Below are 144,179 nucleotides of genomic sequence, written 5' to 3'. Positions count from 1 at the left end.
CGGCTGCCGCACAAATGGGTCCAGGGCCCGTCCTCTCTACGGCAAGGAAATCTCGCCGTTCGCGAGCAAAACCGCAGTCGCACGGGGGCCCGCGAACGGCAAACGGCGTGCCGTGAATCTCCGTGCCGGTAACGTGGACGGGCCCTCACATTGAGAAAGGCCAAGCGAACGAGAGACCACTCCGAGCTGCCGAACTATGCGACTATGTGAGGAGAGAAGCGGACAACACGAACGCCGCATATCCTGGTCCTTTTCGGAGTTGGCCGGCTAGTGTTACACGCAGTTTGCCGTTCGCGCGCCGCCGTGCGGCATTCGTGTTGTCCACTTCTCTCCTTTTGTGTCTGTGTCTGCACGCCTTACGCCTTCTTTGCATTAAGAAAGGATTTCTATATGCCTGTAGCTCGGTCATAGTGGAGGCTATGCTTGGTCGCTCTGCTCAGCAGGCTCCGTTATCGGCACTTGATCGCTACTCATCATACGTCACGTTTTTGTGCTAGTGTGCTATGACGTCAATATTTTCGTTCCTCCTCTGTGACGTCATAACTGCCGCGCTAGCGATGGGTCTCGACCACGAGAAGGAGTTTTTAATGACTTTTTGGAGCTGAATTAAAATTAGGTTGAAATGTTTGCAGCGTCCAATACCTCGTTCTGGGTGTCCTTGCATACGGAAGCAGCCTACAACATGATTTTTATAGCCTCAAAATTTGGTGTCCCGGCCCCTTTAACGGCGAACTGCACCTCCGCCCCGGGTGGGCCTGGCATTGCACTGCCTTCAGGATCGGCCCACGTATGACGAGTTCTTGACGCCTGCGTCACCTCTACCGCGGGTCGGTCCGGCATTGCGCTATGTTCGGGATTTTGTTCTACACGTGGACACGATAGTGGGGAAAGTAGCCCTTAAGAGGAAGGTTTAGCTCTGGAGTTCCTATCTATTCATTTTTCTTGGCAACCATTGCACCAAATTTGGCGAGGTTTGCTTCATTTAAAGAAAACTTAGATTCTAGTGACTGTTGGCTTCGAATTTTTCATTTAGGTCATCATTTGTTTACTGAAATTTGGCAGAAATTGCAAATTTTCAGAAAAGGGTCATGCAGGAAAATTCTGAGAACGCAAATTTTATTGCTTTTTTACTGAACCAAATAAACACGGAAAATTCTAAAATACATTCAATTATGACGTCATATGGAAGTAGGATGCCAGTGCAATGCTCTGAAATAAAATTTGTAATTGCACCTAGTTTCACCGCTGAATAAAAAAAGATTTACCCCCAACGAACTTTTGCTTCTTTGCAGAAATTTCAAAGAGCGCTCACGTGATCAAAACATTTTGTGCAACGAAAATACTTCGGTGAAACCTTATGCACACAATATCCGTCTAGCACAATTTTTTTTAAAGAAAGTCAATGATGATCACTTTTGGGTCTGTCACGTTTCGCATGAAATGAGCGAAAACGAAAGCATCAAATTTACAACTATGTCTTTCGGCAACGAGAAATGATATCACAATGCTGTGCATTGCATATAACAGTACATCTTAAGCGGACAAATTTGATATATTACACATGAATCTAAAAAAAATTGTAATATGGAAATGCAGATTTTGAAGAATGGAAGCTATTTATAGAACCGCGATATCTGTTCTTGATGAAGAGCTAATAATTTGTAAACTTCCTGCTTCTATTTTTTTCGCACTTTCAAATTTTTGTAAATCTTTTACCAAAATTCAGGCCCTAAATAGAAGTTTCGCTTCCAACAGTCGCTTCCAACAGTTACCGTTATGTCACGAATCAAATAAATCTTATTAAAATTGCTCCAGGGGTTATCTCAAAAAAGCGTTTCTGTGTTTTACATCTATTTGAATAAGCGGCGTCGGAGTTGGGCCCGAGGTAAAGCTTCCTCTTCACAGCTTGGCTGTTAAAAAAAAGAAGAAAAAACGCCTCAATCTTCAATATTGCCACCCCAGATTTCGTCACGATAGCACCGTCACCGTCGGCACGACTCCGTGAGCAGCAACCAAGCTGTTCACTTTCGTTATCGTCCTTCCCTCGGCGGCAGCGCATCGTCTTGATTTCATCGTATTTTTCATTTTCATCTTTATTTTTTTAGCAAAACCATTACAAGGTTTGCGCAAGGTAAGGCAAAATGAGGGCGTAATCCTCCTAAGGCCTTTACCTCGCTGGAGCAGCAGAAGTAGCAGTTTACTAATAAAACAAGGTACAACTAATAAGACAGAAAACTTGAAAACTATTTACAGCAAAATTTTAGACACATTGAAAAGTATCAACCGTTTGCCAAATAGCCAGTAACTAATACAGCACTGTAAAAAATAAGAACATTCTGCTATTAACAAATGTTATACATTCAGAATATAACATTACTATTGACATTAAACAAAGAAACTCCATTAACATGCGTTAAACACACTATGATCCGAAAATATTATGTATTGTATTGCATCTTTCAATTTGTGAATTGTTCTACAATTTATAGCTTCGTCAACAATGTTAGGGTGTGTATTACATAAACATATGCCAATAACGCACTAAATCTTCACCATCATTGCGACTTCCATCGCTTCTGCGACCAAGCAAGCTTTCGGCGGCACACGTTCACTGTTATATTGACACTAAAATTTTAAACTGCTTCCCTACGGTAAAACAGCGTGCATAAAATCGAAAGCGGACTGGCCGCAAGGAACATGCTCACGGGGCCATACTATTGATAACAGCATCACAAAAGGCTAGGTGCGGTAAGGTTGACTTTACAGGTTTGCAAGCATTGACTGACGGGCTAGTTGCTTCACTATCACAGAAATCACAACGCTTAAAGTTGTTAGCGCAGCGTGTGAGTGGTTCCTCCTTTCTGTCCCGTCTGTCTGTCCCGTCTGTTCTGTCTGCGACTTTACAGATGTTCTTTCTCTGCGTCAGTCACGCCTCCCAAGAGCGTTCGGACGGCTTTGACGAAGTGTTTGTTCGAGTGGCTCTGAGAAGCATGTTTATTCGAAATTATTTTGCTAGGCTGTATAATGTCGAGGACGGGCTCCGAACTGCTCATTTTCTTTAGCCACGTAAGATCGATTACTGAAAATTTAATTACTGTAGCTTTGTTAATTACGCACACAACTTGTCAATTTACTCCGCATCCAGAGGTTACCAATCTGAACTCTCGAATGATAAAAGGATGTCGCCACTACTTGTATTGGTGTAATAGTTTTGTTTGGTGCTCCCTATAAAGCAAGTATGAAAGCTTGGACAGGTAATCTTGGCTCAAATAAACTCCATGAGCTCAAGCACATGTGCCCAACCGTGCACTTCTGCCTTTATAACCGATTCTCCTATATTATACAAGCAGCACTTCAGCGCTAAGGTACATCACACAAGGTGTGCGGGAAAATTTTGCACCTTCCCAATTAAATACCTGAGCGCTGGTGGCATCAGGCTCGGTTTCCTGGCATCGTTAATAATAAAAGCAGCGGCCTGGGGAAAAGGATTGAATACATTTTCAGTACTTTATAGCATCTGGATGAGCGCGGACATGTTCGTCAGAACGAAAAGTGCTCAAGTATTAGGATGAGGGTTTCGCTGCATGTATTTTGGCTGTCTAATGTTAAAATCTAAAGAAAAGGTACTGTGATCTTGTGACAAATAATTATGGCATGAAATACCAGCTCCGACACAGTACCCGTGGTGGAACTGGCCTCTGGACTACTGGGCTACATTGAACCACGTAATGCTGGTTTGATAAATGCCAGTAATTGGAAAGTGTTTAGCTTTTGAATTTTAGGTATGCCTGTGCCGTTGTGCAGTTTTGTGGGCCCTTTTTACCACGAGGACTATGTTTCAGCTAATATTCAAAGCAACTCTATGCTATTTTTACTTATTTTACTATACCGACAGCATGTCAATTAGCGTGCAATTGATACTTCAGTAAGGGCGTTGCGTATTTGTGTTGTTTCTAGCAGGAGCGAGTAGTGTAAGAGATGACACTGGAGAGAAAGCGGTGAGCGAAGCCCGCCAAGAGTACTCAATGCCGTTTTGAAGAAAGCCTGCTACTTCAGTTGCTCAGGTCGCCAGAAAGGCTTGACTGGTAGCATACCGTTGGACGTATTTGGTAGCCGCATCGATAGACAGAAATTTTGCGGAAATAAACAGCGTAAAGGGGCCCAATGAGTTGAATGGCCTGTTCGAGCTCTGGCATAGTTTGAAAAATGAATGTCGCAAAGTATGACGCACTTCTTTTTGTCAGATGTAGAACTTTCGTAATTGGCCTTGTTTATAGGCGTCCCAGTGGGTCTTTCGTTGAACTTTTCCGTCGATTTGAAACATTGCTTGATTCTCTATCGTCACCGAAAATACCTGTGGTAATTTTGGGTGACTTTAACATTCATTTGTTGCAACCTATTAACACATCAGTTAATGAATGTGTCGACCTGTTATCAACGTATGGCTTTTCAAAAAACAATATTGCTTTGCCTAATCGCGCCTCTGCCTCTAGTGAAACCTTAATTGATTTTTGTCTGACTAACCGTGATTAAAGGGACGTGAAAGCGCGAGTGCTTATAAGTTCTGTCAATGATAATTTACCTTTGTTCTGCTTCGTTCCTAAACGCACCTTTCCACAGGTTACCACAGAACACTCGACAAAAACTACGCGATGATAACTAAGCGCGAAATAGATAATTTCCTTCAAAATATCGCATCTGTGAACTGGGATGAAATTTTAGATGAAAAAGAAATCTGATTCAAACCTTTTATGCAAAAGTTTTCTCGAGAAAATTATTGAAATTTACAAATACAGTGGAACACCGTTCATACGTTGTTCATCGGACCGAGAAAAAGAACCTGACAGCCGGGAAAACGCAACAGTGAGGAAAGCTTCGAAAATGAATGAAAAAGTGCAGCTTCAGCTATTGACAATTGATTTCCACAGAGTGCGCTTAGAACTTAAGAAAGTCTAGAATAGTGGCTTGCCGTTTCTTTCACTTGCTAGAAATCACCACACGTTTCTCAATAGCCTGGAAGGCCGCATTGCTGTCGGCGTCGCTGTGAGGTGCGACGTACCTGCGGAGGAGGTCCAGAGCAGCGACAGCTTTTCCAAAGCTAGGATTTGGCAACTCCCCGGCATCATGCGGCTCGTGCTCCTCGTCGTCACCGCGCCACGGCAATGGCAACGGACGAATGAATATCCGCGGGAAATTTTGCCCTCTTTGGCGTAATCATGCTAACGTGCTAACGATTGTTAGTATTGCTGCGAAGCGCGCGCGTCCGAGCAGCCAGGTTGCGCGCAGCGCGGCGTGGTTTCGCGAGAAATATAAACAAGAGAGGAGAGCTGGCCCGATAGGCGGAGCAACGCCATGAGCAACGCCAACTTCCGGCTTCCCTTTAGCTATAGCTTCACGACGAGTGACGTCAGGGCCTCTCCTGAGTTCTCTTCCTCCGTGAGTCGACCCGTTCAACAAACCATGTGGTGATCGTAATCACAGCGATGATAGTGAGAGCATTTTTCACGAATGGCCACCTAGTGGCGGCCTGTTGAACTGGCGCGCTTCTTCTTGCAGCCAGTTCCATAGCCAAGCCCGGTCAAAACTTGTCAAAAGCCAAAATGGCGGTTGGAGCGCGTTGTCTACTTTAGCCGAGGTGGGTTCGGGTTGAGACGCATCATGCGGGAACGTTTTCACAGCTACTACGCAACAGCGGGGTTCCTTATACATTGGATCCTATGGAAGCTATGCCGTGACCGGATGAAAAGAACGCAGCAGTGAGGAACGTAACAGCGGGGTTCTACTGTATTCGTTTCCTTTGGTAACTGTTAGAAAGTTTAAGCAAGCGAGAAAACCCTGGGTTACCTACGACTTTGTCAGGAGAATCAAAGCACGAGTAGGCTCTTTCCCAACTTCCTGAAATTTAAGGACACATAAATTTTCAAGCAATATAAGAAATCAGGAACAGGTTAAATGCCGACATAAAGAAGTCACGTGTTGATTACTAGGCTAACAAATTGACGGACATTCTTTATGATCCTAAAAGAACTTGACGAACTCTAAGAGACTTATTGCGGTACACAAAAACAGCATTCCCCAGGAACTTACGTATGGCGCTAAAGCCCTAAGTGGTAAGTCCCTCGCTGAAGTATGTAATCGGCAGTTCTTGTGCTTTGGCTCCTTTGACTCGGAAGTTAGCGACAACATTAGGACTATATTAACACCAGTTTGCAGGATACTATGTATCTTCGTCATGTTACACCTACAGAAATCGCACACATTATTAGCAATATAAAGAACAGCTCCTCTTGTGGTTATGACGGTATTAAAGTAGCACCAATTAAAGCAGTCGTGGATTTATTATGCAGTGTTCATTGTGACATAACAAACATTGTGTTTTCTACAAGCACATTTCCGGATAACACGAAAATCGCTAGGATCGTCGTATTGCATAAAGGTGGCGTCACTGATTGCATCACTAATTACCGGCCGATATCCATACTTCCAGCTTTTTCTAAAATTATAGAAAAAGCCTTAAATTCTACAATAACTGGACACATGCATAAGCATAACCTTATATCCCCGAATTAGTATTGCTTTCAAAGGAGTAAATCCACTGAATCTGCGTTACTTGAAATACGTGATAAAACTGTTGCCTATAGAGAAAACCAATAGCACACAATAGGTCTATTTTGAGACTTTAATAAAGCATTTCATTCAATTAAACATGACATGATTTTTTCTAAATTACCCTTTTATAGAATCAGACGCATTTAACTAGACTTACTGCGTAGCTATCACACCACTCTCAATTTGTGGAAATCAACAGCATAAAATCAGATTTAGCAGACATTAGGTACGGCGTCCCGCAGGGTTCTATTTTAGGTCCTACAATTTTCCTGCTTGATATCAAATTCATATTGTTACGGTGAAAAGAAGGAAGAAATCGAATTGGACTAGAGGAAGACGAAGTCTGGCAGTTGCCTGAACGCCACATACCTCAGTTGTAAATATACATTATTTTACACTCGTGGGCCTGCTTTCTTCCTGCAACAATATTGTGGCAATGCGAGAAACACCCGATATTGTATTATATGCCGACGATGCAAACGTCTTTTTCTCCTCGGATAACATCTCTATTGTAATTCCTCTTATTCCCAATTGGCTAAATTCCCTTTCAGTGTGGTTATCGGCTAATCAGCTGAGCCTAAATGTTAAAAAAGAACAAAGTATATTGTTGTTACTCCAATTACCAAGCTAGTTAAGTTCGCATGTACTTTAATATTTCAATCACAACAACTTGAAAGGGTTTCCAGTACAAGTTCTCGGGCGTGCTCTTCCATGGAAATCTACGGTGGAAGCATCACGTAAGTTATATTAAACGTAACACAGCACAATTAATCGGTATGCTGAGTAAGCATCGCACACTGTTACCGTTAAAACTTAAGCGTCAGTTGTACTTTTCTGCTATTCTTTCTAGATTTCACTATTGTCTACTTATCTGGGGCGTCACTTCGAAATCTAACGTGGGATATCCGTTCCGAATGCAGAAAAACTGTGTTCGTATTATTCATAACCTATCGATGCACGAACATACATCTGAGTACTTTCACCAGGACAGTATCTTGAGTGTCAGCAGTCTATATAAACAAAAGTTGCCGGAAAAGGCATTTTAGGAATTCATAACTAAACGCAAGAACTTTTATTCTATATACACTAATACCACAACTAAGTGCACCTGAAGCTAGGAACCTTATTAAGGTAAAAACCAGAACAAGCTACGGCAACCAACTTTTACAGTGGCAGATTCCTAATTTACTTAATAATGAGCATGCTTTATTTGATATCATGCAAGATTCCTCCACCATTTAAACATTCAGAAAAAAATTGAAGCTGTATTTTCTAGACAATGGACACCTGCTTTTCTAATTGACTATCCTGCTTTTCAACTGCTATGCAATTTCATGCGTTGCAAGACTTTTTGCTTCCATTTGCCTTTGGCCTTTCTGTATCTTTCTCTAGCTACTTTATTTCTTCATTTGCAAATATTTATACTTATTTTACTGCATTTATTTATTGTACGTATAATTGTGTCATTTGTATATATACATGCATGTATAAGTATGTATATATGTGTGTTATTGTGTATATGCATACATATTTTTTGCCCTGTTGTCTGCCGTGCTCGTCGCGCCAGAAGCCTAGTCAGGCGTGCATAGCCTCGCCTTTTGCTCCAGCGCCATGACAACCTTGTATTCTCTAAACCGTACTAAACTTCAAACTTCAAACAATCAAGCATATGCCAACCTAAATGAATCAGCGTGGTCATACTTGTGCGACACGCCATGGTGGCCTGCCACCAGGACATCATGAAGTCACTGCGATGACCATTTACATTGGGTGCTTTAGAATAAAAACGAGGAGCGATCTCTCCTCTAAGCATGTGGTGCGAGACACCCCCACATGCGTTTTTTCCAGTTTGACACGCATAACGCTAACAAATTAATAGCAGAAAAGACAGATAAGTACAACTAATATAAGAAAAATAATGAAGAGGTAGCGGGAGTGAATTCACTCGCAGAGGAATAACTGCTAACAATCACAAGTGTTCGTACACAAAGAACAGTCGTTTTCAGTATCCACAGTTCGTCTTTTGGGGACTTGTGCATACAATAGTGCTTAGACCAAGTTTCCAGGATGTTTTCTCCCGAGAGTGGTCTACCGTAGAAGTGGCTAACAGTAACTCACGGAGCACACCACTGAGTCTAGAAGTGGCACAGAAAGTTCACTACTGTATCGTCGGCCAATTGCACACCGTGCTGTCGGCCATTCCTAAGAAATTCTAAATGCCCCACCCAGCCATATGTCACGCAGTAACATCGTTTTACAACGGGGAGTCTAGGTGAAAGAAAGGGAGATTACGGAGGTGAACAGGCGCTATTTTCCGCAGCTTTAAAGGAATGAACGTGTGAAGGAAATAATTTATAAAGAAAATGGTGTACCGAACATCCGGAGAAGCACGCCTTAGCACATTGCGAAAGGGGCAGGGGACATCGAGAGAAAGAAAGAGAAGAGCCGGAATAGCAGGGGAAGTCCCAATTAAGGACCTAGAGTATACAAAGGAGCATTGGTAAAACCAGCTGAATTCCAGTGTAGATTCGTTATGTGGCGAGCAAACGATTGCAATCACCACCCCACATCCTTCCTTTGCAGTGCTATAGGGGCCCGCACTTCATGGTAATAAATGTTTACAGAGTACCGTTCTTGGCAATTACTTTGTCGTCGGCGATACCTCGTTGCGTATTTAGTAGCGGCAGGCGCTGTGAATTACATATCCGTTGTCGAAAGAGCAACTTACAATTTATAAAACAAGTCATACTTTTGACTCTTGAATTGTGGGAATACTAACAATATGGGTTCACCAAAACGCTATTCTAAACATGCAGTTTGGAATAGCGTTTTTCGGCTTACATATGTAGGAGAGATACGTTACATATGTTAAACGCAAGCAACTGTAGCAATGTTAAAGTGGGCGTCCCTTCAGAACTGAGTTTACTGTATGGGAACGCCGGCATAGTAAGATGTTAGAAGACAGAGTGCTATCTTTGGTCTCGTGACAAACATATCCAAGCCATCAAAATGGATAAGCAACCATCCTGTCGTTTCAAGGCCAACGCGTCTCGTTATATCTATGGAGGCTCGAGACTCTACGCCTGACGCTCCGCGCTCCGCTCCAGGTCTCAATATTAGCCGCTTGGATGGCAGACTGGGATCGGAGGAAAATGTGTACGGGACGTTTCTTAAGTACAAATAGATGCTCAAGGGCAGAAAGACCAACTGCGCCTCTCGAAAACCACTGCACACTGTGTACGAACGCTTGCAACTGTTAGCAGTCATTGCTCTTGGATCTGTTTTTACTTATCTTTACCTCTTTTTCCTCTAGTCGGTATCAGCATGCAAAGAAGAAACTAAAATGAATCGTTTTGAAGTGGATAGACTTTTAAATATGCAAGGTATTCTTGCTGAATTTCCCTTTTCTGCCGTCAAGTGAAACCTCAGTAATAGGCAATAAAACGCTCTTTTCTTTTAAGACCTCCTGCTAATATCCAAATTCCTCTATTTTGGAATCTGTTAGAGGAAATAGTCGGTTGTCACTTATGAAATATTGTGTTTGGAGAGTAAACGCAAGCGGAGCAAAATTGTATGGTCCATTTACACGTATTCACTCAATGAAAACGTAGCATGTCTTTACTGTCACGTATAAGTTGTAGTGAAGAAGAAAGACAATTCAAAAATTGTAAGTCGTGGACAGAGCTTCATATTTCGAGCAATTGTGCCCTGAAAAAGAAGTAACGGTGAAAGCACGACGATAGCGGCGCGCACTTTCACGCGTCGCCGGAATCTCTCTGCAGGTTAAGGCGTTGCTTAATCAGACATGAATAATCGTAAATTATAGAGCAATCGCTGAGGATCACGTTTGATCAGGCATCTACGCAGGCATGTGCTTCGCGAGTGCATTCTGAGTAGATATAACTTTTTCGCTATGAAATATGCGACATCATTCTGGAAATTTCATGTCCATGCAGGCGCGTCTTGCGCCGAAAGACAATATTGTAACAGAAGTTAGACGCTCAAGAAAGGTAACCGGAAAAGATTAATAGAAATGTAGTACAAGCGCCTTAATATATTACCTCAAACGTGGTCGAAGGGGCCCCAAGACTGCAATGGGGCACCGACGTACCAAAAATTCAAGAGCAGAACACTGTTTACATTACTGTTCAAAAATATCGGCAACATAATACGCTCCTGTAATATGTCAAGGCGGAAGCCTGCTGCGCGCGTGGTGATGTATTAAGTGATTCGATCGGAAAGGTCCGAATACTTGCAAGACATAGCGAGCCGCAGTGTGAAGTGAACGTGTTGCGCTGTACGCCGACCTCCTCAATGGCACGTGCGAGCACTTAATGCACGAGCTAAAGATTCTTCTTCGTTCCTTCTTTCGTCTTTACAGCGAAGCTGTGTATGGCTAGGGTTCCGCACATTTTTGTTCTCCGTTAAGAAAAATAATCCTTTATCAATGGCTCATATCCCCGTAAACATTCATGCTCAGGTAAGCAAGCAGAAAACGCAAATGGCCCATGGCCTCGTAAGGCACAGGCTACAAGCACTCACCAAAGTGACGCGAACAGTGCTTAAAATCTTTTTAATCACGCATACAACATACAAAACAGCTTGTCGAAAAATGTCATCAATGGCTCATATCCCCGTGAGCAATGGCCCATACCCTGTAAGCAAGCACAAATAGAATGACTCATATCCCGTAAGGTACTCACTTTGCGTGGATGATCTCCAGTGACACTACCCCTGTTGTCGTTGTCGGTGATTTCAATGTGGATGTGTGGGTACCGAAAAGGAAGTGGTTTACGTGTTCCGTGTTGCAGACAAATCCCTTCCGATACCACACCGACCGGGCCCAACCGACCACAAGCGGCGTACGTTCATCGATTTGACATTATCAAAGAGTGTGAGTGCAGTTGCGAGTAAAATAATGTCCTCCAATCAAGGAATAAATGAGTGTGCGCAGTTTTCGTCACGATTACCACTCATGAAGACAATAAATGAGTTCGTACCTTTGTTCAAAATTCTGTGTCACTTCCGTGTCGTCTGCTACACAGCTTGGCTGGTCAACTACCTTCATAGAGTGGAATGGCTCATGATTTCTTTTCTACCTTCGGTCTTTTTTTTTCTTTCTTTCTTTCATGTATACTTTCTTCAGTTTTTCTTTGTTCCCTCTTTTATTCTTTTTATCCGTTTTTATTTCCTTCGTTCTTTCTTTGTTTTGTTTCTTCATTCATATTCAGCCATTCGTTCTTTGCTTCCTTACGGAGGTATAAGTGATTCCTGATTATGTCTTTTTTTTTCGGGAATGAGCCATTGCTGCCTGTATTTCTTGTACCATTCGTCTACTTCTTTTGTATCACCTTTCTACTTTGTATCACTGGACAAGACGCCCCCTTTATTTCGGGTATGAGCCATTGCAAAGAGCCACTTAAGGCTTTCGCCTTAATGAACGAATATTTCGTGTGCCAATCGAGTCGTGTGGTTTGGGGCGGCTTCCACCACGGGCACTAGGTCGGAGCTCACATTTCACTTCATTGTATACGTATATCAGAATTAATTGTACAATAAAATCACGGTATTTTCTTCTTTATGTGTTAGCGATGCACAGCCGAAATATATTTGGCAAAGCACTCAACCCAATGCTTCAGTACCTTTTGTTCAAACGCACACGTGCGCGCTACTCTATTTGATACAATGTACTAAAAAAAGATATCCGTTTCTTTCCGTTAGGCAGCTGTTTTTATTTTTAATGACACCGGAAAATCACGCCTGATGCCACTAATCTAATCGGGAGCGCGCACAATTTTGTCGCACACCTTGTGTGTGGTACCGTTGCGCTGGGGTTCTTCTTGTATAACGTAGGAGAGTCCGCCGTAAAGGCACAAGTGTGCTGTCGGGCGCATGTGATCAAGTTGATGAACTTGAATTGCGCCAAAGAACCCGCCCAAGTATTCGTACCTGCTTTTTCAGAATCGTACTGCACCATGAATATACCGGCAGTCATTCTTTAACAGCGCCAAACTTTAACAGCGCTATGTAAATCTTGCTGACATTATTGTTGTGATTCGAGTGCTCAAATTGGTGGTAACCTCTAGATAAGGAGTAAGCTGAGCCCTTCTTTACGCAATAAACAAAGCCACGATAGAGGAAGAGGGTATGAGCCATTGCTGACAAAGAAGTGCTCATATCGGCTCCGTCATTAATGCCCGATTTCGCAGTGCTAATTAGTTTCGATCCCGAAGATTTTAGTACCACTGTGATCGTGAAGGTATCCGCTATCCTCCGACACCCGACTTTCCATCAAAGGTGTGTTTTTCATCGATTTATCGGACTTTACCTGGTTCACCGCCAATAGACATTGCTAGGCCTAAGCGAAGCCAAGGCTTGCTAGGCCTAGACAGCCGTGCTACTGCCACGGCAACATGGAGGTTTTCCCCACCGCTTTGACTCACGATTCCCAGGTTTCCCAAATGTGCGTTTAAGTAGAGAGAGAAGAAATTATGCCCGAGGAATTTCATCGCACGCCCGGATGGCTGCACAACGGTTGGCACACGAGCCGAACACGCCTGCATGCAACGCAGGGTGAGTCGAATTCTTGTACCGATACTCTGAGCTCTCAGTAGAAGACTAAATTCAACAAGAACGTCAGGAGCGCAGTTATTCGGGCGGCTCGCATGCCCGCAACGCCTGGGGAAGAAATTAAGATCGTCGTGCGGCCCCGCGGAGGGCTCGAGATTTCCAAGGCGGGAGCTGCATGCGTGGCTACTGCCATCATGGCGGCAGCGGGAATTGAGAAGGCAGATCGAGCTGAGGATATGGCGTGTCCCAATATCCATCAGAACATTATGGTGCTCAGCACTCCGTGTGAGGAGCGAGCGAACAAGTATGCTCGAATACAAGCTATCGACGTCCAAGGCAAAATATATGAAGTGAGCGCTTACGGAACGACCGCCCACGACACAGTCAAGGGCGTGATCAGGGGCATAGCGCTCGAGGACAGCGAAGCCAAATAATGCAGCAGATCGTTACAAAGTACAACCCCCTCGCCGTGGGAGCGAAGCGTATCGGGAACACGACGACAATAATCGTTGTGTTCAACGGTATCAACGTTCCCAAGTATGTGCGTTATGGATCCACGCTCTATCCGTGCAGTCTCTACAGGAAGCAAATAGAAGTGTGCAAAGTATGCGGCAAGGTCGGCCACAGGCGCGACGTGTGCCCCACACCAAACGTACGTGTTTGTCTTTCATGCGGTGTTCCTAATGCGGTGTTCATGCGGTTTCATGCGGTGTTCCTTACAGAACGATATCAAAGCCTTCACAACACTTAGGGAGTCCGTAAAAATAACTGATTTTTTTAGTTTTGTTTTCCTTATATGCTTCACGGTTGACAATATTGCGTAGGCCTCAGCCGTAAAGATACTAGTTTCCGGATGCAGTACGTCGGATTCCGAGAAGGATGTGGACCGCCCTTCTCTAAAGCCACACTGACAGGGATCTAGCGCTTTCTTCAGTTCAAGGAAGTGAATTAGTCGTCGATTAATCATCTTTTCAAATACCTTACAAAGGCAGCTTGTGAGGGCTATCGGGCGGTAACTTGCCACTAAGGAAGGATCTTTGCCTTGTTTCAAAGCAGGGACAACAATGGCTTGTTTCCATGCGGTTGGAAGGTACCCCACAGCCCAAATAGTGTTAAATAGTGCAAGTATTGTAACTTGCATGTCACTGTGTACGTTTTTAATCATTTCATACATTATTCTGTCCGGTCCTGGTGCAGAGCTCTTGCATGAGTTCAAGGCAGCTCTCAACTCTGCAATACTAAAAGGACGGTTGTATGGTTCGTTCTGACGACATTTTCTGATTAGAGGCTTACATTCTTCTATTTGTTTGTGTTTGAGAAAGGTTTGTGAATAATTTGTTGAGCTTGACACGTTCTCAAAATGCTCCCCAAGTGAGTCTGCCTGGTCTTGTAGTGTATCGCCCTGTGTGTTTACCAGGGGGAGTGAATGTGTTTGCCGCCCTCTAATCCTATTAACTCTGTTCCAGGCTTTGGCCTCATCCCTAAACGAGTTAATGCTCGATAAAAACTTGTGCCAGCTTTCTCTTCTGGCCTGTCGGCGGGTTCGCCTGCCTTGGGACTTTATTTTTTTAAAGTTCATAAGATTCTCTGCAGTGGGAGAAGCACGTAGCAACCCCCACGCCTTGTTCTGATTCTTACGGGCGATCCTACATTCGCTGTTCGACCACGGTACACGTCGTTTGCATGCCAGACCACTCGCTTCGGACATGCATTTTGATGCGGCATCTATTATGAATGATGTAAGATACTCTACAGCAGCATCAATTTCTAGAGAAGACATGTCGGCCCATGAGATGTTAGTGAGAGTTCGAAATTTCTCCCAGTCGGCTGTGTCTATCTTCCACCTAGGAGCTTGCGGAGGATATTCGTTTTCTTTAGATGCTCTTATCAGTATGGGAAAGTGATCGCTCCCGTAAGGATTCTTCGTAACTTCCCATTCAAGTTCGAGCAGTATAGACGGGGAAACTATACTAAGATCTATTGAAGAAAATGTTCTGTTTGCTAGAGAGTAATATGTGGGTTCCTTTTTATTCAGCAAGCACGCACCGGAAGAAAAGAGGAGCTGTTCAACAAGACGACCTCGCGCGTCTGTACGAGAGTCGCCCCACAGGGAGCTGTGCGCATTGAAATCGCCAAGAACAACATAAGGTTCTGGCAATTCGTCTATAAATGACTGAAATTCATGCTTGTTTAATTTGAAGTGTGGGGGTACATAAAGCGAGCAAATGGTGACGAGTTTATTTAAAAGAACAGCTCGAAGCGCCACTGCTTCAAGGGGCGTTTGTAGCTGTAAACGCTGACAGGAAATATTTTTATGAACCGAAATGGCAACACCGCCTGGTGATACGACAGCATCATCGCGATCTTTGCGAAACGTGACATACGGTCGGAGAAAGTTTGTGTGTTGTGGTTTTAAGTGTGTTTCCTGTAGACACAGCACTTTTGGATTGTGTTTTTGGATAAGCTCTTGCACGTCATCAAGGTTCCTGAGAAGTCCTCTGACGTTCCATTGAATAATTGGTGTATCCATATTGGTAGTAAATAAGTGCTGTGTATACGGAAACAGAAGTATTAATTACAGAGATTTCAGAGCTTAGGTTCCAGAGCTCTTTCGAGGCCCTGTAACCGGGGTTTTACTCTTTTTGAAGCGTTCGAGGGAACCTCGACGCTCCTTGGCGCTTGGTGCGCCTTGAGGATGGGTGTAGTGTCCATTGCCTCTTGTGAGGCGCCGGACACGTGCTCTTGCGAGCGAGATGTTTCCCGAGAGAGTCCCGCCTTGGAGGGCAAGACCCCTGCGCCCACCAGCCCGGAGGTCGATGGGGCTCCCTGAGGGATCTGGCTGCGCCGGCTGTTGCCAGCGCTGGAAGGGGCCGGGGAGGTTGGGACAGCCTCGGCGGCGGCCACCTTCGGGGTCGGTGGTCCCTCATTCTGCGTCGACGGAGCAGCGCTAGCTGCAACCGCCGCGGGGGCAGAGGGCGTAACTGCCGACTCACTGCCTGTGGGTCGGACAGCCGCCGGAGGCCGTTGTGACGCTGCCCCCTGACGCGCCACATCGGCAAAGGTTTTCTTGGGCAGGTACGATACCCGCCTGCGTGCCTCCTTGAAACTTATATTTTCCTTTACTTTAACTGTTACAATTTCCTTTTCTTTTTTCCAGGATGGGCACGCCCGCGAGTACGCGGCGTGCTCCCCATCACAGTTTACACAGTGGAGAGTATTCTCACAAGCTTCAGATGTGTGTTCGTGGGCACTGCATTTTGCACATGTTTGGCGGCCTCGGCAGCTCTGCGAGCTGTGGCCAAAGCGCTGGCATTTGAAACATCGGAGTGGGTTTGGCACGTACGGCCTGACACGGAGCTTGATGTACCCGGCCTCGATTGATTCGGGCAAGATACTTGATCCAAAAGTAATTATTAGGTGCTTCGTCTGAATCTCTTTTCCACCCCGCCTCATCTTAATTCTTCTGACATTGATCACATTTTGTTCGCTGAAGCCCTCCAGTAGTTCCGCTTCAGTCAGCTCAAGCAAATCATCATCTGACACAACACCACGGGTGGTGTTCATTGTACGGTGCGGGGTTACTGTTATGGGGGTCTCTCCAAATGACACTAGTTGCGGTAGTTTCTCATACTGTTTTGCATCGCGGAGCTCCAAGAGGAGGTCGCCGCTTGACATCCTCGACACCTTGTAACCTGGACCAAAAACATCAGTCACGGCTTTTGAGACAAGGAATGGTGAAATGTTTCGGACTACTTTGTTTGGCTTTTCAGAATGAATAACGTGAAAGCGGGGAAAATTCTGGGTTTGGCGGCCAAAAAACTTGAAGACATCTTCGGTGCGCCCTCGTTTCTGAGGGCGATCAGTAAGGGAGGGGAAAGAAGTTTCCATGAAAGATGTATGCATTCGGCAACAGCGCCGACCGCCCACCACGGAGCCCAACGAGGGGACGCGGCAGAGCTTGCGTACAAGTCTGCACGACGCCAGTCGTACGCCGTCACTATAACCGAATATGGTGTACCCAAGGTTGGATAGCCACACAGGGTTAACATTTGCCGCCAGGAGAAAGCAAGTAAAAAGAAGAGAGAAGGAGACAGGAAAGGTCAAAAAGTGAGAGATAAAGACGAAGATTTGAGGAGGGAGAGACAGGAAAAGGCGACTGCCGATGTCCTCCAGGTGGGTCAGTCTGGAGGTGCCGTCTATGTGAAGCCGAGGCCGAAGAGGTGTGTTGCCTCCGCCGGGGGGCCTTAAAGGTCCAACACCCAGCATCGGCTCAACCCCCAGGATCCCCTTTTCCCCAGACACGGCTAAGCCGCGCACGGCTACACGCGGGAGGGTCCAACCCTCGTGTGCTCGGGTCCGTGGTGTCGCAACACACCAAACGTCTGCTGACGCAGACGCCCCTGCGGGGTACCGGCACCAAGACAACGGCAGCGAGCGTGCGGTGCACGAACGCCACAGTCGCTGAGGAGGTTGCCATCGCTCTGGCGATCACCGAGACCGAGTGTCGCACCGTGCTCAGCGACTCGAGGAATGCCGTGCGCAACTTTGCCAAGGGGCGAATATGCGCGCCGGCGGCCGCCATCATCGGCAAGCTCCAACTTAGAGACCGCGGCAGAACCGTCCGTATCAAGTGGTTCCCGGCGTACGCCGGCGAGTGTGCATCCTCACCGAACCACAACGAGACGGCCCATTCGGCGGCGCGAGCGCTTACCTTCCGCGCCCCTGAGAGTGACCGTTCCGTGTGGTGGTTCGAAACCAAGGACAGATTGACTAGTTATGCCGAAGTAACCAAGTGTTACCACTTAGCTCGACGGACAATGCCGCCTCCCCACCCGGCACTCAGTTGGGAGGAGGGCGTAATCCTAAGAAAAATACAGACCGCGTCACTCCTCGCCCCCGCAATGCTGCACGTGCTTCACCCAGAGCTCTATCCGAGTGGGCTGTGCGGGGTTTGTGCAGCGGGTCCGGCGGAGCAATGGCACATCATGTGGGACTGTGCCAGGTTCCCGACGGCAGCTACCTCCAGGACTTACCCTCCAAAACTTCAAAGTGCACTGCAGTCTGCAGACAAGGACTCACAACTATGGGCCGTCCAGCAGGCCCGAGGTGCGGTCGAAAAGCACAAGCCTCATGACCCACTACAAACGGGCCCAACTTGGCTATTGCAGAGTACGGTATTACCCCGGGTCGACGCTTGGCCAGCGTCACGACTCGTTAAATCGTCGTTTCCCGGCACTTTATTGAAGTTATTCCTATCCTATCCTAAGCCACGATAAGTAAACTTTCAATAACTGATCTTAGGCGGCTAACGGAAATGAGTACTTTGGAGCCATTCTTCGAGATTATCTATAGCTGAGCCAATAAACATTAAACATGCTTCCGTTTTGCACAAATGTCTTGCAGATGAAATCTTTGAAAGCATAACTGATGGTGAAAAAGAACGTCTTTAAGGCTGACCTTACCGAGTCCAGCCGCTTGTGATATTGTCATGAATGACATCGCTGCGTGAGCAAGTTTCTTGCGGCTAGAGCGCTTTCAATATATCTTCACGTTGTTTTTTTTCCAAGGCTTCAATTTTTAGTTTGAATAGAAAGTTTTAGTTTATCGTTTGCAACTGAACTAAAAGCATTACCTTCGTAAAGAAATAGCGCCGACCTCTCTGCGCATGCTCGGAACGTATTTGGGTTTCTGCTGTTTAAGTGCGCTACGATAATGTACTATCAGCGTAAAATGAAACGTGAACAGCGGAGCGCGCTGCCCATGCATCATCATCATCATCATCATCATCAGCCTGGTTATGCCCACTGCAGGGCAGAGGCCCCTCCCATTCTTCTCCAACTACCCCGGTCATGTACTGATTGTGGCCACGTTGTCCCTGAAAACTTCTTAATCTCATCCGCCCACCTAACTTTCTGCCACCCTCTGCTGCGCATTCCTTCCCTTGGAATCCATTCCGTAAATCTTAATGACCATCGGTTATCGTCCCTCCTCATTACGTGTCCTGCCCATGCCCATTTTTTTTCTTGATTTCAGCTTGGATATCATTAACTCGCGTTTGTTCCCTCACCCAATCTGCTCTTTCCTTATCCCTTAACGTTACACCTATCATTCTTCTTTCCATAGCTCGTTGCGTCGTTCTCAATTTAAGTAGAGCCCTTTTCGTAAGCCTCCAGGTTTCTGCCCCGTACGTGAGTACTGGTAAGACACAGCTGTTATAAACTTTTCTCTTGAGGGATAATGGCAACCTGCTGTTCATGATCTGAGAATGCTTGCCAAACGCACCCCAGCCCACTCTTATTCTTCTGATTATTTCAGTCTCATGATCCGGATCCGCAGTCACTACCTGTCCTAAGTAGATGTATTCCCTTACCACTTCCAGTGCTTCACTACCTATTGTAAACTGTTGTTCCCTTCCGAGACTGTTAAACATTACTTTAGTTTTCTGCAGATAAATTTTTAGACCCACCCTTCGCCTTTGCCTCTCCAGGTCAGTGAGCATGCATTGCAGTTGGTCCCCTGAGTTACTAAGCATGGCAATATCATCAGCGAATCGCAAGTTACTAAGGTATTCTCCATTAACTCTTATCCCCAATTCTTCCCAATCCAGGTCTCTGAATACCTCCTGTAAACACGCTGTGAATAGCATCGGAGAGATCGTATCTCCCTGCCTGACACCTTTCTTTATTGGGATTTTGTTGCTTTCTTTATGGAGGACTACGGTGGCTGTGGAGCCGCTATAGATATCTTTCAGTATTTTTACGTACGGCTCGTCTACACCCTGATTCCGCAATGCCTCCACGACTGCTGAGGTTTCGACAGAATCAAACGGTTTCTCGTAATCAATGAAAGCTATATATAAAGGTTGGTTATATTCCGCACATTTTTCTATCACCTGATTGATAGTGTGAATATGGTCTATTGTTGAGTAGCCTTTACGGAATCCTGCCAGGTCCTTTGGTTGACGGAAGTCGAAGGTGTTCCTGATTCTATTTGCAATTACCTTAGTAAATACTTTGTAGGCAACGGACAGTAAACTGATCGGTCTATAATTTTTGAAGTCTTTGGCGTCCCCTTTCTTGTGGATTAGGATTACGTTAGCGTTCTTCCAAGAATCCGGTACGCTCTAAGTCATGAGGCATTACTTATACAGGGTAGCCAGCTTCTCTAGAACAATCTGCCCACCATCCTTCAACAAATCTGCGGTTACCTGATCCTCCCCAGCTGCCTTCCCCCTTTGCATAGCTTCCAATGCTTTCTTTACTTCTACCGGTGTTACCTGTGGGATTTCTAATTCCTCTAGACTATTCTCTCTTCCATTATCGTCGTGGGTGCCACTGGTACTGTATAAATCGATATAGAACTCCTCAGCTACTTGAACTATAAGTGAAGGTATAGTGCGTGCCCTCCAGTCATCACCATTGACAGGAACACATTTGCCGATTTGGCCGCCCCGCGCGATCCCCCAATAGTGAAGTATTTTCGTCTGTGATCTGGTTCTTACGTTCCAAAGGTGGAAAACAAAAATAAAAGACAACGGAAGCTAAAGTTTGCAGCGAGTATTGTCGCACCGTTCGCGAACAGCGGTGCGCGTGCAGCAGTTTGCACCGTCATTATTATAGATTCGCTCATGTGGTGTGCCGCGTGTGCGCCACATCATTCTTTCAATTGGCAAACTTGCGCAGCGCGGTATCGCTAGCAGCCGCGATGGTCGCCGGCGTGCTGAACGCGTTTGGCCGTCCGACTCCCGAACGAGCACCCAAATCGGTTGTCTGTCATTGGCGATTAACGGACGGCGCACACTACACCTTCACTTTATCCTTGGGCCACGCGCTCTGCTGGTCGCGTTTCATTTGACGCTGATAGCACCTTATTTGGCGAGTTTAACGTCCGTAATGTTTACGGACGCTAAGAAATAGCGTTGTCGAACATGGCGGCAGCCACGGCTCCCGCTTCAGCGTCAATTCTCGTGATGGCTACGCTCTCACTCGCGTTTATCGTCAGTAACTATTGTAATGAGCTTTCGCTTTATCTAGACTCACCTGAGAGGTTAGTTATGAGCGGATGGCGCGCCCATTTTCTAAGATCGCCCGGCGATTCTGGCGCCCGTACGCCTAACGAGACGTGTCCACATAGCAACAGTAGGATGGTTGCTCATGGATCGTCTTGGCTTGGGTACGTTTGGCACGAGGCGCCAGACGGCGCCCTGTTTTCTAACGTTTTCTTTACGTTTGTGTTTCCGTAAGGTGAACTCAAAGACTTGATGGGACACGCACCGTAACGTCCGGCAAAGGTGCTCACCTTTAACGTGCGTAAGGCAACAAACGCGATTCTAAAACTGTCTAATGTTAATACAGCAGCGAACGTGTGCCGTCGAAATCTTGCTTGAAGGGATGCACGACGCAATGATGGTGCAGTTTAGAGCGTGATCGCGGTCAACGGAATAGGCTGCCGCCGAGGCAAGGAAGATAAAGGCGATCCGCTAGCAGCTCCTCGCGGCCGGGACCGTGCGGATGGTGATGGTGTCATCGAGATAAAATACAAGACGGCAATGTTTACTGTACAGGCGCTTTCACAGCGAAGTTGTCTGCCTCTACGCCGAAATGGATTGGTCGCGTAAGTGGGCAAAAATGAGGGCCGATCACGGAGATTGTGGAATATCGGACCGTCACGCGCGGAGGTGAAGCACGCTTCAAGTGCTCCGCCCCAAATAATAATATTAATAATAATAATAATAATAATATTAATAATAATAATAATAAAGATGCAATGTTTCAAGTCGATGGGTATGCTGCAATCGTTTATGAACAGCACAGACTCAAGAGCAGAAGGCATTCTCATACCGAATTTTCGCGATTCTAAGCACCTCCCTCAATTTTCCCGAAAAAATTGGGAAAAAAGCACCCCCCTATTTGTTAGGAAGCGCGCGTAGCCAAGGCGGCCAAGCGCGCTTGCTCACTCTGTTATCGAGCCGGAGCCACGGAGTCCCGAGGTGGCACGGCGTCCGCGGCGCGAGTACGCTGTACAGCCGGACTGTACGGATGTATGACGAAAGCTACAAAAAGCGTCCCCATCAACCATCGCAAAGTATATTTCGGACGCTTGGAAGCGGGTCCAAGTAGACGTTGTGGTCCAATCATTTAAGAACTGCTCGATCACAAACCACTTCAATGCAACGGAAGACGACCTGCTGTGGGATACCAAGAGCGGCGGTTCAAGCGGTGCGACGAACTCGAGTGGCAGTGGTAGTAACTGAGGAGCCGACACAAGCGGTGGTTTCACTGTGTGCACCAATTTTTCTTTTGAATGTTTGCGAAATAAAATGTTCTTTCTCACACCTGTCTCGTCGTGATGTCGCAGCGAAAAGACGGAGGGGGAGTCAATTCTAGATTTTTCGAATCTAACCCCCCCTCAGTTTGGGCATCGCGATCGTGAGAAAAAGCGATCGCTTAGAATCGAGTAAATACGGTATATGCAGAGGAGGAAATGTGTGTAAAATCGTAGAACTTAGACTTGCAAGAGAACAGGAACACTGACTGTGGGGATGCCTTTGCCGTACAAACGTAAAACGGAATTATGATATCCACTGTCTATATATGTTCTGGCACACCCAAGTGTGATAGCGAGAAGTTCATGATTACGACTTTGCATAGGTTAGCCGCGATGACACTACCCCTGTGATCACCATTGGAGACTTCAATGTTGGCACTTCCAAACCAGACAAGAAATGTTTCACTGAATTTGTGCAAGAATTTTCTTTGAACTGCTACACCAATCCAACTTCCTCAGTTAAGCAACAACGTGTCGTGTATAGGTTCAACGTTGGCCAAGATTCTCTCTAAGGTTACAAATCGGACCAATCCATATATATCACAGTAATCAAGAAGCTATCGTCACTACCATTACCAAATCATGAAAATAAATACATGTCCCCTTGTCTAATCCTGTGTGATGTACAACAGCTTAACTGGTCATCCATCTTCAAAGAGTGGAATGGCTCCCAAATACTTTCTTTTCTTTTTGCTTCGGTTTCGCTTTAAGAAACCGATAATGCTATACAGGTAGGGTCATTCGTTCTTGTCTTTGTGGATATAAATAACGGTTCAAGTAGGCTCTATATCCGCGCCGTGGTTGCTTAGTGGCTGTGGTTTTGGGTTGCTAAGCATGTGGTTGCGGGATCAAATCCCGGCCACGGCGGCCGCATTTCGATGGGGGCGGAATGCGAAAACACCCGTGTACTTAGATTTAAGGGCAAGTTAAAGAGCCCCAAGTGGTCCAAATTGATTCGGAGTCCCCCACCACAGCGTGCCTCATAATGAGATTGTAATTTTCCATCTACTCCGAGAGTAGGCGCAAGCGAAGAAATGCTCGCTCGCTCTCAAACACATATAAACATAAAACCTCTTTCTCTCTCTCACGCATACAGACGCACAAATAACACGCACGTCCACCTCCATGCACATTTACACGCGTGCACGCATGTACACACGCAGAAAAATATACGTACGCACGCACATGGAAATTGATCATCATCATCATCACCACCATCATCAGCCTGTTTTATGTCCACTGCATGGAAAAGGCCTCTCCCCGCGATCTCTAATTACCTCTGTCCTGCGCCTACTGATTCCAACTAGCGCCCGCAAATTTCCTAATTTCATCGCTCCACCTAGTCTTCTGCTGTCCTCGACTTTGTTTCCTATCTCTTAGTACCCATTCTCTAAACCTAGTTGTCCAACGATTATCTAACCAGCGCATTACACAACCTGATGTGAATTAGAATATGATTTATACCCGTTTCCCCTCTGATGCAAACCGCTCTCTTTCTGTCTCTTAACGTTATGCCTAGCAACCTTCTTTTCATCGTTCTTTGCGCGGTCCTTAACCAGTTCTCAAGCTTCTTTGTCAGTCTCCATGTCTCTGCCCCATATATCAGCACTGGTAAAATGCACTGATTCTACACCTTACTTTTCAATGATAATGGTAAGCTTCCTCCAGTCAGGAGCAGAAAATGTCTGCAGTGCTTATCCCGTGCGAAGAGTGCCTTACCTGATGATTGGAAATCTGCAAATGTTGTCCCTGTGCACAAGTCTAGACCCCGTAACAGTGTATTCAATTATCGACCCATTTCTTTGACATGTATTGTTTGCAAAGTGTTTGAACATATCCTTTTTACTAGCATTATAAACCACTTAAACAGATACTCACTGCTAAGTCGTCGGCAACACGGATTTCGTACGGGTTTTTCCTGCGTTACTCAGCTAACAGTACTAACACATGATATAGCAAATGCATTAGATAACGGCTGCTCTATCGATTCGGTTTTTCTCGATTTTGAGAAAGCTTTTGATGTTGTTCCTCACTATTTATTGGTAGAGAAGTTATTATGGTATCATTTAAATACATCAGTTATTGCTTGGACTAAGGAATATTTAAGCTCAAGGCACCAGAAAGTAGTTTTAAACAGCCAACACTCGGATGACATTGAGGTAACATCAGGAGTACCACAAGGATCCGTCCTGGGCCCTCTCCTATTTTAAATCTACATGAATGACATATGTGTTGATATTTCATCTCCAGTACGTTTATTCGCAGACGATTGTGTGTTATATAGAGTTATTCATAATGAAAATGATTGTCTTGCCTTGCAAGGGGATCTGAACAAGGTTACGGATTGGAGCAAAAGCTGGGGCATGCGTATAAATTTGCAGAAAACTGTTCACCTGCTTTTTACAAGAAAACATACTCCTGATCAATTTAAATACAAAATAGGCACTCAACGGCTGTCTCCTGTATCCGAGTTCAAATATCTTGGTGTTTTTTTTACCTCCAATCTGTCATGGCACCGTCATATTGAATACGTTTCAGCCAAGGCGTGTAAGGTACTAGGTTTCTTGCGATGAAATGCAAAACATTTTCCTTCGGAAACTAAGCAACTCCTGTATATTATGAATGTTAGATCTGTCCTCGATTATCCTTGTACTGTATGGGACCCTTGGCTAAAGGTTGATATACAAAAGTTAGAAAGAGTGCAAAATTTAGTGGCTCCTTTTGTGTTCCGTAATTACTCTAGGCATTTCAGCTTATCACGTGCCAAAGAGAATCTTGGCTGGGAACTATTAGAGGAACGAAGAAAATCACTCAGGTTAAAGTTCTTTCATAACATATTTCATTCTAGAAGTGGTATTGAACACGATAAGTACATATTTAAGCCCGATTATGTATCGTTGCGTCTAGATCATGTGAATAAGGTAAGAGAAATAAAATGCAAAACCGAAATTCTAAGAATGTCCTCTTTCCCCAGGACGATTTCGAACTGGAACAGGTTACCGCAGGACTCTGTAACAATTCTGTCTAATGATGCATTTTTTTCTTCCTTATTATAACATGTTCTTTTGATGAATGAAGTTGTGCTGTCAGGATCAATGCTGCCTAACAATGTATCTTTCGTTTTCTTCATTAATATAACTTATTCTGCTAATGACTGAAGTTGCGTTTCTCAGGATGTATATGTTGTGCCGTAAATTATGTTGCATTTGTTATGAAATGACTTGTACTGTTTGTTGTATATACTATTTGAACCGTCCCGCTATTGCCGTCCCGCTCTTAACGGCAGAAGACATTCAAGCGATACACAGATTGCCTGCTCGACAGGGTAGGACGCCGGGAATAATCGCACGTTTCGCCAGACAAACAACAAGAGACTCATGGTTGAAAGCTAAGAACAAAGCCAAAAATGGTGAACCGCGCATCATCATCCAGGAAAACATGACTCGATATAACAGAGACTTGCTTCGAACTGCGAAAGAAAGGGCAAAAGATAGCGGTTATCGTTTTGTCTGGCATACGAATGGGAAGATCCTCGTCCGCAAAGATGAAGGAATGAATGTAATTCTTATCAAAGGAGCAAACGACCTGGACGATCTTAAATAAGTACTACGTAAGAACAGTACGTAAAGAAAGAAAAAATGATACAGTGTCCGTATCACCTTCCAAATGACCTGAACCGCATTGCTTCGTCTTTTTCATCTGCATCCATTAAAGCGGCACATACCAATGCACGATCAGTAAAAAATAAAGCAGAATTGCTAGAAGAATTCTTCAGTGAATTTCAATTTAAGTTCTCTGTGATAATGTTGAGTGAGACATGGAGCACTAGCGCAGATAATGTCTATAGAATGGCAAATTATAGAACATACTACCTTAACAGACCTGTTGGTCGTGGCGGGGGAGTAGCACTACTGCTGCATGTGAATGAAAATTGTGAAATTTTGAGCCCATTCAGTACAATTACACCGGATTATGAGATAATGTCATTGTGTTTGGGTAAATTTCTTTACTCTTTCTGTTACCGCCCACCAAGCGGAAATGTAGCTTCTTTTTTTAAATTCTACGACAATTTTTTGTGTTATGTAGCAGACGGTGGTTACACGCTTATTGTTGGAGGTGATTTCAACATCGATTTGAGCAGTGATAATCATTGTACTAGAGAATTTCAGATGTTATTGGCTTCGAATGGTTTTATGAATGTGCTCGAAACACCTACTAGAATAACAGTTGAAAGTCAGTCTACTTTAGATTTGTTCATTACTAATTTCTCCCATCCTAAATTCGAGACTGGTGCTTTATCATGCCCTATCAGTGACCATCTACCAGTGTTCTTGTGCATGGAGACGGTAACCCAAACACTAAAACAGCCAAAAGGTATTACATACCAACGTATAACCAATGTTGCTCTTGATAATTTTCGGGATGCTGTTAAGCAAGTTGATTTTACGCATATTGCTCGCCTTAATAATGCCAATGAAGCCTATGATAAGTTTATTTATCTCTTTAAAGAGCTATACCACACCTACTTTCCCTCTAAAACATGTAAACAATCTCGAAAAATTCGCAAACCGTGGATTACCCCTGAGTTGCGGAATGAAATTAAGTATAAAAATAAGCTATACAGAAGGTTTATAATGACACGTGCGGCAGAAGATCTGCATTTATTTAAACAGTTTCGAAATAGGTTAACAAAGACACTGCGATCAGCTCGAACGGAATATTACTCCACATATCTAGACGTGAAGGGCCGCCATGATGTGACTGGGACCCGTCTAAACTCACTGCTACATCGTAATCAGTCACAAAACCATGTGCATAATTTAAATATTGGTGGTAAAGAGCTAACGGGAACTGAACTCGCAAACGCCTTCAATAATTATTTTACAAATACAAAAACTAATGGGTCGTTGTCGGAAATATATGAGTACATAAACTTTATTAATGATAATACAATGTTTTTAGATCCTGTGACAACTGATGAAATACTAAGTGTTATACTCAGCCCAAAAAATAGTAGATGTCGAGATATCGACGACACTCAGATAAAGCCTGTAAAATATGTTGCAGATATCATAGCGCCAACCATCACACATATTTTTAACCTTTGTTTAGCTACATCGATATTTCCAGAACAAATGCAAATTGCAAAAGTAACTGATTTATTTAAAAAGGGAGATAGAAATGATTTCGGCAATTATAGACCTGTGTCCGTACTACCTGTCTTCTCCAAAGCACTAGAAAAAATTTTGCACTCTAGATTTACTAAATTTATAGATAAATGCAATTATAGATATGCAATGAAATTGATGTGGCCATCTGGTCTGCTAGAACGTTACCCTCGATGCCCCTATGTCCAGGCACCCAGCATATAATGACATGCTGGTTAGACATATACGCTCTACAGAGAATAGAATAGAGCTCAGTAATTACGGGGTTTCTGTGTTTACAGTGTGACTTCAAGGCTTTCACGACGCTTAGGGAGTCTGTAAATAAAATTGTTTTTTGAATATTTGATCTTCTGATATGTTTCACAGCCGATAATAGTGCATGGGCCTCAGCCGTAAATATACTTGTTTCAGGGTGTAGTACACCGGATTCCGAGAAGGATGGACCAATGGCTGCGTAGGAGACCCCGGCATGCGACTTAGAAGCGTCTGTGTAAAACTCTGTGCACGAGTACTTGTGATGATGATGATGTGTTGTGTTTAGTGGTGCAAGGGCCAGGTTTGGCCAAAGAGCGCCATGACAAGTGTTAATGTTGATGTACTATGGAAGATGTGACTTGGCTGTAAAGTGGCCTAAAAATAGTCGCTGTAAAGTGCGTAAAATCTATGTGCTATAAAATTATGGCGATGATTAATGACGAGTACTATGAACATTAAAATCCATCGTAGAAGGATGATGCAAATTATAAAATATATAAGATGGTAAAATTACTTGGAGCACTGCTGCCTCGCCAGAGCCCTTGAACCACAAGGGCCTAGAGGCATGTGCTATTCAAAGTAAATATCATAGCGCCGTCCTCTGAAGAGAGGAGACGCTACGAACATGTGGGACTAAAAACATGAAACACAACATCTTTCAGATAACTTAGAACTGCGACGGTGTCAAATAGCGGTTCTGGGCCGAGTAACATTACTGGATGAAGGGGGATCTGCTGCTGGTATGCTATGGGAAAATCTTTCTTTCTTTCATATTCGGCTTTCCGACACTCCAGAAGGACGTGGAGGACGGTGAGCCTCTCCCCGCATCTACCGCAGGTTGGAGGCTCGTTTCCGGTGAGTAAATAGTTATGTGTGCCAAATGTGTGTCCTATTCTTAGACGACAGAATAGGACATCTGTCCGGTGTGATTTTGTTACGGAAGGCCAGAATCGTAACTGTGGCTTTATCACGTGGAGCTTATTATTTGTTTCCGCGTCCCATAGGCGTTGCCACTGGTTCCGTAGTTTCCTCCGTAAGAAGGGCTTCAGGTCTGTGACAGGAACTGCAGCGGTGTGATTAGCAGAATGTGATGCAACTGACGTGGCCCTCTGGTCCGCCAGAACGTTACCTTCGATGCCCCTATGACCTGGCACCCAGCATATGATGACATGCTGATTACCTATATACGCTTTACACAGAGCAGAATAGAGTTCGTTAATTACCGGATTTTTGTGGTTAGAGAATGGCATCAGGGCCTTCACAACACTAAGGGAATCCGTATATATGACTGCTTTCTGGAGTTTTGATTTTCTGATATGCTTCACAGCCGACAATAGTGCGTAGGCCTCAGCCGTAAAGATACTAGTTTCCGCATGTAGTACATCGGTTTCCGAGAAGGATGGCCCGACGGCTGCGTAGGACACCCCGTCGTGTGACTTCGATGCGTCTGTGTAGAACTCCGTGCAGGAGTGTTTGTGCTGGAGTTCCCGGAAATGCATTTGGATTTCAATGTCTGAAGCGTGTTTCGTAACTTGCATGAAAGATATATCGCATTGTATGAGCTGCCACTCCCAAGGAGGTAGCAGCTTGGCTGGATGCATTAGGCGAAGTTCGAGGAGTGGAACACGCATTTCATGACTAAGCTCCCTCACACGCAGTGAGAAAGGCTATCTTACGGAGGGACGATTACGAAACAGTGTAGCATATGTCATATCATTAATGGTGTTAAAACAGGGATGTTCAGGATTAGAGTGGACTTTCAAAAAATATGTTTGGCTGATGTATGTTCTCTGGATATGAAGTGACCAATCATTCGATTCTGCATATAAACTTTGTATGGGACTCGTTCTGAAAGCACCAGTGGCCAGCCGGATTCCTAGATGGTGGACTGGGTCCAGCATCTTTAGTGCGCTCGGGGCGGCAGAGTGATAAATCACGGCACCATCGTCTAATCGTGATCGAATGAGGCTTTTATAGAGTTTCAATAAACACTTCCTGTCACTGCCCCACGTAGTGTGGGATAGAAGTTTCATTATGTTCATTGTTTTTAGACATTTTTCTTTAAGATGTTTAATGTGGGAGACGAAAGTGAGTCTGTAGTCAAGTATGATACCTAGGAATTTGTGCTCTTTGCTGATAGGTATTCGTTGTCCACACAGTTCTAAGGAAGGATCCGGAACCAGGCCTCTCTTTCTTGTAAAAACAACACAAGAGCTTTTGTTAGGGTTGATCTTAAATCCATTCTTGTCTGCCCACATTGAGACTTTGTTCAGGCCATGCTGTACCTGTCTCTCGCACACTGCGAGGTTACAGGATTTGAAAGCTATCTGAATGTCGTCCACGTAGACAGAATAAAAGATTGCCGGTGGTAACGAAGCGCGAAGCGTGTTCATCTTCACGATGAAGAGTGTGCAGCTGAGCACGCCTCCTTGGGGTACACCCGTTTCTTGCGTAAAAGGACGCGAAAGTACATTACCGACTTTTACCCGGAATGTACGACTGGACAAATAGCTTTCTATCAGGTTTAGCATATTACCATGGATGCCCATTTCCGACAAGTCTCTTAAGATTCCGTAACGCCCCGTCGTATCATACGCCTTCTCCATATCTAGGAATATGGATGATGATGATGATATTTGATGTTTTATGGCGCAAGGGCCAGGTATGGCCAAAGAGCGCCATGTCTGTGGTAGTGGGTGTGCAGTGTAACTATGATTGCTATGAAATTGGTGTGACGTGGCTGTAAAGGGGCCTTAAAATATACGCTCTAAAGTGCGTAAAATATGTGTAATAAAATTATGGCGATGACGTATGACTTGTACTATGAACATATAGATGCATATAAAAAGAATGATGCGATAGGTAAAATATATCAGATTATAAGAAATGCCAGAGCACTACTACCTCCTTAGAGCCCTTGAAGCACAAGGGCCTGGAGGCATGTGCTATTCAAAACAGTTATCGCAGTGGCATCCTCTCGAGAGAGGAGGCGCTACGAATTCATGGGACTAATAACATGTAAGACCACATCTCTAATATAATGTAGCACTGTGTCTGTATTAAAAAGCGGTTCTGGACCAAGGAGCATTGCAGGATGAAGAGGAATGTGCTGTCGGTATGCTAATGAAAAATGTCTCTTTCTCTCAGATTCGGCTTCCCGACACTCCAGGAGGACGTGGAGTACGGTCAGCCTCTGCCCGCATCTACCACAGGTTGGAGGCTCACTTCCGGTGAGTAGAAAATTATGGGTGCCAAACGTGTGTCCTATTCTGAGACGACAGAATAGGACATCTGTTCGGCGCGATTTTGTAGTAGGGGGCCAGAATCCTAACTGCGGTTTTATCAGGTGGAGCTTATTATCCGTTTCCGCGTCCCACATGCGTTGCCAGTGGTCTCGCAATCTCCTTCGCAAGAAAGGTCTCAGATCTGTGACAGGCACCGCAGCGGTAGGGTTAACAGCTTGCGATGCGATTGACGTGGCCATCTCGTCCGCCAGAACGTTACCCTCGATGCTCCTATGGCCAGGCACCCAGCATATAATGATATGCTGGTTAGATCTGTACGCTTTACACAAGACGGAATATAGTTCATTAAGTACTGGATTTTTGTGTGTATAAAGTGACATCAGGCCCTTCACGACACTTAGGGAGTCTGTGTATATCGCTGACTTTTGGAGTTTTGATTTTCTTATATGTTTCACGGCAGACAGTAATGCGTAAGCCTCGGCAGTAAATACACTTGTTTCCGGGTGTAGTACATCGGATTCTGAGAAGGATGGGCCGACAGCAGCATACGACACCCCGGCATTAGACTTCGAAGCGTCTGTGTAGAACTCTGCGCAGGAGTGCTTGTGCTGGAGTTCTAGGAAATGAGTTCGTATTTCGATCTCTCGTGCGTGTTTTGTTATTTCTAAAAAGGATGTCACATTCTACGACCTGCCACTCCCAAGGCGGTAACACCTTGGTTGGATGCATTAGGCGAAGCTCGAGGAGTGGGACATGTATCTGATCACTAAGCTCCTTCACTCGAAGTGAGAAAGGCTTTCTTACAGAAGGACGATTATGGAATAGTGTAGAGCAGGTCATATCGTTAACAGTGTTAAAACATGGATGTTGACGATTGGAGTGTATCTTTAGGAAATATGTAAGGCTGATGTAAGTTCTCTGTAGATGGAGCGACCATTCATTTGATTCTGCGTATAAGCTTTCAATCGGGCTTGTTCTGAAAGCACCAGTGGCTAAGCGGATACCTAGATGGTGGATAGGATCTAGGATCTTTAGTGCGCTCGGAGCGGCAGAGTTGTATACGACGGCACCATAGTCCAATCGTGATCGAATTAGGCTCTTATAAGCATTCATCAGACACTTCCTGTCGCTACCCCATGTTGAGTGGGATAGAATTTTAAGTAAGTTCATTGTCCTTAGACATTTTTCTTTAAGATATTTAATGTGCTGTATAAAAGTAAGCTTGCAGTCTAGTATAATACCTAAAAATTTGTGTTCTTTGTTTATGGGTATTTGATGTCCACACAGTTGAACACAAGGATCGGGAACCAGGCCTCTCTTTCTAGTAAAAAGAACACAAGAGCTTTTGTGGGGGTTGATCTTAAATCCGTTTTCGTCAGCCCACTTGGAAACCTTGTTCAGGCCCTGCTGTACCTGTCTCTCGCATACTGCGAGGTTGCAGGATTTAAAGCCTATTTGTAAATCGTCGACGTATACGGAATAAAAAATGGCCGGTGGCAGTGAAGCACGTAGTGTGTTCATCTTAACAATAAAAAGAGTGCAGCTGAGCACACCTCCCTGGGGTACACCGGTTTCCTGCGTAAAAGGACGTGACAGTGCATTACCGACTTTTACTCGGAAGGTGCGGTTGGACAAATAACTTTCTATTAGGGCGAGCATATTGCCACGGATGCCCATGCCCGACAAGTCTCTCAAGATTCCGTAGCGCCACGTTGTGTCGTACGCCTTCTCCATATCGAGGAACACGGATAGGAAATATTGCTTATGTAGAAAGGCGTCGCGAATGTTTCCCTCAATGCGCACGAGGTGATCAATTGTGGACCGCCCTTCCCTGAAGCCACACTGAAAGGGATCAAGCATTTGGTTTAATTCCAGGAAATGTACGAGTCGCCGATTGATCATTTTCTCAAACAGCTTACAAATGCAACTTGTGAGGGCTATCGGGCGGTAACTTGACGCTAACGAAGGATCTTTACCTTGCTTCAGAATGGGAATCACAATCGCTTCTCTCCATGCAAGTGGAAGATATCCAGCAGCCCAAATAGTGTTAAAAAGTGCAAGTAAAGTCAGTTGTGTATCAGTGTGTACGTTCTTAATTATGTCGTACATAATTCTGTCAGGTCCTGGTGCAGAGCTCTTGCATGTGATCAAGGCAGCTCTTAGCTCGGCAATGCTAAAGGGACGGTTGTAAGGCTCATTCTCTCGACCTTTTCTTGTTAATGGCTTACGTTCTTCTGTTTCTTTGTATTTGAGAAAGGATTGTGTATAATTTGTTGGGCTTGACACGTTCTCAAAATGCTCCCCAAGTGAGTCTGCCTGGTCTTGTAGTGTATCACCCTGTGTGTTTACTAGAGGGAGTGAGTATGTTTGCCGCCCTCTAATCCTATTTACTCTGTTCCAGGCTTTGGCCTCATCCCTAAACGAGTTAATACTTGATAAAAACTTGTGCCAGCTTTCTCTTCTGGCCTGTCGGCGGGTTCGCCTGCCTTGTAACTTTATTTTTTTAAAGTTCATAAGATTATCTGCAGTGGGAGAAGCACGTAGCAACCCCCACGCCTTGTTCTGATTCTTACGGGCGATCCTACATTCGCTGTTCCACCACGGTACACGTCGTTTGCATGCCAGACCACTCGCTTCGGATATGCATTTTGATGCGGCATCTATTATAAATGTTGTAAGATACTCCACCGCAGCATCAATTTCTAAACAAGAGATGTCAGCCCATGAGATGCTGGTGAGAGTTCGAAATTTCTCCCAGTCGGCTGTGTCTATGTTCCACCTAGGAGCTTGTGGAGGATATTCGTTTTCTTTAGATGTTTTTATTAGTACCGGGAAGTGGTCGCTCCCGTAAGGATTGTTTGTAACTGTCCATTCGAGTTCGGGCAGTATACACGGGGAAACTAGGCTGAGGTCAATTGATGAAAATGTTCTGTTGGCGAGAGAATAATATGTGGGTGCCTTCTTATTCAGCAGGCATGCACCAGAAGAGAAGAGGAATTGTTCAACAAGACGACCTCGCGCATCTATACGAGAGTCGCCCCACAGGCTGTTGTGCGCATTGAAATCTCCAAGTACAACGTAAGGTTCTGGCAATTCATCTATGAAGGACTGAAATTCATGTTTGCTTAGTTTGTACTGTGGGGGTATATAAATCGAACAAATAGTGATAAGTTTGTTTAGCAAAACAATTCGAACCGCCACTGCTTCAAGGGCCGTTCGTAGCTGTAAATGTTGACATGCTATGCTCTTTTGGATTACTATTGCAACACCTCCCGATGATTTGATGGCATCATCGCGATCTTTGCGAAAAGTAACATGCTGTCGGAGAAAGTTTGTGTGTTTGGATTTTAAATGTGTTTCTTGTAAACACAGCACTTTTGGATTGTGTTGGTGGATCAGTTCTTGTACATCATCGAGGTTTCTAAGTAGACCTCTGACGTTCCATTGTATGATTTGTGTGTCCATATTTAATGTAAATTAGTGCTGTGTTTACGGAAACGGAAGGGATGCCTTAGATTACAGAGCCCTTTCGAGGCCCTGTAATAGGGGTTTTGTTCTTTCTGGAGCGTTCGAGCGAGCCTCGCCGCTCCTTAGGCGCTTGGTGCGCCTTGAGGATGGGTGTAGTGTCCATTGCCTCTTGTGAGGCGCCGGACACGTGCTCTTGCGAGCGAGCGGTTTTCAGGGGGAGTCCCGCCTTGGAGGGCAAGACCCCTGCGCCCACCAGCCCGGAGGTCGATGGGGCTCCCTGAGGGATTTGGCTGCGCTGGCCGTTGCCAGCGCTGGAGGGGGCCTCGGAGGTTGGGGCAGCCTCGGCTGCGCCCACCTTCGGGGTCGATGGCTCCACCTGCTCGGTTGGCGGAGCAGCGCTAGCTGCAACCACCGTGGGGGCAGATGGCGTGACTGCCGACTCACTGACTGTGGGTCGGACAGCCGCCGGAGGCCGTTGTGACGCTGCCCCCTGACGCGCCACATCGGCAAAGGTTTTCTTTGGCAGGTATACTACCCGCCTTCGTGCCTCTTTGAACGATATATTCTCTTTTACTTTTATAGTCACAATTTCTTTTTCCTTCTTCCATGAGGGGCACGACCGCGAGTACGCGGCGTGGTCCCCGTCACAGTTTACACAGTGTACAGAGTTCTTACATGCTTCAGTGGCGTGTTCAAGGGCACTGCATTTGGCGCATGTTTGGCGGCCTCGGCAGCTCTGCGAGCTGTGGCCAAAACGTTGGCATTTGAAACATCTCAAGGGATTCGGCACATACGGCCTTATACGAAGCTTGATGTACCCGGCCTCGATTGACTCGGGCAGGACACTGGAGTTGAAGGTGAGTATTAGGTGTTTAGTCGCAATTTCTTTTCCGTCTCGCCTCATCTTGATTCTTCTGACATTTATGACATTCTGTTCGCTGAAGCCCTCCAAGAGCTCAGCCTCAGTCAGCTCCAATAAATCATCATCGGAGACTACGCCACGCGTGGTATTCATGGTACGATGAGGAGTTACTGTTACTTTGGCGTCACCAAATGAAACTAGATTGGGTAGATTTTCATATTGTTTCTGGTTGCGGAGCTCCAAGAGGAGATCGCCGCTTGCCATCCTGGATGCTTTATAACCTGTACCAAAAACTTGGGTAAGAGACTTGGACACGAGGAATGGAGAGATTGTTCGCACGGGTTTGCCTGGTGTTTCAGAGTGCACTACATGGAAACGAGGAAAGGTTTCTTTTTGGCGGGCAAAAAATTCAAAGACATCATCGGTGCGCCCCCTCTTGAGGGAGCGATCAGGTAATGTGGGGAAAGAAGAAGCCATAAGAGATTGTAATTTCGGCAGTAACGCCAGCCACCCACCGTGGAGTCCTACAAGGGGACGCTGCAGGATCCGTAAAACACGGCCTGCAAACGCCAGCAGTACGTTACCACTATAACCAAATACGAAATAACCTAGGTTGGCTATTCACACAAGGTTAACCCTTGCTGCCTGGAAAAATTGGAAGTAAGTGGAAGCTAGGAGAAGACAGGAAAGATAAAAAGTGAGAGAAAGACGAAGATTAGAGGAAGAGAGAGACAGGAAAAGGCAACTACCGATTTCCCCCGGGTGGGTCAGTCCGGGGGTACCGTCTACGTGAAGCAGAGGCCAAAGAGGTGTGTTGCCTCCGCCGGGGGGCCTTAAAGGTCCGAACACCCGGCATCGGCTCAACCTCCAGGATCCCCCTTTCCCCGGACACGGCTAAGCCGCGCACGGCTACACGCGGGAGGGTCAAACCCTCGTGTGCTCGGGTCCGCGGTGTCGCAACACACCAAACGCCTGCTTGCGCAGACGCCCCTGCGGGGTGGGGTACGTGGTGTCGCAACACACCAAACTCCTGCTGACACAGACGCGCCTTTGGGAAACAGATGTTTCTAACTTACATCATGTTTCGCTTTAGGTCAAGGGTGTCGGCTCCGATCTAATACTGCAACTAAAAGAAAAACTCAAGGGACACGAGAGTGATCCTCGGATTGGATGTTGCCAAAGCTTTTGACAACGTAAGGCACGTGTCTGTATATGTGAACCTTAGTTTCTTTCATGTGGGCAAGAAAGTGAACGACTATGTCAGATTTCCTCGGAGATAGCAAAGCGACTCTAACGAACGGGGACTAGACTCGTATCCGGCACAGTCGAGGAGCGTGTTGAGACGGCACTCACGGCCCATCATCACTGACTACACGGTACACAGATGCAAAGGTCAAGGTTGTCGGCCTGCGATCTAATACTGCAACTATAAGAAAAAAAAACTCAAGGGAGACAAAAGTGATCCTGGGATCGCATGTTGCCATAGCTTTTGACAATGTAAGACACGTGTCTTACTGGAGAGACTGGGATTTCAGCCCAAGAACAACGATGCCCGCGGGATACAGATCAGCACGTCTGGGACAAATTTAATGATTTTCCACTACCCAAAACACAAATACAGCCTTGCACAAAAGTATAAGAAAGGATAAAGTAGAGGCCTTAATGGACAAATACCAAGGCAGGGACGACGACGCGTGCGCGCACTCCGGGGAATAAATACAGGACTGCCCACGTGGCCGTAGCACTCAACGAAGACTGTTCTCTAATGTGCTGTACGCTCAGCGGGGTCACAGCCATAGAGGCCGAAGATATGTCCATAGCCTTTGAAGCTAGACAACCTAGGGTAGAGGTGGTCAGCAATTCCAAAACTGCGATTAAAAAGTGGGAATCGGCAAGAGTTACGGCATCCGCCGCAATAATAGAAAAAGCGAGGGGACCCAAGGAACGACTGCTGCTCGTGTGGGCGTCCGCTCACCAGGGTCGCCTGAGGTCTCGCACTCCAGTCAGCCACTGGGGCCCTTCAGCCATCTGAGCGCGTAGACGAAATGAGGGACTGAGAATCTATCAGGAAATAATTATATTGACACGACAGCTTGGCAACATTCGTATTCGACACTGGTGTTGTTCAGCAACAGGCAGCGACCTTCGTGGCACGGGCAGCTGGTTGGACCCGGCCACGTGCACGAGGTATCATACGAGAGGACAGAACGGGACTGTTCGAGGCAAGTTTTAGAGCGCGACTGCCGGAGATTCCTAAAGGGCAGCAGAGCCTTTTAGTTGCGGGCACGGCTTCGCACTTGATAAATATCGTTTTCTTAACCTGTGTTCTTCGACATCGTTACAATATTAAAGCATTGCAGACTAAGCAGAGTGCTATTCCTGCGACAGACTGCACGCTGAATAAAGGCACGTAGTTCTGCTGGCCGTGTAGTTGTCTTGAAAATGCGGATGCCATCGCTGACCCCATGGCTAACTCACCGAGGCGGTTGTTTAGGCTGCCTTTCAGAATGCACCATCACTTGCTTCCCGATGGACATAGAGGTAAAGAAAAGCATTTCCGGAATTAAAGAAATGTCTTAGTATGACAGTACGTAGAGATCCACCCATCTAAGTAGTTAATGCGTCTGGCCAGCCTTCTGGAATGGTGTCATAGAGATCTTGGTACAGCACTGTATCGCCGTCTCCTGCTTCTTGCCTGCCGTGAAAAATCACAAAGGGCACACCTGAACTATAACAGCAGTTACCTTCGTCGTAACTGTTTACGTTTTTAGTATAGTTTAGTTCTGTCGGTAGCAGGTGCACGAACTAGACGACTCTTCTAGGCCTAACCTTCGCTAAACATGACCGAAACCTGCTTAAACTTCATTTGCGCTCCTGGTATGGTGTCATCCATGTATGATGAAATGTTCTGAGCGACACACTGTGCTGCATAGGCGAACAGTCCCTGGCCTCGACCTCTTCTACCGACCCAGTGTTACCGCGTATTTTAAACAATATGTATTAGTGCCCCGCCAGTGCATCTGATAGAAATAAAATTACGTTCATCGCCCTCGGCTGACATTTCTACGCACCCCTCTTCTGTAACCCCCGCCGAAGATTTTTTTGAATTATTTCTGCCAGGCAATCTGCAGATGCCGTTCTTGCGATCACCCACACAAGCTGTTATTGATGTAGTGATGTATGGTCCTTTGTCAGGAGACTTATTTGAAAAAAATAAAATTCTTTCTACTAATTTCTGGATAGCAGCGCATGCGCAATGAAGTTCCTGGCGGTTCGCCTCTGAAAATATACTTAGTTGCAAGCGATCGACTTTCCCGCCCACGTATCATTTTTCCCCCAACGCTTTAGCGCTTCCCTCTGCAAAAATTATTTGAAGTCAGGCACACGCTGCCACCACCAGCAAGGGACAGCCGACATTGCCACAAGTCAGCAATGTGATGTTTTTGAGGGTCGCCGTATTGCAATGCAGATATTTTTTTCAATAAATTTGCTAGCCATCAATGAAAGTCAGCTGTATGTGGTTGACGGTAAAGTCGGGAGAAAGCACGGGTCTGTTTCCGTTTTAAACATGAAGTTGCATTCGTATGTTATGTACATTTTCTCAGCATTCCACTGGCATCGAACTACTGGTGGAATTGCAGCATGATGCATGGCACAAGTAATCGCTGCAATGTGCATCCGTGCGCTTCCTCTTCTTTTAGGGGAAGAGGGAAACTGCGCTTGTCGCAGAGACCCCAACACAAAATTGGACAACTGAACTGGTGCGGCAAGGATCATGCGCCGCCATGCTTTGAAAAAGCCACATTCATAGAACCTGTAAGGCCACTCTAATGCATGTTACACTGTTGTAGAGCTTGATATTGTCCTCCAGAAAGCTGATGAAAAGCACCGACAGCAACTGAAGAATGCATCCAAGGGCCACCATACAAAAGGCCAAAGAAGATGCCCGATGGTTAAGAGACCACACAGTGCAGCCTTGGTGCATATTAATGAAATATCACCTGATTGTAAATTTTTGCAGGCCATTTCTTACACACAGAATAAGCACTAACTCGTGCAGTCGTTCACTGGATAGGAACCGGAGAGGAATGGGGCAAATGTAACTGTTAAGACATTGTGGCGGTGAACCAAGCTTTCAGTAATGGCTGGATGACATGCCAGCAAGGAATCGTGGAGCAGCGCGAAAAAGGGACACCAAACACTGCCAGCAAGTGCCGATGCCGCAGTAGCAGCAGACGCTGTAGGCCAAGCCACAGCACTTGCGAGCAGTATTAGGTACAACGGTGGTTTGCCAGAGAGGGAACATTCTGTCCACCCATTATCGCCAACGCGTAGTCTCCCAGGACTGAACGCGAATGGTGCGGTGCCCTCAGGAAATGTTCTATACTCTACCGCTGTGCAGTAGCACATTCTGAAATTAATAGGCAGTTTGGGAGAGCAAAAATTTTTAATTATGCGTGGAAATGGTATTGTCACGAAAGGCCTCCGCGAATGTTCCTACCCTGTATTCTTGGTCCATTATGGGAGTGGTGTAATATAGCGTGCTTCACCTACGTTCTTACACAGGAAATAAATACAGGCAGTTATGCGACTGCAAAACAGAGGTACCTACCTAAGCCATGCCATCTCCCACCGTTCCCGCTTGCCCCAGTAAGCTATTGCTTCCACCTTCCGAAACTCGATGCAGTCGTCCCCTCTCCAACAAAAAAAACGGGAATAAAATGAAGGAAGAGGCCATGCACTAGGAGTAGAGCAAACTGGGTAAGAGCCGACTTGTGTCTTTGCGAAGACCCTGAGTGTTCATTCTCGTGTACGGACAAGAACTGCTTCTTGGCGTATACTTGTCCTCTCACTCAAGACCGCTCATGCCACTGCCGGTCTTATTTACTCGCTGGCCTCGTCGACGCGGAAGTTTCAAAGTGGCCCCTGAACTGTGTCACTGCGCTCCCCTCTTAGTTTGCCCTTTTGGGACTATCATTTTTTTAACTTCGCGAGTACATCAAAACTGGAGCGACTTCATTGCAAGGCCAGTTAAACCGACCGAGACAGCGCTGCGCCTGCCAGTTTAGCGACGAATTGCACGGCTCAAGGCGACTACGTTATTAACTTCAATTGCCACTCTTGTCGGGCTGGAGTGACAAATGAAGCTGCCTACAGCGATGCTTCAGATTGCATGCGCAGTTATCAAGTGTCTGCGTCCTGCTCCCGCTGCTCACAAGTGGCGTTCAGCATCGAAACGCAGCCATAAATGTCTTGCTGGCTAAGGAGTCCCCGGGGTCGCAGGCTGCCGACAAGTTACCTCTTTTCGGCTAAATACAGCCATCAAGTTACGCTCTACCCCTGAGTTATTTTTCGTCGGACACGACATAGCTCGTTCTGGCCTTTGCTGGCGGACGGTACTTTCGGGAAATCGACCTCAACGGGATACAACAACAAAACAATTACACCGTGAGCTGCAGCAGTGCCTTACGCTAAACGTTCACAAGTGCCTTTACGATGTGAGTCGTCTACCCGACGGCATTCCTTCAGTGTGCACAATACTTTAAAAAAAATATAGGACAATGTTCTGAAGGACCTGAAAGTTCGGCTTTGGTATATCGATGACATCGTGATTGACAGATTCAAGGCCAGAGCATTTGCGCAACCTTGACGCGGTTTTGAGAAGGCTCCCAACATGGGATTCGCACGGAGCAGTCCGAATGCGAATGTTTTAACAACAAGCTTCAGCATTTGGCCATGTGATTAATCAGCACGCCACTCACCCAACGGTAGAAAAACTGGCCGCGATAGCCAATCCACAGGCACCTGCTTCAGTCATGTCTTGACTACGACGGAAAGCTTGCTTTAAACTTGTCCACTGTTCATTCTCATTTTAATACGCTCCTACGGAAACATCTTGCGCGAGTGTGTTGCAGCTTGCGACAATGCCTCTCAGCACATTAAGCAACTGCTTTCTTCAGCCCCAATCCTGGCGACCAAAGCCTGTCGCTGCAACTGCCTTGCAACGCCTCTGCCTGTGGAGTTATTTCACCCACATTGTCATGCATTGGTTCTCCCACATTGTCATGTTGAGAAACGGTACGGCCAGTAGAAAAAGAAACCTTAGCTCTCGCTTTCACAACTGTATAAGTTGCATTGTCTTAACGCAAGAGATTTTGTTTTGCTGAAGGATCACAAGCCTTTGCCTACAATCTTATATCCGAAAACTGGGATCGTGGCGATTTCGGCCGCAACATTCCACTGTTAGGCAATTGGATCGTCATCCTTTTCGTTTTCATTAAACTTCTTATAACCAGCGCCTAATGCTAACGCGAACTGCTAGTTCCAGCTTCTGTTAAGTAAGCCGGCTGTCGACGAGGAGGAGGAATAGTTTTTTTGATGGTCTATGTCTCGTTACGATGCCAATAAAAACTATGATATTTCTCAAGGGACCTTACGTGATGCAGTTTGGTGTTCAGTGACTTAGGGTATTCTGCCATGCTGGCGACACAGCGTCCCTGATGAGGTAAATCTTTTATTCGCAGGGGACTACAACTGCCCATACACCGAGAATACACTTTCCTAAAATTTACTAAATACGAGAATTTCCTAAAAAATGAAATTTCCTAATTACAATTTCCTAAAAAATTTCAGGACAAGGTTTTTCAAGCGCATCCAGGGGCAGTTTGCACCAAGAAACTAGCAAGGAGCTACATGTGGTGGCCTAACATCGACACTAACATTCAGCACTTCACCTCTAGTACAACTAGTGCATCTAACCGCTAATTAGCACTGAAGTGCCTTTGCATACTTGGGTACGGCCTATGCATCCTTGTTAACAGTTACATGTCAATTTGGATTGCCCTGTAAACGGTGTGACGTACTTTGCAGTGGTCCATGTACCTTCGAAGTGACCAGAAGTATTTCCATTAGGAACAACCGCAACCGAAACAACCATTTCATGCCTGCACAAGCTGTCTTGCACATTGAAATTTCCACATATCTTAGTGTCTGGCAACAGCACGCAATTCAGCTCTACAGATTTCAAGCGGTAACTGCAGCGACTCGGAACCAAGAACGTCCGAACGGATCCGTACCATCCAAGAGGCAATAGTCTGGCAGAATGGTTCGTCCAGATGATCAAGGCCGCGCTCTGAAGTCCAGCCGATCCACATCACCCACACACCTTTAAGGCTTCCTCGTGTTGTACGGCAACACTTCGCAAGCAACTACTGCAGAGGCACCCTCTGTTTTCGCTCTGGTGGAGATGCCTCAGAACTACGCTGGACCTGGTCACGCCCTCTGCTGTGGAGCAGATCGCGCAAAAGGAGTTCCAGGAAGCCATTCGACATTGGAGTTGAGTGGCTATGTTCAGTGAAGGAGACTTCGTGTAAATGCGCAGGGCAGGTTTTGCCGTGGATCAAGGTTGTTCAGCGTCATTGTCCTTTCCCACGTAGGTCCATGCAATGACCCCTCCGTGTGTGCAAATAGGTTCGGCAGGGTAACGACAACGTCCATAAACCAGACTGACGGCCGACTTGCACAATGAAGGCAACGCCACGATTGATAAAAGAGGTAACGCAGCTAATCCTCAGCGACTCCACGAGGACAGGGTCCGCTAACTGCCGTCAAGCGTGGAATAGGCTAGCCTTGAAGGATAATCCCTCATCCTCATTAATTATTTTCGAACGTTCAGTTCTCCTGTTCATGAGCAGTTGATTTATATGACGATCGCTGTCTTTACTTCCTTCTATCCAGTCCACTTCGTGTATTCTCGTTTATATTCGTTCAGTTACGTCATGTCAGGCGATTTTTTTGTGTTCAATTTTATTGATTGCATATGTGACACTTCGTTATCCCTTCGCCTATTTACTCTCCTGTTTGCATATATTATTCAATTTTGAATTATTCCATTCGTCACTTGCCATCGCCAACTCCCTGTATGCGTCTGCACTGTTTGCTTGTATTTCATAATTGATTGTATTTCCTTGTATTGCATACCTGCACTTTGCTAATTGCTTCTGTTATTTTGCATTACATTTATGTATATTTTAACAAGAGGTCCTAATGCAATGTTCAGACTGAGGCATCTTTTGTCGTATACCTTTCTCCATATGTAATCCCCTCCTCACGCGACGTTCAATAAACTCAACTCAAACCGGGATTCGACGGCGCATACGCAAGGTTCTAGAGATACTTCCTGGATCAGCAGTTGAGATCAAGCTGTCGGCTATGTGATCGATTGTGGTTCGACAACGACCGCTCGGAAATCAACGGCATACGGTCTGAAAAGTGACGGCACAAGGTGGTGATCGTGCAAGTGCGCTGCTTTGCCTGGCAAGAACATTGGCGAGTTTCGAGTCAGCGGCAAGTGCAAGTAGATGCTGATAAAGATAAAGACGCGACTGAGTTCGGTACAAGCGATTACGTGTACTGCTGGTGACTCCACATTTGCCACAGTTTAATTCCTTACAGCAGATCTTAGTCGCGCCACGCCTTGAGTTCATGTGTATATGACGGTTGAAGCATGACAGTGGAATATTTCGCATCAAAGGGCTAGTGGTCCAAGTCACCATTGACGTCAAAACGACTTCGTTTACTGAGTAAATCCGTGACCCCCGCTTCAATTTCACATAAAATTGAAGCACGGAAGCCGCAATTAACATCATCCTATTAGCAATTAGCACTCGCAGTGTTAAGGACCTCTCGACTTGCTTCACATGGTAGTTGTACGAGACCTGCTGTAGTATAGTGTCGCCCCCTGTCAGATCTCTGTGTCATCGTACATGTATGTTTTGTAGTTGTTTAGCTAGATGGCGCACCCCCCTTCTGTCATGTGACAAGCTTGGACCAATCGGGAGGTGTCATCTAGCGTGTAAAGCCTTTATAAGTAATAAACGGCCGCGGGTCGGTCGGGTCTTCGTTCCGGTTTTCATCGGGAGCAGTTAGCTCCGAGTCTCCTTCACTGCGCCGGCGCTAGCCGCGCGTTCGCCCGTCGGGGCCCCCCCGTTTGCCTGCCGCTGCCGACACAACACCTGCCTGAGGCATGTTGTAGTAGGGCACTCAATTATGACCAAATGGGTTTTTTTGGCATGCGCCAAAATGCCAGTACACAAGCATTTTCGCATTTCACTTCAAGTGAAATGCGGCCATTATGGCCTAAGCTACCCGAAAATGTACTCCACCCAGCACAACCCGAGGATACATAATCAATGAGTCTACGAAATTATATAACGTTTTCTATTAAACTTCGATCATACAAAGCTGATACAGGGCAAATGGGAACTTTATATTCTTCTCATTGTGTTCCTATTTTCGCTCACGAAATTCTTTTCAAAAAATATGTCCAATGATTCTCGTGAATGATCGCCATATAGTGGTAAAGCATAGCTCACGACACTATGCAGGTTCTCGCGCTTTATGCGTATAGTGTTCTATAGTGTGCTATAGTAGTCTCAGCCCACGGACAGGAAACCTATTGTACTTCTGTTCCAAATTTAAGTTTCATGTGGCACACATGAGGATTCGAACAAATAATCTCATTTCGATATAGTGACTATTCAGGGGGAAATACGAATCGAATAAGGCATTATTCACTTTGTTATTTGAAATCTCACAATACTTGGACACCCCTTGCAAACTGGTGCAATACTACGAAAGTAAAAGAAGCATGACCGCACAGTGCATACCTGGCCAAATACTTGAGGTTGTCTGGAGACAGCTAGCTGTTCTGCTTCCTGAGGAGCTTTTCAGGGATAATGAGCCGCGGGTTCGGCCAAGTAGGGCGAAATAAAAACGCTTCGTAGAACGCCTGCAAAGATTTGTGTATAAAATGATCTCGCTTAGCTACTTGCAGCTCACAACACAGATTCCCCTCTGAGAGGGAGCACGCAGTTTGTATTCCACCTTGAATTGAAACAGAGGTATTGCATCGCTAAACCAGAACAGTTGACTTCCAATACCTCAACACCGGTATATTCGATGCTTCGGTAATTTGATGTCGGCCAAAGGTCCTAGGCAGTGCCCATGAAATATTATGGGCCCCAAACTTTTGCTCTTTATATCCTGAAACTTGCCTTGGCCGGACTAGTCAGCGTATACTGCCCTAGCAAACTTTTGGAACGGTAACCATAGGTCACAATGATTGTTTGCCGTACTTACCAGTTATATTATGTGCCTCTTTTTATATATTGGGTTGCAAATTGCCAGCGCAGTGCTAATGACCATCAAACCAAACCTACTATTTTGTATGTTTCACCTCGAAACATGGAAGTATTGCAAGATGTGACCAGTTTTCTAAGATCAGCTCCGTTGCAACACACAGTAAAGCCTTGTCCATTTTTCTTGTGAAAGAAATCGGGTGTGTGTTAGATTTGTACATTGTATAGAATCTTCATGGTTATTTCTATGTTACATGCCATTTTACGACACACAGAAACGGCGTGCACGTCTGATTCGAGGGCATGTTAGAATTGGGAAAATATTGCCAAATGAAACGGCACTATTTCTGCACCTTGTTCAATTTGACCTCATGGGTAATTTGACCAATTTTCTTGGTGTCATGAGGGTCGCATTAATAGAAGCCCATTGTATCGCTTTTCATGCACAGATGCATAGAATGTACCGCGCCAGCAGCATTTCAGAAACACAAGCTCAATATTGCTACATATCATATTTAAGAGCAGCTGAAATATCAAGTTGGACCATGCTTTACACCAGCACCGTGTAAGTAACTCTGAAGAGAAACAAAAGGTTACGTGGTTTTTTGCAGCTACCCATGCCAACCTTATCCATAATAATGTATGTGATATAGCAAAGATGTTAATCTAGTTCAACGGCAGTTCACTGGCTGTGTTGCTTGAAAAAAGAAAGCACAGGCTTGCTTCCGGTAAAATGCTTTTTGGTATTGCATTGTGTTGCTTGGTGGCGCTTGTTTTCGATCCTATTTACTGCTGCGAGACAATCTGAAGTATAGAAGAAAAACAACTTGACAACAATCGCGGTGTTAGATTCAATAGTAAGCGTACAGAAGAATTTTTCACTACCACTGTTATCACCTAACAAGGTAACCAAAGCAAAAAGGGAGGTTCTTAAGCTCTCCAAGTCAGTCTTGTTATGTGGACTATGACTAGAAATGTGAATATGGCCCGGTGTTTGCTGGAAATCGCCACTCCTATGGTCTTGGCCAGCAGGAATCATCGTTTTGAATCCACCGGGTTTCAAGTACTGAACATAACTGGAGACCATCATTGCTCAAACAGCCTGGGCTGACGTCGCTGATAAGACAATGTACTCACCTTAGTGCAGCAGCGTCCAACTCTTGAGGCCTGTTTGTGACAGCCATCACGAGAATCCACTCTTCACTCCTTGTGTGGAGCTGCACCAGAGAGCATTACACTCAGCCAAACTCAAGTGGATTACGTGTCTTCATGAGCAAGCTACAATGACTGCGTAGATACAATCGGTGTGCTCCAATTCTTGCCAGTACTGTAGGCAGTTTACGTTGACAACTAAGACCACTGTGAGCCGCAGCAATGTAACACGCCTTGAACTGTCTGGAGGGCGTCTCTGTAACACGACATCCCCTCGTGATAAAAAGGAGAAGCTGAGAAATGCACTTATTGTAATGGCTTTAACGCTGAGCGTGCAAACCTACTAAACAATGTTACTTACATAAACCGCGTCAAAAGTGTCAATCTGTTTCCCTGTGAGCTGACAATCTTCTCATTATGTTTCTGAACCTTCTAGTGGGACACCATTTTGGTTACACAGGAATATAGCCTGTGTCGTTTGTGACTTTGAGGCTGTTTTGGCGAAGCTCTTCGCTTAGCTGTCTACTTAGCCATTTACTGTCAGTATTGGAACACAGTTCATAAGACATGTTACAGTGTACAAGAAACGAGTAAAGAGGGGCAGAGGCAAAACACTGACAAGAAACGGCACAGTACTGGAAGACCTTGCTTTCTAAATCGCCACATAAATGCCGATAGGAGTGTTTGCATGTATAACCATTGACGATGACTGGCCAAAACCAGCAGCCCTAACAGCTTATTGGCCAAGGCGACGAGAAGCGCTGAGAAATAGTTCACTGCGTGTTAACCAATGTGGCTGCTTCTTCTGTTACCTGACTGTAGTAAGCTGGTGTTTGCAGCCCCATACTTGTGGGGCTTTAATTCCAGTGCCACCACTATGTTGAAGTAGCACAGTTTCCAATCTACTCGACGCAACACATGTGCTAACTCATTAAAATTACGGCCTTATTACTGCCCGAGCACAGCACAAGGCGCAAACTTTCAAGAGCTACACTGAAGACGTCGTGGACCTTTGTAAACGAGTCAACGCCGCCATACCCGAAGCTAAGCGAATTCACCATATACTGAAAGGCATCGATGACAGCGTATTTCAGATGCTCCTAGCCAAGAATCCACGCAACATCTCCAAATTGGCGAGCTTATGCCAAAGCTATGAGGACTTAAGGAAAGTAACGCGCTTCGACTCGGCCCGCTCCGGGAAGCGACGGCTCGTTGGCGAGCCTTCACAGCATGTACGACCCATCCTTATTCTTTCAGCGGGCCATGGACTTTGTGCGTGACGAAGCTGTCCGCCAACTTTCTTTAGTCACCTTCAATCAGGAGCCCACCTCCCGTCTTCCAAACACGCTCCGCAACCTCATTCCCGAAGAGGTCGCTCAAGTTGTCCCTTCCGCTCACCATCAGCCACCTGCGCCCGCGAATCTCAACTCTGCGCTGGCAGTACAGCCTGTCGCCACGCCTCTCACCTATGCGCAGCTAGTCCTACGTGTGGCCGCACCTCTTACGAACGGGCAGGCAGTGCACAGGCCTACGCCGGCGTCTTTCTCAACCCAGTCGCAACCGGTGCCACCGGAAGCCCATGCTGCATCTTGGACCGCACCGAGAGCCAATCCTTGGTGGAGTTCTTGGCGACGCCTCTCGGCCCTTCCAGTTCGACAGCCAGCCTTTCGCCAATACGCCGCTCCTTCCCCCCAATCATTTGCTCGTTCTGACCTCCCAGAATTTCCTTCGCGTCGCTCGCCATCCCCTCGAAGACGCTCGCTATGCCCAATGCGTCAGCAACTTGCACCACCTGACCAGGAAAACTAAACGTCGCCGTTGAAGAGGCCCATTCGAACTGTGTAAGTCCTCGCCCCGGTCCTGCTAACGTGGTCGAAATTTGTGTAGGTGTTCCTGCAATCGCTCTTATGGATACCGGCGCAGCCGTTTCTGTGATAGCCGCCAAACTGCGCCGGTCACTGCGCAAGGAGACCATGTCGCTTTCTGGACAGTCGCTTCGTACGTGAAGTGCGCAGCGCGTCGCTCCGTACGCAGCCTGCACATGCGCTTGTTCACGGCATTGTTTATATCGTTAATTGTATTGTTCTTCCCGCCTGCTTGCATGACGCCATGCTCGGATGGGACTTCTTATTTCGTCATAAAGTCGTGATCGACTGTGCACGCGCCGAAGTTTCTTTACATCGGCCTGCATCTGCAGCAACGTATACTTCTACAAACCCGTCTGTGCGACTTTTACGTTCCTAGTTGGTGAATGCCTTGGCGTCTCGGAATTCCTCGACTCTTCGTGTTTGACGTCCCTGGAGACTTGATGTCGACTCCAGCCAACCATCTTCGATTTCAGTGCTTGAGGAGACGCCCAGGGAAACGCTCTCGAATGCCATCGCCGATACTCTCCCACCTGCCGAACGCGCCGACCTTCTTGATCTCGCATACTAAAAAGATCTTGCGCCAAATCAACACACATAAGAAAGACGACGACACCACGCGCGCGCACTAGGCATCATAGAGTAAAAGTATTATCAGAGTAGTATGCAAGATCACCAACTAGCCCCGCAGTTAACTCTATTAAAGTATGCTTCTTAATCTCCTGCGCCACTTTAGAATTTCATTCGGCCTTTCGCAAGCTCAACTTGGCCGCACGTCGCAAGTGCAGCACTACATTGTCACCGGTTCACATCAGCCATTACGTCAAGGACCGTACCGCGTCTCTGCCGCAGAACGTCGTGTCATTACCACTCAAGTCGAAGGTATGCTGCGATGTGACGTTACTCAACCTTCGCACACTCCGTGGGCATCTCCTGTCGGTCCAGTTCGAAAGAAGGATGCGTCTATTCGCCATTGCGTCGACTGCCGTCGGTTAAATAAGGTAACGCGCAAAGACGTCTATCCTTTACATCGCATCGACGACGCTCTCGACAGTCTTCAGGGAGCACAATTGTTCTTGTCCATTGACTTGCGTTCATGGTACTGGCAGGTCCCGATGGCTGCGGCTGATTGCCAAAAAACCGCATTCATTACGCTTGACGGCTTATATTAATTTATCGTGATTCCTTTCGGGCGTTTTAACGCCCCTGCCACGTCTGAACGACTCAAGGACAACACGCTGCATGGCCTCAAGAGATCTATATGTCTGTTACCTCGACGATGTCGTTTTTTCGCCTGATTTTCCGACTCATCTGCTCCGCCTCAGACATGTTTTGATCTGTATAATGAACGATGACCTCCAACTCAACCTGAAAAAGTGCCGCTTCTCCGCGCGAGAATCTCACCATATTAGGCTGCGTTATGTCCAAGCACGGGGTTCTACCCAATCCTGCAAAACTTCAAGCAGCCGCCGAGTTTCCAAAGCCTAAGACCATCAAAGAACTTTGAAGCTTTGTCGCCCTATGCTTATATTTCCAGCGCTTTGTTCGGAATTTCACATAGATCATTACGCCATTGATCCAACTTCTACGCGGTGACGCCGCCCTCTCCTCCTGGTCCCCAGCATGACTCCGCTTTCGCTACGCTGCGTCGTCTTCTCACCTCCCCACCAACCTCCCCACCCCAATAATGCCATGTCGACCCGCCAGCTGCAACTGAGGTACATACAGACGCCAGCGGGGTCGGTATGGGCGCCGTCCTCGCCCAACAAAAGCGCGGCTATCCTGAATACGTAGTCGCCTATGCGAGTCGCACGCTGACGAAGCCTGAGGCCAATTATAGCGTTACCGAAGAAGTGTGTGGCTTTAGTATGGGCACATGGCAAGTTATGACTTAACCTGTACGCGCGCCCATTCGACTGTCACAAGTCACCATGCGCTTTGTTTGCTGGCCGACTTGAAAGATCCCACTGGCTGCCAAGCCTGTTGAGAACTACACATCCAGGAGTACAATATTCGCGTCTGATACTGCAGCGGGCGCACACACTCAGGAGCAGGCGCCCTGTCTCGTTCACCTTTACCTCCAGACTCGGCCTGCTGAAAAACTTCCGCACACTCCGTGTTATCTCTCGAGATGACTCCTTCGCGACCGCACAACGTCGTGACCCATGCATCGCTTCTCTTTTCCAATTTCTATCTGGATCACCGATCATCCCTCTATTTCGAAGCCTCCAAAGCCAAGCAGTTCATTTCGCCATTCGTGACCAGCTGCTCCACTGCCGCAATTACGCTCGTGAAGGCAGTCGGTGGCTTCTGGTGATTCCCCGCAGCTTAAGCTTAGAAATCGGTGCCTCTTTCCACAACGATGCGCAGTGTGGCCATGCTGGAGTTTTCAAGAGAGCTAATGGTGATGAGTTTGTTTAGGAGTACAGCTCGAACCAACACTGCTTCAAGGGGCGTTTGTAGCTGTAAAAGTTGACATGCAATGCTCTTATGGATAGCAATGGCAACACCGCCCGATGATGCGACGGCACCATCACGATCTTTGCGAAACGTGACATACAGTCGGAGAAAGTTTGTGTGTTGTGGTTTTAAGTGTGTTTCCTGTAGACACAGCACTTTTGGATTGTGGTTTTGGATAAGCTCTTGCACGTCATCAAGGTTCCTGAGAAGTCCTCTGACGTTCCATTGAACTATTGGTGTATCCATATTGGTAGTAAATAGGTGCTGTGTATACGGAAACATAAGTATAAATTACAGAGATTTCAGAGCTTAGGTTCCAGTGCTCTTTCGAGGCCCTGTAACCGGGGTTTTGTTCTTTTTGAAGCGTTCGAGGGAACCTCGCCGCTCCTTAGGCGCTTGGTGCGCCTTGAAAATAGGTGTAGTGTCCATTGCCTCTGGTGAGGCGCCGGACACGTGCTCTTGCGAGCGAGAAGGTTCCCGGGAAAGTCTCGCCTTGGAGGGCAAGACCCCTGCGCCCACCAGCCCGGAGGTTGATGGGGCTCCCCGAGGGATTTGGCTGCGCCGGCTGTTGCCAGCGCTGGAAGGGGCCGGGGAGGTTGGGGCAGTCTCGGCTGCGCCCACCTTCGGGGTTGGTAGTCCCTTCTGCTCGGTTGGTGGAGCAGCGCCAGCTGCGGCCACCGTGGGGGCAGATGACGTGACTGCCGACTCACTATTTATGGGTAGGACAGACCTCTAAAGAGAAGAGACGCTACGAACGAATGGGACTAATAACATGTAACACAACACCTTTCAGGAAACCTAGGACTGCGTTGGAGTCAAACAGCGGTTCTGCACCAAGTAGCATTCCAGGATGAAGGGGATGTGCTGCCGGTATGCTAAAGGAAAGTGTTTCAGATTCGGTTTCTCGACGCTCCAGGAGGACGTGGAGGACGGTCAGCCTCTCCCGGATGGTGGGAGGCTCATTTCCAGTGAGGAAAAAGTTATTGGTACCGAATGTGTGTCCAATTCTTAGACGACAGAATATCACATCTGTTCGGCGTAATTTTGTTGCAGACGGCCAGAAATCTAATTGTGCCTTTATTACGTGCAGCTTATTTGTTTCCACGTACCACAAGCGTTGCCAGTAGTTTCGCACTTTCCTTGGTAACAAGGACTTCAGATCTGTAACAGCGACTGCAGCTTTAGAAATAACAGCGTGCGATGCAATTGATGTGGCCGTCTGGTCCACTAGAACCGATGCATTACATCGCCAGAGCCAATCCGTCTATGACGGAAGAGGAGCGGTTGCGGCACCTCATGCGGGGCTTGCGTCCGGACGTGCTGAAGGAAATACTTATTGCCAACCCCCCGGACAGCTGCTCGACCTTCCTGCAAATTTTACAGCGCATTGATCAGGCAGCTTTTTTGATGGTCCATGCGTCCAGGCCAAAACCGATCGGCACCCTTTTCTCTGCCGACCCGCAGTCGTGTTACCCATATGCCTCGGCACCTCCCGCCGGAGTGACACCCGCTGAAGCAACAATGCAGTCGCCTCCAACATGTATCGCTACCTGCGCTGCGGCAGAGTCATTGCCCGTGGGAGGCCACTCACTGCGATAGGGAATTGGGGGCGATCGAATACCCTATAGCCTAATTATCTGACTGCCTCAAGGCTACTCAAGATGTTCGTCGTCGTCCAGTGGCTAGGCCAGCGAGGAGTACCCGAGACGACGACGGGCGACCACGCTGCCAGCTGTGTGACCACATAGGCCACATGGCGCCCCAGTGCCGGCAACCGTTCCCAAAAGATGGACGACAATGGAGGGAGCAGCACGACGCTCGGGATGAGCGGCTTGGACCCCCGGGCGTAGGAGAACCGTCTGGCCTACCATTTGACAGTTTGCCGAAAACTCAGCCCCTCGCATCGCCTGTCGAAGTGAAGGGGGACTGACAGAGCTACGGCAGCGCTCCAACTTTGAGCAGGGAAACTCCGGCAGGTTTTCCTAATGTCCGCATGATTCCGCACTAGCAAGCGAAGAAAATCCCTTACCGTTGCTCGCCCTGAATCACGTGCACATTGGGTAAAAGCAGAGGGAGGATCCGTGGATGAAAGAAGTGATCCAGCACCTACAGCAGCCGAGTGCGTTCGTTGTCAGGAAAACGAAAAGAGCGGCACGGGGCGTTCGGTTCATCGACGGTGTGCTGTACGTAAGAGCAAAAAGCTTTCATGAAGGTCGCACGACACTCGTTCTCCCAGGGTGTTTGAGGTTGGAGGTATTATGGCCCTGTTACGTCGATATTTCGGCTGGCCCCCTCGACGTCTGGCGCACCTGGGGGAACGTTCGCCGCCGTCATTCTGTCCGAAGATGTTCTGTCGTGTCAGCAAATACGTCCACTTCAGCTCTGACGGCCAGAAACAACCGCTCGCCTTTAGCAAGCCAGCCAGTGTCACCCCCTTTATGGCCTCCGAAAATGAGCCGCTACTTCATCTAGTCAAAGGCCAAGGCACGCAAGGCGGCACCCAGAACGCCAAGAAAGTGGCCCACCGAACGGAGCCTCCACAGAATGTAGTCGACCAAACCGGCAAGAAACGCGACGTTTCTAAAGTTGCGCGGTTAAAACCATGCCACGTCAGACAGTGCTCTGATGATGACGGTGCAAACGACGAGTCTGCTGATAAACGTCCAAAGAAAAACAAAATGTGTTATGTTCTTCGCGTTGTGCACAAATGTAGTTCGCGTGGTGACCGGAGGCATGTGCCGTGTCATCGTGTGTGTGAGACGTCGACTCGAGTGCCACAAGCCAAGAACTCGGACGGGACTGAACTTTACTCTAACTGGAGGACAATTCATAGCGAGGCCGAACCTGGAACCATCGCTCCGAACGACACGGGCACCGATACAGTACAAGTGAATAAGCTTTAGTGTTGATTATGTGGTGTAGCGTGCACGAATGAACTTTAATGTTACTTTTCTTGTGCATTTTGTTTTCCATTTTGTTAAAACGGGCTTGTTTTGTTTTTATATGACGTTCCATTTCCCTTACGGGTACTTAAGTTTTCTGATATCAATCCCTAATGCACGGGTTTAATTTCTCGAGCCCCCTTTAATTTGTAAGTAATGCTTTGTCATGAGTGGGTCTGTTCTGCATAGGGGGGAGGTGTCGCGAAGAGTGTTAACCGCGGGCCCCTTTTCTTTCATTCCGGGAATGGCCTGGGCGCCTCGAAGGGAGGGAAGCCTTTGTGCAGAAATAACATGAAACTTTTTTTTAACGCCAAGCAGTACTAAGTTTGACAGTCTCCCACCACAGGGCCGAAACGCACAAGGCAAGATTTCGTTTTGGCTTTTTCAGGAGTGCTCTTTAAATATTATATTTTGTTTTGTTACTTCCTAAAACGTAGCAATGGGTTGCTTATTGGACAACATTGGACTTGGACAACATAACGAGCATGCGCATGTCTTTGCGTTATGTTAAGATATAGATATTGTGCCTTGTAGCATGGGCATACTAAGGAATTCTAGACATTGCACCTTCACCATCCTGTGGAACATCACGGCAATGCAGATACGCAGCTGAATCAGCAATGTTTTAAACAAATCCTTGTAACATGTGCATTTATGGCAATTAGGCGAAACAATACGGGTGCCTTAAAGCAGTGTATTGTTTGGGGATCGGCGGTTATATCACACAAGAGCAAACGGTTTTGCACCCTCTCAGCAGAGGGCACAATGACTTGAGGGAGCGCCAAATTTAAACCGCAAAGCGGTTACAGCTGGAGTTTTTAACGGTAATTGCAGAGCGAGTGCCATTCAGTTTCAGTGAGTGTCATTCAAAACGCGCATGTCCTTGTGAGGCAGCAGCGAAGGAGAGTGTATACGGGTCTGCAGGCCTTCAACGTGCGTGCGTGTGTACTTGCATTTGCGTGTGCGTGCGTGTTCGTGTCCACCTACTTGATATGGGTGTATCCGTGTGCGAGCATCCATGTGTGCTTGTGTGTGTGCGTGCAGTTCTGTGTGAATGCGTGCATTTTTTGTGTGCGTGCATATGTGAATGCGGGCGAACATGTGTCCTATCTTTAGGTGTATTTGTGTGCGAGCATGAGCGTGCGTGTTTGTATGAGCGAGCGAGCATTTCCATGCTTATAACTATTCTCGGGAACGAATTGGATCTAGAGTTTAATTGAACCCGTATTTCAATCTACGAGACAAACACCAATGAGACTGCATTTATAGCATTATCTCTACGTGAAAGCGAAAGCAGTGCGAAAAGAACACAATTCCCTTCCTCTGTGAAGAAATATGGCCGGCGAAGCTGTGTATGAGGGACCCTAATGGAGAACGGCCCCTCGGCCTTGGGTCGGCCTGTCATTGCACTATCGTCGCAATTTTGTTTTACACGTGGACACGATAGTGGCGAAAGCAGCCCTTAAGAGCTTCGATGTTAAAAAAAAAAAAAAAAAAACGCATCATCTGTCAATATTGCCGGCCCAGATTTCGTCACGATGGCACCGTCACCATCGGCATGGCCCTGTGAGCAGCGACCAAGCTGTTCACTTTCGTTACCTTCTTTCCCACCGCTGCAGCGAATTGTCTTGATGCCAGCGAGGCACTAAATCTACGCCATCATTGCGTCACGCATCTCTTCAGCGACCAAGCGAGCTTCCAGCGGCACACGTTCACTACTATGAAAGAGCGTGAATGAAAAAAAAAAACATCCTGAATAAAAATGGAAAGCGGACTGGTCACAAGGAACATGCTTGCGGGGCCATACTATTGATGATATCGCAAAAGGCTAGGTGCGGTCAGGTTGACTCTACCGGTTCGCAAGGATTGACCGACTGGCTTAAAAATTTCGTCGCTCGGCTAAATAATCTCGAGGACGGGTTCCAAATTACTCATTTCCCTTAGCTACCTAAAGTAATTTATTGAAAATCTATCCAACGTAGCTTCTTTAATTACGCAAACAACTTTTCAACTCGAGTGATAAAATGACCAATATTTGTATTGATTTAATAGTTTGGTGCAGTTGAAAGGAGCCGCAATATGGATAGTGCTGTAAGCTTCTTATGAAGCATATCTAAAAAAAATTATATTATGGGGTTTTACGCGCCAAAACCACTTTCTGATTATGAGGCACACCGGAAATGTTGACCGCCTGGGGTTCTTTAATGTGCACATAAATCTAAGTACACGGGTGTTTTCGCATTTCGCCCCCATCGAACTGGGGCCGCCGGAGCCGGGATTCATGAAGCAAATCTGAAAGCTTGGCCAGGTTATCGTGGTGCGAATAAAGTTCATGAGCTCAAATGCGTGTGTCCTACCGTGAATTTCTGCCTTCACAAACCATTCCGCCCGCCTAGTGCTTCTCAACGCCACGTTTTTCTTCGTAAACGTGCTGCGATACATTATGCTCCCGGTACTAGCGAGTCCCTAGCCCTGATACTTCATTCTTTTGATGCGCACGTTGCACACGTGCCAGCGAAGAAGCTGAAAAACGTGCCTGTGAATGTCAAAGACAAGCTTCCGAAATAAATGTACCTAGGTATTGTGTAGAACTTTCTTTGTGTAGCCTGTAGTTACGTCTACATCGGCGAGACGGGCAATTTTCAAAGACGCATCAAGGAACACTCATGATGTGGAAACACAAAAAGTTTCTTGTAACACTCTTTCCGAGCATTCTGTATCAGAAGGACGCGATATTGACTGGGGAAACGCGCATGTGATATCCAGTGAAAGTAATCTAACCTCGCGTTTGCATCTGCAGTCCTTAAATGATACCACGCTGAATCGCAATGACGGCAGGCTTCCTCCGGTTTATGCCCGCTGTTTGCGCCATCTATTGATACATACAGCCTTGGTAAAAAAACTTGAACCCGCAGGGAACGGCCGGGGAGCAGCTGCGCTCCGCTATCGCGGCGCTGCCACTGTCGTTCTTAAGGAAGGGAACTGCGCTAAAAAAGACGCGAACTAGTAATGACATGGACGGGCGCAAACAGCGCCGCTGCTCGCTTGCGTCGAGGATAAAGAGGGCGAGAAAAGCACTTCTCTTACTCTCAAGAGTCGGTGGCGAAGCGGAAGCCACCCGGTCGGCTAGCATGCCGTTTCCAGCGTATGTCGGATAAGCGGGTTGGGGTCTCTGGCGACCGCTGTCAAATGCGATACACTGAAATTTCACAATTCCGAGTATCGTAATCATGTTTTCCGGGACCAAATTAAAGGAACAACGCTATGGGTAGTCCTGCGCGTGCTCGAACACGGGCACTTTGCGAGGACCTGACAGCAGCAGCTTAGCTATATAATAAATACCATGCCACAATGGCATCTCGTATTTGTAATCATGAATGTCACAAGTAGCAAATTAATAAAGCAAGCATAAGCTTCAGGGTGGCACTTGCATCTCTCGACGAATTCACAGGGGGGAGCATGCCTTCAAGGTATTGAGTGTGGCTTGGTCTGTGGTTGCCCCGAACCATTACACCTTGCCCATGGGCTGGACTGTAAACTAGCCAAGCTCTCTGGTTAAAAGACGCTGCGTATAACCTATTTTTTTTTTTTACTGCCTGTGGAGCCATTCCTCGTAGAGACGAAGGATACCTCAGAAATTTATATCTAAAATACTTCTTCCAGTGAACCCGTGACAGCGACAGCACTGCCGGTGTGATGCCTTCACTATGCGAGAATCCTATGATCTCGTGGCCGTGGTTTACCTTACGCGATTCAAATGCGTGGTACCCAATGCAAACGGGATGAACTTATCCTGGCCTCATGTGTACATGAATGTGGGCCCCAACGACAAAGGCAGTGTGCACGAACATATCAAAAAAGGCGAGGTAGTGGGCGCATTCCAAAATGCCTAGTGAATGGGTCTAACTAAATCGGATACTGAGGCACAGCAAACGTCTTCTAGTCCCGAAAAGTTTTTATATCTCACCATGAGTTTAAAGAACTTCAACGCCAAACGCACTCGTTTGGTCGTTCCTTAATTAAGTGCGGTCAACCTGTTTGAAATATCGTACCGGTGGTTACAGGCCCTTTCCGAAGTGAGCCTTTCTAGTCATAATTTCTGCTTCTAATCTTTTCTGAACGAACAAGGATTGAATTGACAGTCTATTTCAATAAAACCTGGAACAACGCTAGACAGCCCTGGCAAATTAGCCTATTTCTCACCTTTTGTTTTCATTGCTCTCAGAAACACATTTCAAACGTTTATCAAAGAGCATATTGCGAAGGCTTATCTATAAAAGCATATCTTGCCTTTGAATGTATAGGGTGGAACTAATAGGTAATTTCGATGAGTAGGACAATTTCTATACTATATAGCGGTGCATGCAAGGCGGGCGGTTTCGCACAGGCCACCGCATTTGCTCGCACGAAGCGCCGTACCAAGGCGGCCGCAAGAGCACCTCGCAGCTGGCAGAACGAACGTCCCACTAGTTTTTCATTAACCCTATTGTCAAAGCGTGCTTAGCAGTGAGAGACATGCTTCCCTCGCCCTCTTTATCCTCGGTGTAAGCGAGCAGCGGCAGCGCCACGACAGCGGAGCGCAGCCGCTCCCCGGCCGTTCACAGCGGGTTGGTTTTTTTTTTTTTTTTTTACCAAGACTGTACATAATCTCGCCCATTTCGTTTACTTTCATTATGAACGAGGTCCCCGTACGGGAGCCGAAACGTCTTGGTCTCATTTGGGTTTTGGCCGACGTCCTATGAGTGCACTAGACATATTAGCAACATTGGAGGCAAGCGCCCACATGCTTGCAACGACCTATTTCTAACCGTAAGGTTGTCGATTTGCGTGCATCGAGTGTATACACAACACCTCGACATTCGCGTGAACAGCTCAAATGCTTCAGTAAACTGTGCGACAACTTGGGACGACTAATGAGAACCGTAGACGAGTGCGGTCACTGCGATTGTCGCTGCGTTTGCGCAAATGCAATCACTCTGCGTTGGTTTACACCATCCATGGAATAACAAAAGCAGTGGTGACAACCAAATCGGTCGTGCCCGTATCCGTATCATTCAAGCATCTCACATGCCACGACGTTTTGCTGAACGCGAATAGTCGCGAACGTGTCGCAGCATCCATGAACCAAGCCGTAAAGCTGCAAAATTAGCGCTGCATTAGGATAGTCAGCAAAGTACTAAAAGAGAAACGCACCGGAGCTTACACTCCGGGGCGGTACTGTTTCGTTCACTGACAAACAATCCCGAATGATGCCTCTAGATCTAATGCGCTAGAATGTGCTTTAGTGCCTACTCACGAGATATACAGTGGGCAGCATTGACTTCGCTGATTGGTGACGCTTGGGCAGGTTGCGGTTCGGGGACACAATGGAGCTCCGCCACGGGTCTCGGCGACTGCCGTGTAGGTTCTGGGAGCGGAGCGTGCCACAAGTACACCCACAATACGGAGCGTCCGGCGCTCACAGCCTGCAGTCACCAAGACCACGAGGCCGGCTGCCAAGCGCCGCAGTACTAACACAACACGTCCGCTCGTTCCCGGCATCCAGCGGCTGCTGTGGCATCCAGCGGCTGTGGAACTATGGTGGAACGTCGGGCGAGCGCTTTGATTCACCTGAGGCAGAGAGAGTGGCTCACAAGGGGAGAGAGAAGCCACTGCCCGCACCGCTTCTTTGTGCAATGCTGATAACGGCCGCATCTGGCCAAGCTCGAAACCGTCAATCACTCTTTCATGCCCCAACCAACTTCTGCGCACACTGCGCAGGCGTACTTCCCTCTCTCAGAATTTCTTAGAGCAGGAGATAACGCTGAGCAAAGAGGGAAAGAATCTTTCTCGCCTTACATCTTGTCGCCGCGCGCGCAGTTCATGCTGTTTGGAGACCCCATTGTACCAATTGAACAAGGGCAGCATGCTGTAAGACACTGGCTCACAAGCAAACACAGACAGTGAGATAGAGAGAAAAAAAAAAGGAACTTTCGTTGGCCCGTTTACGGCATATGCAATCTTTGTGCTTGTCCCGGTATTCTGCGCTATTTGGTTATGCCAGAAAGCTGCGCCGTGCTCATGATGCAACATCATGTTAAACGGCTGCTAAGACGCGATAGAAAACAAAAATAAATATGCTGATCAAAAGTGCATGTTGGAATCAATGTGAACAGTAGCTTTAGTGAAGCGCCTAATTAAATGCCTAAACTAAATACGATCAGTACAATTCTATTTACTTTTACCCTATGCCACGCTAGGGTATTGCGATGTTTATTCACCGCAGAACGGACCATTGCATACTTGGCAAGTTGTGCAGGAATGCAAACACTAAATCAGGCGGACGCAGTGTGCGAGGCAACTACGCAGTGATGTCACGAGGGCGCACGCAACATATCATGCTTGACGAGGGAAGAGTGCTGATGACAGGTGAAGGAACACAGATGCATGGCACACATCTAGCTAGATTTAGTATTGTTCCCAATGAAATCCAAAACGAGTGCGAAAAATCTCGATCCAGTTTGTCACGGATCCTAAGCTAAACCGTCATCGCTAAACAAACAGGATGTAGCGGAAATGAGAAGTTGTGCACTGCGGGTTCTTGTGCACTAGTCTATATCGAAATGAAGGATTGCCAACGTGCCCAAATCGCATTACTATTGTAACGTACGTTTTGTTCGTCCTTACGGCCTTTTGTTCGTCCTGCGCCGCATTTAGGTACAAGGAATACTATGATAACAGTTTTGTCTTGGTTTAATTTTTTATTGGATTGCTATATACCCTGTAACTAGGCTATCGAGCCTCAGTTACTCGATGCACCTATATATTACCGTTTACTGCAAGCACACCGAAGCGCGTGCCAAATGCAGTGCACTTTGAAACGGCGAAAAAGAGCTATTGCGGAAGCCTACAAATAATTCATGCAGAAAGGTCGCGAAGCTGGGAACGAAACGCGTGCCAAGATGTATTGCCAGATGTGTCAGAGGTGCACGACTGAAGCGCCACTAAAGGTGAGTGGGCGACAAACAGTGAAGCTACAAGACCTATGCAAAAATCATCATCATCATCATCAGCTTGTTTTATGTCCGCTGCAGCACAAAGGCCTCTGCCTGCGATCTCCAATTACCCCTGTCGCCCAACCGATTGCAACTAGCGCCCAAATATTTCCTAATTTCATCGCCCCACCTAGTCTTTTGCCGTCCTCGACGGCGCTTCTCTTCTCTTCGCACCCATCCTGTAACCCTAATGGTCCCCTGGCTATTTTACCTGCGCATTTCACGATCTGCCCAGCTCCATTTTTTTTCTCTTAATGACAATTAGAATACCGGCTATACCCGTTTGCTCTATTATCCAAACTGCTATGTTTCTGTCTCCTAACGGTATGCCATGCATGCTTCGTTCGATCGCTCTTTGCGCGGTCCTCAACTTGTCGAGCTTCTTTGTTAGTCTCGAATTTTCTGCGCCATATGTTAACACCGGTAGGATGGATTGATTGGACACCATGTAAAAAGTAATGTTCGAAATTTTTTTTGTAATACTGTCATACGAGAAAATATATATTCGGTTCCAAACATTTTAGTTGTGCTAACAACTGTAAAAAAAAAATGGAAAAAGAACGTGGCTGCCTTTTCGGAAGCCTCTGAAAAGCACCGTATCAATCATCACTGGGTTTGCCTCGTCGCGATTTAATGCTCTTGGAATGATAAGTCATTTTCACCCGGCGAGCGGCTACGCTTTAGCAAAAACAGTCATAACGCCGGCAGGTCAAGCTTTGTGGTGAAGTTCAGCGCGCATGAATAGCTTTTTAGTTATTTCATTTCTGTTTCGCTGCCGTCATAATTACGTCTCCGTGGAAAATTTAAAAAGTTTCTGGTCAACGAGCCACGGGCTGGCACTCCCGCGAACTATGTTTGCAAATTTACAGAAACTTCCGAACGGCATGAACACGCGTATGCGATACGACCCGCGTGCCTTCCAGAGCCCAATCTATCGTAGCTCATAGGCGCTCCTTTCATCGCCGTTCCCTTTGTTGGGTATAAGAATTGTTTCGATTGGAGTTGACCTGGACGATTCTTGTGTGAAGACAGGTGTGCCTCACAACCAGATTGTGGTTTCGCCACCTAAAAACTCCACAATAACATTTTCTTTCGTACCTAAACCAACTGACTGCCCTGGTAAGGCTGCGTGCAATGCGTCGACCTCGGCCGAGTATTTCACCACATATGGAAAAAATAGGCTAGTAAATAATCGAGTCGCGAACTGCATTTTTTGAATGTTCACAAATCGATTTCTATAGTTGAGTACAGTCAACGTCCCACTTGTGGACTCCCTAGGGGCCACGAAAACGTCCATATCCATGCCTTTTACTGCCTCCAGGGGCTCAAATCGCCAAAGGCACTTTCGATACAACCCTGAAAGCCTGTCAGTACACTTATTAGGCATATCGGCGCTCGTAGTGAGACAGGAGACGCCGTGTGCACGATTGTATAATTAAGAACTACATAATGTGTACCGTACCAACCGCCTCTTCCCGCCCTCGATACCCTGTTTCATGACCTACATGGCACGTATATCACGACATTCAGGTCACGACCTATCACTTATCCACCTATCCTATCACATGCACTATTGCAATATACTATGCCGATTTTGGTACATTCCAATTTAACGAAACGACCATGAGAGCACCAAGACTTAAGCGGCTAAAGAGCTAGATACTGTCAAAGGGACAAACTATTCCCATTCCTTTTTCTATTAATACCCGGCATGGCGGCGTAGTGGCTTTCTCATTGCGCTGCTGATCTCCAGAGCGCAGCATCGAATCTCGGCCGCAGGGTCCGCATTTCGATGGGGGCCAAGTGCAACCCACGAGTCGTGCATCCGTAGCGCATCACAGAACCACAGGTGGCCGAGATCAATCCCTAGTGCCGCACCAACGCGTGTCACGAATTTTCGTATGATGAGTTTGGCATTTAAAACCCCCAAATTTATTTAACACGCACGGAAAATACGAGACGCAGAAAACGCAACACCAAAACGAAACTTCCGGTATATCCAAAAACAATAGGGAGCAACCAAGAGAAACTAAAGAATTAAAGTTTTTGAGCATTTCATACATGATTCTATCAGATCCTGGTGCGGAGCTGTTGCATACGCTCATGGAAGCCCTCAATTCAGCAATACAAAAAGGACGGTTGTAAGGCTCATTCTCTCGACGTTTTCTTGTTAATGGCTTACGATGATGGGTAGTGTTTTGTGGCGCAAGGGCCAGGTTTGGCCAAAGAGCGCCATGACAAGTGGTAAAGTTGACGATGTATTATGGAAGATGTGATTTAGCTCTAAAGTGGCCAAAAATAGTCGCTGTAAAGTGCGTAAAATCTACTTGCTATAAAATTATGGCGATGACTAATGACGTATACTATGAACAATAAAATCCATCGTAAAAGAATCACACAGAATAGAAAATATATGAGATAATAAAAAATACCTGGAGCACGGTTGCCTCACCTGAGCCCTTGAAACACAAGTGCCTAGCGCCATCCTCCGAAGTGAGGAGACGCTACGAACATGTGGGGCTAACAACATGCAACACAACATCTTTCAGAAAACTTAGGACTGCATTGGTGTCAAATAGCGGTTCTGGGCCGAGGAACATTGCAGGATGAAGGGGGATCTGCTGCCGGTATGCTAGTGGAAAATGTTTCTCTCAGATTCGGCTGCCCGACACTCCAGGAGGACGTGGAGGACGGTCAGCCTCTCCCCGCATCTACCGCAGGTTGGAGGATCATTTTCAGTGAGTAAAAAATTACGTGTGCCAAATGTGTGTCCTATTCTCAGGCGACAGAATAGGACATCTGTTCGCCGTGATTTTGTTACGGAGGGCCAAGAACCTAACTGTGGCTTTATCACGTGCAGTTTGTTATTTACTTCTGCGTCCCACTTACGTTGCCAGTGATTTCGCAGTTTCCTTCTTAAAAAAGGCTTCAGGTCTGTGACAGGGACCGAAGCAGCAGGATTACCTGTATGCAATGAAATTGATGTGGCCATCTGGTCTGCTAGAACGTTACCCTCGATGCCCCTATGTCCAGGCACCCAGCATATAATGACATGCTGGTTAGACATATACGCTCTACAGAGAATAGAATAGAGCTCAGTAATTACGGGGTTTCTGTGTTTACAGTGTGACTTCAAGGCTTTCACGACGCTTAGAGAGTCTGTAAATAAAATTGTTTTTTGAATATTTGATCTTCTGATATGTTTCACAGCCGATAATAGTGCATGGGCCTCAGCCGTAAATATACTTGTTTCAGGGTGTAGTACACCGGATTCCGAGAAGGATGGACCAATGGCTGCGTAGGAGACCCCGGCATGCGACTTAGAAGCGTCTGTGTAAAACTCTGTGCACGAGTACTTGTACTGGAGCTCCAAGAAATGCATTTGGATATGTGTCTCTGGGGCATGTTTAGTGACCTCTACAAAGGATGTGTCACACTCTATCAGCTGCCACTCCCAGGGCGGTACTAGCTTTGCTGGAGGCATTAGGCGTTGTTCGAGTACTGGGACATCCATTTCCGTGCTAAGTTCTCTTGCACGCAGTGAGAATGGAAGTCTCATAGAGGGTCTGTTATGAAAAAGTGTTTCACACGTCAAGTCGTTAGCGGTTGTGAAACACGGATGTTCCTTATTAGAGCGAACCTTGCGAAAATATGTTAAGCTGATGTTTGTTCTCTGAAGATGGAGTGGCCACTCATCTGACTCTACATATAGGCTTTCAACAGGGCTTGTCCTAAATGCGCCAGTGGCCAGACGGATACCCAGATGGTGAACGGGGTCTAACATCTTAAGCGCACTCGGTGCGGTAGAGTGATATACTACGGCACCATAATCTAACCGTGATCGAACTAGGCTCTTGTAAAGATTCAACAGGCAACTCCTGTCGCTACCCCATGTAGTGTGGGATAGAACTTTAAGTAAGTTCATGGTTTTTAGACATTTTTCTTTAAGATGTTTTATGTGAGGAATGAAAGTGAGCCTGGAGTCAAGAATAACACCAAGGAATTTGTGTTCTTTGTTGACAGGAATTTGTTGTCCGCCCAGTTCTACACAAGGATCTGGGACCAGGCCTCTCTTTCTTGTGAAGAGAACACAAGAACTGTTGTGGGGGTTGACCTTAAATCCGTTTCGGTCTACCCATTTGGACACTTTGTTTAAGCCCTGCTGCACCTGTCTTTCGCATACTGTGAGGTTGCAGGATTTGAAGCCTATTTGTATATCGTCTGCGTATACGGAATAAAAAAATGGCAGGTGTTAGTGAAGCACGTAGTGTGTTCATCTTAACGATAAAGAGAGTGCAGCTGAGCACGCCTCCCTGGGGTACACCAGTTTCCTGGGTAAAGGGACGTGACAGTGGATTGCCGACTTTTACACGGAAGGTACGATTGGACAAGTAGCTTTCAATTATTTTCAACATATTTCCACAGATGCCCATTCCCGACAAATCTCGCAAGATCCCGTAGCGCCATGTTGTATCATATGCCCTCTCCATATCGAGGAATATGGAGAGGAAATACTGTGTGTACAAAGGCATTGCGAATATATCCTTCAATGCGCACAAGATGATCTGTTGTTGACCGCCCTTGTCTGAAGCCACACTGATAGGGATCGAGTATATTATTGAATTTAGGGAAATGTATGAGTCTGTGATTAATCATTTTTTTCAAAGAGCTTACACAGACAATTCGTAAGAGCTATCGGACGATAACTTGCTTTTCCCGGCTTCAGGACAGGAACGACAATCGCCTCTTTCCATGTAGAAGGGAGGTATCCCGCAGCTAAAATAGTGTTGTAAAGTGTGAGTAGTGTAACTTGTGTGTCAGCATGTAAGTTTCTGATCATATCATACATGACTCTGTCAGGTCCCGGTGCAGTGCTTTTGCATGTGTTCAAGGCAGCTCTCAACTCGGCAATACTGAAAGGCAGGTTATAGGGTTCATTCTGCCTTGAGTTTCTAATTATTGGCTTACATTCTTCTGTTTGTTTATATTTGAGAAAGGACTGAGAATAATGATTTGAACTTGATACGCTCTCAAAGTGCTCCCCAAGTGAGTCTGCCTGATCTTGCAGTGTATCGCCCTGTGTATTTACCAGAGGAAGCGAATATGTTTGTCGCCCTATAATTCTGTTTACCTTGTTCCATACTTTGGCCTCATCTGTATAAGAGTTTATACTCGATAAAAACTTCTCCCAACTTTCTCTTCTAGCCTGTCGGCGGGTTCTCCTGCCTTGGGACTTTACTTTCTTAAAGTTGACAAGATTTTCTGCAGTGGGCGAAGCGCGTAGCAACCCCCACGCTTTGTTGTGATTTCTACGTGCGATTCTGCATTCATCATTCCACCACGGGACATGCCGTTTGCATGCCGAGCCATTTACTTCACGTATGCATTTACATGCGGCACCTATTATGAAGGCTGTGAAGTACTCCACAGCAGCGTCGATTTCTATAGAAGACATGTCATCCCATAATATACTAGTTAGGTTCGGAATTCCTCCCAGTCTGCTGTGTCAATCTTCCACCTAGAATCCTGTGGTGGATATTCATTTTCTTTAAGTGTTCTTAATAGTATGGGGAAGTGGTCGCTTCCGTAGGGATTATTCGTAACTTCCCATTCGAGTTCGGGCAGTATAGACGGGGAAATTATGCTCAGATCTATTGAAGAAAGGTTCTGTTTGCAAACTGCAACGTTCCAGCGCGTGATCGACACGGTTTTAGCAGGATTGAAGTGGCAGACGTGTCTCGTTTACTTGGATGACGTCGTTGTATTCGCCGGAAATTTCGACGATCACCTTAGGCGGCTTGCCACAGTACTAGAGGCCATCAAGTCATCAGGGCTCACTCGAAAACCAGAAAAGTGCCGCTTCGCTTACGATGAGCTTCTTTTCCTAGGCCACGTCATCAGCTAGTCTGGAGTCCACCCTGACCCGCATCAGACAGCTGCCATCGCAAAGTTCCCGCAGCCCACCGACAAGACGGCAGTGCGTAGATTTCTTGGCATGTGTGCCTACTACAGGCGATTTGTCAAGGACTTCTCACGCATCGCTGAGCCGCTGACGCAGCTAACTAAATGTGACGTCGAATTCAAATGGGAAACGCCACAGGCAGACGCATTTCAAGAACTAAAACGAGGCATGCAGTCACCGCCCGTACTTGCACACTTCGACGAGCACGCCGATACCGAAATCCACACTGACGCCAGTAGCCTAGGCCTCGGTGCCGTCCTAGTCCAGAGAAAAGATGGACATGGACACGTTATAGCTTACGCTAGCCGGTCGTTGTCAAAAGCCGAAGGCAATTATTCTACAACCGAAAAAGAATGCCTCGCCATCGTTTGGGCTACAGCGAAATTTCGCCCTTACCTATATGGCAGGCCATTCAAAGTGGTCAGCGACCATCACGCGTTGTGTTGGCCAGCTAACTTAGAGGACCCTTCAGGACGGCTGGCACGGTGGAGCCTCAGACTACAAAAATACGACATCACTGTAACATACAAGTCTGGACGAAAACACTTAGATGCTGATTGCCTATCACGCGCCCCCATTGACCCGCCGCCGCAAGATGACGAGGATGACGACGCCTTCTCCTGTTCTTTTAGTCAAGAAAAAGGACGGAACCCTTGGTTTCTGCGTCGATTATCGTCGACGGAACAATATCACCAAGAAGGATGTATGCCCCCTCCCACGGATAGACGCCGCGTTGAATCGGCGCTGCAGCGCTAAATACTTCTCTTTAATGGACCTCAAGTCTGGCTACTGGCGAATAGAGGTCGACGAAAGAGATCGCGAAAAGACCACCTTCATCACGCCAGACAGCCTCTATGAGTTCAAGGTTATGGCATTTGGACTGTGCTCTGCGCCTGCAACGTTCGAGCGCGTGATGGACACGGTTTTAGCAGGATCGAAGTGGCAGACCTGTCTTGTTTACTTGGATGTCGTCGTCGTCTGCACCAGAAATTTCGACCATCACGTTAAGCGGCGTGCGACAGTACTAGAGTCCATCAAGTCATCAGGGCTTATTCTGAAGCCAGAAAAGTGTCGCTTCGCTTACGATGAGCTTCTGTTTCTAGGCCACGCCATCATCAAATCTGGAGTCCGGCCCGACCCGCAGAAGACAGCTGCCATCGCACAGTTCTGCCATCGCCAGAGGTCATGCACTTGCCGAAATGTGGCCTCCCTAGATAGAAGAGAACTTCAAGAATCCGATTCCGAGTAGAAAAGGCACAAAACTGGGCAAAAGGCACATTTAAATTGGCGAGAAAACGGGAGCCGGTGCGGACGCGTCCGCAGCAAGCACATGCTTCTTCTTCCTCCTGTGGCCAGGTGGGACAGGAGGAACTAAAGTTTGTGAAATGAACGCGCATGCAACGCTGTTCGCAATGTACCGCGCCACGGCAATGACAACGGACGAAGGAATATCCGCGGGAAATTTTGCCCTCTGGCGGAATCATGCTAACGTGCTAACGATTGTTTAGTATCGCTGCGGAGCGCGCGGTTCCGAGCAGGACGGTTGCGCGCAGCGCGGCGTGGTTTCGCGTAAAATGTAAACAAGAAAGGAGAGCTGGCCCGATAGGCGGAGCAACGCCATGAGCAACGCCAACTTCCGGCTTCACTTTCACTTCACAATGAGTGACGTCAAGGCCTCTCCCGAGTTTTCTTCCTCCGTGTCAGTTTGGCTTTTTTCTTCACCGTCAATACCACGTAACAGTATCCTCTTCCCCTCATGGTAGTTGCCGGTGCACTCCGGCGCGCAACACTTATGTTGAATTCCAATGGCGGAGTCGGAGCAGCCGACGGACTTCGCGAGCGAGCACTCGACTCTGGCGTAGAGCAACGCCTTCAAATCCGCGAGTGGAACACAACCTGCGCCGCCGGAGCAAGGCGGAAACGGAACTTGTATCGCCGAGTTACCCAGTATACCTTGAGTGTTGTCACTTCCGGCCGCTGTTTGCTTCCAGCACCGCCGCACCGGTCACTTGTCTCTTCTGCGCCGCTCACCTGTCGTTTTTTTTAAAGTGCGGAATGGATATCTCGCCATAGATCTCGCCAAGCGTGCAGCAGCTTTTGCTTCCTCGCGAGTCGTGACCGGTGACGCCTCCCAGCAGACAAACGTGGTAAAGGAAATACGTCACGCAGAGTTCCGGTCCACTCCGCCGATTTTGGCGGAGCATCTTCTTCTGCTGCACGGAGTGACTCCCGCTCTCCATCCATTCCGACTCTCATTGGAACACCTTACTCCCGCTCTCACTCCGTCATTGGAACAAACTTGCTCCGAAACGAGCAGAAAAACTTGCTCCGACTCCGCCATTGGAATTCAACATTATTTGGCATTTTAGCAACCACTGCACATCGCGCACGGAATAAAATTGCTGCAAAACAACGAAGGGAAACGATAAACTCGGCCACACTGGTTTAACCAATTGGTTCGCGTGCTGCTAGGAGCGTGAAAAAAACGAGGCTAAATTCATGTCGCAGACGCTGCGGCTTCTGGAAGTGTCAGCCTGCCGGGTATGACGTCCCGATTTTGGTCGCAGGCCTGAAAACTTTTCAGAGGGTAATGCCAGAGGGGGCACAGATAGAACTGTAGAGAGAAGTGGAGAAGGAGTAGGAGGAGAAGAGGCAGTTGTCACATACACCGTTTTTTCATCGGCGCCACAATACTGCTACGCAGTGGCGCCATCTATGGGCAGTCGGCATGCTGACTTGGGCTAGCGCTCCGTCTTGCATTGTACGTATACGCTCGGCGGCAGTTGCTGGCGTTTGTTTTCACGCTCGTGCGGTCTATTTAGTATGACGTGCGTCTTGTACGTGGTAAACGGTTCTGTGAGACGTACTGAAGTTGTTTAAGTCGGTATGTCCGGACTTTCTGCTGGCGTTGAGGTGGACGCAGCAGGCAGCGTAATGTGTGCGCGCATGTTTGAGCCTACAATCAGCCTTGGAGACCAAATGTGTGTGAATGTTCAGTTCACTAATGTGACCTTATTGCAGTATTATCCTGTAGTTCTAAGCTGCGGTTTAGGAGCAATGAAACATACGCGACGATCGTAACAGCGTGGGTACCCTCCTGCTACGATAGGAGCTCTGCTGTTATACTTTGACAAGCGTTCGAACTGTTAGCTGCAGATTACAATGCGTGACTACTTGGTTCGGTGGATTAGGTTTCCACCTATGAATAAGATACTTTTGGTTAGTAATAACAGCATACCTTACTGTGTGAATTAACCTTGTCCAGCAACGCGACCGTTTACGAACCGCGCGAGCGTCCTAAGCTGTGGTAGGGTGCTGGACTACAGATGTCGTATATATCTTGCACAGATATCTTCTATATAGCGCATGGTCGAAGCATACGGCATCAACGTTTATAGATATGTAAACGTTGTGCGTCGTGACTATGCGAAGTCCTATTGCGGCCTTAGCCCGTTTTCTCCTTCTGCTTCGAGAAAAAGGATGATAACCCAACTTACTTTTAGATTGTGTTCGTTGCGTTCTCTACGACGCACTCACACGTATTACGGAAAGTTGTCCTCAAGAATAGCCATCGCGTTCTTTTTCTGCGATCCCTCTCATATATTGATTTTCCAGGCAGAAAATCAATATATGGCGTCCGGCACATCATATACGCCGATGACATCACGCTGTGGGTTCCGGGAGGCAGCGATGGTCACATTGAGAGCACTCTGCAAGAAGCCGTCGACGCGATCGAAGACGAGCTGAACGGTTCCGGTTTGATCTGCTCACCGAGCAAGTCAGAACTGCTGGTGTTACCACCGAAGTACGTCAGACGTAACAAGAGCGAAGCGACGGATTACGAGGCCATCAAGATCGTGACGAGGAACGGCCAAGTGATCCCGGAGGTCGACAAAATCCGGGTGCTCGGCATGATTATAGACAAGCGACGGGGCAACGGCGAGACCATTTCCCGCCTTACAGCCAAGATTACCAACGCAATACGTCTCATCAGACGGGTCGCCAACCGCAAGGCCGGGATGAAGGAGGAAAGCTTGATTCGGCTTGTGCAGTCCTTCGTGATCAGCCACGCCACCTACGTTGCAGCCTTCCGCAACTGGATGCAGTGTGAAAAGAATAAGATCAACGCCCTGATACGCCGAGCTTGCAAGGCGGCGCTCGGACTATTCGAGTGTACGAACACCAACAAGCTCCTGAGCCTGGGGGTACACAATACCCTCGAGGAAATTGCGGAAGCGCAACGGACCGCCCAGCTGGAGCGGCTCTCTATGACGGAAGCCGGCAGGGGCATACTTCAATATTTGGACTGTTTCGCCCGGGGCGAAAAAGGCGAGTAGCGACGTTTCTGTCCCCATAAAAGAAAAATAAAGAAAAATAAAGTGGGGAAGCCCGCACCACCAGCTAGGTATGGCAGGCGTAAACCAATCAAAATAAATGAATAGGAGAAGCCTATGCCATACCAAATAAAATTTATAGAAAAGCCAATTATTAAAAGAAAAAAAACGGAGGCAAGCCTGTAGAAATTTAGAAGAAAATATTGAGTATGAAGAAGAAGAGAAGTAGTTAAGCGCAGGCTGGAAATTGTGCTCCTAATGAGAAATCCGAATGGACACATCACTTACGGAGTCACTTTACACATCACTGCCCTCCAGAATGAGCGCTGTCATCGCTGCCGCTGGGGACATGACGAAGTACTAAGTAATGTTCGGAGCGTGACGCGTGCATTTCCTCGTCGGCTGACAGAACCTGTCTTGTGTAATGATCTTTTCTCGAGAAGAGACACTTTGAGCTCAATACCTTAACCTAAAGCATTCTTTGATTCTTATCCGTTTGTTTCATCATGTTGGACTTGCATAGTCATTATATTGAGTGTTGTTTTCCTTTCGCGTCAAATAAAGCCCGAGCACGTTGGGCGCACAGTTCGGTGTCTCTTTCTTGTCGCTGCGTGTTACGGTAACACACACAGCGAAGAAATATACGTGCACGCACTAAGTACTCCGGCCCTTCGAAAGAACAAAAGAAGCATGCCGTCAAAAGAAGTTTGCAAAACACGAATGTGGCCAATGAAAGCTCAGAGTTTGGCGTCGCATAACGCTTAATATGGAATATCGGCTCAGTTCCCGCAGTAACAATGGAATACGCGCACTGCCTCTGACCGTAGCACTCTTCCCGACAATGCGGCCAACGCGCGCCGCCGTAGCAGACGACGCAGATCATGACTCCGCCCATAGGGCATCTGCGCCTGCGCGAGCTGCTTCCGCCGCGCGACTCCAGCGCTCGTCGCATCCCAGCTTAGTCGAAACCCAGCAGTTACCGTGACTCACCTCGCCTATATGGGTGTAATTTATGGTTAGATAGGAAACATGAATATTAATTGACGTATCACGAAACCGGAAAGAGCTGACCGCGACCAGCCCAGGTAGGATTATTTTGCTTCGTACTTCGCCCTAGAAGAGATGAGCCAGGTCACCGACAAAACACAACATGATAAAGAAAAGGACAGAGAACGGAAGAGGAAAGGCAGGGATATAACGACGGACGGGCCGGTTGGCTACCTTAAACATGGGGACGGGAAATATTCAATTCAAATTTTAAAATCAGTTCATTCAAATGACTAATAAGAAGTACATGTGAATCATCTGGGCCCTTAGCCTACTCGGCTAGACTTCGGCCCATGCAGGAAGTGCGAAAAAAATAATTGTAGCGAGACAACTCAGTATTTTACACAGGATTCATGTAACAGCAGTTATGCGACAGTTACACAACAAGGAAGGCGAAATGGTCAAGAAATTATACAATAGTTCGGAGGACAAATAAAAGGAAGAGTACATTCAGGAAAAACACAGACTTATAGTGGAGTCGAATATTGCTGGCTTCGGAAAAATTTTTTTATATCGGCGATTGAGAATTGACCTACTTTTAAGTTAGCAGGCAGTTGGTTATAAATTTTAGCAGTGGCATAGGCGATAGTTCTATTACCGTACACATTATTAACAGCTGGAAGGTTGAAACGACAACTGAAAAAATTTCTAGTTGGACGAGATCGATATAGAAAAACACATGATGACAGTGGGATGGTATGGTTTAGTATATGTATAATCACACAAGCTACTTGATGAAAATAGCGCTACGAAGACGAGGACTAAAGGAACAACATGTACGACGGACAAGCCGCTATTTTCTTGTGAAGACAGGAAAGAGCCCAATGTAGAAGAAATCTGAAGCAGCAGAAGCTTGATGTGGGCGAGTTGGTTTTGCATACTTTTAGTACTCGTCTTCGTAGTGCTCTTTTCATCAAGTATGCAAAACCAACTCGCCCACATCAAGCTTCTGCTGCACACAAGCTAGTTTGAAATACCGCATAGCAAAGAAAGGTGTAACGTCTAAGCGACGAAAGAGCGGAGTGCATCTATGTGTGTGTTTACTATGTGTTATTATTCGAAGTGCTCTTTTTTGTAAAGTTACTATTTGATTTAGGTACGTGTTATACGTAAGTCCCCAGGACTCCACACAGTAAGTCATATTGCTTGAAAAAGGCCATAATACAAAATTTTTAATGTGCGAAGCGAGAACTTTCTAGCTTTTATTAGGACAAAGCAAGCCCGTCTCAATTCGCTGCTTACTCGAATTGTGTGAGGACTAAAATTGAAAGCTGAATCTAGAGTTATACCAAGATATACCTGTTAATCGACTCGTTCGAGGGGGTTTGCGCCTATTCGTAACTCATTTAAGCTATATGAATTTTTATATGGACTAGAGAACACAATGTGTTTAGCCTTTGAGGTGTGTAATGTAAATTTATTTTGTAAAAACCACTGGCACATCTGAGAAAGATCACTATTAGCGTGCCTTTGGAGCATAATATGGTTATTACTAGAGAACAGAATGGCTGTGTCATCAGCATACATAATAGTTGGGGCAAAATTCATAGCATCTGGCAGATCATTTATGTACAAGGAAAAGAGTAATGGTCCCAATACCGAGCCCTGAGGCACGCCACAAAGGATGGAATGAACGCTTGATAGGGATTGGTCGATTTTAACACATTGCTTGCTACCAGAAAGATAGCTTTCGAAAAACTGCTTCGCTTGACCTCTGAATCCATACCGATGTAGTTTTGATAGTAGTATATCATGGTTCACAGTGTCAAACGCTTTTTTAATATCAACAAAAATGCCTAATTACATACTCTTTCTTATTTAATGCTTTGTTAATAAATTCACTTAAACACTGTACAGCCGTGGAAGTAGATCTGTTTTTTCTAAAACCATGCTGGTTGTCTAGTAGTACGTTATATTTATCTAGAAAATGGGTAAAACGTTTCATCAATAACTTCTCAAATACTGTGTTAAGGGCATTAGCTATTGATATTGATCGGTAGTTCTGGATGTCATCCTTACTACCGGACTTGTATATTGGTGTGACTTGCGCTATTTTAAATGCGTCTGGATATGTGGTCATGTAGAAGGATGCATTAAATAATTTTTCTAGATGCCCAATCAGTTCCTCGATCTGCTGTTTAATGACGAGTAAGGGGATCTTATCTTTACCTGGTGTTCTACCTCCAGTCATTGTTTTAACGGTAGAAAGGATTTCATCATGAGTAATGTCATATTTCTGGGAATTTAGTAGTAAATGCGAGAGAAATTCCGTAGGCACTGTGTCGCACCTCGTTGAGGTCCTGGACATATCCAGCTTTTCTGGACACGTATCAACTAGCGCCACAAACGTACCCGGCAGGTAGCTTCGGTATCGGAGACCGACGGGGGCTGCGCCACCCGCCGCCTCACAAGGTGATAGAAGGAACCAAGCTGGCACCGACGAGCACCCCGCCACGACCTCCCAAGGGCTGACATCGGGTCAGAAACGCCAGCTGGTTTCTACAAGCCAGCCTGACTGCAAGCGACAAGACACTGGCGAATCTGAAGACGAGTCAACTATCATCGAGGACGACAACGTGGCGAACCCTTCAGACCTAGACATGAACGAGGGTGGTTTCCGAATTGTGCGCAATCCTAAAGACAGGGCGGAGGGCATTCCAGTGTTAATCACTGCAGCATCCGAAAGAGATGATTTAAGGCAAGTAAACCCTATTGTCCTGTATTCTGAGCTTGAAACGATTCTCGGTGGAGCACCAGTGAAGAGCCACTTCACAGCACAGGGAGCATTGCTCTTAGATGTAGAGACAGAAGGACAGGCCAACGTCCTTCTAGAGACCAAGAATATCGGCGGCATAGTCATATCTGCCCGTGTCCCACACAGTTATATGAAAAACATGTGCATTGTTAGAGGAGTCCCTAAATGGTACTCGGATGAAGAGCTGCTCACCTACCTGAGACCTCAGGGAGTATTCCATGCAAGAAGAATCATCCGTCGGGTCCAAACCTCGTCATTTGAATGGAAGTCAAGGCGCACTAACTCGGTGGTTCTCGCATTTGCCCCAAATTCTGAACGCCCGGAGAAGATCAACCTTGGTTTCACCAGACACGAGCTTGTCGACAACGTGGAGACACCACCACGCTGTTTTAAGTGTCAGCGCGTCGGACATATCGCTAAGTACTGTCGTGGGGAACAGAGGTGCAAGCGCTGTGGGGGACCTCATTACTTTAAGACGTGTGCAAGTAAAGACAACTTTGTGTGTGCAAATTGCGGCGGTGACCATCCTGCTAGCTACGGTCGATGTCCTGCGCGGACAGCTGCTCAGCGAAGAAATAAGTTGTTTGTTCTGGGTCCAAAGAGTGCAAGCGCACCATTGAACACGAAGAAGACGTCCAGAGCGCCACAACTAACTGGTTTGGAAACAGAGTACGCATCTCATTTCCCGCGTCTCACACCGATAAACGAAGTTGTTGAGCCAACGCAAACGGTCACAGCCGCTGAGAAACCTGTTCGAAAAAAGTCCGAAAAACGCACCTATGCGGCCGCAGTAAACCGACCTCAAGTACCACTTGGAAACAGTCAGCAGGAAAACTGCAAGCATGTGATACGCGCTTTGTTCACGGCACTACGTTCCCACGTAGCGAAGATGCCTGCTAGTTCAACGAAGGATATGCTGGAAGCAGTGCTGGCTCTTGAGTCAGAAATACTCTGCTCTACTTTCACATACCCTCAGTAGCGTAATGGCAATTTCTCGCCGATTCGTTCCTTTCCGTCGTCCAAAAGTGCCCTTAATAATGCAATGGAACTGCACCGGTATTCTACAGCATCTTTCTGAACTCAGCCTTTTCCTTCGAGACATACCTATACCAATTCTAGCCCTCTCGGAGGCCGGTCTCCCAAATGGAAGGACGATCCCAGGGTACATCAGACATGAAAATCAGAGTATACCGTCATTTGCAAATGGAAGTGCGATGATATACATCAGGCGAAAGATACCTCACGTCACTTTACCAGTGAAAGACCTGTGTTCTACCTTCTTGGAAGTCGCCGCTGTGCAAGTGTGCCTAGGAAAACGACAACTCAGTGTGGTGTCGGTGTATATACGTCCGCGCAGGAAGGTCTCCATGGAGGCGTTTATAAAGGACCTTTGCGTTCGTTGCCCCTCTCCTAGAGTAATATGTGGTGACTTTAACGCACATCATTCGCTTTGGGGAAATAAGACTGCAGATTCCCGAGGCAAGGAACCTGTCGCAGCTGCGGATGCTGCTGACCTATGTATTGCGAACCATGGCAAACCGACTTTCTTCAGACCACCAGATTCATGGGGTGCCATAGACTTCGTGATCCATTCTACAGACCTTGTCGTATCGTCAACAACGGCCCCAGACAGGATGGGCAGTGACCACTTTCCGATCGTCACCAACATCACCGGATTTCACACTGCTGGGCGACAATTCTGCGCTGGGACACGCTGGGACACATACAGAGAAGCGTTGGATGAATCCCCTGGTGAGCTGTTCGCAGATATGCTGCGGAGCAAAAGAGTGGCTACCTCAATGTTGAAACTGCCAGATCATTTCCCTACTCCTGATTTGAAACTAAAGAACCTCTGCGCAGCGCGTAGGAGAGCGGAGCAAAAACTAATAAGAAAAACGGGAAATCCTTCTGCGAAAACTGAATACAACATGAGAAACGCTGTCATCCGTCGTCAAACAAAAAGGTTAAGACTAGTTCAATGGGCTGCTTTCTGTGAGAGTTTATCGGCGTTTACTCCCATGACAAGGATATGGGGAGTAATGAATAGCCTATCCGGAAAAATTCGCCTACACAGGCCATTCAAAGCACTTGCTTTAAAGCAAGGAAAAGATTTGCAAACCCTTGCAGAAGATTTTGCGGACGTATACACACCTGCCAGATCAGCAGGAGTATCGAACCCTCTGTTGTCTGAAGCATTTCATACCATGGATACGCCGTTCACCTTTCGTGAGTTGGATTTGGCGCTTAGCAAATTAAGAAGACGCTGTGCTGTGGGTCCCGATTCTATAAGCAATCAGATGCTGACAAATCTGCCATATGAACGAAAACGAGCCCTTCTGGACATATTTAATCATGTCTGGAGCACAGGAGAGATCCCAGAAGCGTGGAAGACAGCATGGGTGGTGCCAGTGCTCAAGTCCGCAAAGCATCCTGCAAACCTCACCTCATATCGGCCAGTATCGCTAACATCATGCGTATCAAAGTTGATGGAAAGGCTAATATGTACGAGGTTAACATGGTATCTTGAGCAAGGGAATAGACTGACATCATGTATGACCGGATTTCGTCCACGGTTGAGTGCCCAGGACAGTGTCTTGGATCTACTAAGCCATATCGAGCACCATCGCGTTGGCGGCCCTTCCACACTGGCCATCTTTATGGACGTTGCCAAGGCATACGACTGCGTGGTTAATACAGGCATCATCAACCGGCTCCGAGTCTTGGGCGTCTCGGGAAATGCTCTTCGATTCGTCCATGAATTTCTCAGTGATTGATGAGTGCAAGTTAAGCTCGGATGTATAATGAGTGACAAGTGACGAATTTCCCTCGGCGTCCCACAAGGAAGTGTCCTATCTCTCTTGCCTTTTGATGACTGAAATCATCTACGTCTGATGTTCGTTTACTGGCGTACAATTCCTACATTCGTCCGTTGTTGGAATATGCCGTAATTATTTGGGACCCATTCACTTTAACCAATATTAAAAAACTGGAACTGGTATAGCACAAAGTATTTAGGTTTGTTTTTAGTTCATACGGCCGCGCGTCTGTTGGTGAGCTCGTAAGGCGTAGTGGATTACCCCCGGTGACTGTGCGCAACCGTATCTGTCGATTAAAGTTCCTCTTTCAACTTGTAAACGACCATTATAAGGTTAACACTTCCAAGTTCTTTACTTACTCATCAGGTTATAACACGAGACGAAGGCATGCTTTATCGGTAACCCCCATCAACGCACAGAATAACTGTTTCAAATATTCTTTTTTTCCTAGGACATTAAAAGACTGGAATAATCTTAATTCTAATATTGTTACCCAGAATTCCTTATCAATGTTTGAAATATGCTTGCAAATGTTATGAATTCGTCTGCGTTATCTGCTTGTATGTTTTTTTTTCTTGTATGTTATGTATTCTTCACCAATGTCTGAAAATGCCTGCATATGTGATGGATTTGTATGTGTTTACATGCTTGTATATTTCTATGTATACCCACCCTGCTATGATCTGATTTCAGATCGCAGTATCTATAAATAAAAATAAAAAATCTATAGGTAAATAAACGTTGCCATGGCCAGCCTTCCAGATGCCCTGAAAGTAGGTCGGACGGCAGTTAAAATGTCCATCTACGGAGATGACATCTGCATTTGGATCTCGGGGTACCAACACAAACGTTTGGCCCGGATAGCCCAGGCCGCAAGCTCCACTATCGATCGCCACTTATCGACGCTTGGCCTATCTTTACCAGCAGAAAAATCTGCCTTCATGCTTTTCCCTGGAGTGAGACGCAAGTCAACACGTCTGACGCTGAATATCAGAGGGCATTCAATTCTTCGTGCAACTCATGTTCGATTCCTGGGCGTCACCATCGACAACGAGCTACTATGGCGTGGTGCGGTCGAAAGTGTTGTGGCTGCATCAGTGCAAAGAGTCAACGCACTTCATCGATCGGCAGGTGTACGTTGGGGAAATATTCCTATATCCATGCTTAAACTGAACGCTGCACTCATAAGAAGCCGCATTCTCTATCAGCTCCCTCTGATATCACCGTCATCGAGTCAATTCGATCGCTTCGAGGCAGTGCACAGAAAGGCACTTCGCTTGGCGATGGGAGTTCCAACGGCGACTTCAAACAAGAAAGTCACTAATGAGGCAGAGTCTCTTCCACTCCGCCTCTTAGCATCTCAGGCCTTGCTGACGCAGCTATTAAGGCTGGGCGAGTCACGCGCCGGCACGGCGCTTCTCCGGCGGCTAAGAGCAAGAACTCGCTCACATTTCCACGCTGCGCTGAACACCTTAAGATTTTTAGGATTGGAATGGCCTAAACGAAGACGCCTTTACCTGCCATGGTCTTTTCCGGACGTTACCTGCAGCCTCAATGTACCCCACCTGCAGACGAAACGCACCATTTCAACTGCCGAAGCAAAGTTTATTGTGCTGGACCACTTGAGCACTGTGTTTCAAAGCCATCTACAAGTGTACACAGACGGTTAGGTGTGCGCACAAACAGACACCTGTGCAGCGGCATTCTGCATGCTATCCCTTGATGTGTCATGGTCTGGCGGACTGGATCGCGTAGTTTCCTCTACAACAGTAGAAAGCGCCGCAATCACCGCGGCTTTACGGAAACTACGGGCCTTTTCTGCACGAGATGTCGTGGTGCTAACGGATTCCAAGTCAGCATTACAGAGATTACATTGGGGCCTACCTCTAGAGAAATTCACAAGGCAGTCTCTGGCACTGATTGACGACGTAACGAACAAAGGATTTTACATAAGGTTTCAGTGGATTCCATCACACGTAGGAATTGATGGAAACGAGGAAGCAGACGCCCTTGCACGCGTAGCGCTGACATGTGTCCCAAAAGTGAAAGCTCCAAAAGCTTTTCAAAACCCTAAGGGTGCAATCCGCCTTCACTTTAGACAGATGCACAAGAATCCACACGACTCCTGTGTGACTCATGGATTTACACGCGAACAAGCGACGTTTTTATGCCGCATCAGGACCGACTCCGCGTACAACCCAGCTTGGTTATTCAAGACTGGGCTTCGCGCTTCCCCACTCTGTGTTTTCTGTGGTGACATTGGCGACATCGAACATTTCATTTGGCTATGCCCGCAGTTTGACACAGAAAGAAAAGCGATGGTTGACAACCTACAAAAGAGCGGTCTTACGCATAGGACCTTTGAAGACGTTTTCCCCGGAGGGCCCGTGGCATTCAGGAAGAGAGCGCAACGACTGCTCATAGCCTTCCTGCGAGGCACGGGGCTCATCGACACCTGGTGACACACGCCTGATCTCAACTCGAAGGTGGATCAGGCGGAACAATTGCTGGCTATGTATGCCAAGCTAACCCCGCCTGCTTCAACATCACCACCACCACCACTACCACCACCACCGGCAGGAAGCTATCTCGTTTTCAATAGAGCGAGCGGATTTTTTGCGAATAACAAAAGCTGCAGGACGATTATTGAAAAAGGCAGGCCACAGACCTGTTCTGGAAGAGAATCCACACGAGCCAAATGCAATGATCACGCTGTGGCCAGCAAGAATTTCGTATCCAGAGCGCTTAAAGATTCAGCAATGGAAGCCTATGGAAACGACAAAAATTTGTACTCGATTTTCGACACAAAAAACGGTAGTGGTGATAAAGCTACAACGTCTTTCGTAATATCCGCTGCAGCGTATTTAGTCTGGAGACTAAGATTTAGATTGGTGCCCATCTTGACTCTCAACAGATGGCGTAACACTCTTCGCAAAAGCAATTTTTCAAACACAATAGTTCAAGTTCATGTGGTATAAAAACCCGAGTGTATCGCATGCGAGACGTTGGAAGCCGTGGCGGAGTCGTTTAATCGCTCACACCTATCGTTCCGCGTCGTGCTGGCAGCGGTTCAATGCCGTTCTGGGTGACTCCCCCTTTTTTTAACGCCACGTAGACTGAGTTGGACAGTCTCCCTCCACATTGGCAAAACACAGAACTCAAGATCTGCTTGTTTTTTTTCTGGATGGCTCTTCGAATATTATACTTTCAATTTTTACTTGCTGAATAGTAGCAATGGGTTGCTTATTTGTTAAGTCGCCGCTTTTATTATCAAATTTATTTCGTGGACAACAAGCATGCGTATGTCGTTGAGTTGCGTAAAAAAGTACTATCGTGCCTTGTAGCATGGACATACTCAGGAACTCTGGGCATTGCAGCTTCACCATCCCGTGGAACTTCACGGCAGGGCACATGCGTAAGTGAATGAGCAAAATTTTCAACAATTTTATTTCTATATAATAGCCGAGTATAAAAACAGTTCCAACTGCCTGCGCCAAGAGGGTAGTCCTTTATAACAACATATGCATTTATGGCCCTTAGTGGGAATGTTGGTAGTGCGCTAATTAAAGCAGCATTTTGCTCCGGGATGGGCGGTTATATCACACGACAGGAGCAAATGGTCTTGCGCCCTCTCAGCAGGGGGCACATTGATTGAAGAAGTGCGAAATATAAACCGTAAAGTGGTTTACTGTAGCTGGGGCTCTGAACGGTTATTGCAGTGCGAGTGTCATTCAGAGTGTCATTCAGTTTGCACGTACGCAGGAAAGGAGAGGGAGTGTATATGGGTGTGCACACCTTGAGCGTGAGCGCGCGTGTTTGCGTCTCAGTATTTGAAAATGCGTGCGCACATGTGCGTGCATGCGTGTGCAAACATACGCATGTTTGTGTGTGCGTGCAGTCCCGTGTGGGTGCGTGCGTGCATTCTTGCGCGTGTATGCATGCGTGGGTGCGTGTAAATGTGAATGCAGGCGAGCATTTGTCGTATTCCTGTGCGTTTGTGTGAGTGTGGGCGAGCGAGCGTTTCCCCTCTTGTGAATGAATGGACATGCAGTTTATTTAAACCCATATCTATATCGAGACAAGAACGAATGACAGTGCATTTAGAGAGAAAAGACGGGGAATGCGGGAGATGGAAATTCAAGAGGATGAGCAAAGCGTGAACAAGGTGAATGCCAACATATCGACAAGTGGACTTGTCTTCTTCAAGGCGACGTACGCTTTCCTCGCCACAGTATATATAGGTGGGGTTCTTCTAAAGGGGAGAGGGTGTGAGGCGGGAGGGTGCAGAAACGAGGGAAAATGTGTTAGCGTGTCGAATTGAGAGTAAAGGAACCCTGTGCACACGGTCAAAGCCAGGGCAGACCACCGACTTTATAACAAAATATTCTAATGCACTCCCAAACATAAACAACATCCTAAGAAAATACCGCCCAATATTATCAAGTAACGAGCGTCTGCGAAAAGCGTTCCCGGATGCACCTAGGGTTACCTATCGCCGAAGCAGGAACTTTAAAGACATACCAGTGCACGCAAAAGTCAGCCAACAGCATTCCCCCGTAATAAAAGAAGTTGTCGCCTTAGGTGCAAAACCTGCAGGCACCTTCAAAGTGACATTAAAATTAAAAGCACCGCAAATAGTTACACACATGAAGTCAAATCTAGCTTCACTTGTACAAGTTCAGATGTGATTTGTATGCTTGAATGTTCCTTCTGTAAGAAACAATATATCGGTGAAACAGGACAATGAATGAACGTCAGATTAAACGGACATCGCGTGTCCACAGCTAAAAAGCTTCCTAAGGCCGTTGCCGAGCATTTCAACCAACCAGGTCATAACATTGATAAACTTAAACTCTACATCTTACAGTCAAATTTCCGTTCTGAACGAGAAAGAAAATACAGAGAATAATACCTTACCCATAAGTTCAAGACATTGCAACCAATAGGCATAAAGGTTCCAAAGGGAGCTTTAGAATCTATTCGCTATGCTAAACTTCAAGCTATAGGCAACAACACTTAGTCTGATTTCTTGGCGTATCCCCCCCCTTCTTTTTTTCTCCCCTTTCCTTTCCTTTTTTTTTCAGCCGGCGTGTTAGGCGCCCTTGACACGCCGGCTAACGCGCGTGCGTTGACAGACCTGGGTGGGGGGGGGGGGGGGGGAGGTGCCCTGGCTTTGACCTTGTGCACAGGGTTCCTTTACTCTCAATTCCACACGCTAACACATTTTCCCTCGTTTCCGCATCCTCCCGCCTCACACCCTCTCCCCTTTAGAAGAACCCCACCTATATATACTGTGGCGAGGAAAGCGTACGTCGCCTTGAAGAAGACAAGTCCACTTGTCGAAACGTTGGCTCCTGCATTGAGTTTGTTCACGTTTTGCTCATCCTCTTTAATTTCCATCTCCCGCATTCCCCTTCTTTTCCCTGGATTTCTACCGACGGATTATGAAAGAACAAGGTGAGCGCCCTCTGCTTTCCTTGTCACACGTAGCACTAATTGGAGACAGTCACTACAAGTACATGCACGAACAGTTCCCACCAGGCCAACACTCACCACACATTAGCTTTAAGAGCGGCGCCACAACACACCATCCGAGACCTCATTGCGGCAGCTCCACAGCACATCACACATTTCTTCATTCACTGCGGGACTAATGACCTTAACCACGACACTGGGGACAACACAGTTGAGGCCATGAAAACGCTCAGAAACGACTTGCACACCAACAGACCAAACGCAGAAATCACCTTGACAACAGTACTTCCCAGGATCGCAAACAAACACAGGCCACTTATTCAACAATCAGCGACACTCCTATCTCACGCACTAGGGACACATAAGCTCAATGATTTTCTTCTTGACATAGCAAACCAACCCGAAAACGTCGATGTCATCCACCACGCTGAAATACACCAGGATTCCGACATTCTGCTCACCCGGGACGGATTTCACGCCAATTTTTTGGCGTCAAGGTAATGGCTAACAACATCAAGTACAGGCTCAGGAACTCTTTTAAATCGACGCAACCTACAACACCAATAAATCCTGCGTCCCAGTTAGCTTCAACACAGGAACACACGCCTGATATTTTCAACACCAGCTCGCACGCACGTTCCACCGAAGCTAGACCCCAGGAAGCATCTACACAAACTGTGGACGCGGAACCAACACCACCTTTACAACATCCGCGCATACGGACCCACAACCACCCGCGAAGCCTTCACGCAAACAGCTACATACACTAACAAACAAACCGATACGCAGACAGACATTGGTGCAGGCCTCGACAAGAAAATTAAGCGTAAAAAGACACCACATGAAGATTTTTTGCCCCGGAGGTCAGCCCGAACCAAACAGAAATGACTACCACGCCCTAGGGATAGCACACGCAACAACAAATCCAGCCCTTTCCTCCAATCCCGCAAACTCGTCGCCAAACAAACAAATTACAGATTTCACCTAAAAGCTTACACTAGCTGCATTAAACAGAGGAAAATCCCCAAAAGGTCTCAGAATTAAGGTTATATGCGCCCTCGATTCTCTACCCTCCAGGCTATCATTAAAGTGGAATGCTGTTCTAGAAAATGCATCGCTCTCCCTTATTGACATTCTCGAAGAACACTGCAAGGAACAACTTATGATAATCTCTGATCAACTCGATTGCATAAAGTTAACTGAACCGGAAAGAAGAGAACTTAAACAATTCGTCCAAACTAAGGAGAAAAAATTACTAGATAAATACCAGCGCAATGATATTAAAGCTGCAGATCCACCGAAAGAAACTAATGTAACCCCTGCAGCACGTAGCTCCACGGACAGTCCTACAGGCGAGCATCCCGAGCACTGCAGCAATGTAGTAGACATATCCCAGAGTCTAAGCTCCGAAGTAGTTTATCTCCTGAAACGTGGTCTAACGTTTTGTCCGACGAACAATGCAGTAAACGAATACGAACTCCACAAAGATATAAGAGAGTTTTGACGACGCATGCGCATCAAGGAGTTCTTTTTCGGTAGACCAAATGTAGGACAAGAAGATAGAGACTCTCTTAGACCACCTAGCACGTGGTCACCGGAAACCGAACAGTGCCCAGACCTCGATTTATACTTAAAACTGATATATTAAGAAATTCTAGGGTCAACGTGGCATTGCCGGAAACGCAAAAATATGACCCCCGCTCAACACCAAATCCTTAAAGAACTTGCGAAAAGGAATGATATTGTAATAAAACCAGCAGACAAAGGCGGCAGTATCGTAATCTGGCCTATAGAAAAGTACAAGAATGAGGCCTCTAAACAACTGAGCAACCACACCCATTACAGAAAACTCGACTCTAACCCAACTTCAGATTACAGCAATTCTGTGATAAGCACAATAGCGGAGCTGCTGTCCAGGGAACTAATCATGCAATCTGAATATCGCTTCATGATGCCCCAAAACAAAACAACAGGCCGCTTTTACCTTCTTCCTAAACTACGTAAAGTTCCGGTCGAAGAAATATTTACAGCGGAAATCCCAGGTCGGCCTATTGTGTCTAATAACAACACACCTACTGTGTATTAATTAAGTAATTGAGTAGTAATTGAGTACTGAGTTTAACTGAGTAATTTTTTAAATAACCACCTGTCAAACATACCCACCACCCTCCCATCTTTCTTTCAAGACACGCCGCCCTTCCTTCGAATTATCGACGGCATCAACGCCAACCAAATCCTTTCCGACCGCGCTATTCTAGTCACTTTGGATGTTTCTGCCCTTTACAACAACATTCCGATGAGTGAAGGAATTGAAGCCGTTTCTAGATCCCTCGCAATCAATCCCCAAGCGCACGCTCCTGAAGTTTACTTATCCCTCCTTAGGTTAGTTCTCACCCTCAACTATTTCGAATTCTATTCTATAAACTACCTGCAAATTTTCGGCACTAGCATGGGTACGCCATTCACTCCCACGTATGCGAACATTTTCATGGGACAGCTTGAAGCAGACCTGCTGAAATCCAACCCTTTAAAGCCCCACGCCTATCTTCGTTACATTGACGACATATTTATAATATGGGAACACGGCACAAGCGCCTTAACCGAATTAATTAGCCATTTCAATCGCTTTCACCCGAGTATTAAATTTACTGCTCACCACTCTCCTAGTCAGATCAACTTCCTGGACACGACAGTCTACATAGAAAACGGAAAACTGAGAACGACCATTTACCGGAAGCCTACAGATAGCCAGCAATATTTAGACTACAACAGTCATCACCCGCGACATTGCAAGCAAGGAATTTTTGTCGGACAAGTGAAAGGTATAAGAAGAATCTCCAGCGAAGACCACGATTATATCCACCACCTAAATGACCTTAAATCAACGCTAGCAGAAAGGAACTATCCCCAAGTTACTCTCGATAGAGCTTATGATGCCGCGTCAAGATTGGAGAGACAGTCGGAATTGGCGAAGAGACAGCGCACATTAGAATGTGACAGACCGCCGGCCTTTATAACAAAATATTCTAATGCACTCCCAAACATAAACAACATCCTAAGAAAACACCACTGAATATTGTCAAGTAACGAGCGTCTGCGGAAAGCGTTCCCGGATGTTACCTATCGCCGAAACAGGAACTTTAAAGACATACTATAGTGCACGCAAAAGACAGCCGACAGCATTCCCCCGTAATAAAGGCATGTTGTCGCCCTAGGTGCAAAACCTGCAGGCACCTTCAAAGTGACATTAAAATTAAATGCACCGCAAATAGTTACACACATGAAGTCAAATCTAGCTTCACTTGTACAAGTTCGGATGTGAGTTATATGCTTGAATGTTCCTTCTGTAAAAAGCAATATATCGGTGAAACAGGACAATCAATGAACGTCAGATTAAACGGACATCGCGCGGACACAGCGAAAAAGCTTCCCAAAGCCGTCGCCGAGCATTTCATCAACCAGGTCATAACTTTGATGAACTTAAACTCTACATCTTACAGTCAAATTACCGTTCTGAACGAGAAAGAAAATACGGAGAATCATACCTTATCCATAAGTACAAGACATTGCAACCAATAGGCATGAACGTTTCGAAGGGTGCTTTAGAATCTATTCGCTTTGCTAAACTTCAAGCTATAAGCAACAACACTTAGTTTGATTTCTTGGCGTATCCCCCCCGCTTCTTTTTTTCTCCCCTTTCCTTTCTTTTTTTTCTTTTTTTCAGCGGGCGTGTCAGACGCCCTTGACACGCCGGCTAACGCGTGAGCGTTGACAGACCTTGGTGGGGGAGGTGCCCTGGCTTTGACCTTGTGCACAGGGTTCCTTTATTCTAAATTCGACACGCTAACACATTTTCCCTCGTTTCTGCATCCTCCCGCCTCACACCCTTTCCCCTTTAGAAGAACCCCACCTATATATACTGTGGCGAGGAAAGCGTACGTCGCCTTGAAGAAGACAAGTCCACTTGTCGAAACGTTGGCTCCTGCATTGAGTTTGTTCACGTTTTGCTCATCCTATTGCATTTATAGCATTATATCTTTCTAAAAGCGAAATGAATGCAAAAAAAATTTAAACGCAGTTGCTTTCCACTCTGTGAAGTATGACCAGCGAAGTTTTGTATGTGGACCCCTTAAAGGTGTGGAGACATCAAAATTTTCGTTCATGCGTTTGTTGATTCAAACGTTGCGTCATGCTTCAGGGAGCAAGTTACACACAGCGGGACTCATACAAATCCGATAAATAATTTAATAATAGCATTTCTATAGCGAGCGATTTCGGTTTCGGTTTCTGGGCTCCGGGGGATGCTATGACGTCACAGAGGAGGAAACGCAACTTGACTTGGTAACGTGGGCCACATAAAATAGTGACCTTAAACGATGCTGCGTCGCCTGCTCGCGCGTACGTGTGCTCTGCCAGCAGAGATAAACAACTGGCGATACGAAGTGCATGTCGCGATTATTATTATTGCGAAGACCGACAGCAACGGTAAGAATATATTGCGGCTTGTGAGAGTCGGTGATTCATTCCGAAGTGCCGTAAGCTTTAGCTTTGAAGTGAATCAGAAAAGGCCTAGCGACGATATCGGCGGCGCCGAACGATCACAGGCGGTGAGGCTGCCGTCGGTGCCACAGTGACGACTCCTCGGTCGCTGATTGGCCGCTTCGCCATACGGCTGCCGCACAAATGGGTCCAGGGCCCGTCCTCTCTACGGCAAGGAAATCTCTCCGTTCGCGAGCAAAACCGCAGTCGCACGGGGGCCCGCGAACGGCAAACGGCGTGCCGTGAATCTCCGTGCCGGTAACGTGGACGGGCCCTCACATTGAGAAAGGCCAAGCGAACGAGAGACCACTCCGAGCTGCCGAACTATGCGACTATGTGAGGAGAGAAGCGGACAACACGAACGCCGCATATCCTGGTCCTTTTCGGAGTTGGCCGGCTAGTGTTACACGCAGTTTGCCGTTCGCGCGCCGCCGTGCGGCATTCGTGTTGTCCACTTCTCTCCTTTTGTGTCTGTGTCTGCACGCCTTACGCCTTCTTTGCATTAAGAAAGGATTTCTATATGCCTGTAGCTCGGTCATAGTGGAGGCTATGCTTGGTCGCTCTGCTCAGCAGGCTCCGTTATCGGCACTTGATCGCTACTCATCATACGTCACGTTTTTGTGCTAGTGTGCTATGACGTCAATATTTTCGTTCCTCCTCTGTGACGTCATAACTGCCGCGCTAGCGATGGGTCTCGACCACGAGAAGGAGTTTTTAATGACTTTTTGGAGCTGAATTAAAATTAGGTTGAAATGTTTGCAGCGTCCAATACCTCGTTCTGGGTGTCCTTGCATACGGAAGCAGCCTACAACATGATTTTTATAGCCTCAAAATTTGGTGTCCCGGCCCCTTTAACGGCGAACTGCACCTCCGCCCCGGGTGGGCCTGGCATTGCACTGCCTTCAGGATCGGCCCACGTATGACGAGTTCTTGACGCCTGCGTCACCTCTACCGCGGGTCGGTCCGGCATTGCGCTATGTTCGGGATTTTGTTCTACACGTGGACACGATAGTGGGGAAAGTAGCCCTTAAGAGGAAGGTTTAGCTCTGGAGTTCCTATCTATTCATTTTTCTTGGCAACCATTGCACCAAATTTGGCGAGGTTTGCTTCATTTAAAGAAAACTTAGATTCTAGTGACTGTTGGCTTCGAATTTTTCATTTAGGTCATCATTTGTTTACTGAAATTTGGCAGAAATTGCAAATTTTCAGAAAAGGGTCATGCAGGAAAATTCTGAGAACGCAAATTTTATTGCTTTTTTACTGAACCAAATAAACACGGAAAATTCTAAAATACATTCAATTATGACGTCATATGGAAGTAGGATGCCAGTGCAATGCTCTGAAATAAAATTTGTAATTTCACCTTGTTTCACCGCTGAATAAAAAAAGATTTACCCCCAACGAACTTTTGCTTCTTTGCAGAAATTTCAAAGAGCGCTCACGTGATCAAAACATTTTGTGCAACGAAAATACTTCGGTGAAACCTTATGCACACAATATCCGTCTAGCACAATTTTTTTTAAAGAAAATCAATGATGATCACTTTTGGGTCTGTCACGTTTCGCATGAAATGAGCGAAAACGAAAGCATCAAATTTACAACTACGTCTTTCGGCAACGAGAAATGATATCACAATGCTGTGCATTGCATATAACAGTACATCTTAAGCGGACAAATTTGATATATTACACATGAATCTAAAAAAAATTGTAATATGGAAATGCAGATTTTGAAGAATGGAAGCTATTTATAGAACCGCGATATCTGTTCTTGATGAAGAGCTAATAATTTGTAAACTTCCTGCTTCTATTTTTTTCGCACTTTCAAATTTTTGTAAATCTTTTACCAAAATTCAGGCCCTAAATAGAAGTTTCGCTTCCAACAGTCGCTAGAAGTTACCGTTATGTCACGAATCAAATAAATCTTATTAAAATTGCTCCAGGGGTTATCTCAAAAAAGCGTTTCTGTGTTTTACATCTATTTGAATAAGCGGCGTCGGAGTTGGGCCCGAGGTAAAGCTTCCTCTTCACAGCTTCGCTGTTAAAAAAAAGAAGAAAAAACGCCTCAATCTTCAATATTGCCACCCCAGATTTCGTCACGATAGCACCGTCACCGTCGGCACGACTCCGTGAGCAGCAACCAAGCTGTTCACTTTCGTTATCGTCCTTCCCTCGGCGGCAGCGCATCGTCTTGATTTCATCGTATTTTTCATTTTCATCTTTATTTTTTTAGCAAAACCATTACAAGGTTTGCGCAAGGTAAGGCAAAATGAGGGCGTAATCCTCCTAAGGCCTTTACCTCGCTGGAGCAGCAGAAGTAGCAGTTTACTAATAAAACAAGGTACAACTAATAAGACAGAAAACTTGAAAACTATTTACAGCAAAATTTTATACACATTGAAAAGTATCAACCGTTTGCCAAATAGCCAGTAATTAATACAGCACTGTAAAAAATAAGAACATTCTGCTATTAACAAATGTTATACATTCAGAATATAACATTACTATTGACATTAAACAAAGAAACTCCATTAACATGCGTTAAACACACTATGATCCGAAAATATTATGTATTGTATTGCATCTTTCAATTTGTGAATTGTTCTACAATTTATAGCTTCGTCAACAATGTTAGGGTGTGTATTACATAAACATATGCCAATAACGCACTAAATCTTCACCATCATTGCGACTTCCATCGCTTCTGCGACCAAGCAAGCTTTCGGCGGCACACGTTCACTGTTATATTGACACTAAAATTTTAAACTGCTTCCCTACGGTAAAACAGCGTGCATAAAATCGAAAGCGGACTGGCCGCAAGGAACATGCTCACGGGGCCATACTATTGATAACAGCATCACAAAAGGCTAGGTGCGGTAAGGTTGACTTTACAGGTTTGCAAGCATTGACGGACGGGCTAGTTGCTTCACTATCACAGAAATCACAACGCTTAAAGTTGTTAGCGCAGCGTGTGAGTGGTTCCTCCTTTCTGTCCCGTCTGTCTGTCCCGTCTGTTCTGTCTGCGACTTTACAGATGTTCTTTCTCTGCGTCAGTCACGCCTCCCAAGAGCGTTCGGACGGCTTTGACGAAGTGTTTGTTCGAGTGGCTCTGAGAAGCATGTTTATTCGAAATTATTTTGCTAGGCTGTATAATGTCGAGGACGGGCTCCGAACTGCTCATTTTCTTTAGCCACGTAAGATCGATTACTGAAAATTTAATTACTGTAGCTTTGTTAATTACGCACACAACTTGTCAATTTACTCCGCATCCAGAGGTTACCAATCTGAACTCTCGAATGATAAAAGGATGTCGCCACTACTTGTATTGGTGTAATAGTTTTGTTTGGTGCTCCCTATAAAGCAAGTATGAAAGCTTGGACAGGTAATCTTGGCTCAAATCAACTCCATGAGCTCAAGCACATGTGCCCAACCGTGCACTTCTGCCTTTATAACCGATTCTCCTATATTATACAAGCAGCACTTCAGCGCTAAGGTACATCACACAAGGTGTGCGGGAAAATTTTGCACCTTCCCAATTAAATACCTGAGCGCTGGTGGCATCAGGCTCGGTTTCCTGGCATCGTTAATAATAAAAGCAGCGGCCTGGGGAAAAGGATTGAATACATTTTCAGTACTTTATAGCATCTGGATGAGCGCGGACATGTTCGTCAGAACGAAAAGTGCTCAAGTATTAGGATGAGGGTTTCGCTGCATGTATTTTGGCTGTCTAATGTTAAAATCTAAAGAAAAGGTACTGTGATCTTGTGACAAATAATTATGGCATGAAATACCAGCTCCGACACAGTACCCGTGGTGGAACTGGCCTCTGGACTACTGGGCTACATTGAACCACGTAATGCTGGTTTGATAAATGCCAGTAATTGGAAAGTGTTTAGCTTTTGAATTTTAGGTATGCCTGTGCCGTTGTGCAGTTTTGTGGGCCCTTTTTACCACGAGGACTATGTTTCAGCTAATATTCAAAGCAACTCTATGCTATTTTTACTTATTTTACTATACCGACAGCATGTCAATTAGCGTGCAATTGATACTTCAGTAAGGGCGTTGCGTATTTGTGTTGTTTCTAGCAGGAGCGAGTAGTGTAAGAGATGACACTGGAGAGAAAGCGGTGAGCGAAGCCCGCCAAGAGTACTCAATGCCGTTTTGAAGAAAGCCTGCTACTTCAGTTGCTCAGGTCGCCAGAAAGGCTTGACTGGTAGCATACCGTTGGACGTATTTGGTAGCCGCATCGATAGACAGAAATTTTGCGGAAATAAACAGCGTAAAGGGGCCCAATGAGTTGAATGGCCTGTTCGAGCTCTGGCATAGTTTGAAAAATGAATGTCGCAAAGTATGACGCACTTCTTTTTGTCAGATGTAGAACTTTCGTAATTGGCGTTGTTTATAGGCGTCCCAGTGGGTCTTTGGTTGAACTTTTCCGTCGATTTGAAACATTGCTTGATTCTCTATCGTCACCGAAAATACCTGTGGTAATTTTGGGTGACTTTAACATTCATTTGTTGCAACCTATTAACACATCAGTTAATGAATGTGTCGACCTGTTATCAACGTATGGCTTTTCAAAAAACAATATTGCTTTGCCTAATCGCGCCTCTGCCTCTAGTGAAACCTTAATTGATTTGTGTCTGACTAACCGTGATTAAAGGGACGTGAAAGCGCGAGTGCTTATAAGTTCTGTCAATGATAATTTACCTTTGTTCTGCTTCGTTCCTAAACGCACCTTTCCACAGGTTACCACAGAACACTCGACAAAAACTACGCGATGATAACTAAGCGCGAAATAGATAATTTCCTTCAAAATATCGCATCTGTGAACTGGGATGAAATTTTAGATGAAAAAGAAATCTGATTCAAACCTTTTATGCAAAAGTTTTCTCGAGAAAATTATTGAAATTTACAAATACAGTGGAACACCGTTCATACGTTGTTCATCGGACCGAGAAAAAGAACCTGACAGCCGGGAAAACGCAACAGTGAGGAAAGCTTCGAAAATGAATGAAAAAGTGCAGCTTCAGCTATTGACAATTGATTTCCACAGAGTGCGCTTAGAACTTAAGAAAGTCTAGAATAGTGGCTTGCCGTTTCTTTCACTTGCTAGAAATCACCACACGTTTCTCAATAGCCTGGAAGGCCGCATTGCTGTCGGCGTCGCTGTGAGGTGCGACGTACCTGCGGAGGAGGTCCAGAGCAGCGACAGCTTTTCCAAAGCTAGGATTTGGCAACTCCCCGGCATCATGCGGCTCGTGCTCCTCGTCGTCACCGCGCCACGGCAATGGCAACGGACGAATGAATATCCGCGGGAAATTTTGCCCTCTTTGGCGTAATCATGCTAACGTGCTAACGATTGTTAGTATTGCTGCGAAGCGCGCGCGTCCGAGCAGCCAGGTTGCGCGCAGCGCGGCGTGGTTTCGCGAGAAATATAAACAAGAGAGGAGAGCTGGCCCGATAGGCGGAGCAACGCCATGAGCAACGCCAACTTCCGGCTTCCCTTTAGCTATAGCTTCACGACGAGTGACGTCAGGGCCTCTCCTGAGTTCTCTTCCTCCGTGAGTCGACCCGTTCAACAAACCATGTGGTGATCGTAATCACAGTGATGATAGTGAGAGCATTTTTCACGAATGGCCACCTAGTGGCGGCCTGTTGAACTGGCGCGCTTCTTCTTGCAGCCAGTTCCATAGCCAAGCCCGGTCAAAACTTGTCAAAAGCCAAAATGGCGGTTGGAGCGCGTTGTCAACTTTAGCCCAGGTGGGTTCGGGTTGAGACGCATCATGCGGGAACGTTTTCACAGCTACTACGCAACAGCGGGGTTCCTTATACATTGGATCCTATGGAAGCTATGCCGTGACCGGATGAAAAGAACGCAGCAGTGAGGAACGTAACAGCGGGGTTCTACTGTATTCGTTTCCTTTGGTAACTGTTAGAAAGTTTAAGCAAGCGAGAAAACCCTGGGTTACCTACGACTTTGTCAGGAGAATCAAAGCACGAGTAGGCTCTTTCCCAACTTCCTGAAATTTAAGGACACATAAATTTTCAAGCAATATAAGAAATCAGGAACAGGTTAAATGCCGACATAAAGAAGTCACGTGTTGATTACTAGGCTAACAAATTGACGGACATTCTTTATGATCCTAAAAGAACTTGACGAACTCTAAGGGACTTATTGCGGTACACAAAAACAGCATTCCCCAGGAACTTACGTATGGCGCTAAAGCCCTAAGTGGTAAGTCCCTCGCTGAAGTATGTAATCGGCAGTTCTTGTGCTTTGGCTCCTTTGACTCGGAAGTTAGCGACAACATTAGGACTATATTAACACCAGTTTGCAGGATACTATGTATCTTCGTCATGTTACACCTACAGAAATCGCACACATTATTAGCAATATAAAGAACAGCTCCTCTTGTGGTTATGACGGTATTAAAGTAGCACCAATTAAAGCAGTCGTGGATTTATTATGCAGTGTTCATTGTGACATAACAAACATTGTGTTTTCTACAAGCACATTTCCGGATAACACGAAAATCGCTAGGATCGTTGTATTGCATAAAGGTGGCGTCACTGATTGCATCACTAATTACCGGCCGATATCCATACTTCCAGCTTTTTCTAAAATTATAGAAAAAGCCTTAAATTCTACAATAACTGGACACATGCATAAGCATAACCTTATATCCCCGAATTAGTATTGCTTTCAAAGGGGTAAATCCACTGAATCTGCGTTACTTGAAATACGTGATAAAACTGTTGCCTATAGAGAAAACCAATAGCACACAATAGGCCTATTTTGAGACTTTAATAAAGCATTTCATTCAATTAAACATGACATGATTTTTTCTAAATTACCCTTTTATAGAATCAGACGCATTTAACTAGACTTACTGCGTAGCTATCACACCACTCTCAATTTGTGGAAATCAACAGCATAAAATCAGATTTAGCAGACATTAGGTACGGCGTCCCGCAGGGTTCTATTTTAGGTCCTACAATTTTCCTGCTTGATATCAAATTCATATTGTTACGGTGAAAAGAAGGAAGAAATCGAATTGGACTAGAGGAAGACGAAGTCTGGCAGTTGCCTGAACGCCACATACCTCAGTTGTAAATATACATTATTTTACACTCGTGGGCCTGCTTTCTTCCTGCAACAATATTGTGGCAATGCGAGAAACACCCGATATTTATTATATGCCGACGATGCAAACGTCTTTTTCTCCTCGGATAACATCTCTATTGTAATTCCTCTTATTCCCAATTGGCTAAATTCCCTTTCAGTGTGGTTATCGGCTAATCAGCTGAGCCTAAATGTTAAAAAAGAACAAAGTATATTGTTGTTACTCCAATTACCAAGCTAGTTAAGTTCGCATGTACTTTAATATTTCAATCACAACAACTTGAAAGGGTTTCCAGTACAAGTTCTCGGGCGTGCTCTTCCATGGAAATCTACGGTGGAAGCATCACGTAAGTTATATTAAACGTAACACAGCACAATTAATCGGTATGCTGAGTAAGCATCGCACACTGTTACCGTTAAAACTTAAGCGTCAGTTGTACTTTTCTGCTATTCTTTCTAGATTTCACTATTGTCTACTTATCTGGGGCGTCACTTCGAAATCTAACGTGGGATATCCGTTCCGAATGCAGAAAAACTGTGTTCGTATTATTCATAACCTATCGATGCACGAACATACATCTGAGTACTTTCACCAGGACAGTATCTTGAGTGTCAGCAGTCTATATAAACAAAAGTTGCCGGAAAAGGCATTTTAGGAATTCATAACTAAACGCAAGAACTTTTATTCTATATACACTAATACCACAACTAAGTGCACCTGAAGCTAGGAACCTTATTAAGGTAAAAACCAGAACAAGCTACGGCAACCAACTTTTACAGTGGCAGATTCCTAATTTACTTAATAATGAGCATGCTTTATTTGATATCATGCAAGATTCCTCCACCATTTAAACATTCAGAAAAAAATTGAAGCTGTATTTTCTAGACAATGGACACCTGCTTTTCTAATTGACTATCCTGCTTTTCAACTGCTATGCAATTTCATGCGTTGCAAGACTTTTTGCTTCCATTTGCCTTTGGCCTTTCTGTATCTTTCTCTAGCTACTTTATTTCTTCATTTGCAAATATTTATACTTATTTTACTGCATTTATTTATTGTACGTATAATTGTGTCATTTGTATATATACATGCATGTATAAGTATGTATATATGTGTGTTATTGTGTATATGCATACATATTTTTTGCCCTGTTGTCTGCCGTGCTCGTCGCGCCAGAAGCCTAGTCAGGCGTGCATAGCCTCGCCTTTTGCTCCAGCGCCATGACAACCTTGTATTCTCTAAACCGTACTAAACTTCAAACTTCAAACAATCAAGCATATGCCAACCTAAATGAATCAGCGTGGTCATACTTGTGCGACACGCCATGGTGGCCTGCCACCAGGACATCATGAAGTCACTGCGATGACCATTTACATTGGGTGCTTTAGAATAAAAACGAGGAGCGATCTCTCCTCTAAGCATGTGGTGCGAGACACCCCCACATGCGTTTTTTCCAGTTTGACACGCATAACGCTAACAAATTAATAGCAGAAAAGACAGATAAGTACAACTAATATAAGAAAAATAATGAAGAGGTAGCGGGAGTGAATTCACTCGCAGAGGAATAACTGCTAACAATCACAAGTGTTCGTACACAAAGAACAGTCGTTTTCAGTATCCACAGTTCGTCTTTTGGGGACTTGTGCATACAATAGTGCTTAGACCAAGTTTCCAGGATGTTTTCTCCCGAGAGTGGTCTACCGTAGAAGTGGCTAACAGTAACTCACGGAGCACACCACTGAGTCTAGAAGTGGCACAGAAAGTTCACTACTGTATCGTCGGCCAATTGCACACCGTGCTGTCGGCCATTCCTAAGAAATTCTAAATGCCCCACCCAGCCATATGTCACGCAGTAACATCGTTTTACAACGGGGAGTCTAGGTGAAAGAAAGGGAGATTACGGAGGTGAACAGGCGCTATTTTCCGCAGCTTTAAAGGAATGAACGTGTGAAGGAAATAATTTATAAAGAAAATGGTGTACCGAACATCCGGAGAAGCACGCCTTAGCACATTGCGAAAGGGGCAGGGGACATCGAGAGAAAGAAAGAGAAGAGCCGGAATAGCAGGGGAAGTCCCAATTAAGGACCTAGAGTATACAAAGGAGCATTGGTAAAACCAGCTGAATTCCAGTGTAGATTCGTTATGTGGCGAGCAAACGATTGCAATCACCACCCCACATCCTTCCTTTGCAGTGCTATAGGGGCCCGCACTTCATGGTAATAAATGTTTACAGAGTACCGTTCTTGGCAATTACTTTGTCGTCGGCGATACCTCGTTGCGTATTTAGTAGCGGCAGGCGCTGTGAATTACATATCCGTTGTCGAAAGAGCAACTTACAATTTATAAAACAAGTCATACTTTTGACTCTTGAATTGTGGGAATACTAACAATATGGGTTCACCAAAACGCTATTCTAAACATGCAGTTTGGAATAGCGTTTTTCGGCTTACATATGTAGGAGAGATACGTTACATATGTTAAACGCAAGCAACTGTAGCAATGTTAAAGTGGGCGTCCCTTCAGAACTGAGTTTACTGTATGGGAACGCCGGCATAGTAAGATGTTAGAAGACAGAGTGCTATCTTTGGTCTCGTGACAAACATATCCAAGCCATCAAAATGGATAAGCAACCATCCTGTCGTTTCAAGGCCAACGCGTCTCGTTATATCTATGGAGGCTCGAGACTCTACGCCTGACGCTCCGCGCTCCGCTCCAGGTCTCAATATTAGCCGCTTGGATGGCAGACTGGGATCGGAGGAAAATGTGTACGGGACGTTTCTTAAGTACAAATAGATGCTCAAGGGCAGAAAGACCAACTGCGCCTCTCGAAAACCACTGCACACTGTGTACGAACGCTTGCAACTGTTAGCAGTCATTGCTCTTGGATCTGTTTTTACTTATCTTTACCTCTTTTTCCTCTAGTCGGTATCAGCATGCAAAGAAGAAACTAAAATGAATCGCTTTGAAGTGGATAGACTTTTAAATATGCAAGGTATTCTTGCTGAATTTCCCTTTTCTGCCGTCAAGTGAAACCTCAGTAATAGGCAATAAAACGCTCTTTTCTTTTAAGACCTCCTGCTAATATCCAAATTCCTCTATTTTGGAATCTGTTAGAGGAAATAGTCGGTTGTCACTTATGAAATATTGTGTTTGGAGAGTAAACGCAAGCGGAGCAAAATTGTATGGTCCATTTACACGTATTCACTCAATGAAAACGTAGCATGTCTTTACTGTCACGTATAAGTTGTAGTGAAGAAGAAAGACAATTCAAAAATTGTAAGTCGTGGACAGAGCTTCATATTTCGAGCAATTGTGCCCTGAAAAAGAAGTAACGGTGAAAGCACGACGATAGCGGCGCGCACTTTCACGCGTCGCCGGAATCTCTCTGCAGGTTAAGGCGTTGCTTAATCAGACATGAATAATCGTAAATTATAGAGCAATCGCTGAGGATCACGTTTGATCAGGCATCTACGCAGGCATGTGCTTCGCGAGTGCATTCTGAGTAGATATAACTTTTTCGCTATGAAATATGCGACATCATTCTGGAAATTTCATGTCCATGCAGGCGCGTCTTGCGCCGAAAGACAATATTGTAACAGAAGTTAGACGCTCAAGAAAGGTAACCGGAAAAGATTAATAGAAATGTAGTACAAGCGCCTTAATATATTACCTCAAACGTGGTCGAAGGGGCCCCAAGACTGCAATGGGGCACCGACGTACCAAAAATTGAAGAGCAGAACACTGTTTACATTACTGTTCAAAAATATCGGCAACATAATACGCTCCTGTAATATGTCAAGGCGGAAGCCTGCTGCGCGCGTGGTGATGTATTAAGTGATTCGATCGGAAAGGTCCGAATACTTGCAAGACATAGCGAGCCGCAGTGTGAAGTGAACGTGTTGCGCTGTACGCCGACCTCCTCAATGGCACGTGCGAGCACTTAATGCACGAGCTAAAGATTCTTCTTCGTTCCTTCTTTCGTCTTTACAGCGAAGCTGTGTATGGCTAGGGTTCCGCACATTTTTGTTCTCCGTTAAGAAAAATAATCCTTTATCAATGGCTCATATCCCCGTAAACATTCATGCTCAGGTAAGCAAGCAGAAAACGCAAATGGCCCATGGCCTCGTAAGGCACAGGCTACAAGCACTCACCAAAGTGACGCGAACAGTGCTTAAAATCTTTTTAATCACGCATACAACATACAAAACAGCTTGTCGAAAAATGTCATCAATGGCTCATATCCCCGTGAGCAATGGCCCATACCCTGTAAGCAAGCACAAATAGAATGACTCATATCCCGTAAGGTACTCACTTTGCGTGGATGATCTCCAGTGACACTACCCCTGTTGTCGTTGTCGGTGATTTCAATGTGGATGTGTGGGTACCGAAAAGGAAGTGGTTTACGTGTTCCGTGTTGCAGACAAATCCCTTCCGATACCACACCGACCGGGCCCAACCGACCACAAGCGGCGTACGTTCATCGATTTGACATTATCAAAGAGTGTGAGTGCAGTTGCGAGTAAAATAATGTCCTCCAATCAAGGAATAAATGAGTGTGCGCAGTTTTCGTCACGATTACCACTCATGAAGACAATAAATGAGTTCGTACCTTTGTTCAAAATTCTGTGTCACTTCCGTGTCGTCTGCTACACAGCTTGGCTGGCCAACTACCTTCATAGAGTGGAATGGCTCATGATTTCTTTTCTACCTTCGGTCTTTTTTTTTCTTTCTTTCTTTCATGTATACTTTCTTCAGTTTTTCTTTGTTCCCTCTTTTATTCTTTTTATCCGTTTTTATTTCCTTCGTTCTTTCTTTGTTTTGTTTCTTCATTCATATTCAGCCATTCGTTCTTTGCTTCCTTACGGAGGTATAAGTGATTCCTGATTATGTCTTTTTTTTTCGGGAATGAGCCATTGCTGCCTGTATTTCTTGTACCATTCGTCTACTTCTTTTGTATCACCTTTCTACTTTGTATCACTGGACAAGACGCCCCCTTTATTTCGGGTATGAGCCATTGCAAAGAGCCACTTAAGGCTTTCGCCTTAATGAACGAATATTTCGTGTGCCAATCGAGTCGTGTGGTTTGGGGCGGCTTCCACCACGGGCACTAGGTCGGAGCTCACATTTCACTTCATTGTATACGTATATCAGAATTAATTGTACAATAAAATCACGGTATTTTCTTCTTTATGTGTTAGCGATGCACAGCCGAAATATATTTGGCAAAGCACTCAACCCAATGCTTCAGTACCTTTTGTTCAAACGCACACGTGCGCGCTACTCTATTTGATACAATGTACTAAAAAAAGATATCCGTTTCTTTCCGTTAGGCAGCTGTTTTTATTTTTAATGACACCGGAAAATCACGCCTGATGCCACTAATCTAATCGGGAGCGCGCACAATTTTGTCGCACACCTTGTGTGTGGTACCGTTGCGCTGGGGTTCTTCTTGTATAACGTAGGAGAGTCCGCCGTAAAGGCACAAGTGTGCTGTCGGGCGCATGTGATCAAGTTGATGAACTTGAATTGCGCCAAAGAACCCGCCCAAGTATTCGTACCTGCTTTTTCAGAATCGTACTGCACCATGAATATACCGGCAGTCATTCTTTAACAGCGCCAAACTTTAACAGCGCTATGTAAATCTTGCTGACATTATTGTTGTGATTCGAGTGCTCAAATTGGTGGTAACCTCTAGATAAGGAGTAAGCTGAGCCCTTCTTTACGCAATAAACAAAGCCACGATAGAGGAAGAGGGTATGAGCCATTGCTGACAAAGAAGTGCTCATATCGGCTCCGTCATTAATGCCCGATTTCGCAGTGCTAATTAGTTTCGATCCCGAAGATTTTAGTACCACTGTGATCGTGAAGGTATCCGCTATCCTCCGACACCCGACTTTCCATCAAAGGTGTGTTTTTCATCGATTTATCGGACTTTACCTGGTTCACCGCCAATAGACATTGCTAGGCCTAAGCGAAGCCAAGGCTTGCTAGGCCTAGACAGCCGTGCTACTGCCACGGCAACATGGAGGTTTTCCCCACCGCTTTGACTCACGATTCCCAGGTTTCCCAAATGTGCGTTTAAGTAGAGAGAGAAGAAATTATGCCCGAGGAATTTCATCGCACGCCCGGATGGCTGCACAACGGTTGGCACACGAGCCGAACACGCCTGCATGCAACGCAGGGTGAGTCGAATTCTTGTACCGATACTCTGAGCTCTCAGTAGAAGACTAAATTCAACAAGAACGTCAGGAGCGCAGTTATTCGGGCGGCTCGCATGCCCGCAACGCCTGGGGAAGAAATTAAGATCGTCATGCGGCCCCGCGGAGGGCTCGAGATTTCCAAGGCGGGAGCTGCATGCGTGGCTACTGCCATCATGGCGGCAGCGGGAATTGAGAAGGCAGATCGAGCTGAGGATATGGCGTGTCCCAATATCCATCAGAACATTATGGTGCTCAGCACTCCGTGTGAGGAGCGAGCGAACAAGTATGCTCGAATACAAGCTATCGACGTCCAAGGCAAAATATATGAAGTGAGCGCTTACGGAACGACCGCCCACGACACAGTCAAGGGCGTGATCAGGGGCATAGCGCTCGAGGACAGCGAAGCCAAATAATGCAGCAGATCGTTACAAAGTACAACCCCCTCGCCGTGGGAGCGAAGCGTATCGGGAACACGACGACAATAATCGTTGTGTTCAACGGTATCAACGTTCCCAAGTATGTGCGTTATGGATCCACGCTCTATCCGTGCAGTCTCTACAGGAAGCAAATAGAAGTGTGCAAAGTATGCGGCAAGGTCGGCCACAGGCGCGACGTGTGCCCCACACCAAACGTACGTGTTTGTCTTTCATGCGGTGTTCCTAATGCGGTGTTCATGCGGTTTCATGCGGTGTTCCTTACAGAACGATATCAAAGCCTTCACAACACTTAGGGAGTCCGTAAAAATAACTGATTTTTTTAGTTTTGTTTTCCTTATATGCTTCACGGTTGACAATATTGCGTAGGCCTCAGCCGTAAAGATACTAGTTTCCGGATGCAGTACGTCGGATTCCGAGAAGGATGTGGACCGCCCTTCTCTAAAGCCACACTGACAGGGATCTAGCGCTTTCTTCAGTTCAAGGAAGTGAATTAGTCGTCGATTAATCATCTTTTCAAATACCTTACAAAGGCAGCTTGTGAGGGCTATCGGGCGGTAACTTGCCACTAAGGAAGGATCTTTGCCTTGTTTCAAAGCAGGGACAACAATGGCTTGTTTCCATGCGGTTGGAAGGTACCCCACAGCCCAAATAGTGTTAAATAGTGCAAGTATTGTAACTTGCATGTCACTGTGTACGTTTTTAATCATTTCATACATTATTCTGTCCGGTCCTGGTGCAGAGCTCTTGCATGAGTTCAAGGCAGCTCTCAACTCTGCAATACTAAAAGGACGGTTGTATGGTTCGTTCTGACGACATTTTCTGATTAGAGGCTTACATTCTTCTATTTGTTTGTGTTTGAGAAAGGTTTGTGAATAATTTGTTGAGCTTGACACGTTCTCAAAATGCTCCCCAAGTGAGTCTGCCTGGTCTTGTAGTGTATCGCCCTGTGTGTTTACCAGGGGGAGTGAATGTGTTTGCCGCCCTCTAATCCTATTAACTCTGTTCCAGGCTTTGGCCTCATCCCTAAACGAGTTAATGCTCGATAAAAACTTGTGCCAGCTTTCTCTTCTGGCCTGTCGGCGGGTTCGCCTGCCTTGGGACTTTATTTTTTTAAAGTTCATAAGATTCTCTGCAGTGGGAGAAGCACGTAGCAACCCCCACGCCTTGTTCTGATTCTTACGGGCGATCCTACATTCGCTGTTCGACCACGGTACACGTCGTTTGCATGCCAGACCACTCGCTTCGGACATGCATTTTGATGCGGCATCTATTATGAATGATGTAAGATACTCTACAGCAGCATCAATTTCTAGAGAAGACATGTCGGCCCATGAGATGTTAGTGAGAGTTCGAAATTTCTCCCAGTCGGCTGTGTCTATCTTCCACCTAGGAGCTTGCGGAGGATATTCGTTTTCTTTAGATGCTCTTATCAGTATGGGAAAGTGATCGCTCCCGTAAGGATTCTTCGTAACTTCCCATTCAAGTTCGAGCAGTATAGACGGGGAAACTATACTAAGATCTATTGAAGAAAATGTTCTGTTTGCTAGAGAGTAATATGTGGGTTCCTTTTTATTCAGCAAGCACGCACCGGAAGAAAAGAGGAGCTGTTCAACAAGACGACCTCGCGCGTCTGTACGAGAGTCGCCCCACAGGGAGCTGTGCGCATTGAAATCGCCAAGAACAACATAAGGTTCTGGCAATTCGTCTATAAATGACTGAAATTCATGCTTGTTTAATTTGAAGTGTGGGGGTACATAAAGCGAGCAAATGGTGACGAGTTTATTTAAAAGAACAGCTCGAAGCGCCACTGCTTCAAGGGGCGTTTGTAGCTGTAAACGCTGACAGGAAATATTTTTATGAACCAAAATGGCAACACCGCCTGATGATACGACAGCATCATCGCGATCTTTGCGAAACGTGACATACGGTCGGAGAAAGTTTGTGTGTTGTGGTTTTAAGTGTGTTTCCTGTAGACACAGCACTTTTGGATTGTGTTTTTGGATAAGCTCTTGCACGTCATCAAGGTTCCTGAGAAGTCCTCTGACGTTCCATTGAATAATTGGTGTATCCATAATGGTAGTAAAGAAGTGCTGTGTATACGGAAACAGAAGTATTAATTACAGAGATTTCAGAGCTTAGGTTCCAGAGCTCTTTCGAGGCCCTGTAACCGGGGTTTTACTCTTTTTGAAGCGTTCGAGGGAACCTCGACGCTCCTTGGCGCTTGGTGCGCCTTGAGGATGGGTGTAGTGTCCATTGCCTCTTGTGAGGCGCCGGACACGTGCTCTTGCGAGCGAGATGTTTCCCGAGAGAGTCCCGCCTTGGAGGGCAAGACCCCTGCGCCCACCAGCCCGGAGGTCGATGGGGCTCCCTGAGGGATCTGGCTGCGCCGGCTGTTGCCAGCGCTGGAAGGGGCCGGGGAGGTTGGGACAGCCTCGGCGGCGGCCACCTTCGGGGTCGGTGGTCCCTCATTCTGCGTCGACGGAGCAGCGCTAGCTGCAACCGCCGCGGGGGCAGAGGGCGTAACTGCCGACTCACTGCCTGTGGGTCGGACAGCCGCCGGAGGCCGTTGTGACGCTGCCCCCTGACGCGCCACATCGGCAAAGGTTTTCTTGGGCAGGTACGATACCCGCCTGCGTGCCTCCTTGAAACTTATATTTTCCTTTACTTTAACTGTTACAATTTCCTTTTCTTTTTTCCAGGATGGGCACGCCCGCGAGTACGCGGCGTGCTCCCCATCACAGTTTACACAGTGGAGAGTATTCTCACAAGCTTCAGATGTGTGTTCGTGGGCACTGCATTTTGCACATGTTTGGCGGCCTCGGCAGCTCTGCGAGCTGTGGCCAAAGCGCTGGCATTTGAAACATCGGAGTGGGTTTGGCACGTACGGCCTGACACGGAGCTTGATGTACCCGGCCTCGATTGATTCGGGCAAGATACTTGATCCAAAAGTAATTATTAGGTGCTTCGTCTGAATCTCTTTTCCACCCCGCCTCATCTTAATTCTTCTGACATTGATCACATTTTGTTCGCTGAAGCCCTCCAGTAGTTCCGCTTCAGTCAGCTCAAGCAAATCATCATCTGACACAACACCACGGGTGGTGTTCATTGTACGGTGCGGGGTTACTGTTATGGGGGTCTCTCCAAATGACACTAGTTGCGGTAGTTTCTCATACTGTTTTGCATCGCGGAGCTCCAAGAGGAGGTCGCCGCTTGACATCCTCGACACCTTGTAACCTGGACCAAAAACATCAGTCAGGGCTTTTGAGACAAGGAATGGTGAAATGTTTCGGACTACTTTGTTTGGCTTTTCAGAATGAATAACGTGAAAGCGGGGAAAATTCTGGGTTTGGCGGCCAAAAAACTTGAAGACATCTTCGGTGCGCCCTCGTTTCTGAGGGCGATCAGTAAGGGAGGGGAAAGAAGTTTCCATGAAAGATGTATGCATTCGGCAACAGCGCCGACCGCCCACCACGGAGCCCAACGAGGGGACGCGGCAGAGCTTGCGTACAAGTCTGCACGACGCCAGTCGTACGCCGTCACTATAACCGAATATGGTGTACCCAAGGTTGGATAGCCACACAGGGTTAACATTTGCCGCCAGGAGAAAGCAAGTAAAAAGAAGAGAGAAGGAGACAGGAAAGGTCAAAAAGTGAGAGATAAAGACGAAGATTTGAGGAGGGAGAGACAGGAAAAGGCGACTGCCGATGTCCTCCAGGTGGGTCAGTCTGGAGGTGCCGTCTATGTGAAGCCGAGGCCGAAGAGGTGTGTTGCCTCCGCCGGGGGGCCTTAAAGGTCCAACACCCAGCATCGGCTCAACCCCCAGGATCCCCTTTTCCCCAGACACGGCTAAGCCGCGCACGGCTACACGCGGGAGGGTCCAACCCTCGTGTGCTCGGGTCCGTGGTGTCGCAACACACCAAACGTCTGCTGACGCAGACGCCCCTGCGGGGTACCGGCACCAAGACAACGGCAGCGAGCGTGCGGTGCACGAACGCCACAGTCGCTGAGGAGGTTGCCATCGCTCTGGCGATCACCGAGACCGAGTGTCGCACCGTGCTCAGCGACTCGAGGAATGCCGTGCGCAACTTTGCCAAGGGGCGAATATGCGCGCCGGCGGCCGCCATCATCGGCAAGCTCCAACTTAGAGACCGCGGCAGAACCGTCCGTATCAAGTGGTTCCCGGCGTACGCCGGCGAGTGTGCATCCTCACCGAACCACAACGAGACGGCCCATTCGGCGGCGCGAGCGCTTACCTTCCGCGCCCCTGAGAGTGACCGTTCCGTGTGGTGGTTCGAAACCAAGGACAGATTGACTAGTTATGCCGAAGTAACCAAGTGTTACCACTTAGCTCGACGGACAATGCCGCCTCCCCACCCGGCACTCAGTTGGGAGGAGGGCGTAATCCTAAGAAAAATACAGACCGCGTCACTCCTCGCCCCCGCAATGCTGCACGTGCTTCACCCAGAGCTCTATCCGAGTGGGCTGTGCGGGGTTTGTGCAGCGGGTCCGGCGGAGCAATGGCACATCATGTGGGACTGTGCCAGGTTCCCGACGGCAGCTACCTCCAGGACTTACCCTCCAAAACTTCAAAGTGCACGGCAGTCTGCAGACAAGGACTCACAACTATGGGCCGTCCAGCAGGCCCGAGGTGCGGTCGAAAAGCACAAGCCTCATGACCCACTACAAACGGGCCCAACTTGGCTATTGCAGAGTACGGTATTACCCCGGGTCGACGCTTGGCCAGCGTCACGACTCGTTAAATCGTCGTTTCCCGGCACTTTATTGAAGTTATTCCTATCCTATCCTAAGCCACGATAAGTAAACTTTCAATAACTGATCTTAGGCGGCTAACGGAAATGAGTACTTTGGAGCCATTCTTCGAGATTATCTATAGCTGAGCCAATAAACATTAAACATGCTTCCGTTTTGCACAAATGTCTTGCAGATGAAATCTTTGAAAGCATAACTGATGGTGAAAAAGAACGTCTTTAAGGCTGACCTTACCGAGTCCAGCCGCTTGTGATATTGTCATGAATGACATCGCTGCGTGAGCAAGTTTCTTGCGGCTAGAGCGCTTTCAATATATCTTCACGTTGTTTTTTTTCCAAGGCTTCAATTTTTAGTTTGAATAGAAAGTTTTAGTTTATCGTTTGCAACTGAACTAAAAGCATTACCTTCGTAAAGAAATAGCGCCGACCTCTCTGCGCATGCTCGGAACGTATTTGGGTTTCTGCTGTTTAAGTGCGCTACGATAATGTACTATCAGCGTAAAATGAAACGTGAACAGCGGAGCGCGCTGCCCATGCATCATCATCATCATCATCATCATCAGCCTGGTTATGCCCACTGCAGGGCAGAGGCCCCTCCCATTCTTCTCCAACTACCCCGGTCATGTACTGATTGTGGCCACGTTGTCCCTGAAAACTTCTTAATCTCATCCGCCCACCTAACTTTCTGCCACCCTCTGCTGCGCATTCCTTCCCTTGGAATCCATTCCGTAAATCTTAATGACCATCGGTTATCGTCCCTCCTCATTACGTGTCCTGCCCATGCCCATTTTTTTTCTTGATTTCAGCTTGGATATCATTAACTCGCGTTTGTTCCCTCACCCAATCTGCTCTTTCCTTATCCCTTAACGTTACACCTATCATTCTTCTTTCCATAGCTCGTTGCGTCGTTCTCAATTTAAGTAGAGCCCTTTTCGTAAGCCTCCAGGTTTCTGCCCCGTACGTGAGTACTGGTAAGACACAGCTGTTATAAACTTTTCTCTTGAGGGATAATGGCAACCTGCTGTTCATGATCTGAGAATGCTTGCCAAACGCACCCCAGCCCACTCTTATTCTTCTGATTATTTCAGTCTCATGATCCGGATCCGCAGTCACTACCTGTCCTAAGTAGATGTATTCCCTTACCACTTCCAGTGCTTCACTACCTATTGTAAACTGTTGTTCCCTTCCGAGACTGTTAAACATTACTTTAGTTTTCTGCAGATAAATTTTTAGACCCACCCTTCGCCTTTGCCTCTCCAGGTCAGTAAGCATGCATTGCAGTTGGTCCCCTGAGTTACTAAGCATGGCAATATCATCAGCGAATCGCAAGTTACTAAGGTATTCTCCATTAACTCTTATCCCCAATTCTTCCCAATCCAGGTCTCTGAATACCTCCTGTAAACACGCTGTGAATAGCATCGGAGAGATCGTATCTCCCTGCCTGACACCTTTCTTTATTGGGATTTTGTTGCTTTCTTTATGGAGGACTACGGTGGCTGTGGAGCCGCTATAGATATCTTTCAGTATTTTTACGTACGGCTCGTCTACACCCTGATTCCGCAATGCCTCCACGACTGCTGAGGTTTCGACAGAATCAAACGGTTTCTCGTAATCAATGAAAGCTATATATAAAGGTTGGTTATATTCCGCACATTTTTCTATCACCTGATTGATAGTGTGAATATGGTCTATTGTTGAGTAGCCTTTACGGAATCCTGCCAGGTCCTTTGGTTGACGGAAGTCGAAGGTGTTCCTGATTCTATTTGCAATTACCTTAGTAAATACTTTGTAGGCAACGGACAGTAAACTGATCGGTCTATAATTTTTGAAGTCTTTGGCGTCCCCTTTCTTGTGGATTAGGATTACGTTAGCGTTCTTCCAAGAATCCGGTACGCTCTAAGTCATGAGGCATTACTTATACAGGGTAGCCAGCTTCTCTAGAACAATCTGCCCACCATCCTTCAACAAATCTGCGGTTACCTGATCCTCCCCAGCTGTCTTCCCCCTTTGCATAGCTTCCAATGCTTTCTTTACTTCTTCCGGTGTTACCTGTGGGATTTCTAATTCCTCTAGACTATTCTCTCTTCCATTATCGTCGTGGGTGCCACTGGTACTGTATAAATCGATATAGAACTCCTCAGCTACTTGAACTATAAGTGAAGGTATAGTGCGTGCCCTCCAGTCATCACCATTGACAGGAACACATTTGCCGATTTGGCCGCCCCGCGCGATCCCCCAATAGTGAAGTATTTTCGTCTGTGATCTGGTTCTTACGTTCCAAAGGTGGAAAACAAAAATAAAAGACAACGGAAGCTAAAGTTTGCAGCGAGTATTGTCGCACCGTTCGCGAACAGCGGTGCGCGTGCAGCAGTTTGCACCGTCATCATTATAGATTCGCTCATGTGGTGTGCCGCGTGTGCGCCACATCATTCTTTCAATTGGCAAACTTGCGCAGCGCGGTATCGCTAGCAGCCGCGATGGTCGCCGGCGTGCTGAACGCGTTTGGCCGTCCGACTCCCGAACGAGCACCCAAATCGGTTGTCTGTCATTGGCGATTAACGGACGGCGCACACTACACCTTCACTTTATCCTTGGGCCACGCGCTCTGCTGGTCGCGTTTCATTTGACGCTGATAGCACCTTATTTGGCGAGTTTAACGTCCGTAATGTTTACGGACGCTAAGAAATAGCGTTGTCGAACATGGCGGCAGCCACGGCTCCCGCTTCAGCGTCAATTCTCGTGATGGCTACGCTCTCACTCGCGTTTATCGTCAGTAACTATTGTAATGAGCTTTCGCTTTATCTAGACTCACCTGAGAGGTTAGTTATGAGCGGATGGCGCGCCCATTTTCTAAGATCGCCCGGCGATTCTGGCGCCCGTACGCCTAACGAGACGTGTCCACATAGCAACAGTAGGATGGTTGCTCATGGATCGTCTTGGCTTGGGTACGTTTGGCACGAGGCGCCAGACGGCGCCCTGTTTTCTAACGTTTTCTTTACGTTTGTGTTTCCGTAAGGTGAACTCAAAGACTTGATGGGACACGCACCGTAACGTCCGGCAAAGGTGCTCACCTTTAACGTGCGTAAGGCAACAAACGCGATTCTAAAACTGTCTAATGTTAATACAGCAGCGAACGTGTGCCGTCGAAATCTTGCTTGAAGGGATGCACGACGCAATGATGGTGCAGTTTAGAGCGTGATCGCGGTCAACGGAATAGGCTGCCGCCGAGGCAAGGAAGATAAAGAAGGCGATCCGCTAGCAGCTCCTCGCGGCCGGGACCGTGCGGATGGTGATGGTGTCATCGAGATAAAATACAAGACGGCAATGTTTACTGTACAGGCGCTTTCACAGCGAAGTTGTCTGCCTCTACGCCGAAATGGATTGGTCGCGTAAGTGGGCAAAAATGAGGGCCGATCACGGAGATTGTGGAATATCGGACCGTCACGCGCGGAGGTGAAGCACGCTTCAAGTGCTCCGCCCCAAATAATAATATTAATAATAATAATAATAATAATAATATTAATAATAATAATAATAAAGATGCAATGTTTCAAGTCGATGGGTATGCTGCAATCGTTTATGAACAGCACAGACTCAAGAGCAGAAGGCATTCTCATACCGAATTTTCGCGATTCTAAGCACCTCCCTCAATTTTCCCGAAAAAATTGGGAAAAAAGCACCCCCCTATTTGTTAGGAAGCGCGCGTAGCCAAGGCGGCCAAGCGCGCTTGCTCACTCTGTTATCGAGCCGGAGCCACGGAGTCCCGAGGTGGCACGGCGTCCGCGGCGCGAGTACGCTGTACAGCCGGACTGTACGGATGTATGACGAAAGCTACAAAAAGCGTCCCCATCAACCATCGCAAAGTATATTTCGGACGCTTGGAAGCGGGTCCAAGTAGACGTTGTGGTCCAATCATTTAAGAACTGCTCGATCACAAACCACTTCAATGCAACGGAAGACGACCTGCTGTGGGATACCAAGAGCGGCGGTTCAAGCGGTGCGACGAACTCGAGTGGCAGTGGTAGTAACTGAGGAGCCGACACAAGCGGTGGGTTCACTGTGTGCGCCAATTTTTCTTTTGAATGTTTGCGAAATAAAATGTTCTTTCTCACACCTGTCTCGTCGTGATGTCGCAGCGAAAAGACGGAGGGGGAGTCAATTCTAGATTTTTCGAATCTAACCCCCCCTCAGTTTGGGCATCGCGATCGTGAGAAAAAGCGATCGCTTAGAATCGAGTAAATACGGTATATGCAGAGGAGGAAATGTGTGTAAAATCGTAGAACTTAGACTTGCAAGAGAACAGGAACACTGACTGTGGGGATGCCTTTGCCGTACAAACGTAAAACGGAATTATGATATCCACTGTCTATATATGTTCTGGCACACCCAAGTGTGATAGCGAGAAGTTCATGATTACGACTTTGCATAGGTTAGCCGCGATGACACTACCCCTGTGATCACCATTGGAGACTTCAATGTTGGCACTTCCAAACCAGACAAGAAATGTTTCACTGAATTTGTGCAAGAATTTTCTTTGAACTGCTACACCAATCCATCTTCCTCAGTTAAGCAACAACGTGTCGTGTATAGGTTCAACGTTGGCCAAGATTCTCTCTAAGGTTACAAATCGGACCAATCCATATATATCACAGTAATCAAGAAGCTATCGTCACTACCATTACCAAATCATGAAAATAAATACATGTCCCCTTGTCTAATCCTGTGTGATGTACAACAGCTTAACTGGTCATCCATCTTCAAAGAGTGGAATGGCTCCCAAATACTTTCTTTTCTTTTTGCTTCGGTTTCGCTTTAAGAAACCGATAATGCTATACAGGTAGGGTCATTCGTTCTTGTCTTTGTGGATATAAATAACGGTTCAAGTAGGCTCTATATCCGCGCCGTGGTTGCTTAGTGGCTGTGGTTTTGGGTTGCTAAGCATGTGGTTGCGGGATCAAATCCCGGCCACGGCGGCCGCATTTCGATGGGGGCGGAATGCGAAAACACCCGTGTACTTAGATTTAAGGGCAAGTTAAAGAGCCCCAAGTGGTCCAAATTGATTCGGAGTCCCCCACCACAGCGTGCCTCATAATGAGATTGTAATTTTCCATCTACTCCGAGAGTAGGCGCAAGCAAAGAAATGCTCGCTCGCTCTCAAACACATATAAACATAAAACCTCTTTCTCTCTCTCACGCATACAGACGCACAAATAACACGCACGTCCACCTCCATGCACATTTACATGCGTGCACGCATGTACACACGCAGAAAAATATACGTACGCACGCACATGGAAATTGATCATCATCATCATCAGCACCATCATCAGCCTGTTTTATGTCCACTGCATGGAAAAGGCCTCTCCCCGCGATCTCTAATTACCTCTGTCCTGCGCCTACTGATTCCAACTAGCGCCCGCAAATTTCCTAATTTCATCGCTCCACCTAGTCTTCTGCTGTCCTCGACTTTGTTTCCTATCTCTTAGTACCCATTCTCTAAACCTAGTTGTCCAACGATTATCTAACCAGCGCATTACACAACCTGATGTGAATTAGAATATGATTTATACCCGTTTCCCCTCTGATGCAAACCGCTCTCTTTCTGTCTCTTAACGTTATGCCTAGCAACCTTCTTTTCATCGTTCTTTGCGCGGTCCTTAACCAGTTCTCAAGCTTCTTTGTCAGCCTCCATGTCTCTGCCCCATATATCAGCACTGGTAAAATGCACTGATTCTACACCTTACTTTTCAATGATAATGGTAAGCTTCCTCCAGTCAGGAGCAGAAAATGTCTGCAGTGCTTATCCCGTGCGAAGAGTGCCTTACCTGATGATTGGAAATCTGCAAATGTTGTCCCTGTGCACAAGTCTAGACCCCGTCACAGTGTATTCAATTATCGACCCATTTCTTTGACATGTATTGTTTGCAAAGTGTTTGAACATATCCTTTTTACTAGCATTATAAACCACTTAAACAGATACTCACTGCTAAGTCGTCGGCAACACGGATTTCGTGCGGGTTTTTCCTGCGTTACTCAGCTAACAGTACTAACACATGATATAGCAAATGCATTAGATAACGGCTGCTCTATCGATTCGGTTTTTCTCGATTTTGAGAAAGCTTTTGATGTTGTTCCTCACTATTTATTGGTAGAGAAGTTATTATGGTATCATTTAAATACATCAGTTATTGCTTGGACTAAGGAATATTTAAGCTCAAGGCACCAGAAAGTAGTTTTAAACAGCCAACACTCGGATGACATTGAGGTAACATCAGGAGTACCACAAGAATCCGTCCTGGGCCCTCTCCTATTTTAAATCTACATGAATGACATATGTGTTGATATTTCATCTCCAGTACGTTTATTCGCAGACGATTGTGTGTTATATAGAGTTATTCATAATGAAAATGATTGTCTTGCCTTGCAAGAGGATCTGAACAAGGTTACGGATTGGAGCAAAAGCTGGGGCATGCGTATAAATTTGCAGAAAACTTCACCTGCTTTTTACAAGAAAACATACTCCTGATCAATTTAAATACAAAATAGGCACTCAACGGCTGTCTCCTGTATCCGAGCTCAAATATCTTGGTGTTTTTTTTACCTCCAATCTGTCATGGCACCGTCATATTGAATACGTTTCAGCCAAGGCGTGTAAGGTACTAGGTTTCTTGCGATGAAATGCAAAACATTTTCCTTCGGAAACTAAGCAACTCCTGTATATTATGAATGTTAGAACTGTCCTCGATTATGCTTGTACTGTATGGGACCCTTGGCTAAAGGTTGATATACAAAAGTTAGAAAGAGTGCAAAATTTAGTGGCTCCTTTTGTGTTCCGTAATTACTCTAGGCATTTCAGCTTATCACGTGCCAAAGAGAATCTTGGCTGGGAACTATTAGAGGAACGAAGAAAATCACTCAGGTTAAAGTTCTTTCATAACATATTTCATTCTAGAACTGGTATTGAACACGATAAGTACATATTTAAGCCCGATTATGTATCGTTGCGTCTAGATCATGTGAATAAGGTAAGAGAAATAAAATGCAAAACCGAAATTCTAAGAATGTCCTCTTTCCCCAGGACGATTTCGAACTGGAACAGGTTACCGCAGGACTCTGTAACAATTCTGTCTAATGATGCATTTTTTTCTTCCTTATTATAACATGTTCTTTTGATGAATGAAGTTGTGCTGTCAGGATCAATGCTGCCTAACAATGTATCTTTCGTTTTCTTCATTAATATAACTTATTCTGCTAATGACTGAAGTTGCGTTTCTCAGGATGTATATGTTGTGCCGTAAATTATGTTGCATTTGTTATGAAATGACTTGTACTGTTTGTTGTATATACTATTTGAACCGTCCCGCTATTGCCGTCCCGCTCTTAACGGCAGAAGACATTCAAGCGATACACAGATTGCCTGCTCGGCAGGGTAGGACGCCGGGAATAATCGCACGTTTCGCCAGACAAACAACAAGAGACTCATGGCTGAAAGCTAAGAACAAAGCCAAAAATGGTGAACCGCGCATCATCATCCAGGAAAACATGACTCGATATAACAGAGACTTGCTTCGAACTGCGAAAGAAAGGGCAAAAGATAGCGGTTATCGTTTTGTCTGGCATACGAATGGGAAGATCCTCGTCCGCAAAGATGAAGGAATGAATGTAATTCTTATCAAAGGAGCAAACGACCTGGACGATCTTAAATAAGTACTACGTAAGAACAGTACGTAAAGAAAGAAAAAATGATACAGTGTCCGTATCACCTTCCAAATGACCTGAACCGCATTGCTTCGTCTTTTTCATCTGCATCCATTAAAGCGGCACATATCAATGCACGATGAGTAAAAAATAAAGCAGAATTGCTAGAAGAATTCTTCAGTGAATTTCAATTTAAGTTCTCTGTGATAATGTTGAGTGAGACATGGAGCACTAGCGCAGATAATGTCTATAGAATGGCAAATTATAGAACATACTACCTTAACAGACCTGTTGGTCGTGGCGGGGGAGTAGCACTACTGCTGCATGTGAATGAAAATTGTGAAATTTTGAGCCCATTCAGTACAATTACACCGGATTATGAGATAATGTCATTGTGTTTGGGTAAATTTCTTTACTCTTTCTGTTACCGCCCACCAAGCGGAAATGTAGCTTCTTTTTTTAAATTCTACGACAATTTTTTGTGTTATGTAGCAGACGGTGGTTACACGCTTATTGTTGGAGGTGATTTCAACATCGATTTGAGCAGTGATAATCATTGTACTAGAGAATTTCAGATGTTATTGGCTTCGAATGGTTTTATGAATGTGCTCGAAACACCTACTAGAATAACAGTTGAAAGTCAGTCTACTTTAGATTTGTTCATTACTAATTTCTCCCATCCTAAATTCGAGACTGGTGCTTTATCATGCCCTATCAGTGACCATCTACCAGTGTTCTTGTGCATGGAGACGGTAACCCAAACACTAAAACAGCCAAAAGGTATTACATACCAACGTATAACCAATGTTGCTCTTGATAATTTTCGGGATGCTGTTAAGCAAGTTGATTTTACGCATAATGCCAATAATGCCAATGAAGCCTATGATAAGTTTATTTATCTCTTTAAAGAGCTATACCACACCTACTTTCCCTCTAAAACATGTAAACAATCTCGAAAAATTCGCAAACCGTGGATTACCCCTGAGTTGCGGAATGAAATTAAGTATAAAAATAAGCTATACAGAAGGTTTATAATGACACGTGCGGCAGAAGATCTGCATTTATTTAAACAGTTTCGAAATAGGTTAACAAAGACACTGCGATCAGCTCGAACGGAATATTACTCCACATATCTAGACGTGAAGGGCCGCCATGATGTGACTGGGACCCGTCTAAACTCACTGCTACATCGTAATCAGTCACAAAACCATGTGCATAATTTAAATATTGGTGGTAAAGAGCTAACGGGAACTGAACTCGCAAACGCCTTCAATAATTATTTTACAAATGCAAAAACTAATGGGTCGTTGTCGGAAATATATGAGTACATAAACTTTATTAATGATAATACAATGTTTTTAGATCCTGTGACAACGGATGAAATACTAAGTGTTATACTCAGCCCAAAAAATAGTAGATGTCGAGATATCGACGACACTCAGATAAAGCCTGTAAAATATGTTGCAGATATCATAGCGCCAACCATCACACATATTTTTAACCTTTGTTTAGCTACATCGATATTTCCAGAACAAATGCAAATTGCAAAAGTAACTGATTTATTTAAAAAGGGAGATAGAAATGATTTCGGCAATTATAGACCTGTGTCCGTACTACCTGTCTTCTCCAAAGCACTAGAAAAAATTTTGCACTCTAGATTTACTAAATTTATAGATAAATGCAATTATAGATATGCAATGAAATTGATGTGGCCATCTGGTCTGCTAGAACGTTACCCTCGATGCCCCTATGTCCAGGCACCCAGCATATAATGACATGCTGGTTAGACATATACGCTCTACAGAGAATAGAATAGAGCTCAGTAATTACGGGGTTTCTGTGTTTACAGTGTGACTTCAAGGCTTTCACGACGCTTAGGGAGTCTGTAAATAAAATTGTTTTTTGAATATTTGATCTTCTGATATGTTTCACAGCCGATAATAGTGCATGGGCCCCAGCCGTAAATATACTTGTTTCAGGGTGTAGTACACCGGATTCCGAGAAGGATGGACCAATGGCTGCGTAGGAGACCCCGGCATGCGACTTAGAAGCGTCTGTGTAAAACTCTGTGCACGAGTACTTGTGATGATGATGATGTGTTGTGTTTAGTGGCGCAAGGGCCAGGTTTGGCCAAAGAGCGCCATGACAAGTGTTAATGTTGATGTACTATGGAAGATGTGACTTGGCTGTAAAGTGGCCTAAAAATAGTCGCTGTAAAGTGCGTAAAATCTATGTGCTATAAAATTATGGCGATGATTAATGACGAGTACTATGAACATTAAAATCCATCGTAGAAGGATGATGCAAATTATAAAATATATAGGATGGTAAAATTACTTGGAGCACTGCTGCCTCGCCAGAGCCCTTGAACCACAAGGGCCTAGAGGCATGTGCTATTCAAAGTAAATATCATAGCGCCGTCCTCTGAAGAGAGGAGACGCTACGAACATGTGGGGCTAAAAACATGAAACACAACATCTTTCAGATAACTTAGAACTGCGACGGTGTCAAATAGTGGTTCTGGGCCGAGTAACATTACTGGATGAAGGGGGATCTGCTGCTGGTATGCTATGGGAAAATGTTTCTTTCTTTCATATTCGGCTTTCCGACACTCCAGAAGGACGTGGAGGACGGTGAGCCTCTCCCCGCATCTACCGCAGGTTGGAGGCTCGTTTCCGGTGAGTAAATAGTTATGTGTGCCAAATGTGTGTCCTATTCTTAGACGACAGAATAGGACATCTGTCCGGCGTGATTTTGTTACGGAAGGCCAGAATCGTAACTGTGGCTTTATCACGTGGAGCTTATTATTTGTTTCCGCGTCCCATAGGCGTTGCCACTGGTTCCGTAGTTTCCTCCGTAAGAAGGGCTTCAGGTCTGTGACAGGAACTGCAGCGGTGTGATTAGCAGAATGTGATGCAACTGACGTGGCCATCTGGTCCGCCAGAACGTTACCTTCGATGCCCCTATGACCTGGCACCCAGCATATGATGACATGCTGATTACCTATATACGCTTTACACAGAGCAGAATAGAGTTCGTTAATTACCGGATTTTTGTGGTTAGAGAATGCCATCAGGGCCTTCACAACACTAAGGGAATCCGTATATATGACTGCTTTCTGGAGTTTTGATTTTCTGATATGCTTCACAGCCGACAATAGTGCGTAGGCCTCAGCCGTAAAGATACTAGTTTCCGCATGTAGTACATCGGTTTCCGAGAAGGATGGCCCGACGGCTGCGTAGGACACCCCGTCGTGTGACTTCGATGCGTCTGTGTAGAACTCCGTGCAGGAGTGTTTGTGCTGGAGTTCCCGGAAATGCATTTGGATTTCAATGTCTGAAGCGTGTTTCGTAACTTGCATGAAAGATATATCGCATTGTATGAGCTGCCACTCCCAAGGAGGTAGCAGCTTGGCTGGATGCATTAGGCGAAGTTCGAGGAGTGGAACACGCATTTCATGACTAAGCTCCCTCACACGCAGTGAGAAAGGCTGTCTTACGGAGGGACGATTACGAAACAGTGTAGCATATGTCATATCATTAATGGTGTTAAAACAGGGATGTTCAGGATTAGAGTGGACTTTCAAAAAATATGTTTGGCTGATGTATGTTCTCTGGATATGAAGTGACCAATCATTCGATTCTGCATATAAACTTTGTATGGGACTCGTTCTGAAAGCACCAGTGGCCAGCCGGATTCCTAGATGGTGGACTGGGTCCAGCATCTTTAGTGCGCTCGGGGCGGCAGAGTGATAAATCACGGCACCATCGTCTAATCGTGATCGAATGAGGCTTTTATAGAGTTTCAATAAACACTTCCTGTCACTGCCCCACGTAGTGTGGGATAGAAGTTTCATTATGTTCATTGTTTTTAGACATTTTTCTTTAAGATGTTTAATGTGGGAGACGAAAGTGAGTCTGTAGTCAAGTATGATACCTAGGAATTTGTGCTCTTTGCTGATAGGTATTCGTTGTCCACACAGTTCTAAGGAAGGATCCGGAACCAGGCCTCTCTTTCTTGTAAAAACAACACAAGAGCTTTTGTTAGGGTTGATCTTAAATCCATTCTTGTCTGCCCACATTGAGACTTTGTTCAGGCCATGCTGTACCTGTCTCTCGCACACTGCGAGGTTACAGGATTTGAAAGCTATCTGAATGTCGTCCACGTAGACAGAATAAAAGATTGCCGGTGGTAACGAAGCGCGAAGCGTGTTCATCTTCACGATGAAGAGTGTGCAGCTGAGCACGCCTCCTTGGGGTACACCCGTTTCTTGCGTAAAAGGACGCGAAAGTACATTACCGACTTTTACCCGGAATGTACGACTGGACAAATAGCTTTCTATCAGGTTTAGCATATTACCATGGATGCCCATTTCCGACAAGTCTCTTAAGATTCCGTAACGCCCCGTCGTATCATACGCCTTCTCCATATCTAGGAATATGGATAGCAAAAACTGTTTGTGTACAAATGCGTCCCGAATATTTGCTTCTACACGTACAAGATGGTCAGTTGTGGAGCGCCCTTCTCGGAAGCCGCACTGATAAGGATCAAGCATTTTGCTCTGTTCAAGGAAATGAATGAGTCGCCGGTTTATCATTTTTTCAAACACTTTACAAATGCAACTTGTGAGGGCTATCGGGCGGTAACTTGCCACTGAGGAAGGGTCTTTGCCTTGTTTCAAAACAGGGACCACAATGGCTTCCTTCCACGCGGTTGGAAGGTACCCTGCATTCCAGATGGTGTTGAAAAGTGTGAGTAGTGTAAGTTGTGTGTCATTGTGTAAGTTTTTGAGCATTTCATACATGACTCTATCAGATCCTGGTGCGGAGCTCTTGCATGCGCTCAGGGCAGCTCTTAATTCGGCAATACTAAATGGACGGTTGTAAGGCTCATTCTCTCGGCATTTTCTTTTGAGTGGCTTACATTCTTCTATTTGCTTATATTTCAGGAAGGATTTCGAAAAATGTTTTGAACTTGACACACTCTCAAAGTGCTCCCCAAGTGAGTCTGCCTGATGTTGCAGCGTATCACCCTGTGTGTTTACCAGAGGGAGTGAATATGTTTGTCTCCCTCTAATTCTATTTACGCGGTTCCAGACTTTCGCCTCATCTGTAAACGAGTTGATGTTCGATAAAAACTTTTGCCAGCTCTGTCTTCTGGCCTGTCGGCGGGTTCTCCTGCCTTGAGACTTAACTTTCTTAAAGTTAACAAGATTCTCTGCAGTGGGCGAAGCGCGTAGCAACCCCCACGCTTTGTTTTGATTCCTACGTGCGACTCTACATTCATCGTTCCACCACGGGACATGCCGTTTGCATGCCAAGCCACTTACTTCACGTATGCATTTAGATGCGGCATCTATAATAAAAGCTGTAAGGTAATCCACAGCAGCATCAATTTGTAACGAGGACATGTCATCCCATGATATGCTAGTTATGGTTCGGAATTTCTCCCAGTCGGCTGTGTCAACCTGCCACCTAGGAGCCTGTGGTAGATATGCGTTTTCTTTAAGTGTTCTTAATAGTATGGGGAAGTGGTCGCTTCCGTAAGGATTGTTCGCAACTTCCCACTCCAGTTCAGGCAGTATAGACGAGGAAACTATGCTGAGATCAATTGAAGAAAAGGTATTATTTGCAAGACAGTAATAAGTGGGTTTCTTCTTATTCAAAAGGCACGCACCAGAAGAAAAAAGGAACTGTTCAACAAGACGACCTCGCGCATCTATACGACAGTCACCCCACAGGGAGCTGTGCGCATTGAGATCGCCAAGAACAACATAAGGTTCTGGAAATACGTCTATAAATGACTGGAATTCATGTCTGTTTAACTTGTAGTGTGGGGGTACGTAAAGCGAGCTAATGGTGATGAGTTTGTTTAGGAGGACAGCTCGAACTGCCACTGCTTCAAGAGGCGTTTGGAGCTGTAAATGTTGACACGCAATGCTTTTGTGGATAACTATAGCTACACCTCCCGATGATGCGATAGCATCATCGCGATCTTTGCGAAAAGTTATATACTGTCGGAGAAAGTTTGTGTGTTTTGATTTTAGGTGTGTTTCCTGTAAACACAGCACTTTTGGATTGTGTTTGTGTATGAGTTCTTGTACGTCATCCAGGTTTCTAAGAAGACCTCTGACGCTCCATTGAATAATTTGTGTATCCATATTTAGAGTAAAGCTTGTCCGCAGCTTGAGTATAACATAACATATAACAGCACTGTGTTAAACTTGTGGTATTTCAACTAGCCGCAACGCAAGCCCTAAATATGGCAACGGCCGTGAATTGTAAGTGTAGGTGTCAGTCTTCATAAACCGCTGTTATCACAGAAACGGACACACTCAGATTAGTTTCCTAAAATCCTTTCATTCAGAGGCTACACTCAAACTTTCTGTGACGCAAGGCAAGTGTCGCATTAAGAGCTTGCGACAAAGAGCGTATGTTTTTCAATGGCGATGCTATCGTTAGTTTTAGCAAGAGGAAGCGAAAACGTTTTTCAGCTTTTCTAAGCAAAATTATAGTGTGGCATTGCTTTCAACCAACGTGTAGTTACTCTTTGGACGATCACAATAGAGTAACCATGCTCGCAACGCAATCTGCGGCTTATTAGTGAAAAAAAATGTCAGTGCCACTCACCGCACTCGCAGCCACGTCGACCGCAGCCATGCTCCCACAGCGTTCTGTCACACCCATGCCAGTTGCCTTAGCGCAATCGCCACCGTTTCCTAGGCGACCGAGCTGAGTTAGCCCGAGCAGCACAGGTTCTCCACCCTTCGTTTTGTCTTCCATCGCGGCCTCCCTTTTGGCTGTCGTTATCGTCCAGCGTACACGCTGCATCATGCAGGTCATCGACGCCCTGGCACTATCAGGTCTTCGTATCAGGTCTTCGGTTTGAGACGTTCATCTCAGACGCTATTCAAACTTGCAGTGGTAGATTGAATAGCTGCGGCTTCATTCGCTGCACTTTCCTGTCCCTTAGTACTCAGTAACATTTTAATGTGCTACTTGCATCATAAAAACAGAGGCATCTGCACATATGTATGTACATGAGATGATTAAATGTTCGCAGATGCGGTCTATCTGCATGCACATAGAAGAGGCATACTTTGGGAACCATTACGAAAACTCGCCCAAACTTTCTGCAAATTACCTTACAAACAAAAAAGGACACGACGTAAGTTGTAATTTTCTTGCGTTTCTATGAAAAACAGTTTGTTCTCAGGTTATTAAATATTGTATAATAGCAAACTGTACCCGCTCTTATCTGGTACTACATCCGCGATTGCATTACGTCACAACACTCGATATTGTTAGGTCATTTGGAGATCACATTGTGGCAGCTTGATCATATTGCGCACGATCATATTGTCCTTCATCCTTCATTATTTTGTGTCCAAGTTGCATTATGCGTGTTGGAAATTTTAGGTGCTTCCGCTTGCTGTTTACCCTCCATAATACTGAACTGAATTATGGCGATTTACGTGCCAAAACACGGTTTGATATTGAGGCACGCCAGAGTGGGGGACACCGCAATAATTTTGACCACGACGGGACCTTAAACGTGCCTTGATGCACGGTTGTTTTTGCATTTCGCCCCCTTAAAAACACGTCCGCCTCGGCCTGGTTTTGATCCCACTACCTCATTGAGGAAAATAATATTTTTGGGATTTTACTGGTCACAACCACAACCTGAATATGTGACATGCCGTAGTGGAGAAGGACGTAAAATTTTCAAAATCAATTTTTCAAGTCCGCCGTCTTTTTAGTGGGTCTGGGCGCCCGCCGCGGACGGGGTTCCGAGACCTTGCCTCGAAGCGGCTTCCTCGGCTCGCTGTACGGCCCAGAGTGCTGCTGGCAGGTTCGAGCTGAGCAGTGCGGTCTTCCAGTGCGAGCGGTGGCTGGCGGGGGAAGACATGGCGGAGCCGGCACTTTCAGACTTCTTTTTAAGGCCTGGCACTTCTATACCATGTGATTAAGTGCCACTACCTCGCCACAGGATGTTCATCTGTTTGTAGTGTACATGTCTGGATACATGGAGTGCATGAGTCTGGGGTTTCTATAGGAATCCGTTTGTCATTGACTGTAGTGTACCGCTTCCGTCCAGAAATTAGGCGTTAATTTCAAGCACCGAAGACGCAGCACACGAGAGTTATTGCATTGCGCCCCTAATGTAATACAGCCGCCGCTGCTGCTGGGATCGAACCGGCGACATCGGTACTCAGCAGCGCAACGTCATAGTTACTGAGCTGTTGCCTCAAACTTTGTATTTTGCTATATACTGCGGGAAACACAGTGCAATGCGCAAAGTAGTGTAACAGATATTCTAGAGCGACGTTTCAGTTGTGCAGAGTTGAAACACGCAGTACAAGATTACCCTTTATTACCCCTAACCTTTAAATTATGTAGATTTTTGGTGTCGTTCAAATCCACGTAGTGTTCGTGGCCAAAAATAAAGGCGAAAAATTCTAGTTTTTCTTGATACACAATGCGCTTTGACTTTGGGGATGATGGAAGCTATAGCAAAGCCCGTATTTCACCCATTCGATTTTACCTGCGCGCACACACCAGCCCTAATATTGTAAACGTATAGTGTAAACGTTCCAATAAAGAAACCGGCTAAACAATGATCGTAGATCTCGTAGTTCGTAGAATGTTTGTAGGCTCGTAGACCGCACTTCAAGGAAATGTACGAGTCGACGATTAATCATTTTTTCGAATAGTTTACACAGGTAACTTGTAAGAGCTATTGCACGATAACTTGCCGCCAAGGAAAGGTCTCAGGACGGCTTCCAGACGGGAGTAAAAATAGCTTCCTTCCATGAGGATGGGAGGTATGCGGCAGCCCACATAGAGTTGAAAATTGCCAGAAGTGTCATGTATGTGCAGGTGTTTAAGTATTAATCGTGTCATATGATTTGGTATGACACGAATATGTTAGTTAGTTAATTCGGGTTTAATGGCGCAAAAGCGACTAAGGCTATGCTGCGCCAGTCACAGGACAGTATAAGATCCGATGTTAAGGTAGTTACAGCCGTGTTACCTTAAAGTCGATGTAGATAATCGGTTTACCTAAAAACTGGAACAGGTTAGTGAATGGCACTAGTGGGTCATCGCCCAATATTAAGGCAGGGTGCAGAGGTATATGTAAGTGATACAAGTTTTTGAAATGTTTCTGCCTCTGTGTTTCAGTGTGTGGGCATGATATAATGATGTGGGTTACTGTGAGCGTTTCGTGACATTTCTCGCATGTTGGTGGACTTTCGTTTCGAAGTGAAAAATTGTGTGTTAGATGCGTGTGTCCAATTCGAAGTCGACATAACATTACCTCATAGAACCGTTCTTGGTGAGTGCATGATTTCCACTCGCGAAGCAGGGGTTTAGTTATATGTAACTTGTTATTTACGCATGAGTTTCATTCTTGTTGTCATTTTGTTGCTAGGGCCTTATGAACCGCTCTGATGCTGTCTTTGTATGGAAGTGCTATGTGTGTTATGCTTTTGTGCGCTGCCATGGATGCGCTTCTATCGGCAGCTTCATTCCCTGCTATCCCTATATGGCTTGGGACCCAGCAGAATCGTATGGTTCCTTCGTATTTCTTGTTAAATACTATGTTTAATATATCGCCAAGCAGGGGTTCAGACGCGGAGCTTAAGTTAAGGGCTCTTAGGGCACTTAACGAGTCGGTATAAATAATAGCATTCTTCTGCTTGTCGGAAGTGATTTTCTTAACTGCCATCCAAATCGCATAAACTTCGGCGGTAAAGACTGAAGAAAAATTATTTATGCGAATGCTATTTTCCCAATTTTTTGTTACGATCCCGACACCTACGTATTCTTGTGTTTTAGAGCCGTCAGTTTAAAATTCTGTGTAATTTTTATATTTTTCTTGGATAGCTCGGAACTCTTGTATTATGTGCTCTTGTGGAATGTCTTTTTTCTTTATATGTGTTAACGTCCAGTCACACAGCTGTGTAAAATTGCACCATGGGGGCAATCTTGGTGGCCTTTCGGCAACCTGCAGGGCTTCAGGAGGGATATCATAAGTCTGACAGTATTGTTCGTGTCTTAAGATGAGTGGCCGAATCATGTTTGGTTTATTTGTGTAGTGTATTCGTGATTGGCACTGTGTTACGATGTTGTAGCATATATGTTGTGGCGATGACCGAATTCTTAGTACATAGCAAAGTGTAAGTTGTGCTCTGCGGTGCTGTAATGAAGGCTCATTAGCGTCAACGTATAAACTTTGTACAGGCGATGTCCTGTAGGCACCGCTCGCCAGTCGTAGGCCAAGATTGTGAACTGGATCAAGTCGCTTAATGTAGGACTGCCTAGCTGCACCATAAACTACACTACCGTAGTCGAGGATACTACGTACAAGGGATCGGTATATACGTAGCAGACATGTACGGTCAGATCCCCAGTGCTTATGTGATAAAACCTTGAGGATATTTAGTGCTTTATTTGCTTTAATTTTGGTTGCGTTAATGTGGGCCAGGAAGTTCAGTTTAGTGTCAAACGTTACGCCTAGAAATTTATGGTGTTCTTTGACCGGTAGCGTTATACCATGCAATGTGAGACCTGGAGTACAGTGTAACCCTCGCTTCTGGGAAAAGAGAACTGTAACAGTTTTGTGTGTTGAGAACCGGAAACCATTTTTGTTAGCCCATTGTGTAAGATTATTTATCGTTATTTGTAGTTGTCGTTCATAGGTGGGTAGGCTTGAGGCGCGGCAAGCCATTTGCAAATAGTCGACATATATTGAGTGCATAACAGATGATGGGATGATCTTATTCACAGAGTTCATTTTCACTATGAAGAGCGTTGTGCTCAAAATGCAACCTTGTGGAACGCCATTTTCTTGTGTGAATGTGCGCGAGAGTATTGTGCCGAGACGTACTTGAAATGTTCGGTTTGACATGAAATCGCATAGACAATTCAGCATTCTTCCGCGAATTCCCATGTCAGCCAGGTCTCTCAAAATTCCGTATCGCCATGTGGTATCATATGCCTTTTCAAAATCAATGATGATGATATGTGGTGTTTAATGGCGCAAGGGCCAAGTATGACCAAAGAGCGCCATGCCAAAAGGTAATTTTAACAATGTATTGTGAATGCAGTGGATAGTGGATTTATTATGGTAAATGTGACATGGCTGTAAAAAGGCCTAAAAACTGTCGCTGTAAATGGCGTAAAATAAATAGGTACTAAAATGATGACACTGATTAGGGCATGGACGATGGCAATTGGGTTTCGTTAAAAAACATGATGGAACAAGGCAACACATAACAATGATAGTAGAACCTCAAGAGAGCCCTTTTATTAGAAGGGCTGTTAGTCGTCTGCTAAACATTTCCTGTCCAAATGATTTTGAGAGTATCCGTTTCCAATAAAAACTGTAAGACTAATTTCATGTTAAAAAGCGGTTCATCACTAAGAAAAAATGCAGGGTGAAGAGGTGTATTTTCACGATATGCAGAAGGAAAATACTTTTTCCTCTCTGTTTCTATTGCAGGGCATTGAATAAGAACATGGAGTACTGTGAGACTCTTGCCGCACTTACCACAAGTCGGGGGATCGCCTCCAGTCAAGAGATAAGAGTGAGTACCGTATGTGTGGCCTATCCTTAGTCGGCAAAGAATTACTTCCTTGTAACGTGCTGTTTTCCCACTGATCCAGTTCCCCAGTTTTGGTTTTATTATGTGAAGCTTATTCATTACTTGTGTATCCCACTTGCCTTGCCAATGATTCCTTAATTTACGGCGTAGAAAAGGCTTTAGGTCTGTCGCAGGGATGGGAATATTTCCATCTCTGTCGCTAAAAGTTACGGATGTAGCGCTTTCGTCAGCTGCTTCGTTCCCTTTTGTACCTTTGTGACCGGGTACCCAGCATATGACAGTCACTTGATTGCACATATATAGGGCGCACAATAAGTTATACAGCTCATTCAAAACGGAATTCTTATGTTTTTGTAAACTAATTAGTGCTCTCACGACACTTGACGAGTCTGTGAAGAGAACAGCCTTAGCGATGTTTGTGAGCCTGATGTGTTTAATAGCCGTGAGTATAGCGTATGCTTCCGCTGTAAAGATGCTTGTGTGCGGGTTTAGTGTCCCAGATATTGAAAATGATGGTCCAAGAGCTGCGTAAGCAACACCATCAGCAGACTTCGAAGCATCCGTGTAGAATTCAGCACAGGAATACTTCTCTTTTAGTTCAAGAAAATGTGATTTTATGTGAGCCTCAGGCGCTCGTTTCGATATTTCTAGAAAAGATATGTCACATTGGATAGTTTGCCAGTCCCAAGGCGGTGGGAACCGAATAGGAGCCATTAGGATATTTTCTACAAAATGGACGCCTGTTTCTTCTGACAGTGCTTCCACTCGGAGGGACAGAGGAGGCCTGATGGCTGGGCGGTTACGGGATAGCCTGGCAGTGGACAAGTCGCTTATTGCAAAATGACATGGATGCTGAATATCTGATTTAACTTTCAAGGCGTAAGAAAAAGATAAATATGCTCTTTGTAGATGAAGAGACCATTCGTTGGATTCAACGTGCAGGCTCTCTACAGGACTAGTCCTGAAGGCACCTGTAGCAAGACGGATACCCAAGTGGTGAATCGAATCTAACATCTTCAAGGCACTAGGCGTAGCAGAACTATACACTATAGCACCATAGTCAAGGCGTGACCTTATCAGACTTTTATACAGGCTCAAAAGGCATCTTCTGTCACTTCCGCAGGATGTACGGGACAAGAGCTTCAGAAGATTCATTGTCTTCATGCACTTCGCCTTAAGATATTTCAAGTGGGGGATAAATGTTAATTTAGTGTCTAATATGAGGCCCAAAAATTTATGTTCATGGCTCACTGGGAGCTGTTGTCGATTAAGATAAATAGCGGGTTCAGGTAATATACCTCTTTTCTTCGAAAAGAGAACACACGTGCTTTTTTGCGGGTTTAATTTAAACCCATTCTCGTCAGCCCACATTGACAATTTGTTTAGCCCAAGCTGCACATGTCGCTCACAGATGGAAAGACTACATGATTTAAAACCTATTTGTACGTCATCTACATACACAGAATAAAACATTGTACGTGGTATGATAGTATAAAGTGAGTTCATTTTTATAACGAATAGAGTGCAGCTAAGCACGCCACCTTGTGGTACGCCTGTTTCCTGTGTAAATAGACGAGATAGCACATTACCAACTCTGACGCGGAACGTGCGGTTAGACAGGTAACTTTGGATGACATTCAGCAAATTACCTCGGACTCGCATTTCGGCCAGATCACGGAGAATTCCGAACCGCCACGTGGTGTCGTAAGCCTTCTCCATGTCAATAAATACTGACAAAAAGAACTGCTTGTGTACAAAAGCATCGCGAATGTTCGTCTCGATGCGGACAAGGTGATCAGTTGTGGATCTACCTTCCCTGAAACCACACTGTAGGGGATCTAATAGTTTGTTACTTTCAAGAAAATGAAGGAGACGCCGGTTAACCATTTTTTCAAAGAGTTTACATAGGCAACTTGTCAACGCTATAGGCCTATAGCTGTTGACTGAAGTTGGGTCCTTGCCGTCTTTTAGTATTGGAACAATTATTGCTTCCTTCCAGGCGGATGGAATGTACCCGGCAGAGAACACAGAGTTGAAGAGTGTCAGTAGTGTTTTGTGGGTCTCAGGGTGTAGATAAAAGTTAGTTTTGTGTTTCACAGTATTGCTACTGTGTTCTTTGACGTCACGACCATGTGAAATGTGATGATGATGATGTATGGGGTTTTATGGCGCAAGGGCCAGGTGTGGCCAAAGAGCGCCATGTCTGTGGTAGTGGGTGTGCAGTGTAACTATGATTGCTATGAAATTGGTGTGACGTGGCTGTAAAGGGGCCTTAAAATATACGCTCTAAAGTGCGTAAAATATGTGTAATAAAATTATGGCGATGACGTATGACTTGTACTATGAACATATAGATGCATATAAAAAAAATGATGCGATAGGTAAAATATATCAGATTATAAGAAACTACTACCTCCTTAGAGCCCTTGAAGCACAAGGGCCTGGAGGCATGTACTATTCAAAACAATCATCGCAGCGGCATCCTCTGGAGCGAGGATGCTCTACGAATTTAATGGGCTTATAACGCGTAGAACTACATCCGTTAAGAAGTCGAGGACTGCCTTGGTGTTAAAAAGCGGTTCCTTACCAATAAACATAGCCGGGTGTAGAGGGATGTAATTACGGTATGCAAGCGGAAAATGTTTCATTCTTTCAGGTTCGGCTTTCCGACACTCCAAAAGGACATGCGATGAGAGGCTGACCGTCCTCCATCTACCACAGGTTGGAGGTTCACTTCCAGTAAGTAGAAAATGATGGGTCCCAAATGTGTGTCCTATGCTGAGGCGACAGAATAGGACATCTGTTCGCCAACATTTCGTTGGGGAGGGCCAAAAACCTAACTGGGGCTTTATGACGTGCAGTTTGTTATTTGTTTGCGCGTCCCACGTGCACTGCCAGTGATTTCGCAGTTTATTTCGTAAGAAAGGCCTCAGGTCTGTGACAGGCACATCAGCGGTAGGGTTTACAACTTGCGATGTGATAGACGTGGCCATCTCGTCCGCGAGAACGTTACCTTCGATTCCCCTATGGCCAGGGACCCAGCATATTATGATATTCTGGTTAGATGAGCACGCTTTACATAATACCGAATACAGTTCATTGAATACGGGATTTTCATGTTTGTAGAGTGACATTAAGGCCTTCACGATGCTTAGAGAGTCTGTATACATCGCTGCTTTTGAAAGTTTTGATCTTCTTATGTGCTTCACGGCAGAGAGTAATGCGTAGGCCTCGGCCGTAAAGATGCTTCTTTCCGGATGTAGTGCATCGGATTCCGAGAAGGATGGGCTGACGGCTGCATAGGATACCCCGGAATTTGACTTTGAAGCGTCTGTGTAGAAATCTGCGCAGGAGTGTTTGTACTGAAGTTCTAGGAAATGCATTCTGATTTCGTCCTCAGGAGCGTGCTTTGTAACTTTTATAAAGGATATGTCACATTGTATCACCTGCCACTCCCAAGGAGGTAAGAGCTTGATTGTCTGCATTAAGCGATGCTCGAGGAGTGGGACATGCATTTCATTGCTAAACTCCTTCACACGCATCGAGAAAGGCTGTCTTATAGAGGGGCGATTGCTGAAAAGTGTAGCGCACGGCATGTCGGTAACGGTATCAAAACATGGATGTTCAGGATTTGAGCGTACTTTAAGGAAAGATGTAAAGCTGTTGTATGATCTCTGTAGGTGGAGAGACCATTCATTTGATTCGGCATATAAACTTTCAATCGGGCTTGTTCTGAAAGCGCCCGTGGCTAAACGGATGCCTAGATGGTGAACCGGGTCTAGCATCTTTAGCGCGCTTGGGGCGGCAGAGTTATATACCACGGCGCCATAATCTAATCGTGACCGGATGAGGCTCTTATACAGATTCATTAGGCACTTCCTGTCACTACCCCACGTAGCCTGGGATTGAAGTTTCATTAGGTTCATTGTTTTCGGACACTTTTCTTTGAGTTGTTTAATGTGTGAGACGAAAGTGAGTCTATTGTCAAGTACAACACCTAGAAATTTGTGCTCTTTGTTTACAGGTATCTGTTCTCCACACATTTGTAAGCAAGGATCCGGAATAAGGCCTCTCTTCCTTGTAAACAGCACACAAGAACTCTTTTGAGGATTGATTTTAAAACCATTTTTCTCTGCCCACCCTGACACCTTGTTCAAACCATGCTGTAACTGTCTCTCGCATACTGTGAGGTTACAGGATTTGAAGCCTATTTGAATGTCGTTCACATAGACGGAATACAAAATGGCTGGTGGTATGGAAGCACGAAGCGTTGTCATTTTAACAATAAAAAGTGTGCAACTGGGCACGCCTCCCTGGGGTACACCAGTTTCTTGTGTAAAAGGACGTGACAGCACATTGCCGGCTTTCATCCGGAAGGTACGATTGGACAAGTAGCTTTTTATTATGTTTAGCATATTACCATGAATGCCCATTTCCGATAAGTCTCGCAAGATCCCGTATCGCCACGTTGTGTCATACGCATTTTCCATATCAAGAAATATCGAGAGGAAGAACTGTTTATGTATGAATGCGTCCCGGATATTTCCTTCAATACGTACACGATGGTCGGTTGTGGAGCGCCCTTCTCGGAAGCCACACTGATAGGGATCAAGCATTTTGTTCTGTTCAAGGAAATGGATCAGTCGCTGATTTATAATTTTTTCAAATACCTTACACATGCAACTTGTGAGGGCTATCGGGCGGTAGCTTGCCACTGAGGAAGGATCTTTGTCTTGTTTTAAAAGAGGGACCACAATGGCTTCTTTCCATGTGGTCGGAAGGTACCCTGCGTCCCAGATAGTGTTGAAAAGTGTAAGTAGTGTAACTTGCGTGTCATTGTGTAAGTTTTTCAGCATTTCATACATGATTCTGTCAGATCCCGGTGCAGAGCTCTTGCATGCGCTCAAGCCAGCTCTCAACTCTGCAATACTAAAGGGGCGGTTGAACGGCTCATTCTGGCGACACTTTGTTATGAGTGGCTTGCATTCTTCTATTTGTTTATATTTGAGAAAGGGTTTTCAATAATTGTTGGAACTTGACACGCTCTGAAAGTGCTCCCAAGTGAGTCTGCTTCTTCAAGCCGGGTATCGCCTTGAGTGTTTACCAGGTGGAGTGAATAAGTTTGTCGTCGTTTTATCCTGTTAACCCTTTTCCAGAAATTCTCCTCCTCTGTGTAAGTGTTGATACCCGATAAAAACTTCTGCCAACTCTCTCTTCTGGTCTGTCGGCGCGTTCTCCTTCCTTCGGATTTTGCTTTTTTAAAGTTAATAAGATTCTCCGCAGTGGGAGAGGCGCGTAGCAACCCCCACGCTTTGTTTTGTTTCTTGCGGGTGGTCCTACATTCGTCGTTCCATGCGAAACCACTTACATTAGATATGCATGAAAAAGTGGCATCTATAATGAAGGCTGTAAAATACTAAAGGGCAGCATGAATTTCTTAAGAGGACATGTCATTCCATGAGATCCTGGTGAGAGTTCTGAATTTCTCCAAGTCAGCTGTGTCGATTTTCCACCTGGGAGCCATTCATTTTCTTTATATGTTCTTAGTAGTATAGGGAAGTGGTCGCTCCCGTAAGGATTGTCGTTTACTTCCCTTTCAAGTTCAGACAGTAGTGCCGTGGAGACTAGGCTAAGATCTATTGAAGAAAATGTTCTGTTTCAAGAGAATAGTATGTCGCTTCCTTCTTATTCAGAAGACAAGCACCAGAAGAGAGAAGGAACTGTTCAACAAGACGTCCTCGCGCATCTATATGAGGGTCGCCCCACAGGTAGTTCTGTGCATTGAAGTCGCCAAGAACAACATAAGGTTCTGGCAATTGATCTATAAAGGATTGGAATTCATGTTTAGTTAATTTGTAATGGGGGGTATGTAGAGAGAGCTAATAGTGATGAGTTTGTTCAGGAGAACAGCTCGAGCCGCCACTGCTTCAAGAGGCGTTTGTAGCTGTAAATGCTGACACGCAATGCTTTTATGGCTGACAATGGCAACACCGCCCGATGATGCGACACCATCATCGCGATCTTTTCGAAACGTTATGTACTGTCGGAGAAAGTTTGTGTGTTTTGATTTCAGGTGTGTTTCCTGTAAACACAGCACTTTTGGATTGTGTTGGTGGATGAGTTCTTGTACATCATCAAGGTTTCTCAGAAGACCTCTGATGTTTCATTGTATGATTTGTGTATCCATATTTAATGTAAATCGCTGCTGTGTATACGGAAACAGAAATGATTAAATAGATTACAGAGCTCTTGCGAGACCCCGTAAGCGGGGTTTTGCCTTTCTTGGAGCGTTCGAGGGAGCCTCGCCGCTCCTTAGGCGCTTGGTGCACTGTGGGGATAGGTGTTGTGTCCATTGCCTCTTGTGAGGCGCCGGACACGCGCTCTTGCGAGCGAGAAGTTTTTCGGGAGAGTCTCACCCTGCGCCCACCAGCCCGGAGGTTGATGGAGCTCCCCGAGGGATATGGCTGCGCTGGCCGTTGCCAGCGCTGGAAGGGGCCTCGGAGGTTGGGGCAGCCTCGGCTGCGCCCACCTTCGGGGTCGATGGCCCCGTCTGCTGGGTTGGCGGAGCAGCGCTAGCTGCAACCGCCGTGGGGGCAGATGGCGTAACTGCCGACTCACTGTTTGTGGGTCGGACAGCCGCCGGAGGCCGTTGTGGCGCTGCCCCCTGACGCGCCACTTCGGCAAAGCTTTTCTTTGGCAGGTATGCTACCCGCCTGCGTGCCTCCTTGAATGAGATATTTTCTTTCACTTTGATCGTCACTATTTCTTTTTCTTTTTTCCAGGATGGGCACGACCGCGAGTACGCGGCGTGCTCCCCATCACAATTTACACAGTGGAGAGAATTCTCACAAGCTTCAGAGGAGTGTTCATGCGCGCTGCATTTCGCACAAGTTTGGCGGCCTCGGCTGCTCTGCGAACTGTGGTCAAAACGCTGGCACTTGAAACATCGGAGGGGATTTGGCACGTACGGTCTTACGCGGAGCTTGATGTACGCGGCCTCGATTGACTCGGGCAGGACACTTGAATTGAAAGGAAAGTATTAGGTGTTTGGTTGCAGTTTCTTTACCATCGCGCCTAATCTTAATTCTTTTGACATTTAAAACATTCTGTTCGCTGAAGCCCTCCAACAGCTCAGCCTCGGTGAGCTCCAGCAAATCATCGTCCGAAACAACGCCGCGGAGGTATTCATCGTGCGGTGCGGGGTTACTACTATTTGGGTCTCCCCAAATGATACTAGCTGAGGCAGTTTCTCAAATTGCTTCTGATCGCGGAGCTCCAAGAGGAGGTCACCGCTAGCCATCCTCGACACCTTATATCCTTGTCCAAAAACTTCGGTAAGAGACTAAGATACAAGGAACGGGGAGATTGTTCGCACTTGCTTGGCTGGTTTTTCTGCGTGGATCACATGAAAACGGGGAAAGGTGTGGACTTGGCGTCCGAAAAACTGAAAGACCTCTTCGGTGCGCCCTCGTTTCTGAGGGCGATCAGGGAGTTTAGGAAAAGCATTTTCCATGAGTACAGTAGGGTTTTCGGCCGCGATGCCGACCACCCACCATGGAGCCCAACAGGGGGACGTGACAGGAGTTCCTGCTAGAGGAACCCTGCCAACGCCAGCCGTACATCGCTGCTATAACCAAATACAGCATAACCAAGGCTGGCTAGCTACACAAGGTTAACCCTTGCCGCCGGGAAACTAGGAAGTGAGGAGAAGTGATGAGAAGACAGGAAAGATGAAAAAGGCGAGAGAGAAAGACGAAGACTAGAGAGGAGGACAGGAAAAGGCGACTGCCGATTTCCCCCGGGTGGGTCAGTCCGGGGGTGCCGTCTACGTGAAGCAGAGGCCAAAGAGGTGTGTTGCCTCCGCCGGGGGGCCTTAAAGGTCGGAACACCCGGCATCGGCTCAACCTCCAGGATCCCCCTTTCCCCGGACATGGCTAAGCCGCGCACGGCTACACGCGGGAGGGTCCAACCCTCGTGTGCTCGGGTACGTGGTGGCGCAACACACCAAACGCCTGCTTACGCAGACGCCCCTGCGGGGCAGTCTTTACGATAGATTATGTACTGACGAAGAAAATTTGTGTATTTGGGCTTTAGATGTGTCTCTTGAACACATAGCAACCTTGGATTACGTTTGTGTAGGATGTCTCTCATGTCGTCAAGTTGATGAAGAACACCTCTAAAAGTCCATTGTAGTATTTGTGTCCATTATTGTAATTGTGTTGGGTGCTGTGTGTTTAAGAGATTATGATTAGTTCACGGGACCTGTGGAGATGCCGCGATGGCAGTTTTGTCTTTTTTGGAGCGCTCTAGAGAGCCTCGCCGCTCCTTAGGTGCTGGTGGCGCCATCTTGCTAGTGTTTGTGTACATGGCCCCTTGCTAGGCGCTGGACACGCGCAAAGCCGCGCATACATACACGTGGGGGGGGGTCCAACCCTCGTGTGCTCGGGTACGTGGTGTGATGATGATGATGTGTAGTGTTTTATGGCGCAAGGGCCAGGTATGGCCAAAGAGCGCCATGACAAATGGTAGTGTTAAGGATGTATTATGGAAGATGTGACTTGGCTGTAAAGTGGCCTAAAGATAGTCGCTGTAAAGTGCGTAAAATCTACGTGCTATAAAATTATGGCGATGATTAATGACGAAGACTGTGAAGATTAAAATCCATCGTAAAAGAATGATGCATTGTTTAAAATATGCGAGACGTTAAATTGCTTACAGCACTACAGCCTCGCCAGAGCCCTTGAACCACAAGGGCCTAGAGGCATGTGCTTATTCAAAATAATTATCGCAGCGACATCCTCAGAAGAGAGGAAGCGCTACGAACGTGTGGGGCTAATAACATGCAACACATCTTTCAAAAAACCTAAGACGGCGTTGGTGTCAAAGAGTGGTTCTGGACCAAGTAACATAACAGGATGAAGGGGGATGTGGTGCCTGTATGCTAAGAGAAAATGTTTTTTTCTTTCGGGTTCGGCTTCCCGACACTCCAGTAGGACGTGGAGGACGGTCAGCCTCTCCCCGCATCTACCACAGGTTGGAGGCTCGTTTCCCGTGAGTAAACAGTTATGTGTGCCAAAAGTGTGTCCTATTCTTAGGCGGCAGTATAGCACATCTGTCCGGCGGCATTTTGTTACAAGAGGCCAGAAACCTAATTGTGGCTTTATTACATGCAGTTTATTGTTTATTTCTTCGTCCCACTTGCGTTGCCAGTGGCTTCATAGTTTCCTTCTTAAGAAAGGCTTCAGGTCTGTGACAGGGACCGAAGCAGTAGGATTAACTGCATGCAATGAGATTGATGTGGCCATCTGGTCGGCTAGAACGTTTCCCTCGATGCCCCTATGTCCAGGCACCCAGCATATGATCACATGTTTGTTAGATATATATGCTTTGCACAGTGCGGAGTAGAGCTCAATAAATACTGGATTTTTGTGATTACAGAAAGACATCAAGGCCTTCACAACACTGAGGGAGTCCGTATATATAATTGATTTCTGGAGTTGTGATTTATTTATATGCTTTACGGCCGACAGCAGTGCGTAGGCCTCAGCCGTAAAGATACTAGTTTCCGGGTGCAGTACGTCGGATTCCGAGAAGGATGGACCGACGGCTGCATAGGATACCCCGTCGTGTGACTTTGATGCGTCTGTGTAGAACTCCGAGCAGGAGTATTTGTGCTGGAGTTCCCGGAAATGCATCTTGATTTCAATCTCTGGGGCATGCTTTGTGACTTCCACGAACGATATATCACATTGTATGAGCTGCCACTCCCAAGGAGGTAGCAGCTTGGCTGGATGCATTAGGCGAAGCTCGAGGAGTGGAACGTGCATTTCTTCGCTAAGCTCCCTCACACGCAGCGAGAAAGGCTGTCTTACGGACGGACGATTGCGAAAGAGTGTAGCACATGTCATGTCATTAATGGTACTAAAACAGGGATGTTGGGGGTTTGAGTGGACTTTCAGGAAATATGTATGGCTGATGTATGTTCTCTGCAGATGAAGTGACCACACATTTGATTCTACATATAAACTTTGTATGGGACTCGTTCTGAAAGCGCCAGTCGCCAGTCGGATTCCTAGATGGTGGACTGGGTCTAGCATCCTTAGTGCGCTCGGGGCGGCAGAGTGGTAAATCACGGCGCCATAGTCTAGTCGTGATCGAATGAGGCTTTTATAGAGATTCATTAAGCACTTCCTGTCACTACCCCACGTAGTCTGGGATAGAAGTTTGATTATGTTCATTGCTTTTAGACACTTTTCTTTGAGATGTTTAATGTGGGGGACGAAGGTGAGTCTGTAGTCAAGTATGACACCTAGAAATTTGTGTTCTTTGTTTACAGGTATCTGTTGTCCACGCAGTTCTATGCAAGGATCTGGGATAAGTCCTCTCTTTCTTGTAAAAAGAACACAAGAGCTTTTGTTAGGATTGATCTTAAACCCATTCTTGTCTGCCCACATTGACACTTTGTTCAGGCCATGCTGTACCTGTCTTTCGCAGACTGCGAGGTTACAAGATTTGAAAGCTATTTGAATGTCGTCCACGTAGACAGAGTAAAAGATGGCGGGTGGTAGTGAAGCACGAAGCGTGTTCATCTTCACGATAAATAGCGTGCAGCTGAGCACGCCTCCTTGGGGTACGCCCGTTTCTTGCGTTAAACGACGTGAGAGTGCATTGCCGACTTTTACCCGGAAGGTACGATTTGACAGATAGCTTTTTATTATATTAAACATGTTACCGTGGATGCCCATTTCTGACAAGTCTCTTAGGATTCCGTAACGCCACGACGTGTCGTACGCCTTCTCCATATCAAGGAATATGGATAAGAAAAACTGTTTGTGAACAAATGCGTCTCGGATATTTGCTTCTACAGGTACGAGATGGTCAGTTGTGGAGCGCCCTTCTCGGAAGCCACACTGATAAGGATCAAGCATTTTGCTCTGTTCAAGGAAATGAACGAGTCGCCGATTAATCATTTTTTCGAATACCTTACAAAGGCAACTTGTCAAGGCTATCGGGCGGTAACTTGCCACTGAGGAAGGGTCTTTGCCTTGTTTCAAAACCGGGATGACAGTGGCTTCCTTCCACGCGGTTGGAAGGTACCCTGCATCCCAGATGGTGTTGAAAAGTGTGAGTAGTGTAAGTTGCGTGTCATTGTGTAAGTTTTTGAGCATTTCATACATGATTCTATCAGATCCTGGTGCGGAACTCTTGCATGCGCTCAAGGCAGCTTTTAACTCGGCAGCACTAAAAGGGCAATTGTACGGTTCATTCTGTCGGCATTTATTGATGAGTGGCTTGCATTCTTCTATTTGTTTATATTTTAGGAAGGATTGCGAATAATGATTTGAGCTTGATACACTCTCAAAGTGCTCCCCAAGTGAGTTGGCCTGGTCTTGGAGTGTATCGCCCTGTGTGTTTACCAGGGGGACTGAGTATGTTTGCCTACCTCTAATCCTATTTACTCTGTTCCAGGCTTTGGCCTCATCCCTAAACGAGTTAATACTCGATAGATACTTTTGCCAGCTTTCTCTTCTGGCCTGTCGGCGGGCTCTCCTACCTTGGGATTTTACTTTTTTAAAGTTGACAAGATTTTCTGCAGTGGGCGAAGCGCGTAGCATCTCCCACGCTTTGTTCTGATTCCTACGTGCGATTCTGCATTCATTGTTCCACCATGGGACATGCCGTTTGCATGCCGAGCCACTTAATTCACGTATGCATTTAGATGCGGCATCTATTATAAAGGCTATGAAGTACTCCACAGCAGCATAGATTTGTAAAGAGGACATGTCGTCCCATGATATACTAGTTAGGTTTCGGAACCTCTCCCAGTCTGCTGTGTCAATATTCCACCTAGGAGCGTGTGGTGGATATTCATTTTCTTTAGGTGATCTTAGCAGTATAGGGAAGTGGTCGCTGCCGTAATGGTTGTCGACAACTTCCCATTCAAGTTCAGGCAGTACAGACGGGGAGACTATGCTAAGATCTATGGAAGAATAGGTTCTGTTTGCTAGAGAATAATATGTGTGTTGCTTCTTATTCAACAGACACGCACCAGAAGAAAAAAGGAATTGTTCGACAAGACGTCCTCGCGCATCTATATGAGGGTCGCCCCACAGGTAGTTATGCGCACTGAAATCGCCAAGAACAACATAGGGTTCTGGCAATTCATCTATAAAGGACTGAAATTCATGTTTGCTTAGCTTATAATGTGGGGGAATATAAAGCGAGGAAATAGTGATAAGTTTCTTCAGCAGAATAGCCCGAACCGCCACTGCCTCAAGGGCCGTTCGTAGCTGTACACGTTGACAGGCTATGTTTTTTTGAATTATAATTGCAACACCACCCGATGATGCGACAGCATCATCGCGATCTTTGCGAAATGTGACATACTGTTGAAGAAAGTTTGTGTATTTTGATTTCAAGTGTGTTTCCTGTAAACACAGCACTTTTGGATTGTGTTTATGGATGAGTTCTTGTACATCATCAAGATTCCTAAGTAGACCTCTGACATTCCATTGAATGATTTGTGTATCCATATTTTAAATTAAATTAGTGCTGTGTTTACGGAAAGGGAAGGGATGTCTTAGATTACAGAACCCTTTCGAGGCCCTGTAATAGGGGTTTTGCTCTTTCTGAAGCGTTCGAGCGAACCTCGGCGCTCCTTAGGCGTTTGGTGCGCCTTGAGGACAGGTGTAGTGTCCATTGCCTCCTGTGAGACGCCGGACAAGCGCTCTTGCGAGCGAGATGTTTTCTGCGAGAGTCCTGCCCCGGAAGGCAAAACCCCTGCGCCCCCCAGCCCGGAGGTCGATGGGGCTCCCTGAGGGATTTGGCTGCGCCGGCCGTTGCCAGCGCTGGAGGGGGCCTCGGAGGTTGGGGCAGCCTCGGCTGCGCCCGCCTTCGGGTTCGATGGCCCCGTCTGCTGGTTTGGCGGAGCAGCGCTAGCTGCAACCGCCGCGGGGGCAGATGGCGTAACTGCCGACTCACTGTTTGTGGGTCGGACAGCCGCCGGAGGCCGTTGTGACGCTGCCCTCTGACGCGCCACATCGGCAAAGGTTTTCTTTGGCAGGTATGCTACCCGCCTTCGTGCCTCTTTGAACGATATATTCTCTTTTACTTTTATAGTCACAATTTCTTTTTCCTTCTTCCAGGAGGGGCACGACCGCGAGTACGCGGCGTGCTCCCCATCACAGTTTACACAGTGGGGAGCGTTCTCACACGTTTCAGTGGTGTGTTCTTGGGCACTACATTTAGCACAAGTTTGGCGGCCTCGGCAACTCTGCGAACTGTGGCCGAAGCGCTGGCACTTGAAACAGCGGAGTGGGTTGGGCACGTACGGCCTAACGCGGAGCTTGATGTACCCGGCCTCGATTGACTCGGGCAGGACACTTGAACCAAAGGTGATTATTAAGTGCTTCGTTTGAATCTCTTTACCATCTCGCCTTATCTTTATTCTTCTAACATTGATAACATTTTGCTCACTGAAGCCCTCCAGGAGCTCCGCCTCAGTCAGCTCAAGCAGATCATCATCGGAAACAACACCGCGGGTGGTGATCATTGTACGGTGTGGCGTTACTGTTATGTGGGTCTCCCCGAATGACACTAGTTTCTGTAGTTGCTCATATTGCTTCTGGTCGCGGAGCTCCAAGAGGAGGTCACCGCTTGCCATCCTGGACACCTTGTAACCTGGTCCAAAAAGATCAGTCAAGGACTTTGAGACAAGGAATGGTGATATGTTTCGCACTGCTTTGTTTGGTTTTTCAGAGTGAATGACGTGGAACCGGGGAAAATTCTGGATTTGGTGTCCGAAAAACTGAAAAAGATCTTCGGTGCGCCCTCGTTTCGGAGGGCGATCAGGAAGTTTGGGGAAGGGAGTTTCCATGAGAATATATAAGATTCGGCAACAGCGCCGACCGCCCACCACGGAGCCCAACGAGGGGACGCGGCAGAGCTTGTGTACAAGCCTGCACGACGCCAGCCGTACGCCATCACTATAACCCAAATGGTGTACCCAAGGTAGGATATCCACACAAGGTTAACCCTTGCCGCCGTGGAGAAAGGAAGTAAATGGAAGAGAGAAGAAGACAGGAAAGATGTAAAGTGAGAGATAAAGACGAAGGCTTGAGAAGAGAGAGACAGGAAAAGGCGACTACCGATTTCCCCCGGGAGGGTCAGTCCGGGGGTGCCGTCTACGTGAAGCAGAGGCCAAAGAGGCGTGTTGCCTCCGCCGGGGAGCCTTAAAGGTCCGAACACCCGACATCGGCTCAACCCCCAGGATCCCCCTTTCCCCGGACACGGCTAAGCCGCGCACGGCTACACGCGGGAGGGTCAAACCCTCGTGTGCTCGGGTCCGTGGTGTCGCAACGCACCAAACTCCTGCTGACACAGACGCGCCTGTGGGGAACAGATGTTTCTAACTTACATCATGTTTCGCTTTAGGTCAAGGGTGTCGGCTCCGATCTAATACTGCAACTAAAAGAAAAACTCAAGGGACACGAGAGTGATCCTCGGATTGGATGTTGCCAAAGCTTTTGACAACGTAAGGCACGTGTCTGTATATGTGAACCTTAGTTTCTTTCATGTGGGCAAGAAAGTGAACGACTATGTCAGATTTCCTCGGAGATAGCAAAGCGACTCTAACGAACGGGGACTAGACTCGTATCCGGCACAGTCGAGGAGCGTGTTGAGACGGCACTCACGGCCCATCATCACTGACTACACGGTACACAGATGCAAAGGTAAAGGTTGTCGGCCTGCGATCTAATACTGCAACTATAAGAAAAAAAACTCAAGGGAGACAAAAGTGATCCTGGGATCGCATGTTGCAATAGCTTTTGACAATGTAAGACACGTGTCTTACTGGAGAGACTGGGATTTCAGCCCAAGAACAACGATGCCCGCGGGATACAGATCAGCACGTCTGGGACAAATTTAATGATTTTCCACTACCCAAAACACAAATACAGCCTTGCACAAAAGTATAAGAAAGGATAAAGTAGAGGCCTTAATGGACAAATACCAAGGCAGGGACGACGACGCGTGCGCGCACTCCGGGGAATAAATACAGGACTGCCCACGTGGCCGTAGCACTCAACGAAGACTGTTCTCTAATGTGCTGTACGCTCAGCGGGGTCACAGCCATAGAGGCCGAAGATATGTCCATAGCCTTTGAAGCTAGACAACCTAGGGTAGAGGTGGTCAGCAATTCCAAAACTGCGATTAAAAAGTGGGAATCGGCAAGAGTTACGGCATCCGCCGCAATAATAGAAAAAGCGAGGGGACCCAAGGAACGACTGCTGCTCGTGTGGGCGTCCGCTCAACAGGGTCACCTGAGGTCTCGCACTCCAGTCAGCCACTGGGGCCCTTCAGCCATCTGAGCGCGTAGACGAAATGAGGGACTGCGAATCTATCAGGAAATAATTATATTGACACGACAGCTTGGCAACATTCGTATTCGACACTGGTGTCGTTCAGCAACAGGCAGCGACCTTCGTGGCACGGGCAGCTGGTTGGACCCGGCCACGTGCACGAGGTATCATACGAGAGGACAGAACGGGACTGTTCGAGGCAAGTTTTAGAGCGCGACTGCCGGAGATTCCTAAAGGGCAGCAGAGCCTTTTAGTTGCGGGCACGGCTTCGCACTTGATAAATATCGTTTTCTTAACCTGTGTTCTTCGACATCGTTACAATATTAAAGCATTGCAGACTAAGCAGAGTGCTATTCCTGCGACAGACTGCACGCTGAATAAAGGCACGTAGTTCTGCTGGCCGTGTAGTTGTCTTGAAAATGCGGATGCCATCGCTGACCCCATGGCTAACTGACCGAGGCGGTTGTTTAGGCTGCCTTTCAGAATGCACCATCACTTGCTTCCCGATGGACATAGAGGTAAAGAAAAGCATTTCCGGAATTAAAGAAATGTCTTAGTATGACAGTACGTAGAGATCCACCCATCTAAGTAGTTAATGCGTCTGGCCAGCCTTCTGGAATGGTGTCATAGAGATCTTGGTACAGCACTGTATCGCCGTCTCCTGCTTCTTGCCTGCCGTGAAAAATCACAAAGGGCACACCTGAACTATAACAGCAGTTACCTTCGTCGTAACTGTTTACGTTTTTAGTATAGTTTAGTTCTGTCGGTAGCAGGTGCACGAACTAGACGACTCTTCTAGGCCTAACCTTCGCTAAACATGACCGAAACCTGCTTAAACTTCATTTGCGCTCCTGGTATGGTGTCATCCATGTATGATGAAATGTTCTGAGCGACACACTGTGCTGCATAGGCGAACAGTCCCTGGCCTCGACCTCTTCTACCGACCCAGTGTTACCGCGTATTTTAAACAATATGTATTAGTGCCCCGCCAGTGCATCTGATAGAAATAAAATTACGTTCATCGCCCTCGGCTGACATTTCTACGCACCCCTCTTCTGTAACCCCCGCCGAAGATTTTTTTGAAATATTTCTGCCAGGCAATCTGCAGATGCCGTTCTTGCGATCACCCACACAAGCTGTTATTGATGTAGTGATGTATGGTCCGTTGTCAGGAGACTTATTTGAAAAAAATAAAATTCTTTCTACTAATTTCTGGATAGCAGCGCATGCGCAATGAAGTTCCTGGCGGTTCGCCTCTGAAAATATACTTAGTTGCAAGCGATCGACTTTCCCGCCCACGTATCATTTTTCCCCCAACGCTTTAGCGCTTCCCTCTGCAAAAATTATTTGAAGTCAGGCACACGCTGCCACCACCAGCAAGGGACAGCCGACATTGCCACAAGTCAGCAATGTGATGTTTTTGAGGGTCGCCGTATTGCAATGCAGATATTTTTTTCAATAAATTTGCTAGTCATCAATGAAAGTCAGCTGTATGTGGTTGACGGTAAAGTCGGGAGAAAGCACGGGTCTGTTTCCGTTTTAAACATGAAGTTGCATTCGTATGTTATGTACATTTTCTCAGCATTCCACTGGCATCGAACTACTGGTGGAATTGCAGCATGATGCATGGCACAAGTAATCGCTGCAATGTGCATCCGTGCGCTTCCTCTTCTTTTAGGGGAAGGGGGAAACTGCGCTTGTCGCAGAGACCCCAACACAAAATTGGACAACTGAACTGGTGCGGCAAGGATCATGCGCCGCCATGCTTTGAAAAAGCCACATTCATAGAACCTGTAAGGCCACTCTAATGCATGTTACACTGTTGTAGAGCTTGATATTGTCCTCCAGAAAGCTGATGAAAAGCACCGACAGCAACTGAAGAATGCATCCAAGGGCCACCATACAAAAGGCCAAAGAAGATGCCCGATGGTAAAGAGACCACACAGTGCAGCCTTGGTGCATATTAATGAAATATCACCTGATTGTAAATTTTTGCAGGCCATTTCTTACACACAGAATAAGCACTAACTCGTGCAGTCGTTCACTGGATAGGAACCGGAGAGGAATGTGGCAAATGTAACTGTTAAGACATTGTGGCGGTGAACCAAGCTTTCAGTAATGGCTGGATGACATGCCAGCAAGGAATCGTGGAGCAGCGCGAAAAAGGGACACCAAACACTGCCAGCAAGTGCCGATGCCGCAGTAGCAGCAGACGCTGTAGGCCAAGCCACAGCACTTGCGAGCAGTATTAGGTACAACGGTGGTTTGCCAGAGAGGGAACATTCTGTCCACCCATTATCGCCAACGCGTAGTCTCCCAGGACTGAACGCGAATGGTGCGGTGCCCTCAGGAAATGTTCTATACTCTACCGCTGTGCAGTAGCACATTCTGAAATTAATAGGCAGTTTGGGAGAGCAAAAATTTTTAATTATGCGTGGAAATGGTATTGTCACGAAAGGCATCCGCGAATGTTCCTACCCTGTATTCTTGGTCCATTATGGGAGTGGTGTAATATAGCGTGCTTCACCTACGTTCTTACACAGGAAATAAATACAGGCAGTTATGCGACTGCAAAACAGAGGTACCTACCTAAACCATGCCATCTCCCACCGTTCCCGCTTGCCCCAGTAAGCTATTGCTTCCACCTTCCGAAACTCGATGCAGTCGTCCCCTCTCCAACAAAAAAAAAACGGGAATAAAATGAAGGAAGAGGCCATGCACTAGGAGTAGAGCAAACTGGGTAAGAGCCGACTTGTGTCTTTGCGAAGACCCTGAGTGTTCATTCTCGTGTATGGACAAGAACTGCTTCTTGGCGTATACTTGTCCTCTCACTCAAGACCGCTCATGCCACTGCCGGTCTTATTTACTCGCTGGCCTCGTCGACGCGGAAGTTTCAAAGTGGCCCCTGAACTGTGTCACTGCGCTCCCCTCTTAGTTTGCCCTTTTGGGACTATC

This window comes from Dermacentor andersoni, unplaced genomic scaffold (genome assembly GCF_023375885.2).
Source record: "Dermacentor andersoni unplaced genomic scaffold, qqDerAnde1_hic_scaffold ctg00000040.1, whole genome shotgun sequence".
In the NCBI taxonomy this organism is placed as follows: domain Eukaryota; kingdom Metazoa; phylum Arthropoda; class Arachnida; order Ixodida; family Ixodidae; genus Dermacentor; species Dermacentor andersoni.
Note: the sequence above shows the minus strand (reverse complement) of the source record.